Source organism: Salmo trutta, chromosome 13, assembly GCF_901001165.1.
Source record: "Salmo trutta chromosome 13, fSalTru1.1, whole genome shotgun sequence".
NCBI lineage: Eukaryota > Metazoa > Chordata > Actinopteri > Salmoniformes > Salmonidae > Salmo > Salmo trutta.
Window position 1 is genome coordinate 26,203,251 of NC_042969.1, and position 143,943 is coordinate 26,347,193.

General features: G+C 43.6%; 7 protein-coding genes and 1 long non-coding RNA gene across 12 annotated transcripts; 2 read left to right on the forward strand and 6 right to left on the reverse strand.

Moving 5' to 3' along the window:
• Positions 1-14,001: 14,001 nt before the first annotated feature.
• On the reverse strand, positions 14,002-29,318 carry LOC115205038 (pericentriolar material 1 protein-like). Its single transcript, XM_029770598.1, has 4 exons — positions 29,200-29,318; positions 28,914-29,089; positions 27,905-28,036; positions 14,002-14,112 (listed from the first exon to the last, which is right to left on the reverse strand). Exons 1-4 carry the CDS (start codon positions 29,312-29,314, stop codon positions 14,002-14,004), a joined length of 534 nt encoding a protein of 177 aa, XP_029626458.1. The 5' UTR covers positions 29,315-29,318.
• A 119-nt stretch (positions 29,319-29,437) lies between these two features.
• Positions 29,438-30,699, reverse strand: LOC115204892 (uncharacterized). Its single transcript, XR_003880510.1, has 4 exons — positions 30,599-30,699; positions 30,323-30,441; positions 29,767-29,935; positions 29,438-29,543 (listed from the first exon to the last, which is right to left on the reverse strand). It is a non-coding gene; the product is annotated as an uncharacterized LOC115204892 (long non-coding RNA).
• Positions 30,700-32,213: 1,514 nt separating this feature from the next.
• Positions 32,214-35,695, forward strand: fgl1 (fibrinogen-like 1). Its single transcript, XM_029771617.1, has 8 exons — positions 32,214-32,331; positions 32,516-32,746; positions 33,453-33,627; positions 33,741-33,900; positions 34,007-34,104; positions 34,217-34,305; positions 34,986-35,173; positions 35,360-35,695. The coding sequence occupies exons 2-8, from the start codon at positions 32,687-32,689 to the stop codon at positions 35,517-35,519; spliced, it is 930 nt and encodes a 309-aa protein (XP_029627477.1). The 5' UTR covers positions 32,214-32,331; positions 32,516-32,686; the 3' UTR covers positions 35,520-35,695.
• A 1,547-nt stretch (positions 35,696-37,242) lies between these two features.
• mtus1a (microtubule associated tumor suppressor 1a) lies at positions 37,243-90,567 on the forward strand. Of its 5 annotated transcripts, none has more exons than XM_029771620.1 (15): positions 37,243-37,392; positions 46,014-48,483; positions 49,146-49,374; positions 51,004-51,255; positions 52,781-52,885; positions 53,835-53,945; positions 68,014-68,261; positions 75,888-75,954; positions 84,345-84,559; positions 85,746-85,851; positions 85,990-86,063; positions 86,158-86,253; positions 89,801-89,914; positions 90,024-90,121; positions 90,228-90,567. In XM_029771620.1, exons 2-15 carry the CDS (start codon positions 46,234-46,236, stop codon positions 90,529-90,531), a joined length of 4,269 nt encoding a protein of 1,422 aa, XP_029627480.1. In that variant the 5' UTR covers positions 37,243-37,392; positions 46,014-46,233; the 3' UTR covers positions 90,532-90,567. The 5 variants fall into 5 exon arrangements, with proteins under 5 accessions (XP_029627480.1, XP_029627478.1, XP_029627481.1 ...); XM_029771618.1 differs by having other exon boundaries at positions 37,246-37,392; positions 89,798-89,914; XM_029771621.1 differs by lacking the exons at positions 37,243-37,392; positions 46,014-48,483; positions 49,146-49,374; positions 51,004-51,255 and adding an exon at positions 52,143-52,436 and having other exon boundaries at positions 89,798-89,914.
• LOC115205039 (protein PELPK1) lies at positions 38,049-39,248 on the reverse strand. The gene is made up of 3 exons (XM_029770600.1): positions 39,042-39,248; positions 38,573-38,770; positions 38,049-38,489 (listed from the first exon to the last, which is right to left on the reverse strand). Exons 1-3 carry the CDS (start codon positions 39,246-39,248, stop codon positions 38,049-38,051), a joined length of 846 nt encoding a protein of 281 aa, XP_029626460.1.
• Positions 90,568-92,634: 2,067 nt separating the features above from the next.
• Positions 92,635-100,453, reverse strand: pdgfrl (platelet-derived growth factor receptor-like). The gene is made up of 6 exons (XM_029771624.1): positions 100,220-100,453; positions 98,053-98,332; positions 97,665-97,816; positions 97,204-97,497; positions 96,077-96,213; positions 92,635-93,549 (listed from the first exon to the last, which is right to left on the reverse strand). Exons 1-6 carry the CDS (start codon positions 100,275-100,277, stop codon positions 93,361-93,363), a joined length of 1,110 nt encoding a protein of 369 aa, XP_029627484.1. The 5' UTR covers positions 100,278-100,453; the 3' UTR covers positions 92,635-93,360.
• A 173-nt stretch (positions 100,454-100,626) lies between these two features.
• Positions 100,627-126,203, reverse strand: slc7a2 (solute carrier family 7 member 2). Its single transcript, XM_029771625.1, has 12 exons — positions 125,959-126,203; positions 122,957-123,340; positions 122,663-122,818; positions 120,129-120,294; positions 117,668-117,804; positions 117,267-117,489; positions 114,526-114,662; positions 109,842-109,944; positions 104,200-104,411; positions 103,876-104,042; positions 103,585-103,693; positions 100,627-103,436 (listed from the first exon to the last, which is right to left on the reverse strand). The coding sequence occupies exons 2-12, from the start codon at positions 123,324-123,326 to the stop codon at positions 103,306-103,308; spliced, it is 1,911 nt and encodes a 636-aa protein (XP_029627485.1). The 5' UTR covers positions 123,327-123,340; positions 125,959-126,203; the 3' UTR covers positions 100,627-103,305.
• A 2,202-nt stretch (positions 126,204-128,405) lies between these two features.
• LOC115205534 (uncharacterized) lies at positions 128,406-131,370 on the reverse strand. Its single transcript, XM_029771626.1, has 2 exons — positions 129,896-131,370; positions 128,406-129,847 (listed from the first exon to the last, which is right to left on the reverse strand). The coding sequence occupies exons 1-2, from the start codon at positions 129,916-129,918 to the stop codon at positions 128,875-128,877; spliced, it is 996 nt and encodes a 331-aa protein (XP_029627486.1). The 5' UTR covers positions 129,919-131,370; the 3' UTR covers positions 128,406-128,874.
• Positions 131,371-143,943: the final 12,573 nt, after the last annotated feature.

The window sequence follows — 143,943 nt, forward strand, 5'->3', positions numbered from 1 at the left end:
CAAGTGCACCTACCACCAACAGCACTAGGGCAGCTGAATCAAGTGCACCTACCACCAACAGCACTAGGGCAGCTGAATCAAGTGCACCTACCACCAACAGTGCGGAACTAATAAAAAAATAGGATTGCAAGGCTTTATCGTTGTTTTTTTTTAAAGAAATGTTTAGTGATGGACTAGGAATGCCTTGGACTTCGACCAGTTGATGACTACTGGTCTATGCTATCGGATAGAGAGCAATCACCGCAGCTGTTCACCCCATGTTAGTGGGCAAATGGACATTGTCAAATCAAAACCCAACCTTCATTTACCCGTTGTGATGCACGGATGTTCCAAACTCCGTTTTAGACGAGACTGACTATGACCAAAATTATCCTATTTACACTTTGTAGTAGATTTTGACACTACAATAATTGTTTCTGACTCATATCGATGCCACATATAGTGCATTCAGAAAGTATTCAGACCCCTTCACTTTTTACACATTTTGTTACAGCCTTATTCTAAAATGGATCAAAGACACTTTACTACTCAGTACTTTGTTGAAGCACCTTTGGCAGCGATTACAGCCTAGAGTCTTCTTGGGTATGATGCTACAAGCTTGGCACACCTGTATTTTGGGAGTTTCTCCCATTCTTCTCTACAGATCCTCTCAAGCTCTGTCAGGTTGGATGGGGAGCGTTGCTGCACAGCTATTTTCAGGTCTCTCCAGAGATGTTCAATCAGTCCAGAATCTGTCTGGGCCACTCAAGGACATTCAGAGACTTTTCCTGAAGCCACTCCTGCGTTGTCTTGGCTGTGTGCTTAGGGTCGTTGTCCTGTTGGAAGGTGAACCTTCGCGCCAGTCTGAGGTCCTGAGTGCTCTGGAGCAGGTTTTCATCAAGGATCCCTTTGTGCTTTGCTCTGTTCATCTTTCCCTCGATGCTGACTAGTCTCCCAGTCTCTGCCACTGAAAAACCTCTTCACAGCATTAAGCTGCCACCACTATGCTTCACCGTAGGGATGGTATTGGCCAAGTGATGATCGGTGCCTGGTTTCCTCCAGACGTGACGCTTGGCATTCAGGCTAAAGAGCTCAATCCTGGTTTCATCAGCACAGAGAATCTTGTTTCTCATGGACTGAGAGTCCTATAGGTGCCTTTTGCAAACTCCAAGCGGGCTGTCATGTGCCTTTTACTGAGGAGTGGCTTCCGTGTGGCCATTCTACCATAAATGCCTGATTGGTGGTGCTGCAGAGATGGTTGTCCTTCTGGAAGGTTCTCCCATCTCCACATAGGAACTCTGGAGCTCTGTCAGAGTGACCATCGTGTTCTTAGTCACCTCCCTGACCAAGGCCCTTCTCCCCCGATTGCTCAGTTTGGATGGGCGGCCAGCTCGAGGAAGAGTCTTGATGGTTCCAGACTTCTCCCATTTAAAATTAATGGAGACCAATGTGTTCTTGGGGACCTTCAATGCTGCAGACATTTTTTGGTACCCTTCCCCAGATCTCTGCCGACTCAATCCTGTCTCGGAGCTCTACGGACAATTCCTTTGACTTCATGGCTTGGCTTTGCTCTGACATGCACTGTCAACTGTGGGACTTTATATAGACAGGTGTGTGCCTTTCCAAATCATGTCCGATCAAATTAATTTACCACAGGTGGACTCCAAGTTGTAGAAACATCTCAAGGATGATCAATGGGAACAGGATGCACCTGAGCTCAATTTCGAGTGTCATAGCAAAGGGTCTGAGTACTTATGTAAATAAGGTATTTCTGTTTTTTATTTTTTATTCATTTGCAAACATTTCTAAAAACCAGTTTTTGCTTTGTCATTATGGCTTATTGTGTGTAGATTGATGAGGATTTGTATTTATTTAATCTATTTTAGAATAAGGCTGTAACATAACAAAATGTGGAAAAAGTGAAGGGGTCTGAATACTTTCTGAATGCACTGTAGGCTGTTTTCAAAGGGATTTGTGATTTTTTTTAAGGCAGTTGCTCTTTAATGCTGATTCTCTGGTTATTAGGAACATAAATCCAAGTGCATCCCACATGGCACCCTACTCCCTAGAGTGCAAGGGCCCTGGTCAAAAGTAGTGCAGTAAATAGGGAATAGGGTGACATTTGGGACGCACATAAAATCCTTGGTGCTAAGAGATAACATCCCTTTTATTCCTTGGAGAGAAACTGTGTCTCAGAGCTGTTGGAGAAACAATGTAAGACGGTTTACAAAACAAGGAAGTGATGCCAGGTCACTAACTGATCTAGCTCCATAAGAGTTCTTGTTGTGGCGAAATGTGACGTTCCAACTTCTGCCAAAGCCTATTTTCCTCTACTTAGGTTTATCAAGCACGAGCCTCGTTGAATGAACTCACATAAATGTGAAAGTAATTCTGTTTCTGGATTGTGGTAGGTTTTTGGTCTCAGGTACAGTTCATTACTGTACACTTCAAAAGGTACTAAGTTTGACTGGGGTAGGCTATCACCCCAATAAATTGCTTTAAAGGCAGTTGTTCAAAGCAACAGGAAAATCAGAGGCGTCTCTGTGTCACTGATTTAATCTCAGACAGTCGCTGTGTTCCCTCAAGCATTTCAGCAAAACAACTCATCACAAGTTACTCCTAAAAACAACTCTTGATAACCACTTTTCTGACTCACAGAACTTGCAGTTCATGGATGGTGAGGTTTGAATTATTCAAAGGCCAAAGAGCAGGGGTGCCTATTTCAGTCTGGTGAAGAAAGAGTACAGTTCTGAATGATGTGTACAGTAAAAACACAGTGGCACCAATTCTGTTCAGGTTAATTGCATTTTATAGTCTAAGCACAGTCATTTTTATTAACAGAGTCGATCCAGAAAACTACAGTAGAAGAGTGTTCATAAGTGATGAGGCCAAAACAGTTGGAACACTATTGGAAACTGGTTGGCTGGTCTACCAGAAAATCATTAGACATGGAGATACATCTAGTGAACAAACTAGATACAGACAGTATGCAAAACTTGACAGAATTCATCAAATACACCACACTGGCCCAATATTGGAACACAGTACTGTCTGCTACTGTACGCTCTCCTCTGGCAACCGTGAATTATTATGTTGTGAGTCAACAGAAAGGCAGGTGTTATGGACACATAAATGATGAGTCTGACCATTTCTGTTGCAGTATTTAAAAAAATGTTTACCTTTATTTAACTAAGCAAGTCAGTTAAGAACAAATTCTTATTTTCAATGACAGCCTAGGTACAGTGGGTTAACTGCCTTGTTCAGGGGCAGAATGACAGATTTTTATCTTGTCAGCTCAGGGATTCGATCTTGCAGCCTTTCGGTTACTAGTCCAACGCTCTAACCACTAGGCTACCTGCCGCCCCTTGTTGAGGCTGTTGTCTACTTATTCAGCGCCCATCAAGACCAAGCGTCAGAACAGTATGTTCCTACACATTCTCTTCACACAAGGAAAAATATTTTATTTAATGTTTGCTATGTCAATACTTTTTGTATGACATATTTAAGCTTGTTATAGACAAATAAAATAGGATTTAAACATGGGCAAGACTACACTTCCCATACTTCCGGCGCTGACAGTGATGGCTGCCTCGCTTCGCGTTCCTAGGAAACTATGCAGTATTTTGTTTTTTATGTGTTATTTTTTACATTGTTATCCCAGCAAATCTTAAGTTTTATTACATACAGTCGGGAGGAACTATTGGATATAAGAGCAACATCAACTCACCAACATTACGACCAGGAATACGACTTTCCCGAAGCGGATCCTCTGTTTGGACCATCACCCAGGACAATGGATCGGATCCCAGGCGGCGACCCAAAACAACGGCGACGCAGAAGGGGCAGACGGAGCGGTCTTCTGCTCAGGCTCCGTAGACGGGCACATCGCGCACCGCTCCTGAGCATACTACTCGCCAATGTCCAGTTTCTTGACAACAAGGTAGACAAAATCCGAGCAAGGGTTGCCTTCCAGAGAGACATCAGAGATTGTAACGTTCTTTGTTTCACGGAAACATGGCTCACTCGGGATACGTCATCAGAGTCGGTACAGCCACCTGGTTTCTTCACGCATCGCGCCGACAGAAACAAACATCTCTCTGGTAAGAAGAAGGGCGGGGGTGTATGCCTTATGATTAACGAGACGTGGTGTGATCATAACAACATACAGGAACTCAAGTCCTTTTGTTCACCTGACCTAGAATTCCTTACAATCAAATGCCGACCGCATTATCTACCAAGAGAATTCTCTTCGATCATAATCACAGTCGTGAATATCCCCCCCAAGCAGACACATCGACGGCCCTGAAAGAACTTCATTTGACTCTATGTAAACTGGAAACCACATATCCTGAGGCTGCATTTATTGTAGCTGGGGATTTTAATAAGACTAATCTGAAAGCAAGGCTCCCTAAATTTTATCAGCATATCGATTGCACGACCCGGGCTGGCAAAACCCTGGATCATTGTTATTCTAACTTCCGTGACGCATACAAAGCCCTCCCCCGCCCCACTTTTGGAAAATCTGACCACGACTCCATTTTGTTGCTCCCAGCCTATAGAGAGAAACTAAAACAGGAAGCGCCTGTGCTGAGGTCTATTCAACGCTGGACCGACCAATCGGATTCCACGCATCAAGATTGCTTCGATCACGTGGACTGGGATATGTTCCGCATAGCGTCGGACAATAACATTGATGAATACGCTGATTCGGTGAGCGAGTTTATTAGCAAGTGCATCAGTGATGTTGTACCCACAGCGTCTATTAAAACCTTCCCCAACTAGAAACTGTGGATTGATGGCAGCATTCGCGCAAAACTGAAAGCGCGAACCACTGCTTTTAATCAGGGCAAGGTGACCGGAAACATGACCGAATACAAACAGTGTAGCTATTCCCTTCGCAAGGCAATCAAACAAGCTAAGCATCAGTATAGAGACAAAGTAGAGTTACAATTCAACGGCTCAGACACGAGAGCTATGTGGCAGGGTCTACAGTCAATCACGGACTACAAAAGAAAAACCAGCCCCGTCGCAGACCACGATGTCTTGCTCCCAGACAGACTAAACAACTTCTTTGCTCGCTTTGAGGACAATACAGTGCCACTGACACGGCCCGCTACCAAAACCAGTGGGCTCTCCTTCACTGCAGCTAACGTGAATAAAACATTTAAACGTGTTAACCCTCGCAAGGCTGCCGGACCAGACGGCACCCCCAGCCGCGTCCTCAGAGCATGCGCAGACCAGCTGGCTGGTGTGTTTACGGACATATTCAATCAACCCTTATCCCAGTCTGCTGTTCCCACATGCTTCAAGAGGGCCACCATTGTTCCTGTTCCCAAGAAAGCTAAGGTAACTGAGCTAAATGAGTATCACCCCATAGCACTCACTTCCGTCATCATGAAGTGCTTTGAGAGACTAGTCAAGGACCAGACCACCTCCACCCTACCTGACACCCTAGACCCACTCCAATTTGCTTACCGCCCCAATAGGTCCACAGACGATGCAATCGCAATCACACTGCATACTGCCCTAACCCATCTGGACAAGAGGAATAGCTATGTAAGAATGCTGTTCATCGACTACAGCTCAGCATTTAATACCATAGTACCCTCCAAACTCATCATTACGCTCGAGACCCTGGGTCTCAACTCCGCCCTGTGCAACTGAGTCCTGGACTTTCTGACGGGCCGCCCCCAGGTGGTGAAGGTAGGAAACAACATCTCCACCCCGCTGATCCTCAACCCTGGGGCCCCACAAGGGTGTGTTCTCAGCCCTCTCCTTTACTCCCTGTTCACCCATGACTGCGTTGCTATGCATGCCTCCTACTCAATCATCAAGTTTGCAGATGACACTACAGTGGTAGGCTTGATTACCAACAAGTGAGGGCCCTCAGAGTGTGGTGTCAGGAAAATAACCTCACACTCAATGTCAACAAAACAAAGGAGATGATCGTGGACTTCAGGAAACAGCAGAGGGAGCAGCCCCCTATCCACATCGACAGGACAGCAGTGGAGAAGGTGGAAATTTTTAAGTTCCTCGGCGTACACATCACAGACAAACTGAAATGGTTCACCCACACAGACAGCGTGGTGCAGAAGGCGCAACAGCGCCTCTTCAACCTCAGGAGGCTGAAGAAATTTGTCTTGTCATCAAAAACACTCACAAACTTTTACAGATGCACAATTGAGAGCATCCTGTCAGGCTGTATCACCACCTGGTACTGCAACTGCTCCGCCCACAACCGTAAGGCTCTCCAGAGGGTAGTGAGGTCTGCACAAAGCATCACCGGGGGCAAACTACCTGCCCTCCAGGACACCTACCTCACCCGATGTTACAGGAAGGCCGAAAAGATCATCAAGGACAACAACCACCCGAGCCACTGCCTGTTCACACCGCTATCATCCAGAAGGCGAGGTCAGTACAGGTGCATCAAAGCGGGGACCGAGAGACTGAAAAACAGCTTCTATCTCAAGGCCATCAGACTGTGCATTGCTTGCTGTTTGGGGTTTTAGGCTGGGTTTCTGTACAGCACTTTGAGATATCAGCTGATGTAAGAAGGGCTATATAAATACATTTGATTTGATTTGATTTGTTAAACAGCCATCGCTATCTTTGAGTGGCTGCTGCCAACATACTGACTCATCTCTAGCCACTTTATTAATGAAAAATGTATGTAATAAATGTATCACAAGCCACTTTAAACAATTACACTTTATATAATGTTTACATACCCTACATTACTCATCTCATATGTATATACTGTACTACCATCTACTGCATCTTGCCTATGCTGTTAGGCTATCGCTCATTCATATATCTTTATGTACATATTCTTATTCATTCCTTTACACTTGTGTATATAAGGTAGTTGTTGTGAAATTGTTAGATTACTTGTTAGATATTACTGCATTTTCGGAACTAGAAGCACAAGCATTTTGCTACACTCGCATTAACATCCGCTAACCATGTGTATGTGACAAATAACATTTGATTTGATTTGACTTTCCTGAGTAATCAGGATGAGTCATCTCTTTTACTGCACATATTATGTCTACCATAGATTAAAACAAAGTTAAGGGGGAACATTACGGAGAAAATAATACATTTAATAATAAATTATTCACTAAGCCCAGTGAGAGACAGCTCTTCTATAATTGTATAGCTGAATAACAAAGGGAATGATGCATATTGTCCTAAAAAGCTTTGAATTCAAACCAGAGGTTCAGGACAGTATGTCCTCGAGGTCCATAAAGGCTGACTCAGTGCTTTCACAATCACCAGCCCAATACAACAGCAGGCAGTGAACATTATCAGGTACTGAAAAACATCCTGGACCCTCTCCCCCATCTAGCCCCACTTCACATGACATATGTTGCTGGGCTGCTGAACAATTGATTGCCTATAGAGGTAATAAGTTCAACATCTATAGACAGAGTTGGCACTTGGGAACTAGAAACAGGCTCTGTTATTATTATTGTTATTGTTATTATTATTATTATTGTTATTATTATTTGAAAGAGGCACTGTCAGAGAAAACAGGAAGGAAATGTTTCCTTATGTTGGGAACTTAAATCCCAATGCAGCCTACATACATTTAGTCCACCATAAAACAACATGGTTAGTTAAGATACAGATATCTAACTGTATCAGAATTCATGTAGCCATAGAAACTGATCCCCGAGTGTTTGAATGAGAAACATGGTTGAGTAATCAGTTGTATCTTTCTTCTTTGATACAGTGGATTGCTTCAGTAAATGTGAAAGCAGACACAGAGGAGATATAGGGAGAGTCTGTCCTAAACCCACCCTTATATCTAATAAACAGCCATCCACCGACAAATCACTAGGTTTCACATTTGATCATGTATTGATTTGTTTTTGATATGGAAACAGTTCCTTACCGATGCATGCTGTGAACCACAAGCTAAGATAAGAATGAGACAACGGCATGCCTCCAGGCCAGGGACCATAGATGAGAGTGTCTTACTATCACTATACCAGGTTTGTTTAATATAACACATTCTACATTTGTCTCACAAGAGAAGAAGAATATTCAAAAAAGTCTCAAACTTGGGGATTACTGTAATTGAAAAGTTGTATTTAGTTTTAAGAGATTTAACAGTTTTCAGAATTGTTGTTTTCTTTAATAATTGATTCAACTGTTGTGAAGTTGTCCTGTACCGTCAGAGTCAAGCTTGATATTTCTTGTTGATACCGTTTTTTCCATCAACTATCTTCGACAAAGTGCTTTTCTGATCTTCAGTTTCACTTTTTTGAATCTCTTCCTTTATGAAAAAAGCAACAACGATGTTAATTACCATATGCATCAGTAGTAAGTCACATTGCTAATATATTCACACTTTATTTGTGATTTGCATCATCAGCTCATACCTCATTTACTTCAGGATGTTGTGGCGGTGGTATATCTTCCACTTTGACAAAAACATCCTCATCTGACTTTTGACTTACATTTCCTAACCCTCCCTCTTGTAAAGGATAAATTAATACATGTGACCCCATTATGGTTACTCGGGGGTTGACAACTCATCCACCTCTGGCCTGCTCGCCTCCCTACCTCTGAGGAAGCACAGTTCCCGCTCAGCCCAGTCAAAACTGTTCGCTGCTCTGGCACCCCAATGGTGGAACAAGCTCCCTCACGACGCCAGGACAGCGGAGTCAATCACCACCTTCCGGAGACACCTGAAACCCCACCTCTTTAAGGAATACCTGGGATAGGATAAAGTAATCCTTCTAACCCCCCCCCCCCCTAAAAGATTTAGATGCACTATTGTAATGTGGTTGTTCCACTGGATATCATAAGGTGAATGCACCAATTTGTAAGTCGCTCTGGATAAGAGCGTCTGCTAAATGACTTAAATGTAAATGTAAGGAGGGGAGTATGGGCCCTGGTCAAAAGTAGTATACTATATAGGGAATAGGGTGCCTTTCGGGACGCAAGCTACAGGATAACTCACCTATGCGCTGACCATGACGGGGGAGTCTGAGTCTGGGATGCAGCAGGTCAGAGGGATCTGTAGGGCGGAGGTAGGGGGTGTGGCTGTCCCACGCTCCATGGTTTTTGAACGGAGAGGTAGAGGAGAGGAGGCAGCTGCTGTCTCATGGTTTTCCCTCTGTGAAGAGACTGGGCTCACATTCTAAGATATCACTTCCCTACAACACAGGAAAAGAGAATATCACTTCCCTACAACACAGGAAAAGAGAATATCACTTCCCTACAACACAAGAAAAGAGAATATCACTTCCCTACAACACAAGAAAAGAGAATATCACTTCCCTACAACACAAGAAAAGAGAATATCACTTCCCTACAACACAAGAAAAGAGAATATCACTTCCCTACAACACAGGAAAAGAGAATATAACTTCCCTACAACACAGGAAAAGAGAATATAACTTCCCTACAACACAAGAAAAGAGAATATCACTTCCCTACAACACAAGAAAAGAGAATATAACTTCCCTACAACACAAGAAAAGAGAATATCACTTCCCTACAACACAAGAAAAGAGAATATCACTTCCCTACAACACAGGAAAAGAGAATATCACTTCCCTACAACACAAGAAAAGAGAATATCACTTCCCTACAACACAAGAAAAGAGAATATCACTTCCCTACAACACAAGAAAAGAGAATATAACTTCCCTACAACACAGGAAAAGAGAATATAACTTCCCTACAACACAAGAAAAGAGAATATCACTTCCCTACAACACAGGAAAAGAGAATATCACTTCCCTACAGAGGAAAAGAGAATATAACTTCCCTACAACACAGGAAAAGAGAATATCACTTCCCTACAACACAAGAAAAGAGAATATCACTTCCCTACAACACAGGAAAAGAGAATATCACTTCCCTACAACACAAGAAAAGAGAATATCACTTCCCTACAACACAAGAAAAGAGAATATCACTTCCCTACAACACAGGAAAAGAGAATATCACTTCCCTACAGAGGAAAAGAGAATATCACTTCCCTACAACACAAGAAAAGAGAATATCACTTCCCTACAACACAGGAAAAGAGAATATCACTTCCCTACAACACAAGAAAAGAGAATATCACTTCCCTACAACACAAGAAAAGAGAATATCACTTCCCTACAACACAAGAAAAGAGAATATCACTTCCCTACAACACAAGAAAAGAGAATATAACTTCCCTACAACACAGGAAAAGAGAATATCACTTCCCTACAACACAAGAAAAGAGAATATCACTTCCCTACAACACAAGAAAAGAGAATATCACTTCCCTACAACACAAGAAAAGAGAATATAACTTCCCTACAGAGGAAAAGAGAATATAACTTCCCTACAACACAAGAAAAGAGAATATCACTTCCCTACAACACAGGAAAAGAGAATATAACTTCCCTACAACACAGGAAAAGAGAATATCACTTCCCTACAGAGGAAAAGAGAATATAACTTCCCTACAACACAAGAAAAGAGAATATCACTTCCCTACAACACAGGAAAAGAGAATATCACTTCCCTACAACACAGGAAAAGAGAATATCACTTCCCTACAACACAGGAAAAGAGAATATCACTTCCCTACAACACAGGAAAAGAGAATATCACTTCCCTACAGAGGAAAAGAGAATATAACTTCCCTACAACACAAGAAAAGAGAATATCACTTCCCTACAGAGGAAAAGAGAATATCACTTCCCTACAACACAGGAAAAGAGAATATCACTTCCCTACAACACAGGAAAAGAGAATATAACTTCCCTACAACACAGGAAAAGAGAATATAACTTCCCTACAACACAAGAAAAGAGAATATCACTTCCCTACAACACAAGAAAAGAGAATATCACTTCCCTACAACACAGGAAAAGAGAATATCACTTCCCTACAGAGGAAAAGAGAATATAACTTCCCTACAACACAGGAAAAGAGAATATCACTTCCCTACAACACAAGAAAAGAGAATATAACTTCCCTACAACACAGGAAAAGAGAATATCACTTCCCTACAACACAAGAAAAGAGAATATCACTTCCCTACAACACAAGAAAAGAGAATATCACTTCCCTACAACACAAGAAAAGAGAATATCACTTCCCTACAGAGGAAAAGAGAATATAACTTCCCTACAACACAGGAAAAGAGAATATCACTTCCCTACAACACAAGAAAAGAGAATATCACTTCCCTACAACACAAGAAAAGAGAATATAACTTCCCTACAGAGGAAAAGAGAATATAACTTCCCTACAACACAGGAAAAGAGAATATCACTTCCCTACAGAGGAAAAGAGAATATAACTTCCCTACAACACAGGAAAAGAGAATATCACTTCCCTACAACACAAGAAAAGAGAATATCACTTCCCTACAACACAGGAAAAGAGAATATCACTTCCCTACAACACAAGAAAAGAGAATATAACTTCCCTACAACACAGGAAAAGAGAATATCACTTCCCTACAACACAAGAAAAGAGAATATAACTTCCCTACAACACAAGAAAAGAGAATATAACTTCCCTACAACACAAGAAAAGAGAATATCACTTCCCTACAACACAAGAAAAGAGAATATCACTTCCCTACAACACAAGAAAAGAGAATATCACTTCCCTACAACACAAGAAAAGAGAATATCACTTCCCTACAACACAGGAAAAGAGAATATCACTTCCCTACAACACAAGAAAAGAGAATATAACTTCCCTACAACACAAGAAAAGAGAATATCACTTCCCTACAACACAAGAAAAGAGAATATCACTTCCCTACAACACAAGAAAAGAGAATATCACTTCCCTACAACACAGGAAAAGAGAATATCACTTCCCTACAGAGGAAAAGAGAATATAACTTCCCTACAACACAGGAAAAGAGAATATCACTTCCCTACAACACAAGAAAAGAGAATATCACTTCCCTACAACACAAGAAAAGAGAATATCACTTCCCTACAACACAAGAAAAGAGAATATCACTTCCCTACAACACAGGAAAAGAGAATATCACTTCCCTACAACACAGGAAAAGAGAATATCACTTCCCTACAACACAGGAAAAGAGAATATAACTTCCCTACAACACAGGAAAAGAGAATATCACTTCCCTACAACACAAGAAAAGAGAATATCACTTCCCTACAACACAAGAAAAGAGAATATAACTTCCCTACAACACAGGAAAAGAGAATATAACTTCCCTACAACACAAGAAAAGAGAATATCACTTCCCTACAACACAGGAAAAGAGAATATCACTTCCCTACAGAGGAAAAGAGAATATAACTTCCCTACAACACAAGAAAAGAGAATATCACTTCCCTACAACACAGGAAAAGAGAATATCACTTCCCTACAGAGGAAAAGAGAATATAACTTCCCTACAACACAAGAAAAGAGAATATCACTTCCCTACAACACAGGAAAAGAGAATATCACTTCCCTACAACACAGGAAAAGAGAATATCACTTCCCTACAACACAAGAAAAGAGAATATAACTTCCCTACAGAGGAAAAGAGAATATAACTTCCCTACAACACAAGAAAAGAGAATATAACTTCCCTACAACACAAGAAAAGAGAATATCACTTCCCTACAACACAGGAAAAGAGAATATCACTTCCCTACAGAGGAAAAGAGAATATAACTTCCCTACAACACAAGAAAAGAGAATATCACTTCCCTACAACACAAGAAAAGAGAATATCACTTCCCTACAACACAGGAAAAGAGAATATCACTTCCCTACAACACAAGAAAAGAGAATATCACTTCCCTACAACACAAGAAAAGAGAATATCACTTCCCTACAACACAAGAAAAGAGAATATAACTTCCCTACAACACAAGAAAAGAGAATATCACTTCCCTACAACACAAGAAAAGAGAATATCACTTCCCTACAACACAGGAAAAGAGAATATCACTTCCCTACAACACAAGAAAAGAGAATATCACTTCCCTACAACACAAGAAAAGAGAATATCACTTCCCTACAACACAAGAAAAGAGAATATCACTTCCCTACAACACAAGAAAAGAGAATATCACTTCCCTACAACACAGGAAAAGAGAATATCACTTCCCTACAACACAAGAAAAGAGAATATCACTTCCCTACAACACAAGAAAAGAGAATATCACTTCCCTACAACACAGGAAAAGAGAATATTACTTCCCTACAACACAGGAAAAGAGAATATAACTTCCCTACAACACAAGAAAAGAGAATATCACTTCCCTACAACACAGGAAAAGAGAATATCACTTCCCTACAACACAAGAAAAGAGAATATCACTTCCCTACAACACAAGAAAAGAGAATATCACTTCCCTACAACACAAGAAAAGAGAATATAACTTCCCTACAACACAAGAAAAGAGAATATAACTTCCCTACAACACAGGAAAAGAGAATATAACTTCCCTACAACACAAGAAAAGAGAATATCACTTCCCTACAGAGGAAAAGAGAATATCACTTCCCTACAACACAAGAAAAGAGAATATCACTTCCCTACAACACAAGAAAAGAGAATATCACTTCCCTACAACACAAGAAAAGAGAATATCACTTCCCTACAACACAGGAAAAGAGAATATCACTTCCCTACAACACAGGAAAAGAGAATATCACTTCCCTACAACACAAGAAAAGAGAATATCACTTCCCTACAACACAAGAAAAGAGAATATCACTTCCCTACAACACAAGAAAAGAGAATATCACTTCCCTACAACACAAGAAAAGAGAATATAACTTCCCTACAACACAAGAAAAGAGAATATCACTTCCCTACAACACAAGAAAAGAGAATATAACTTCCCTACAACACAGGAAAAGAGAATATCACTTCCCTACAACACAAGAAAAGAGAATATCACTTCCCTACAACACAGGAAAAGAGGATATCTCAGGAAGAGGCCAAAAGGTAAGTAAGAGGAAGTCTTCTGGAGGGTAGCTCTATTTCCCTGTGTAGGGCAGGTATACAGAAGCCATACAGTACCTGTCCCTGCTCTAGAGCTGAGTTGTCACTGGCTTGGAGAGAGGTCTGGACGTCATCAGGCTCAGCCTGAAATCTTCCTCATCCTCTCTGCTGCCGTAGTTAGTCAGAGCCTGGCTGTCTGCCTTAGACAAGACCAAATCAAACACTTCATACAATACCAAAATGATATATGTATTAACCAAGGTGAAATTCAATTTTGCAGCTTACTTATTAATAGAAGCAGTCATTCATATCTTCTTCTTCTCCTTCTAAGGCATCATTGCAGCTGTCATCTTTCAAACTAGTCTTCCTTTCTCCTGCCTCAGCACATTCCTCCCTCCGCTCTGTTTCATCTTTGTCCTAACAAAACATTCAAAATACAGTAGTTTAGGAATTTTGTAGATGACAGGTTTTGCATCTCAAATGGCACCCTATTCACTATGTAGTGCACTACTTTTGATCAGGGCTCTGGTCAAAAATAGTGCACTACATAGGGAATCGGGTATAATTTGGGACACACATGCGTTGACACATTGTAAAGACTCCCTCATCTTGTACCACATGTAAACAAAGATCATAGTGTACACTACATGACCAAAAGTATGTGGACACCTGCTCGTCCAACATCTCATTCCAAAATCATGGGTATTAATATGGAGTTGGTCCCCCCTTTGCTGCTTTAACAGCCTCCACTGTTTTGGAAAAGCTTTCCACTAGATATTGGAACATTGCTGCGGGGACTTCCTTGCATTCAGCCACAAGAGCATTTGTGAGGTCGGGCACGGATGTTGGGCGATTAGGCCTGGCTTGCAGTCGGCTTTCCAATTAATCCTAAAGGCGTTCACTGGAGTTGAGGTCAGGGCTCTGTGCAAGCCAGTCAAGTTCTTCCACACCGATCTAGACAAACCATTTTTGAATGGACCTCACTTTGTGCAAGGGGGCATTGACATGCTAAAACAGGAAAGGGCCTTCCCCAAACTGTTGCCACAAAGTTGGAAGCACAGAATGTTCTAGAATGTCATTGTATGCTGTAACATTAAGATTTCCCTTCAATGGAACAAAGGGGCTTTGCCCAAACCAGACTATTATTCCTCCTCCACCAAACTTTCAAATCAAATAAAATGTTATTGGTCACATACATATGGTTAGCAGATGTTAATGTGAGAGTAGCGAAATGCTTGTGCTTCTAGTTCCGACAATGCAGTAATATCTAACAAGTAATCTAACAATTTCACAACAACTACCTTATACACACAAATGTAAGGGATGAATAAGAATATGTACATATAAATATATGGATGTGCGATGACCGTGCGGCATAGGCAAGATGCAGTAGATGGTGTAGAGCAGTATATACATATGAGATAAGTAATGTAGGATATGCAAACATTATTAAAGTGCCATTATTTAAAGTGACGAATGATAGGTATAGGCAAGATGGAGTAGATGGTATAGAACAGTATATACAGTTGAAGTCGGAAGTTTACATACACCTTAGCCAAATACATTTAAACTCAGTTTTTCACAATTCCTGACATTTAATCCTAGTAACAATTCCCTGTCTTAGGTCAGTTAGGATCACCACTTTATTTTAAGAATGTGAAATGTCAGAATAATAGTAGAGAGAATTATTTATTTCAGCTTTTATTTCTTTCATCACTTTGCCAGTGGGTCAGAAGTTTACATACACTCAATTAGTATTTGGTAGCGTTGCCTTTAAATTGTTTAACATGGGTCAAACGCTTCAGGTAGCCTTCCACAAGATTCCCACAATAAGTTGGGTGAATTTTGGCCACTCCATAACCTTGACTTTGTTGTCCTTAAGCCATTTTGCCCAAACTTTGGAAGTATGCTTGGGGTCATTGTCCATTTGGAAGACCCATTTGCGACCAAGTTTTAACTTCCTGACTGATGTCTTAATATGTTGCTTCAATATATCCACATAATTTTCCTTTCTCATGATGCCATCTATTTTGTGAATTGCACCAGTCCCTCCTGCAGCAAAGCACCCCCACAACATGATGCTGCCACCCTCGTGCTTCACGGTTGGGATGGTGTTCTTCGGCTTGTAAGCCTCCCCCTTTTTCCTCCAAACATAATGATGGTCATTATGGCCAAACAGTTCTATTTTTGTTTCATCAAACCAGAAGACATTTCTCCAAAAAGCCCGATCTTTTCCCATGTGCATTTGCAAACGATAGTCTGGCTTTTTTATGGAGGTTTTGGAGCAGTGGCTTCTTCCTTGCTGAGCAGCCTTTCAGGTTATGTCGATATAGGACTCGTTTTACTGTGGATATAGATACTTTTGTACCTGTTTCCTCCAGCATCTTCACAAGGTCCTTTGCTGTTGTTCTGGGATTGATTTCCACTTTTCGCACCAAAGTACGTTAATCTCTAGGAGACAGAACGCATCTCCTTCCTGAGCGGTATGACGGCTGTGTGATCCCATGGTGATTATACTTGCATACTATTGTTTGTACAGATGAACGTGGTACCTTCAGGCGTTTGGATATTGCTCCCAAGGATCAACCAGACTTGTGGAGGTCTACAATTTTTTTCTGAGGTCTTGGTTGATTTCTTTTGATTTTTCCATGATGCCAAGACAAGAGGCACTGAGTTTGAAGGTAGACCTTGAAATACATCCACAGGTACGCTTCCAATTGACTCAAATGATGTCAATTAGCCTATCAGAAGCTTCTAAAGCCATGACATTATTTTCTGGAATTTTCCAAGCTGTTTAAAGGCACAGTCAACTTAATGTATGTAAACTTCTCACCCAATGGAATTGTGGTACAGTGAATTATAAGTGAAATAATCTGTCTGTAAACAATTGTTGGAAAAATTACTTGTGTCATGCACAAAGTAGATGTCCTAACCGACTTGCCAAAACTATAGTTTGTTAACAAGAAATTTGTGGAGTGGTTGAAAAACAAGTTTTAATGACTCCAACCTAAGTGTATGTAAACTTCCGACTTCAACTGTACATATGAGATGAGTAATGTAGGATATGTAAACATTATTAAAGTGGCGTTATTTAAGGTGTCTAGTGATACCTTTATTAAGTCCATTTATTAAAGTGGCCAGAGATTTGAGTCTGTATGTTGACAGCAGATTCTCTATGTTAGTGATGGCTGCTTAACAGTCTGATGGCCTTGAGATAGAAGCTGTTTTTCAGTCTCTCAGTCCCAGCTTTGATGCACCTGTACTGACCTCGCCTTCTGGATGATAGATGGGTGAACAGGCAGTGCCTCGGGTGGTTGTTGTCCTTGATGACCTTTTTGGCCTTCATGGGATATCGGGTGATGTAGGTGTCCTGGAGGGCAGGTAGTTTGCCCCCGGTGATGCATTGTGCAGACCGCACTACCCTCTGGAGAGCCTTGCGGTTGAGGGTGGTGCAGATGCCGTACCAGGCAGTGATACAGCCCTACAGGATGTGCTCGATTGTGCATCTGTAAAAGTGTGTGTGTGTTTTAGGTGACAAGCCAAATTTCTTCAGCCTCCTGAGGTCGAAGAGGCACTGTTGCGCCGCCTTCACCACGCTGTCTGTGTGGGTGGACCGTTTCAGTTTGTCCGTGATGTGTACGCCGAGGAACTTAAAACTTTCCATCCTCTCCACTACTGTCCCGTCGATGTGGATAGGGGGCTGCTCCCTCTGCTGTTTCCTGAAGTCCACGATCATCTCCTTTGTTTTGTTGACGTTGAGTGAGTTATTATTTTCCTGACACCACTGTCATGACGTTGGCCTGTGGGTAAGGTTTATGACCCCCCCCCATAAATACCTTTCTCCCTTCCCCTCTCTTACTGACCCTACTGAAGGACTGCTGTCCTGTTAAATATAGAGAGTCTGGGAACATCAAACAAATGGGGAAAGGAACCATATTTTGGTAATAAAACCAGTTGGAAATATGCTTGATAACGTAATGAGTATGGAGGTCAGTTCATTGTTATCTGGGACATTATGATTGATGACAGGACGACATAAACTGTACCTGAGAAAGTATACACCCTCTAGTTATCAGAGTCACATGGAATTGTTATGCAATTGAAATGTTTGATATTGAAATTGTTTGTTAGGAGATTAAATGTAATTTTAGCTATCAAATGAGAGAATTGGGTTTTCATAAGGAAAGTGCCCTGCTCGATCAGTGGCCCAACCCTGTGAAGAGACAGGGGTTATAAACGATGAAACACCTCCTTCCTCCCTCTCCACTATATAAGCCTTTGATGAAAAGATAACCAGTAGTTCCAGTACGGGAGGTCTGCAGCCTCTACGTTAGAAGGACACACATGTAAAGGACAGAACTAAGCCAACCTCGGTGTGAGCTATGGTATGAACTGGTAAGAACTTTGAGCTTATTCACTACAGAAGTGATACTTCCTAGCCGTTGAGTTAGCCGCTGCTAACGTGGGTTAGGAAAGGACGGACGACGGATCCAGTCTAACAACCAGACGAAGATACCACCACGTATCCAATTTACCACCATTGACATTCTTCCACTACAGGAAGATCTGTTGGCCAACCCGGCCAGCATCTACGACCAATCTACCGAAGCGCAGCTCAGAGTAAATATTTATTGCATTTTCCTTTTCCAAATGGGCGGTAATTTAGAATGCATAAGATAATGTATTTACGATAGCATAGCTGCTGTTTCTTTGTTCCTAAATCTTCCCGCTCTTTCATTCAAGCCCAACCCCCTTTCCTTTGTGTAACCAGGTTCCGTCCACCGGGACGTTTTCTGTATGACATCATTGGTATTCTGTGTATTTGTAATTCTGTGTGATTAGTTAGGTATTTAGTAAATAAATAATTAAACCCAATTTTGTATTGCTGATTCAACTTGTTAGCCAGGGTTCGTGAAGATAACCAAGAATTTACAACTTTCATTATGAGACTGAAAATAAGATAAGGGTTAATATTGACTGCTATCGATGTAAAATATTACTAAGTATTTTAAGAGTTTATTCGGAAGATAACAGCTCTATAAACGTTCTTCCGTGGTGCCCCGACTTTCTAGTTAATTACATTTACATGATTAGCTTAATCAGGTAATATTAATTACAGAGAAAGAATTTTATAGGTTAGCATGTCATATCACTTAATCCGGCATAGCCAAAGACACGACACCACACTCCAAGGGCCCTCACCTCCTCCCTGTTGGCCATCTCGTCGTTGTTGGTAATCAAGCCTACCACTGTAGTGTTGAATGCAAACTTGATGATTGTGTTGGAGGCGTATATGGCCACGCAGTCATGGGTGAACAGGGAGTACAGGAGAGGGCTGAGAATGCACCCTTGTTGAGGATCAGCGGGGTGGAGATGTTTCCTACCTTTACCACCTGGGGGCGGCCCGTCAGATAGTCCAGGACCCAGTTGTATAGGGCGGGGTCGAGACCCAGGGTCTTGAGTTTAATGACGAGTTTGGAGGGTACTATGGTATTAAATGCTGAGTTGTAGTCAATGAACAGCATTCTTACATAGGTATTCCTCTTGTCCAGATGGGATAGGGCAGTGTGCAGTGTGATGGTGATTGCATCGTCAGTGGACCTATTGGGGCGGTCAGCAAATTGGAGTGGGTCTAGGGTATCAGGTAGGGTGGAGGTGATATGCTCCTTGACTAGTCTCTCAAAGCACTTCATGATGACAGAAGTGAGTGCAACGGGGCGATAGTCATTTAGTTGTGTTACCTTAGCTTTCTTGGGAACAGGAACCATCTTGAAGCATGTGGGGACAACAGACTGGGATAGGGATTGATTGAATATGTCCGTAAACACACCAGCCAGCTGGTCTGCGCATGCTCTGAGGACGCGGCTAGGGATGCCGTCTGACCCGGCAGCCTTGCGAGGGTTAACGCATGTAAATGTTTTACTCACGTTGGCCACGGAGAAGAAGAGCCCACATGCTTTGGTAGCGGGCCGTGTCAGTCGCACTCTATTGTCCTCAAAGCGAGCAAAGAAGTTGTTTAATTTGTCTGGGAGCAAGACGTCGATGTCGCGACGGGCTGGTTTTCCTTTTCTAATCCGTGATTGACTGTAGACCCTGCCACATACGTCTTATGATTGAGCCGTTGAATTGCGACTCTACTTTGTCTCTATATTGACGCTTTGCTTGTTTGATTGCATTGCGGAGGGAATAGCTGCACTGTTTGTATTCGGTCATGTTTCCAGTCGCCTTGCCATGATATAAAGCGGTGGTTTGCGCTATCAGTTTTACGAATGCTGCCATCAATCCACGGTTTCTGGTAAGGAAATGTTTTAATAGTCACAGTGGGAACGACATCTCCGATGCACTTGCTAATAAACTCGCTCCCCGAGTCAGCATATACAGCAATGCTGTTGTCTGAGGCTATCCGGAACATATCCCAGTCCACGTGACCGAAGCAATCCTGAAGCTTGGAATCCGATTGGTCAGACCAGCATTGGACAGACCTGAGCATGGGCATTTCCTGTTTTAGTTCCTGTCTATGGGCTTGGAGCAACAAAATTGAGTCATGGTCAGATTTGCCAAAGGCAGGGCGGGGGAGGGCTTTGTATACAAACTTCACAGTTGGCACTATGCAATCGGGCAGGCAGCGTTCTCCTGGCGTCCGCCAAACCCAGATTCGTCTGTCGGACTGCCAAATGGTCAAGCGTGATTCATTACTCCAGAGAACATGTTTCCACTGCTCCAGAGTCCAATGGCGGTGAGCTTTACACCACTCCAGCCGACACTTGGCATTGCACATGGTGATCATAGGCTTGTGTGCGGCTGCTCGGCCATGGAAACCCATTTCATGAAGCTCTCAAAGAACAGTTATTGTGCTGACATTGCTTCCAGAGGCAGTTTGGAACTCGATATTGAGTGTTGCAACCAAGGACAGACAATTGTTATGCGCTACGCACTTCAGCACTTGGCGTCCCATTCTGTCAGCTTGTGTGGCCTACCACTTCGTGGCTGAGCTGTTGTTGCTCCTAGATGTTTCCACTTCTCTACCATAACAGCACTTGCAGTTGACTGGGGAATCTCTAGCAGGGCAGAAATTTGACAAATTGACTTGTTGGAAAGGTGGCATCCTATGACGGTGCCGCGTTAAAAGCCATTGAGCTCTTCAGTAAGGCAATTCTAATGCCAATGTTTGACTTTGGAGATTGCATGGCTGTGTGCTCAATTTTATACAGTCGTGGCCAAAAGTTTTGAGAATGACACAAATATTAATTTCCACAAAGTTTGCTGCTTCAGTGTCTTTAGATATTTTTGTCAGATATTACTATGGAATACTGAAGTATAATTACAAGCATTTCATAAGCGTCAAAGGCTATTATTGACAATTACATGAAGTTGATGCAAAGAGTCAATATTTGCATTGTTGACCCTTCTTTTTCAAGACCTCTGCAATCCACCCTGGCATGCTGTCAATTAACTTCTGGGCCACATCCTGACTGATGGCAGCCCATTCTTGCATAATCAATGCTTGGAGTTTGTCAGAATTTGTGGGTTTTGTTTGTCCATACGCCTCTTGAGCCTTGACCACAAGTTCTCAATGGGATTAAGGTCTGGGGAGTTTGCTGGCCATGGACCCAAAATATCGATGTTTTGTTCCCCGAGCCACTTAGTTATCACTTTTGCTTTATGGCAAGGTACTCCATCATGCTGGAAAAGGAATTGTTCATCAGCGAACTGTTCCTGTATGGTTGGGAGAAGTTGCTCTTGGAGGATGTGTTGGTACCATTCTTTATTCATGGCTGTGTTCTTAGGCAAAATTGTGAGTGAGCCCACTCCCTTGGCTGAGAAGCAACCCCACACATGAATGGAATCTCAGACGATACGAAAGAGAGGTTGAACAGGCTAGTAATAGGGGTTGCAACAATTTCGGCAGATCATTTTAGAAAGACAGGGTCCAGATTGTCTAGCCTGGCTGATTTGTAGGGGTCCAGATTTTGCAGCTCTTTCAGATCATCAGCTATCTGGAATTGGGTGAAAGAGAAATGGTGGGGGCTTGGGCGGGTTGCTGTGGAGGGTGCCGGGCAGTTGGCCGGGGTAGGGGTAGCCAGGTGGAAAGCATGGCCACTGGTCATCCCCAAAGCCAACACCTCTTTGGCTGCCTTTCCTTCCAGTTCTCTGCTGCCATTGACTAGAACCAATTGCAAAAATTGCTGAAGTTGGAGACTTAAATCTCCCTCACTAACTTTAAGCATCAGCTATCTGAGCAGCTTACCGATCGCTGCAGCTGTACATAGCCCATCTGTAAATAGCCCATCCAACTACCTACCTCATCCCCATATTGTTTTTTCTTTTTTTTGCTCTTTTGCACACCAGTATTTCTACTTGCACATCATCATCTGCACATCTATCACTCGTGTTAATTTGCTAAATTGTAATTACTTCGCTACTATGGACTATTTATTGCCTTACCTCCTTACGCCATTTGCACACACTGTATATAGATTTTCTACTGTATTATTGACTGTATTTTTGTTGATCCCGCGTGTATCTCTGTGTTGTTGTTTGTGTCGCACTGCTTTGCTTTATCTTGGCTAGGTCACAGTTGTAAATGAGAACTTCTCAACTGACCTGCCTGGTTAAATAAAGGTGAAATAAAAATAAATAAATAAATAAATAAAAGGAGGGCTGAGCACACTTCCATTCTCATCGGCGGAGCTGTAGTAGAGCAGGTTGAGAGCTTCAAGTTCCTTGGTGTCCACATCACCAACAAACTATGGTAAAAACACACCAAGACAGTCGTGAAGAGGGCATGACAACACCTATTCCCCCTCAGGAGACTGAAAAGATTTGGCATGGGTCCTCAGATCCCCAAAAACATCTACAGCTGCACCATCGAGAGCATCCTGACTCGTTGCATCACCTTCTGGTAAGGAAACTGCTCAGCCTCCGACCGCAAGGCGCTACAGAGGGTAGTGCGTACGGCACAGTACATCACTAGGGTCAAGCTTCCTGCCATCCAGGACCTCTATACAAGGTGGTGTCAGAGGAAGACCCTAAAAATTGCCAAAGACTCCAGCCACCCTAGTCATAGACTGTTCTCTCTGCTACCGCACGGCAAGACGTTCTCTTGATAAGTGTATGAATTGGACCATGTTCTGTCCTGCTAAGCTTTCCAAATGTAACAAATACTTTGGGTGTCAGGGAAAATGTATGGAGTAAAAAGAACATCATCTTCTTTTGGAATGTAGTGAAGTAAAAGTAAAACTTGTCCAAAATATTAATAGTAAAGTACAGATACCCCAAAAAACTACTTAAGTAGTACTTAAGTACTTTACACTGCGGAATGTCAATTGTAGGTCCAAAAGGCTTCTTAACAGCTTCTACCCCCAAGCTCTAAGACTGCTGAACAGCTAACCAAATGGCTATCCAGACTATTTGCATTGATCCTCCCCTTTGTTTTTACACTGCTGCTACTCGCTGTTTATTATCTATGCATAGTCACTTTGCCCCTACCTGTACCTTACCTCAATTACTTCGACTAACCTGAGACCCTTTTAGTCTACAAATGGTGTCAGTAGAGAGGTGTTAAACCTATTGAAGTCATTACCCGATGGTAAATCTACAGGTTATGATCTTATGGACAATGTTTTCCTTCACTATGCTGCTCCCCAGATTGCAGCTCCACTGAAATATACATTTAATTGGTCACTGGAAAAGAGGATCTTTGCAAATTTATGGAAGTATGCGAAACTGTGTCCTATTCCGAAAGATAGCAAAGAACCCATTACTCCTGCCAATAGTCGACCAATTAGTGTACTCCCTTCACTCAGTAAGATATTGGAGGGTATTGTGAGTAGACAAATATTGGAGTATATGGAAAAGAATGATCTGATTATAGCCAATCAGCATGCTTATCGCAAAAACCATTCCACTACCACTGCATTGCTATGGATAATGGCAGGTTGTGGGTGGATTATATTTAGATTTTAGTGCAGCATTTGATTTAGTGGATCATGAAATAATTTTTACAAAATGAATGCATTATAGTTTTAAGGAGGTAGCATTGAATTGGGTACAGTCATATCTAACTGACAGGAAACAGTCCACCTATATCAATGGTTCATTTTCTTCCCTCATGTGTTAAACTGTGGATCACCGCAGGGAATTTTCTTTGGGACACTTCTTTTTTTAATATATACCAACGACCTTCCTTATGCCTTATCTGTAACTCAAGCTACTATATTTGCAGATGATAGTACAATTTATACAGCAAGACAATCAGTTCAATAGGTACAGCAAGCTTTACAAGGAGATTTGGAGAATATCAGGGAGTGGGTTTGCCAGAACACACTTGTTTTAAACACCAAGAAAACCAAAGTTATGTTGGTCTGTTCCACTAGGAAAAGGCCAACACAGCATGGAATACAATGAAGTATGGGAGAAGTACAAATTCAGGAAGTGTCAGAACCCAAACTACTAGGAGTGCAGCTAGACAACTGCTTATCATGGTCGTCTCAGATAACTCATCTATGTAAAACAAATATTAAAACTGCATGCATGATCAGAAGGATAGCTAAATATTTACCAGGAAAGATTCTTAAGCAAATAACACAAGCATTAGTTGAGAGTCAGGTGAACTAATGTTCTGTGGTCTGGGGAAATTCATCAGCAAGTGAAATTAGGGGGCTGCAGATTGCACAGAACAAAGCAGCAAGGATTGTTTTAAAGGTGGAGATATGTTTTTTCTGTTGTAGTCATGAACAATGCTCTTGGTTGGTCATCAATCAACAAGATTATTGAAAAAAAACATGCTTATTTTATTTCATAATATACACCATTTAAAATGGACAAACTCTATTCACAATGGTATTCAGTTGGTAAGAGAGAGACATTCCGTAAATACTAGGAGTAGATTGTCCAACATCTAGTACAATTTGTTTTCCAGACAGAAAAGAGAAATAGGCAAAAGAACATTTCGATTTAGAGCAATAAATAAATTGAATAATTTAACTGAGCAAACCAGAAACCTCTCAATATATACATTTAAACAATATTTTAAAACCATTTAAATATAATACATAGAAATGTTATGTTGGACTATAGTAGATGAAGAATTAATATATTTTTAGACTGAGTATTTATCTGGTCAATATGTTAGTGTATTATGTCTGTTTGTAACAGTGTGTTTATATGTGAAAAAGTGTTCGTATTATAAATTGTATTTTAATGTTTAAGGACTCTTGGAAGATTAGTCCAAATGAGGACTAAAAGAGATCCAAATAAAAACAAAACCCCGCACATTGACTTGGTACCGGTACCCCTGTATGTAGCCTCCACATTGACTTGGTACCGGTACCCCTGTATGTAGGCTCCACATTGACTTGGTACCGGTACCCCTGTATGTAGGCTCCACATTGACTTGGTACCGGTACCCCTGTATATAGCCTCCACATTGACTTGGTACCGGTGCCCCTGTATATAGCCTCCACATTGACTTGGTACCGGTACCCCCTGTATGTAGCCTCCACATTGCCTTGGTACCGGTACCCCTGTATATAGCCTCCACATTGACTTGGTACCGGTACCCCCTGTATATAGCCTCCACATTGACTTGGTACCGGTACCCCTGTATATAGCCTCCACATTAACTTGATACCGGTACCCCCTGTATGTAGCCTCCACATTGACTTGATACCGGTACCCCCTGTATATAGCCTCCACATTGACTTGATACCGGTACCCCCTGTATATAGCCTCCACATTGACTTGGTACCCCCTGTATATAGCCTCCACATTGACTTGGTACCCCCTGTATATAGCCTCCACATTGACTTGGTACCGGTACCCCCTGTATATAGCCTCCACATTGACTTGGTACCGGTACCCCCTGTATATAGCCTCCACATTGACTTGATACCGGTACCCCCTGTATATAGCCTCCACATTGACTTGATACCGGTACCCCCTGTATATAGCCTCCACATTGACTTGGTACCCCCTGTATATAGCCTCCACATTGACTTGGTACCCCCTGTATATAGCCTCCACATTGACTTGGTACCGGTACCCCCTGTATATAGCCTCCACATTGACTTGGTACCCCCTGTATATAGCCTCCACATTGACTTGGTACCGGTACCCCCTGTATATAGCCTCCACATTGACTTGGTACCGGTACCCCCTGTATATAGCCTCCACATTGACTTGATACCGGTACCCCCTGTATATAGCCTCCACATTGACTTGGTACCGGTACCCCTGTATATAGCCTCCACATTGACTTGATACCGGTACCCCCTGTATGTAGCCTCCACATTGACTTGATACCGGTACCCCCTGTATATAGCCTCCACATTGACTTGATACCGGTACCCCCTGTATATAGCCTCCACATTGACTTGATACCGGTACCCCCTGTATGTAGCCTCCACATTGACTTGATACCGGTACCCCCTGTATGTAGCCTCCACATTGACTTGATACCGGTACCCCCTGTATGTAGCCTCCACATTGACTTGATACCGGTACCCCCTGTATGTAGCCTCCACATTGACTTGATACCGGTACCCCCTGTATATAGCCTCCACATTGACTTGATACCCCCTGTATGTAGCCTGCACATTGACTTGGTACCCCCTGTATATAGCCTCGTTATTGACTTGGTACCCCCTGTATGTAGCCTCCACATTGACTTGGTACCCCCTGTATATAGCCTCCACATTGACTTGGTACCCCCTGTATATAGCCTCGTTATTGACTTGGTACCCCCTGTATATAGCCTCCACATTGACTTGGTACCCCCTGTATATAGCCTCCACATTGACTTGGTACCCCCTGTATATAGCCTCCACATTGACTTGGTACCCCCTGTATATAGCCTCCACATTGACTTGGTAGCCCCTGTATATAGCCTCCACATTGACTTGGTACTCCCTGTATATAGCCTCCACATTGACTTGATACCGGTACCCCCTGTATATAGCCTCCACATTGACTTGGTACCCCCTGTATATAGCCTCCACATTGACTTGGTACCCCCTGTATAGCCTCCACATTGAGCCTCCACATTGACTTGGTACCCCCTGTATATAGCCTCCACATTGACTTGGTACTCCCTGTATATAGCCTCCACATTGACTTGATACCGGTACCCCCTGTATATAGCCTCCACATTGACTTGGTACCCCCTGTATATAGCCTCCACATTGACTTGGTACCCCCTGTATATAGCCTCCACATTGACTTGGTACCCCCCTGTATATAGCCTCCACATTGACTTGGTACCCCCTGTATATAGCCTCCACATTGACTTGGTACCCCCTGTATATAGCCTCCACATTGACTTGGTACCCCCTGTATATAGCCTCCACATTGACTTGGTACCCCCTGTATATAGCCTCCACATTGACTTGGTACCCCCTGTATATAGCCTCCACATTGACTTGGTACCCCCTGTATATAGCCTCCACATTGACTTGGTACCCCCTGTATATAGCCTCCACATTGACTTGGTACCCCCTGTATATAGCCTCCACATTGACTTGGTACCCCCTGTATATAGCCTCCACATTGACTTGGTACCCCCCTGTATATAGCCTCCACATTGACTTGGTACCCCCTGTATATAGCCTCCACATTGACTTGGTACCCCCTGTATATAGCCTCCACATTGACTTGGTACCCCCTGTATATAGCCTCCACATTGACTTGGTTCCCCCTGTATATAGCCTCCACATTGACTTGGTACCCCCTGTATGTAGCCTCGTTATTGTTATTTTATTGTTGCTCTTTTATTTTTTACTTTAGTTTATTTAGTAAATATTTTTCTTAACTATTATTTTACTTAAAAATGCATTGTAAGTAAGCATTTCATGGTTACATGTTGTATCCGGCGCATGTGACAAATACAACTTCATATAATTTGATTTGACAGTGCACTACTTTTGACCAGAGTCCCACAGTATGGGTCAAAAGTAGTGCACTTTATAGGGAATAGGGTGCGATTTGGGACGCAACCAGGATGTGATGTTTTCTCAGCTGCAGAACATCACTGAGCTGTTTGTGGAAGAAGCGGATGAATTCTCTGCTGTCAGAGCCAGAACCTTGTGTCTGATGCACACCAGGAGATAACTCCTCCTCCACACGCTCCTGACAACACAACACAACACAACACACAGTGAGAAATTAACAAGTTCTTCATTTCAGTTCGAAAGAAATCTTTTTCAGCTAAGAAATTGTATAAATTGCAATAAGTATACACATTCAGGGCTTTGAAATCCCAAATATCCTACACAAAGCATTGTGTTTAACCTTCAAAATGGGAAGGATCTCAGCCATGATAGCATTTATCTGCCTGTCAAGTTGTTGAGTGTCAACTTGTGCACACTGGATCTCAGTTAGAGTTAGTACCATCACAGGCACCTAAAAAACAGCAGGGTGTCCAGTTAATCATAGCAACAGATCAAAGTTAAACAGACACTTAGACATATAGCATAGACTATTAATTAAGGAGATAGCAGTGTTCAAATCCATGAACGTTTTTTTTACCCAGATCCTCATTGGCAAATGGCTTAAGGTGGGAGGCGATAGACAGGATGCATTCACCTTCTAAAACATTTATTTTCTGTCTCTTTCCTGAGTAATCCTCTTACAAATCAAATAAACAGTGACATGAATATTATTCTCGTTATGGTAATTTTGGTCTGTTCATAAAACTAACAAAGGATGTCATGTGATTGCAGGTCAGAGAAAGGCATACATACAGCATACGTTGAGAACATGGTCTCTGTGGATGTCAGTTGTGTGGTGGGGGAAGCCTGGAGAACAGGGCTGGCAGGCACAGGCTGGTCTTCAGTCACATCTCTTTCAGAAAGATGCCGAGCCACTCTGTCCTGCAAGTAATAAAAAATTGTCTTGATTAATATAAAAAAAACAATCACATATGGATCTTGTATTACCGTACTGACAATAGCCTATTGTATAACACCTGTAGATGGCAAATGGCACAATTAAATTGTTCCAGTACCTTCAGGGCAAATAGTGCTCTCTGCCGTAGGTAGTGTGTGTTTAGCAGCTGCAGCTGGAAGAACAGCACTATGATAAAACAGGGCCTAGTCTCATTCTGAGATATCACATTAGCCACCTCAGAGTAGATGGCCTCACGCAACACCTCAAACAATGAACCCCCCGTGACCCCCGCATCTGTGAACACACAAATCAACACACATTCCTTTTAGGTCCATGTCTGTATCCCAAATGGCACCCTATTCCCTATGTACCAGATTCAATGCTCTATAATCCCCTCCACTCACCAGTGGTTCTGCGGTGTCCTCTACTCTGCTTCCTCTTGTTTTTAGATGAGGACAGGCTGTGTTTAAACATGAGGCTGACGTGGGTGGTGGCCTTGCTGGATTTGAGGGTTGTCATTGGGCTGGCGGTGGTGTCTGCGGGGTTGGATAGACTGCTGGTGAGAATTTGAGAAGATTTCTCTCCAAACCGACTGCTCCTGCTATTTCTATGGAGAGGAAATAACCTGGAGGTTTTCTGGCTCTTCGCTTTGCCACCTAGCTAGTCTGGACATCCAACATGGACATCCGCCAAGCTGACGGCTCTTGGCAGTGTGCTTCTGTCGTCCTTCTCCTCATCCTCAGGAATCCTAGTATTGAGAATCAAAGTGGTTCTATTCTGGAACATTGTCTCCATTCACAACATGTATTTAGTGTGCCAACCCAATCAGAAACCATTCTCCCAACTGAACAGGTACAGGCTTCCACTTCCTCAAATTGAGTATGCTTTTCAATAACAAATCATTATGTAATTTACCATGAAACAAACAGAGGAGGAGCCAGCTCCAAAAACTGTGATTGCAGTAGATTTACCATTGTTTTGGCCCATTCATAGAGTGGCTATCATGTGGCTGTGGAAAGACTGCATCATGAGCTGCCAGCACAGGGGACTTCGGCACAGCCCACTGCTGCCATCTGGTGTTGGACTGGGGAACCGGTAATTCCCCCACAGATGGGTGAGGTGCAGGACATGGGTCAAATCCTGAAAAGATACAAACAGTTACTGATCAATGATGTCTTATAATTAACTATTTATACTTTTCAACACTTTGTTCTTTTTAAGTCATACAAAATCCCCAGCTTGCATTGAAACCTGTAGAGTTAAATATAGACCTTGCCTAAAGGAGGATATGAAAAGGTGTTGATGTCACTCATGTTCAAGGTATTTATGGGGGGAGGCAAGGGAGGTTGAGACTGTTGTTCGTGTAGGAGATCATTCAAAAGCTGCCTCATTCTATCAAATGAAATAATGTTTTCTTGAAGTGGAAAGGCATGCATTTTCACCACTGACCAGTGAACAAGCCCTTGCATTTGGTCACAATACAGTAATGTCATCGCTGTTTATGGTCAAGGCTTTACTGTATCCCACCTTTGGATGTTGTTCTGTTGTCTGGCCAGCTGGGTGCAGTAGTGGTTGAGTTGGTTGATGATAAGGTAGATCTATGTGTGTCCAGGGCTGATGCCATAAGGGCTCAGGTAGAGTACAGACTGGAACACATAGAACATCATCTGGTACAATGTAGGAAGAGAATATCACAATATTACAAACTCCTCCTAGTCCTCATCATAACATTCTAATCACCACCACCCTCTTAACAGAAACCAGTGCTATGAAAGCTCAGTTCTCCTGTAAGAGGTGTCTGACCTGCTGGTTCTGTCCCAGTGAGTGGCAAACCCTTGTACTGTAGTCCAGTTGTCTCTGGAGCTGGTGTATCTGCCTCTGCTGCCTCTGCTGCACACTGGACAGCTCCGACACCCAGTGCACCTTTTCCTGGCCACGACTCCTGACAGCTGACCCCTGGCCCAGAGAGAGGGATGCAGGTTCCCCTCCACAGAGGTGTCACTGGGGAGGGAAGACCAGGCCCGGATACATTGTCTGTGTCCCAAATGGCACCCTATTACCTATATAGCGCACTTTATGGGCCCCTATCGGCCCTGGTCAAAAGAAGTGCACTGTGAAGAGAATAGGGTGCCATTTGGAATGCAGACAATGTCTCCATGTTTTCTACATCAAAACAATGTAAAGTGGAATGGGAAACAGTCAACAGCAACCTTTCTCTGGATCCTCTGGTCCTGTTGGACTGTCTCATTCTGATAGACTCAGAGGACTCTTCACTTAAACTGGAGTCCACTTCCTCCTCCTCAACCCCCATCTCATAGCCATCTTCCTCCAGCTGACACGGCGTGGACCCTCCCCACGTGGCCATCGTCCTGAAAGGGGACATCCCAACATAGAATTCAATGATCACTAGAATGGGGATTGGCATCCTAGCAACATGAAAATCTGCCATCTTGGTCAGGTGAATTTCATTCCAACCTCGTTAACGCAGTCTAACCTGCCATCCATCCACTGGTGCTCTGAAAGCTGCTCCTCCATCCCATGCCTTTTGTAGGAGTCATTCAATCTGTATCTACCCTGACACTCTGCCATTAAAGATTCAGGCCCTGGTCCTCTTCTGGCTCAGGTTCCCTCCCAGGATCTGGTGTCGCTGCACCTCACAGTTAGTCCACAGCTGAAAACAAACAGGGATCAGATCAGTTTGGTATTAGCTCTTAAGTTTTTGGATGTACTGTGCTGTACCTGTGTCTTGAGTGAACTGGCTGAAGCAGCGTGCTCTGTGTGGTTCATCATGGCTTCACTGGAACTAGAGGCTGTAAGGGCTGCGCAGGTCGAATGGGCTGCAGGGAAATCTGTGACTTCCTGGTAACTCGTCACACAGATACCTGGAAAAGTAATGCCACCCGGAATTCACCCTCTAAACATGAGGGATGCTCTATCTATCTTGCTCTCTCACACACACACACGCACGTACGCACACACACACCTCTGGTAGGGAACATGTCCGTGTGAGCTCTTCTAGCTTGGCATTTAAGTCGATCAGGTGCTGTTGCTCATCATTTAACCTCTTCAACTTTCTCTTCTGCTGCCACAGCCTCTCTTCCAATAACTTCTCCCTGGCACTGCAACACAGACACAAGCATTAATTTACCTTCAGTTTGAAACTGTTTGGATCCAGCAAAATGTAGACTACAGAAAGGCACATACTGTACCTTAATCGCTCTTTCTCAGTAGAACATCTTGATTTGTAATCCATTACCTTTTGTTAAAGCTAACTAACAAAGTTAGCTAATAACATTACCAACTGTCACATACTTTGAGGAAGTTGAAACCGTTGTTATGGATACAGAGCCAGTTAAGAATGTTTAAAATCTTTTCACAATGTCATAATATTCTGATCTTTCCCCATTTAGTACAAGCTGTCCTGAATGTCAGCCCACATTTCTAACTTGCTTCACACATATTTCCTCCATTGTTCTGTAATGTCTGTAGCAAATCAGGTATTCACTTCAAAGCCACCCCCCTAAACACAAAAGGCGGTAAGTTACTTTATTAATATTATTATCAAAATATATAAACAAAGACTGAAGTTGATTATCAGTACATACTGTGCCTGTTTGTTTGTAAAAGAAAATAAACAATGTGCCAAAGGGGCTGTCTGGTTCTCATAATGTTAGTTCTTCACTTTGACTCACCCCTGTGTATTGTGATGCTGGACAGAAGATTTAAGAGGACAAGCTCAACTGCTACTGAGAATCCTCACATTCTTGTGAGGCGGCTATGAAGAGACAGCTGTGGAAAGTCTGTTGAAGTCCTTTTCCACTAAAAGACAAAGCAACTGGACCTAAATATCCCCGTTTCAACTGTGATTATTTCAGCATCTCTGCAGGTAAAATGAGAACCTTCAGGTTGTTTTTCATTGGGCTCAACTTCATCATGGACATGTCCCTTTCGGTAAGTTCTCATTACAAGGAACTATGTCTATGGACTACTCTTTCTCATGTTTGGTTGATTTTGATATTGGCCAACTGTAGCCAACTGCAAGGGAACCAAGTTATTTATGCTACTTATACTACTTACTGCTATACTGTGTGTGTGTGTGTATAAACATGTCTGTGTGCATGTGTACATACATACCACACTGAGTGTACAAAACATTAGGAACACCTTCCTAATACTGAATTGCACCCCCCTTTTCCCTCAGAACAGCCTCAATTCGACATGGACTCTACAAGGTGCCGAAAGTGTTCCACAGGGATGCTGGCCCATGTTGACTCCAATACTTCCCACAGATGTGTAAAGTTGGCTAGATGTCTTTTGGGTGGTGGATCATTCTTGATACTCACGGGAAACTGTATATTTGACTCAAACCTGTGCACCTGGCACCAACTACCATACCCTGTTCAAAGACATTAAATATTTTGTCTTGCCCACTCACCCTCTGAATGGCACACATACACAATCCATGTCTCACTTCTGTCAAGGCTTAACAATCCTTCTTTAATCTGCCTCCTCCCCTTCATCTACACTGATTGAAGTGGATTTAACAAGTGACATCAATAAGGGATGATAGCTTTCACCTGGATTCACCTGGTCAGTCTATGACATGGAAAGAGCAGGTGTTCCTAATGTTTTGACCACTCAGTGTATATGTGTGTAGTCTTCAGATGAATGCCAGCAGGAGACAGTGCGGCTGCGGGCCCAGCTGAAGACTCTGGAGGGGCAGGTGATGAAGCAGCAGCAGCAGCTCATCCAGACTCTCAGCAGCCAGAGGACTGAGCAGCTGGCTTTAGACCAGGACACCTTCCATGACCTGGGAGATCATCAGTATAGAGGTCAATAATCCTTCTTTATCCTTTTATTTCTAGTATGATTGCAGAATTCATAGTTTCAAACCAGAACATTTGTGAAGTAAACAACCATAACCTCATCAGTAATCTGTATTCAGACTGTGCCCAGATTTTCAACGCTGGGAACAAAGGCAGTGGGTTCTACACGATCAGACCAATGGCGAGCCCGAGCCTGGTCAGGGTCTACTGTGACATGACTGAAGGGGGCGGATGGACAGTCATCCAGAGACGCTCAGATGGCAGCCAGTCTTTCAACAGGTAAAACACAAATACGACTCAGATGTTATGTAATAATAAGATTACAGTAACATTCTTCTGTATGTGAATGAGTAATGTGTTGTCTTCATATCTAATTTGTATGCAGGCCCTGGAGGGATTATCAGCGGGGGTTTGGTGACCTGCAGTCAGCCAGTGGGGAGTTCTGGTTGGGGAATGACAACTTATATTACCTAACATCACAAGGTAAATGTGAGATCTTACAATGTCTGCAAAGTCAAGACAAACAGTGAGTGAGTGACAGAGAGATGAGGAATTAGAGTTTTGACTAAAGGCTACCATCACCCCTTGGCTTTAGGTGACTACAACCTGAGGATCAACTTAGCTGACTTTGAGGGAGTACAACGCTATGCAGTGTACAAAAACGTCAAAGTTGCAGATGAGAAGGTGTTGTATTCTGTGGTTTTCATTTTTACACCTCTGCTCAACAAGTGTCCATATGGAATGATGACGACGTTGTCTTTGGGTGATGTTTCTATCTGTCCGTGTCAGTGGGTCATGGGGAAGATCTCAATTGCACACTCCTTGTGTCTTTTCTCCTCTCTCTTTGTCTCCTCAAAACCTATTGGATGAGAAAGCCAGAGGTCCCACCCCTCTGACCTTCTCCTCCAATGGGTTTTGAGGAGATGAGGAGAGAGAGAGGACTTGAGGAGGATGCAATTGAGATCTTCCCATGGTCAAGATCAGGGGTTTTCAACTCTTACCTCAAGAGGTCCAGTGCCTGCTGATTTTCTGTTCTACCTGATAATTAATTGCATACACACCCAGGAACAATGACAAAATGCAGTGGAACTGGCTTCATGGTCCAGAGTTGAGTTTGAGGGGTCTAGATGGACAACTCATCAGTTGTTTCCTTTAGGAAAAAGGAAAGGAAATAACAGATCAAAGGTTAAACAAACCAGGAGGAGACACTACCAATATGTCAATTGTATGAAAAACCCAAAATTCTATGATGCAACTCATTCCTCTCTTAGAGTTTTGCTTACCATCCACTTATTACAGTTGAGGAGTTCGTTTTTTGGGGGTGTGCATTGGGCTCACTATATTACCATCATGTTTATCCCCAGGAGTTTTACCAGCTGCAGTTTGGTGAGTTCTCTGGTGACTCTGGTGACTCTCTATCAGGCAGTTACCACCCAGAGGTCCAGTGGTGGGCCAGTCATCAGGGAATGAAGTTCAGCACCTATGACAAAGACAACGACCGCTACGAACGCAACTGTGCCCAGGAGGACAAGGGAGGCTGGTGGTTCAACAGGTTCTTCACCCTCATTCTCTCTGTCAATGGTCTAGGCTACTAAAAGGACTACTTTGGGACATGTCACAAGTTCTCTCTCTAATCTAGTCATTCAAATAATACATCATCTGACATTATGACAAATAAAATACACTTCATGATTCTTTATTTATCCTAATTCTTGCTGTTCTGTTTCGTTTCCACTAGATGTCACTCTGCCAACCTGAATGGCTACTACTACCATGGTGCCTACAGTGCTGTGACAGACAATGGAGTAGTCTGGTACACCTGGCATGGCTGGTGGTACTCCCTCAAGTCTGTAGTCATGAAAATAAGGCCGGCTGCTTTTGAGCCCAATGTTGTCTGATCCTGTGGATACAATCCAATGAATGTAGGCTAAAACCGTGTATTATTTAGTCACATAAGCTACAGTATGCAAGAAGCAGAAGTGTTTGAATTCCTTCCAGCTCACAATTATGTGCTCTTATCATTCTCAATAAGCGCCTTGCTTGCAAATCTGATTAAAGGATTCCTTAAAATGTTTTATTTGTTGTTTTTCTGTCTCACTGTCTATTCAAATTTCCCTAAAAAGAAAAACCTGCAGGGAAAGAAGAATGGACTGTCAACAATGAAAGCCAGACAGACTATTTCAAACACTTTCTAAAAAGAGGAGAGTGCTTAGGCTTGGTGAGTGTTGTGTGTGCAATAATTAGGCATAGCCCTACCGTCCTAAAACGAATACTAACTGAAGGCTATCTCACCTCAGGCCCTGACATCCAGGGCTATGTTTAGTAGGCAGTTAGCATACATTGTCGAATGTTGCAGATAGAAATGCCATGAAATGAAGAATAGAGCCAACTTGATTCCTTAATAGATATAGAACCTGTGATATGGTCTGTGCCTTGTTAGCCTAGTCTACATTTTAGAGAGACATGTTTGTTCTACAGCATATTTCTAACTGAACATTTCAAAACGTTGCGTCCTGCTGAACGCACCCAAGGTGAGCGCGAACTCAAAGAGTGGCTCGGGCAGCCAGCTACGCGCATATTCGGTCCATCTGGGAAAACCATTCGATTTGCCCATATCAACTCAAACATGGTTCATCTTGTGTGATTTTTCTACATACACGCAGCAATTAACACAAGCTAACATTTTTCGTTAATTTAGTTTGCAGTAGGCTCGACTTTTAAAGATTTATGAAAACATATGATAGTCTCGGAACCTCTTTAGAAAAAGCAACGCTTCAAATAAAAATGATGACTAAACTCCACTCCCTCACCATGGACTCCCGAGTTGCGCAGCGGTCTAAGGCACTGCTTCTCAGTGCTGGAGGCGTCACTACAGACCCTGGTTCGATTTCAAGCTTTATCACAACCGGCCATGGTTGGGAGTCCTATAGGGCGATGGCAGCATAATTGACAGCATCGTCCCGGCTTGGCCTTCATTGTAAATAAGAATTTGTTCTTAACTGACTTGCCAAGTTAAATAAATAAAAAATTGTAATTTTTCCAATGGTGGAGTTTGTTTTGCGTGTCTGGGTGCCCCAGGTGGGTGGAGATTACACGTAAAGGTATACTTCGGGATTTTGGCAATGAAGCCCTTTATCTACTTTCCCAGAGTCGGATGTCTCTGCATCCAGTGTAAAGGAAATAAAAGGTCGTTTTGCGAGTCAATGCTAACTAGTATTAGCACAATGATAACGTCTATGGTATCTACTAGCTAGCAGTTACCATAGACTGAAGTCATTGCGCTAGTTAGCAACTTCCTTAAAACTGCACGCAGAGACATAGAAATTGTGTCCACGAGTTCATCTAACACATTGCCAAAATCCTGAAGTATCCCTTTAAGGACCAACACAATGATCTAAAATGCCTAAACTCCACCCACCCGGGGCACCGGGCCCTACTAAACACCCAACCAATCAATCAGGTTTTTTTATTCCCATTGAGATCGGTCACTAAACCCAGGAGGCCATTTTGAAATGTATATATCCCTCCTTGACTTTCTTATTCTGTAAACTAAGAACTTTATCAACTTCCACTTGCAAGCAAGAGTTGCCAAATGTTCTCTTCACTTCAGTTTGCTACTGAAATTCATGCGCCTTGGTTGGAGAACGAGGTAGTGGCAGTGTTCCCTTTGCTAGCCGAGTAAATCGTTTTATCCAATTGAAAGTATACCGGAAGGATGCCCTCGGCAGTACAGCACTAGTCGGTTTGACTAGAAGGTATACAGCTACCGGCGTAAGTGACTTTTTCGTAGCAGGTTGGGTGAGTTTATGCAGCAGGTTTATGCAGCAGGTTAGGAGAATTAGGTTAAGGTTGGCTAAAATGCTCTCCAAACCTGCTACGAAAAGCCTAAGGAGCTATGACCTCATGAGAGGAATGAATTAATAGAAATACACCCAGGGTCTATTCAGGCTGTTTTCTCTGTAATGCTGTCATTCCACTTGGCGTGGCTGTTGTTTGGTGTTGCTCATAAGCTGCTCTTGAGAAACCTGAGCTGATGTTCAGTTCATTAGTTCACTATTAAAACATCCTGTTTCTCTTGGATCCACATTAGGTACTTTGTTGAGATTTTCCATTTTGGGGAATTGGAGGAAATGATTGGAACTGGATCTTCAGTATGCTCATACCCTCATCTATATGGGAAAACTCACTGTAACATGTATTGCTGGCTCCAAACTATTGTTGCATTCTATAATCAAATGTGAAATGCCTACCAAACTAGTATGCATGGCATCTTAGGCTGTGTGTAAATTCTGAGTATTGCCTCTTTGCGCTGACCAGTGCAAGCAAACAGCTTATCAGAGGTTTCTTTATTTACATTACATGTTTACATACATCAGGGTGTCTACTCATAGACTTGTCTCTGTGTGATGCTGGCCTGGCAGCCCCAGTCACACATGGAGGGCCAGGGCAGAGTAGCAGAGTGTGCTGGGTGCCTGGGGGATTAGGATGCAGAGCAGGCTGGGTGCCTGGGGGATTAGGATGCAGAGCAGGCTGGGTGCCTGGGGGATTAGGATGCAGAGCAGGCTGGGTGCCTGGGAGATTAGGATGCAGAGCAGGCTGGGTGCCTGGGGAATTAGGATGTAGAGCAGGCTGGGTGCCTGGGAGATTAGGATGCAGAGCAGGCTGGGTGCCTGGGGGATTAGGATGCAGAGCAGGCTGGGTGCCTGGGGGATTAGGATGCAGAGCAGGCTGGGTGTCTGCGGGATTAGGATGCAGAGCAGGCTGGGTGTCTGCGGGATTAGGATGCAGAGCAGGCTGGGTGTCTGGGGGATTAGGATGCAGAGCAGGCTGGGTGCCTGGGGGATTAGGATGCAGAGCAGGCTGGGTGCCTGGGGGGATTAGGATGCAGAGTAGCAGTGCAGGCTGGGTGCCTGGGGGATTAGGATGCAGAGTAGCAGAGCAGGCTTGGTGCCTGGGGGATTAGGATGCAGAGCAGGCTGGGTGCCTGGGGGATTAGGATGCAGAGCAGGCTGGGTGTCTGGGGGATTAGGATGCAGAGCAGGCTGGGTGTCTGGGGGATTAGGATGCAGGGCAGGCTGGGTGTCTGCGGGATTAGGATGCAGAGCAGGCTGGGTGTCTGGGGGATTAGGATGCAGAGCAGGCTGGGTGTCTGGGGGATTAGGATGCAGAGTAGCAGAGCAGGCTGGGTGTCTGGGGGATTAGGATGTAGAGCAGCAAAGCAGGCTGGGTGCCTGGGGGATTAGGATGCAGAGCAGGCTGGGTGTCTGGGGGATTAGGATGCAGAGCAGGCTGGGTGTCTGGGGGATTAGGATGTAGAGCAGCAGAGCAGGCTGGGTGTCTGGGGGATTAGGATGTAGAGCAGCAGAGCAGGCTGGGTGTCTGGGGGATTAGGATGTAGAGCAGCAGAGCAGGCTGGGTGCCTGGGGGATTAGGATGCAGAGCAGGCTGGGTGCCTGGGGGATTAGGATGCAGAGCAGGCTGGGTGCCTGGGGGATTAGGATGCAGAGCAGGCTGGGTGCCTGGGGGATTAGGATGCAGAGCAGGCTGGGTGCCTGGGGGATTAGGATGCAGAGCAGGCTGGGTGCCTGGGGCATTAGGATGCAGAGCAGGCTGGGTGCCTGGGGCATTAGGATGCAGAGCAGGCTGTGTGCCTGGGGGATTAGGATGCAGATTTCCTGATTTACAGGAAATCTATCCTATGCCACTGTCTTGTAGTTTCCGACACTGCATGCATGGGGCACAATGAAGCACATTCACTGGTTAGCCTAGCTAGTTGTTATGTTTCACGAAGACAAAGCTTGTGTGTTCCATCTTCAGTTCTATCTGCTCACAAGGGTTGGTCACACTGAGAGCTGAAGATAATGGGGCATTAACTTTGGAATCATTATTTTAGTATTTTTCTTCCCAGACCAATTTTCCAGGAAGTATCAGATGTATATCAGATGTTTTTAGAGGTCCTATGACTGAGTCCGTGGGATAGTGTTTCATACCCTGCTATTTCAGATTGTAACAAGGACCTGCTAAATGACGTTTCAGCCATGCTCTCCTAAGTGTGTGGCAGACTGTGGAGGAGTCTGGGAGCTGGACTGGTGCTGTGTTGGAAACCAGCCTCCCAGGGCTCACAGCTACAAACTTAGAAGCTCAGGTACACCCTCCTCTCTCAACGTCTGCAGGCTGATGTTGGGAACTAATTACAGGCTAAGTTGTTACATAATAGAACTTTACAACAAAAATACTAAACTGTCCCCTGGGACATTATTGTATGTAACTCCAGGTAAGCATATTTTGTAATCCCTTTTGGAAATGGTTTGGGATGGGAGCTCTTCCAGTGCTGGTGGCTCGGGTTGCTTGCCGAGATTATGGTTCCTCAGGCCATGTGTAAGGACCTTTATGGATTAAGCAGAAATAGCGCTGGTCAGTAGGGTTCAGGCCTAGGCCCTATGTTGTAATGGCAGGCATAGTCAACTGTAGGGCTCTTAAACCAGCAGGTCATGCACTCTGAGATGACATTGCCAGTGTTTACTAGGCCTAGGGGTATGATGAAGGCCCAGGGGAACAGTCCTCTATCACTCTAGGCCTGGACTGACAGCACTGCATATTTGTGCTGTTTTGCTCAAACTAACATATGTTAATTCAATGTACGGTAATAGTTTATTGTGAGTATTTGTATGTAGGAATGGTCTGGCTCATCCCACTCCCACACCCCTTTTCATTTCTCCCCCATTTGCCAAAAAGCTGTCTGATCCATTCCCTCATGAAAGAGACACTTTGGCTGCTTAGCAACAGTGAATGCTGATTTGGACTGCCGGGCCTGGCCACCCCCTGTAATGGGCTCGGCAGGGGTAATATAACAAGTTGCCCCCCCCCCCCCCCCCCGTAAACTTAGTAGTGGCGCACCACATGAGCTGGACCTTGAGTTGTTTTCTGCCGCATGCACAGGCACGTTGTACTGTCTGTGTACTGTCTGTGTACTGTCTGTGTACTGTCTGTGTACTGTCCAGGGGCCTGACTGACAGAGGCTGCTACTGCTGCACTGTTGGACTAAGTCACATTCCTACAGGGAGGAGGGGGGATAAAACCAGACTATTCTGCTTGCTGCGCAGAGAAGAAGTCCCTCTCTTTCGCTGTGTGTTACTGATGCACGGCTGAGTTTGAGCGCCGGAGGGGGTGTGTCCTGTTTGTGTAAAGGGAGCTGTCATCCCAGCAGTGTTAATGCTAGTGCTAGCCACAGGAGGCGTACACAAGGCTACTGGTTGGTTTTAGTGCTGTGGGAAGCACTAATGGGATTGTCTCAGAGAGGGACCTGGGTAAGCTGAGAGATCTGTGGCTTGATACGGATACACAACAACACCAACTGACTGGTAAGGCTGCTTTTTCTCATCAATGATTTTGTTAATGAATGCGTCTCAGAGGAGTGTACTGTATTTGTCAGTAGATTGCATATCAATGGATGATCATGATGTGCTCCATCTTGTATAGTATTAAACAAATCATTTCACTTCCTCTAAGTTGTTTATTTTCCTTATTAGTGGACAGCTACAAATGCAAGTTTTAGTTTTTGACATTAAGTGTTGCTGTCGTGCATAGTGTTTCTTTCCTATATCTGGTTTTGTGCCATATTTCACCCAGGTCTAGTGGTTGTATTATTCCATAAACATAGTTGAGCCATGGTTAATATCAGGTTGGTCTGCTGTTGTACTTTACATAAAACACTAGCACTAAGACCAAGCCAAAGTTTCCCACTCTTTAAATCCCTGGAGTGAATGATTACCGGTATAAAAGCAATCTCCCAAATGAGAACGCTTGCCAAGGTCCAATGTACAGATTTTTATATCCCTCCTGCATTAGATCAGGGAGTCTTGCTGTACGTCTTTTAAGTGGCTGGTGTTGGCTTGAGAAGTCTGGAAATGACTAAGCGCTGTATTCTGCCTGTTCCCTAGGAAACCTTTCATTCCGTCACAGAGAGGTGTGTTGTTGCTCAGCCTTAATAGCAAACATTGCATTCAGTTCTGGACTATTGAACCCTATCAATGAAAAGGCCTTGATTAATAAAATAATTTCCTATGACAAAATTTGAGAAATGACAGTTAAATCTACAATAAATTGTGCATGACAAAGCAAGCCACAGGTGCAGATAACTGTCAGTAACTAAAGTGGGTGGTGATCAATGAATCAGATATCAAACCGTGTTTGATATATTGACAATATGAGCTGAGCATACAACCTAAGCATTTCAGAGGAATGCCTGTGACTTTCCAATGCCACTGTATTGTAATTGTATTCTCTCCTTGTTCAGATCTGTCTCAGTCAGGAGACAAGACTCTTTAGTGAGGAAAATTACAATACTTGTTCTCAACTGGAATTTGACATCAAGGTTTTTTTCCCCACTTTGCAATTCCTGCAATTGTGTGCCAGTAACTTTTGAAGCACAACGTATGATTCCATTTAATTATGGTTTGTTTCTTGGCGAAATCAAAATATTTAGCCGGTATCACTGATAATGAATATCTTGGTGGTTATAGGGTTTTTTGTGAGAAGGTCCTGAACCCCACACAAGCCACTATGCCAACATTACCAATACGTCCCAAACGGCACCCTATATAGTGCACTACTTTTGACCAGAGTCCTATGGGCCATTGTAAAAAGTAGTGCACTATAAAGGGAATAGGTTGCCATTTGGGATGTAGTCAGTCTTCCTTGGTAGAAAGGTGGCTGTGTGATTACAATGATCAGCATGTTAGTCATGGCTTCTCCATGACAGAAACCACTGATGTAATTGTAGTCAAGCTTTATGATTTAGTTACAGAAAGGAAGCATCCCAGCCTCCAGATATAACTCTGGAGCTATCTGGCATCTACTCCAGGTCTCTATTATCCCCCCGCCCCTCTACTCCAGGTCTCTATTATCCCCCCGCCCCTCTACTCCAGGTCTCTATTATCCCCCCGCCCCTCTACTCCAGGTCTCTAATATCCCCCCGCCCCTCTACTCCAGGTCTCTATTATCCCCCCGCCCCTCTACTCCAGGTCTCTATTATCCCCCCGCCCCTCTACTCCAGGTCTCTATTATCCCCCCGCCCCTCTACTCCAGGTCTCTATTATCCCCCCGCCCCTCTACTCCAGGTGTCTATGCCCCAGCCCCTCTACTCCAGGTGTCTATTATCCCCCTGCCCCTCTCTATTATCACCCCCCGCCCCTCTACTCCAGGTCTCTATTATCCCCCCCACCCCTCTACTCCAGGTGTCTATTATCTCCCCGCCCCTCTACTCCAGGTCTCTATTATCCCCCCGCCGCCCCTCTACTCCAGGTGTCTATTATCCCGCCGCCGCCCCTCTACTCCAGGTGTCTATTATCCCCCCCGCCGCCCCTCTACGCCAGGTGTCTATTATCCCCCCGCCGCCCCTCTACTCCAGGTCTCTATTATCCCCCACCCCTCTACTCCAGGTGTCTATTATCTCCCCGCCCCTCTACTCCAGGTCTCTATTATCCCCCCGCCGCCCCTCTACTCCAGGTGTCTATTATCCCCCCGCCGCCCCTCTACTCCAGGTGTCTATTATCCCCCCGCCGCCCCTCTACTCCAGGTGTCTATTATCCCCCCGCCGCCCCTCTACTCCAGGTGTCTATTATCCCCCCGCCGCCCCTCTACTCCAGGTGTCTATTATCCCCCCGCCGCCCCTCTACGCCAGGTGTCTATTACCCTCATCTACTCCGGGTGTCTATTATATTCCCCCCCAAATCTACTCCGGGTGTCTATTATATTCCCCCCCAAATCTACTCCGGGTGTCTATTATATTCCCCCCCAAATCTACTCCGGGTGTCTTATCTCCCCCCCAAATCTACTCCGGGTGTCTTATCTCCCCCCCATCAACTCCGGGTGTCTTATCTCCCCCCCATCGACTCCGGGTGTCTTATCTCCCCCCCATCGACTCCGGGTGTCTTATCTCCCCCCCATCGACTCCGGGTGTCTTATCTCCCCCCCATCGACTCCGGGTGTCTTATCTCCCCCCCATCGACTCCGGGTGTCTTATTCCCCCCCATCGACTCCGGGTGTCTTATTCCCCCCCATCGACTCCGGGTGTCTTATTCCCCCCCATCGACTCCGGGTGTCTTATTCCCCCCCATCGACTCCGGGTGTCTTATTCCCCCCCATCGACTCCGGGTGTCTTATTCCCCCCCATCGACTCCGGGTGTCTTATTCCCCCCCATCGACTCCGGGTGTCTTATTCCCCCCCATCGGCTCCGGGTGTCTTATTCCCCCCCATCGGCTCCGGGTGTCTTATCTCCCCCCCATCTGCTCCGGGTGTCTTATCTCCCCCCCCATCTGCTCCGGGTGTCTTATCTCCCCCCCATCTGCTCCGGGTGTCTTATCTCCCCCCCATCTGCTCCGGGTGTCTTATCTCCCCCCCATCTGCTCCGGGTGTCTTATCTCCCCCCATCTGCTCCGGGTGTCTTATCTCCCCCCCATCTGCTCCGGGTGTCTATTAATCTCCCCCCCATCTGCTCCGGGTGTCTATTAATCTCCCCCCCATCTGCTCCGGGTGTCTATTAATCTCCCCCGCAATCTACTCCGGGTGTCTGTTATCCCCCCCATCTACTCCGAGGGCCTTTGACAACCAAAGAACACCAGATGCTGTACATTTACTGGTGCCACAGAGAATTATAATGAATTATACCAGAAGTTTATTCTCCCCTTTTCTAGATGTTCCTCCTGGGAAAGTAGCTTGGCCTTGCTTCCCCTTCCTCCTCCCTCCATCCCTTCCCTCTCTTATTGAACTTGACAGGAGTGCCGCAGCACAACTTTTTTTCCAACAATCCAGATTTATGTTGAAATCCCCTGTCCCCAAGGATATCACTGTGATTGTGGATAGTGTCCCAAATGGTACCCTATTGCCTTAATAGTGCACTACTTTTGACAAGGGCACGTACAGTAGGGTTCTGGTCAAAAGCAGTCCATTATGTAGGGAATAGGCTGCCATTTGGGACACACCCTTTGATTGTAACTGGAGCAGACTGTGAACTACTGCACAAAGCAGCCTTTTTTACTACTTGTAAATGTCCAAAGTCTTGCTTTTATTTATTGTCCTTGGGTCAGGAACTTTAGTGTTGGTGAATTGATATGTTCCTGGGCGGGCAGTACCACTACGAAGGGGCTAGGACTGGAGGCTTACCAGTCCAGTGAGCTAAAACAAACACAACAGGCCTGTTTAGATTGACGTTTAATGGTCATGGTGTCAAACCCATCTGAGCTGGTTTCCCAACATCAACCCCAGCATGGGTCCTCATTAGGATTGTGACTGCTCATGCATCATTCCCCACTGGCCACCTGGCTCTCACGCTTCAGGGCATCGGGGGGGTTGTTATAACCCTAATGTGGACCCATGCTGGGGTCTATTAGTTATTTTGGTAAAAGGGTAATGTTATACTATGGTAATAACATGGAATGTCACTGCCATGATGTCCAGGGTCAGCGTTACCGGCGACACTTCAGACAGTCGATGTCCAGGGTCAGCGTTACCGGCGACACTTCAGACAGTCGATGTCCAGGGTCAGCGTTACCGGCGACACTTCAGACAGTCGATGTCCAGAGTCAGCGTTACCGGCGACACTTCAGACAGTCGATGTCCAGGGTCAGCGTTACCGGCGACACTTCAGACAGTCGATGTCCAGGGTCAGCGTTACCGGCGACACTTCAGACAGTTGGGCTATACGCTTACATTTTTTATGTCTGTTTCTGAAGTCATTAACAATTCAGTCGAGTATCAGAGTACAGATAACTGTACAGTATTACTTTTAATGCAATACACTGGATTTAACTGTACCGTATTACCTCTCCAGCAATTCACTGGATGTAACTGTACAGTATTACCTCTCCAGCAATACACTGGATGTAACTGTACAGTATTACCTCTCCAGCAATACACTGGATGTAACTGTACAGTATTACCTCTCCAGCAATACACTGGATTGGCTAGGAAACATGTGGACCAACACAACCAGTGGTTGAATAATGACAGTTTCCCCTGATGAGAATGAGCTTTTTTCCTGCTTGTATTGAACTATGAGGATGGGTGTGCTATGTTCATGTCAGGCTTATAGTCCTGTAAAGTAAAGCCTTTTAACAATGCCACTTCTATCTGTCACCAATGTGTGGTGTTTAGTCCAGGGATATCGGTTTTCTTTTAATGTTTTCAGAGCCGTCAGCCCAAAAATGTCATCTGATGGCATTTGACGACATCTGTGTAATTTTTACAGAGATCAGACCATTACACAAGTACAGAGAATATTAGGTTTATGCAAAGTTCAATTTGTTTGGTGTATTTTATCACATAGTCCTGTAGGATATTCCTCTTTGACTCCATAAGCCATCTCACCATTTTATCCCTTTTACTTGTACAGATCTGTTCCTGATGGTGATTCTCCTGGAGCAACTGTGCAGGCATAGTTGTAGCTATATGCCATATTTCAAAAAGTTGCTGCCCAATCAAGTCATTTGAATCCCATGGAAGTAAATGGCTATTCGTTTTGAGGTGCTTTGAAAACTCAACTTGATATAAATCATTGGGTATGCAGTAAACTCAAACACAGCTGTGCTGAAACATAACAAAAGCCTGCCAACATGTCCAATGTGAAGACAAAGTGTAGACCCTCGCAGCTGGCCCTCTCCTCAGGGCCAGGGGACCGTAACGGTAACACAGTGGCCTGTCTCGGGACCTCCTCCTTGGACTCTCTGAGGAGCCTGAGTGATGGAGACTCCTCCAGTGCCCCTGACGTGGACATGGAGTGTTGCCTGATTGATGGCTCCCCGTCCCCGGCCAACCACCACACAGACCACCTAAGAAATGTACCCCTCAATAGCACATTCACAACTAACACACCCATAAACGGTAACCTCAAACTCGGCTCACCTCCAGAGAATAGCACCTGCACTGTCCTCTCACCTGCAGTGACTGTACCTGGTGAAGGGGACATGTTGGAACCTGTCCAAACATCTGTCTCCAGCTGTGTGAACACCAGCCTGGACAACTGGAATGGGAATATCCCTCTGGTGATCAACAGCCTGCAGGGGCACCATGGTGACAACCAGAGTGACTGGAGGAGAACGACATCGTCTGGTGACAGGAGTGTTGCTGCCTCTCCTGAATTGGCCTCTCCTGAGGGGGAAGAGAGCTCCAGCTCTGTGTCGCTCCGTGGCTCCAGTGAGAACAACTGCTCCCTCGGCTCAGGGGAGATGGTGATGAGGTGGAACAGCTTCTGTCTGGAGGAGGCTGACACTCTCACTGTGTCTCTGTCTCTGGTGGAGCTGTCCACCAGTTCCTCTGTCCATAGCTCCCCTGCCCTGCCTGCTGACCTGGGCCGTGGCCTGCTGTCAATGTCCACCACCACCCTGCCTGACGTCTGTGACGGCCTCCTGGAGAACAGACCCACTGACACCCTCAAAGTAAAGGACAACCCAGGCCCTCAGTGCTGGGGCATGACCTTTATCCAGTCAGACAACCAGGATCTCCCCCCTGAGGGTGACGGCCTTGCACCGTCTCGGTCTCCTGTGGATGTGGATCCCTGTGAGGCAGAGGGTGTATACCAGGCCACCTTTCTGTGTGAGCAAACCCCATCTGCTTCATGTGGAGGTGCTTCCCCAGCCCCCAGCAGGCAGGCCAGCTCGGATGCCTATTTCAGTGGAGGATCCACCGAGGGCAGGACCTTCGTGCTGCCAGCCTCAGAGGAGCTGGACCTTGACGGCCGTGCCCAGACCTCCACACCAGTGCAGTGTGCTGGGAACAAACCCCTGGACTTGCCCTCCCTAACGGAGTCCCCCTGCACTGGGGAACAAAGTCACGCTGGTAGCCCTGTGGTCCAGGCGGCTAAAGACCAGCGAGGGGCGGCCCCAAGGCTCGCATCCCCAAAACACAGTTTGGTCGCCAGGCTTCCCCCATCATCAGCTAACAGAATTAGCAAAGCAGAAATCAAAAAGTTTCCCAAGCCGGATTTCAGCAGAGTGAGACCCAAGATCATGTCGAGACCAGCTCATCCATTGACATTGGGAAGCCCTGCACCCACAAAGAATAAGCCAGGGAAACCAGTCAACCAGCCCTGTCGTAAACCATCTCAAGTGAACAGGAACACTCCAATGAGAAACACTCCTAGTAAACAAGCCACAGTGGAAGATGGCCGCCCGAGGGCTGCTGTGGCCGAGAATGCAGTGCCTGATTTCCTGGGAATGACATTTATCCAGGCAGATGACCAAGACCTCTCTTCGGCTGCTGGGTCTCACATTGGTCCACTTGCTCTTAGTTTGACTGAGGAGGCAGAGTGTCGAGCATCCCTGTGTGATTCTGTCTCTGCTGCATTTGATAATGTCCCACCTGTACCCAGCCATCAGGCCACTAGTCAGGTCAGCTCAGAGACCGAGCATGTGGCTTCTAACTGTGGAGGAGGACCCGCTCCAGTGCTGCCTGGAAACCAGACCTGTTTCCCATCTCCCACAGAGTCACCCTCCACAGAACAGCGAGCTGACCCTGCACCAGCCCTGGCCAGTACTGGCAAGGCTGGCAACAAGGAGGAAGTGCCACAGTGGAAGAGACCTGTCTCTTCAGCCTCCTCACCATCCAATCAGGCACCAGTGTCAGCACGGCGGTCCCGCTGCTGGTCTGAGAGTTCCTCCACTACATCTACACCACACAGGGAGTCCAGCGCCTCCCCTAGCGGCTCAGCTAGCTTCATCATCCCCAAGGCGTACGTCCACCTGGGACAGAGCCAGGCCAGACCAGCCAGCCATAACCGTACTGGCAGTGCCCACAACAAACCGCCTGAGACCAGGAAGGAAGCAGAAGAGCGAAGCAGCAAGGAGATGATGAAAAGCTGCCTAGTGGTAAGTAAATGCAAATTACTTGTGCCCTATACATAACGTAGAATAAATCCTTTTGCCCTGTTTAATCAAATCCATGTATGATGACGTGCAGGAAATATACTATTCATTAGAATATAATCCACTGCTTTGTTTAATCTTCCTACATTGTAGATGAATGGGACTTGTAAAGGTCCATGTGATCGTTTTGAAAGTGATTGTTTTTCTTCGTTAGGCAGATCTGGGATATTATTATTATTATTATTATTAAGTAGATCACAGACATCCAGGTTTTCCAAGGCTTCATTATGACGAGTTTCCATCTAAAAAGGCAGGCTTTTTACATGGAAATCTAGTACTTTAAATCTCTGTTTTAATTATCCCTCGGAGAGAAGAGGCAAGACTGCTGCTCAGCTCGAGTCTTGAAAACACACGCCATGTGCTCGGTGAGTGTTTTTAGAGGGGGAAAAACGAGGAGCGAGAGAGGTGGCCGGGACTGGCCTGAATCCCAGGGGGTAAAGTACACTAGCAACTTGGTTCTGTTGCCTGCGACGTGTTTGTGTTAGTTCCCAGTGAAATGGGTCTCTCTGTTTGTCCCCACGGTGTACTAGACTGTGAGGAGCGGGAACGCACTGTCTGGGTCTGTTGAGTGGGACTCTGGGAGTGACGGGTTTCTCTTGTTGCAGCCGGCCTCGTTTAAGACTGCAGTGGGAGCAACGGCAGCAGTAGGAGCTGCCTGTGACAGGATTAAGAGTAGACTTGGAGCACGGCCATCCCTCAACAGAGCCAGAGGAGCCCCAGCCTCAGCCCCTCAGGCTCTCCCTCCAGTATCTAGGCAGAGGCAGGGAAGAGATGTCTGCAGCAGTGCCTCCGGCGGGATGTGTTCGCCTCGGGCCAAACAGAGCACCACAGCAGGTAAGAGCATTCTCCAACAGACAGAGTTAAGTTCACGTTACAATACGTGTAAAACCATTGCTGCTCTGTGAGAGTTCTGTAAGACTAGATTGACACTGAGCTTTTGCGGTAGTGTTTGATCTCTCTCACACAGAGTAAAAGTGACATCTCATCCAGGGGATAGTGTAAACATTGGCTGTGGTACAGAGTGAATACCTTTTTTTTTTAATAATCCAGACTGCCTGCCTTTGAATAAGCACTGGCCTAATGATTTCCTAGGCATTTCCTCTGTAATGTAAACAGTGAGCTATCCTGTTATCGTTTAGTCAGGTCTGTATGTCTAGCAGTGTGTTTAAGCACCAGAGGACTGACCTGCTGAGTAGTGTTGTGGATTTGCGTGGTGGTTTATGTAACTGATGCTTTACCCTAGAAGTCTAGTGTTCTGCAGCTGCTCAGTGTTTCTGTTGTATGGACTCCGCTTGTACAGGTGATTCCATTATGTGTTTTAAGTGATCAGAGTTTCACTAGTGATACATCTGATTCAAAGGTGTCATCCTGGTGTCCCTCACATCATGTACTCATCGGTCTCATTGCCCAACACGTCCAGCCTAGCATCGCTACCTGGCCTTTAGTTTAGGAGAGATGAGGATTCTAAATCCCCTCATTATTTGTGATACAGTGGCTGACTTTACTGCAACTGTAAAGGGTCTTGTTCAATCTTCAACAGACTCCTCTGAATGGTCATGCTTCAGTGGTTGTCAGCCAGGTTTCAGTACACAATCTCACCATGAGAGGGCAACCTTTCCTGTTGCTGATGACCAGAGCTTGTGCCGTGACTTCACAGGAAAAACATGGATACAGATGTCACGTAGCTCCCCTGCTCAGCCCAGGACCCCATCACTTTAGCTCTACCGCTCCTATGAGCAGCATGAAGGGAGAGGGTAGAGACAGTCCCAGGGAAAGAGGAGAGAGGTGGGATTGTCCCTCTGGTGGGAAGCCAGCTGTGCTACTAGAACAAGCAGAGGAAGGAATGGGAGGTTTTTAAAGCTCAGCGCTGCTGTGAAAGCCACAGAACACAATGTCTGTGAAACCAACTCCCTTACAGGAACCTAGTAGATCTCTAGTGGTGTTTCAGGCTCTGCTCTGTATGTGGTGAAGGGACACCTGGTGCTGTTTATGGTGCAGAAAAATGAGTAACCATGAGGATAGGTGCCACACAATTTGTCTCTCAGCTTTGTGGTTGTATTTGAAAACAGTCATTCATGTAACCTGCTTATGTAACTCCATCAGAGGGGTATTGGGTGGTGTAACAGGCCTGATGTGGAGCTAGGCCAAGCCTGTCTGTCTGCTATACAACCTGCTTAGGGCAATTATTATATTTCCACCAGTGCTCTGATCTGGCATGAACAAAAGTCAGCTCACCATTTGCCTTGACCATGGCTCATAACAGCTGATCTCTGACCAGTTACCAGATGGCCTACTGAACACAAGGACTTGGGCACTTTGAGTTCAGTTGAAATGTTGTTTGTGTATTGTGGTGCAGCCTAATGAAAACATGTTGGAGCAGAATATGCGGTTACTCTCTGCAGGATTTCTTTATTTACACTTCTGCCTCTGATTTCTGTCTCAATGCTGTTATCTGTCATATAGGTCATCAGAGGTCCCAGACAACAGAGGGACTGCCTGTTGGAACCTCCTCAGCCAACGGCAGCACTAAGCCCCCAGTGACTGGTTCCAGACTCCCCCAGGCCTCTGGTCTTACCCTGGCTGTGAGCTCCAGCCAGCCCTCTACGGCTGTCTCCTCCTCCAGACTGCCCTACAAGTCCCAGGGTGTCCCCAAGAGCATCCCTTCCAAGGCCAGTGTACACAATGAGCACAGTGGCAGCACAGGAAATGCACAAGGTGAGAAGCTCAACTAGGGAAATCATACTCTGATATTGTTTTGTTCTAGTTGAATAAAAATAACTATTTTTAAAGCCTTATTTTACGAGGTCAATTGACTGAACACATTCTTGTTCACAGCAAGAATCTGGGAAAGAGTCTTTATCAAGGTTTTTGCTCTCCAGGGTCCGTCTGGTTCTGTCAGGTTGATTTCTAAAGACACATCTGGTAACAGGGAAGGGTGGGGCGAGGCGGGTGAGCAGTGGATTGCACATGGTGACCCACATTAAGAGGCTACTGACTGGGCTGTGCTAAAACATACATCTCCTTGGCTTTAAGCCTTCACATCAGCCTGCTGGAGACCCATATTTTTCATCTTGTGATTGTTCCTGTGATCTGTTTCTACATGAAATCACATACTGCAAATGAAAGTCTAATATGCTTCAGTTGGTTCAGCAGTGTCTGAGAATGCCATGTCCTTTCTCTGATGGGTATGTTTTTCAGTTGTGTTCTTCGACGATGGTCCAGCTCTAACCCTCTGAGAAGTCTGAGATGAACATCAATGCTAGTCTGTAAGGAGAATGAATCCTACACAGTCAAGTGAATGAAATAAATTGGCAACATTCCCATCTTGTATGGTTCAACTCTGCATGGTTGTAATAAGAACATTGATTGTGTGTTAACAAGCATGCCTTGGAATGTCTGACTGTTGAGCTGTACGGAGGGAGGGAGGGAGGGAGCCCTGTTAGACAATGGGCCTATTCCCTTTCAGCATCTTCAGCATACTGCGACCTGATTGGCTAAGCAGCTTTGTTTTCCAGACTGGGGTCCCCCACACATGGTTGTCTAGGAGACTGGGTCTGTTCCACTGTAGTTCAGTCACAGTGATGCCTAAAGGGGGAAGAGCACGCACCACAGAAATACCACGGAGGAATATTTAGACATTTCTGTTGCTTTCTGGTTTTGTGTTTGCGATCTTTCCATCTTCCCAATGTCTGGTTACGGGGGACTGCGGAGCTGCACTTGGACTGAATTTTCTACTCGGGTTTTCACCAATTCCTCATTGATCCCACAAGGCAGTGCTGCAGGCTCCCACTGTGACCTCACTCTGCTGACATGCCTGCTCATTGGATCCTATCGCTTCTGTATCATCCCTTTGTTAGCTGCTTTTAACGGGAAGACTAGAATACGGCTATGGAAGAGTAAGTCAGACGAGATTTAGAATTGAATGTCTGTCTGCATTGGCTTTGTTTTCTAGATCCCTGGAGTAATTATATTAAATTATTTCATTTTAAGGCAACTATCCATTCTCAGTCTATGGCCTATCTCTTTAGTACACTCTGTACTCTTCTGTTGCTGTAAATAAGGTGGAGCTGTTTTGTAGAATTCTGAAGTATGGTACCAAGGTCCCTCCTACATTTGTAAATGATAGAAATTACATTGAAATGCTCCATTCCTAAAACGGTAAGTCACATCAAGTTTAGATGTCGAGTGTCTGAATACTGATGAAGTATGTCTTAACTATTTGACTTTATCTGCCCTACAGTTTCTGCAGGAGCAGCCCAGGTGACTGTGGGAAGACCAGCCTCATGCAAGACCACAGTGTTAAAAGCTAGACTCCTCTCACACCCAGGGAGTAACATAGGACCTGGTGAGATGGGATTCTCATACAGACATACTGTAGTTATCCACAAAACCAACGAGTGACCAACAACTCTTCTATTGGCTGTTTTCCCCCAACATTTTGTGTTGTTTCCTTCCTGAAGTTTCATTTTTTTTGTTCTCCTCAGTTAGTTTTTTTGCTAAATCCCTCAATCTCCCAAATTCTAATCAGATTAGTTGTTAGTCTGTTTTGTGTATCACCTAAAATCCCATAATGCAGCGCAAATTAGATGGAGCCTCTCTAGATTCACATCTGCTATCAAATGCCTGGGAAGTGAAATTTGGTTGATTAGGAAATAGAATAGAGAACCAAAATGCTGACTTGAAGCTTTTGTTTAGATGCGTCAACAGGGTGCTGATGGACACTGTTAAAACACACTGTTAAAACACACTGTTAAAACACACTTATGCACAGTTTTATTAGATTGAACATGTATCTAATCCAGGTGCCTGATAGGATATGTACTGCTCAAACACCTTTTAAATGTTTAGCTAAGTTCCCATCAGTAGCCCCTGTCCTCTGTGTATGAAACGTCAGCCTTTTAAATGTGTTTAGCTAAGTTCCCATCAGTAGCCCCTGTCCTCTGTGTATGAAACGTCAGCCTTTTAAATGTGTTTAGCTAAGTTCCCATCAGTAGCCCCTGTCCTCTGTGTATGAAATGTCAGCCTTTTAAATGTTTAGCTAAGTTCCCATCAGTAGCCCCTGTCCTCTGTGTATGAAACGTCAGCCTTTTAAATGTTTAGCTAAGTTCCCATCAGTAGCCCCTGTCCTCTGTGTATGAAACGTCAGCCTTTTAAATGTCATTCTGCAGGCAGAACTAGCGTTGATGCAGCAGTTCAGTCCCTTCATAGCCAGGGCACAGTGTCTTAGTGGTGTGTGTGTGATGGTTCAGATCCACTCAAACCACGAGCCTTATCTTACATTTTATTATTCACAGCAGGATGCAAAACTACAGAGTCGACCAATCGGGTGCCCTCAAGGTCCAGAGCCAGTCCTATGAAAAGATCTGCTTCATCAAGACTTCTTCGTCCTGCCGCTGTATTACCTGGTGAGATGATTATTTTAGTTACCGACAGTGTTGATACTTTCTGTTGTTAAAGAGTTGAACTTCCCAACTCAATAAGCCCATTTGAGATGTAGATATTCTGTTTTTATGTGGTCAATGGTCATATCCATATACGATTGGCAGTTTGTTTGCGAGAATTCCAAAGCTGTTCGGCTTGACCTCCAGAATGTGTGAAACTGCACTGGTTTGAGGTTCTACGTTCTGACTACATTAATCTAGACTAAAGTCCTTGAGGACTAGGACCTTTTTCTGGAGAGCTGTGGCCAATCTGCCGTAGTTGCACATAATGAGGCCTCTTAACAGGAAAAGCCCTTTGTTTCTCTGGCAGACAAACATACAACTGTTGTGTTCATGTCCATAGTCCTTTGTGGCTAGTGGGAGGGGGTTTTGCTTGTGGCCATCTATGCTTTGGCTGCATAAAATGTATAATGTTCTACTGAAACGGTTACAATTGCCCAAAACAGTCAGAATATGTAAATGCTTTTTATACTCAAGGCAGCTGAAGCTGTTTAGTATTTGCATAATATTTCTGAATGTTGGACAGTAGGCCTTTTTGTTTCTAGGGGGAGTAACAGACCTCTCATTATGAATTGTAGCTCCAGAATGTCATGTAGTTGGAGACTGGGGATGTTTATCCCCCCTGTCATAGCATCTACTGTAAATGACATGATGGGACTTTACTAATTACCGTACAGTAGTGTTGAGAGCACCCGTACAGTAGTGTTGAACTGTGAGAGCAGGGCTAAGGGAGCAGGCTTGTTTTTTAGCTCATCGGGCTCAACCTTGCCATGAGCTATCCATCACCTCCCGCCATTTCTCTTCTCCTCTCTCTGCTGGTGTGAAGGAGAGTGGAAGGGAGGGAGGGGTGAATTTGTGAGAGTAGTAGCCCAGATTGAGCCACCATTCGCTCCAGTCTCCACTGTTCACTCCTCCCCCTCTCCTTGTTCCCTCCCACTCCCCTCCCCCTCTCCTCTGCCAGCATGGCCCAGCTCTGGGAGATTCTAGAGCTCTATTGCTAGATATTTGTCTGAGCACTGAATGGTCTGAACTGAAGGCTGGCTCGAACTCCAGGATTAGGGATGTCTTTCTCTGCCTCTGCCTGTCACATCTGTCCAGGGCAGAGCTATTGAAAGCCTGCTGCCCCCCCCCCCCCCCCCCCCCGCCAGCCTCTCTCCCAGCTGGGCATGTGCTGCTGGTCCTCATTCTGAGTGGGAGGAGTTCCTGTTGCCATGGTGAACTGGCTGAAGGGGCTCTCACATGGTAATGGTTGCTGCTGCTGTTTTTTTCTCTTCATGTCTCAGTGCTACTGTCGACTAAGGCACTCTACCCTGAGACCATCTTTGGCATGTGGAGCACAGCAAGTTTACCATCTTCTACCTCTGGATTTTTGGGGGATTTAAAGTACAGTAGTTCGTGTTGGGTATATCCCTTCCTTGGTGTTTGGAGAGATGTTATGGTCTACGAAACTCTCACTGGTCAACATCCATGTGCGGCTGGCGGCCAAGGGTTTACTCAGGAACCTGCAGCAGCTGTCAGGATGCAGGAAGAACACCGGCGTGTTCTACACAGGTCTGTTTAATACCGCACCGCCAACACAGGAAACCGCTACGGCTTACGCTGCTGCAGCCTCCTCTGTTTTACACCGGCTAATCTCACTGTTGGTGCCGTTCGTGCTACTCACACAGAGCTGCGCTGTTTGTGAATCTATTTTTAGCTTTTGTTTACCAGGAGCGGTTCATCTTTCATGCCACCTATCTGCATCCATTTAGAGCAATACATGTTTCTTATAGTCTGTATTGCTTCTTTTTTTCTAAACTTTATTTAAATGAAATACTCAATGGGATTTCTGTTGACAATCATGTTGATTTCAGAAATATGTTTTTGGTGTTGGATTTGTGTGTGTGCATGTTTTATTATACTTGTGAGTACCATAAATCGTGACAATAATAGTAAACAAGCTAATATTCAGAGAACAAAGGACATTTTACCAGTCCTCACTTGTAAAAATACAATTTTAGGATTCAAATTAGGGTTAGGCGTTATAGTTAGGGAAAATAGTGTTTTGAATGGGAAGCAATTGTTGGTTCCCAAAAAGTCCTCAAATATAGTAAGACATATAGCGCTGTGTTGTATTTGTGGTGAGTATGTACGCATGAGAGCACTCTTCGTCTTCTATGCTGGGAGACCCACTGCTCCAGTTTCAGCCTGACATGTGGGTTATTTTCAGCAGCACTCACTAGGTTGAGCTGTGGGAATGTTGTGACGGAGGACAAATCCCACAGAAGATTCTCATCAGATTATTTTTAAAATGCATTTATTTGTTTGGGCAAATCAAGCCTAATAAGGTTTCCCTCAAACATGACATTTAAATTTTATTTATTTAACATTGAACTAGGCAAGTCAGTTATGAACAAATTCTTATTTACAATGACAGCCTACCAAAATGCAAAAGGCCTCCTTGCGGGGATGGGGGCTGGGATTAAAAATAAATAAAAATATAGGACAAAACCTACATCACAACAAGAGAGACAACGCTACATAAAGAGAGACCTAAGACGACAACATAGCATGGCAGCAACACATGAGCACAACATGGTAGCAGCACAAAACATGGTACAAACATTATTGGGCACAGACAACAGCACAAAGGTCAAGAAGGTAGAGACAACAATACATCACGCAAAGCAGCCACAACTGTCAGTAAGAGTGTCCATGATTGAGTCTTTGAATGAAGAGATTGAGATAAAACTGTCCAGTTTGAATGTTTTTTTGCAGCTCGTTCCAGTCGCGAACTGAAAAGAGGAGCGACCCAGGGATGTGTGTGAGATGAGATGGCACATGTTTTTGTGTGACATTCATGGTCAGCATGGCAACTTCTGAAACAAGGCCAAGAGTAGATCGTTGTAGGTGATCCCCTTTTAAGGTAGTCATGGCTAATTATTAACCTTTACACCATGAACCTTAGATTTAACCCTCTGACATGCTGAGAAACCATTACAGATTACTTCTCTTACCTAGATGATACAATGCAGTTTGAATCATATACACTGAACCAAAATATGAATGCAACAATTTCTAAGATTTTACTGAGTTACAGTTCATATGAGGAAATCAGTCAATTGAAATCAATTCAGTAGACCCTAATCTATGGATTTCACATGACTGGGAATACAGACATGCATCTGTTGGTCACAGATACTTTTGGTCATGTAGTCTATGTGGACACCTGCTTGTTGAACATCTCATTCCAAAATCATGGGCATTAAAACGGAGTGGGTACCCCCCCTTTGCTGCTATAACAGCCTCCACTCTTCTGGGAAGGTTTTCCACAAGATGTTGGAACACTGCTGCGGGCACTGATGTTGGGCGATTAGGCCTGGCTCGCAGTCGGCGTTCCAATTTATCCCAAAGGTGTTCGATGAGGTGGAGGTCAGGGCTCTGTGCAGGCAAGTCAAGTTCTTCCACAACGATCTAGACGAACCATTTCTGTATGGACCTCGCTTTGTGCACGGGGGCATTATGCTGAAACAGGAAAGGGCCTTCCCCAAACTGTTGCCACAAAGTTGGAAGTTCAGAATCGTCTATAATTTCATTGTATGCTGTAGTGTTAAGATTTCCCTTCACTGTAACTAAGGGGTCTAGCCCGAACCATGAAAAACAGCCCCAGACCATTATTCCTCCTCTACCAAACCTTAGTTGGCACTATGCACCTGGGCAGGTAGCGTTCTCCTGGCATCCACCAAACCCAGACTCGTCTGGTGATGCGTGATTCATCACTCCATGGAACACGTTTCCACTGCTCCATAGTCTAATGGCGGTGAGCTTTACACCACTCCAGCCGCCACATTGCACATGGGGATTTTAGGCTTGTGTGCTTCTGCTCAGCCATGGAAACACATTTCATGAAGTGAGTGTTGCAACCGAGGACAGACGATTTTTACGTGGTGCATGCTTCAGCACTCGGTGGTCCCGTTCTGAGCTTGTGTTGCCTACCATTTCGCGGCTGAGCCGTTGTTGCTCCTAGACGTTTCCACATCACAATAACAGCACTTACATTTGACCGGGGCAGCTCCAGCAGGGCAGAAATTTGATGAACTGACTTGTTGGAAAGGTGGCATCCTATGACAGTGTCACGTTCAAGGTCTCTGAGCGCTTCAGTAAAGCCATTCTACTGCCAATGTCTGTCTATGGAGATTGCATGGCTGTGTGTTGATGAAATAGCCGAATCCAGTAATTTGAAGGGGTGTCCACATACTTTTGTATATGCAGTGCCTTCGGAAAGTATTCAGACCCCACATTTTGTTAGGTTACAGCCTTATTCTAAAATGTAGTAATTTGTGTTTTTCACATCAATCTACACACAATAGCCCATAATGACAAAGCAAACACTGTATTTATTTCTCTTATATATAAAAACAATTACAGCCTCGAGTCTTCTTGGGTATGACACTACAAGCTTGGCACGCCTGTATTTGGGCAGTTTCTCCCAATATCTGCAGATCCTCTCAAGCTCTGTCAGGTTGAATGGGGAGCGTTGCTGCACAGCTATTTTCAGATCTTTCCAGAGATGTTCCATCGTGTTCACGTCCGGGCTCTGGCTGGGCCACTCAAGGATATTCAGAGACTTGTCTCAAAGCCACTCCTCCGTTGTCTTGGCTGTGTGCTTAGGGTTGTTGTCCTGTTGCAAGGTGACCCTTCGCCCCAGTCTAAGAACCTGGTCCAGAGCACTCAGGACTTCATCAAGGATCTCGCTGTACTTCGCTCCGTTCATCTTTCCCTCGATCCTAACTAGTCTCCCAGTCCCTGCCACTGAAAAACATCCCCACAGCATGATGCTGCCACCATGCTTCATTGTAGGGATAGTGCCAGGTTTCCTCTAGATGTGACGCTTGGCATTCAGGCCAAAGAATTGAATCTTGGTTTCATCAGACCGAATAATCTTGTTTCTCATGGTCTGAGAGTCTTTAGGTGCCTTTTGGCAAACTCCAAGTGGGCTGTCATGTGCCTTTTGCTGAGGAGTGGCTTCCGTGTGGCCACTCTACTATAAAGGCCTGATTGGTGGAGTGCTGTAGAGATGGTTGTCCTTCTGGAATGTTCTCCCATCTCCACAGAGGAACTCTAGAGCTCTGTCAGTGACCATCAGGTTCTTGGTCACCTCCCTGACCAAGGCCCTTCTCTCCCGATTGCCCAGTTTGGCCGTGGTTTCAAACAAATTCCATTTAAGAATGATGGAGGTACATTTCGAATCTCATAGCAAAGGGTCTGAATACTTATGTATTTAAGGTATTTCTGTTTTTTTGTTTTGAATACATTTGCCAAAAGATTTAAAAACCTGTTTTCGCATTGTCATTATGGGGTAGATTGTGTGTACATTGTTGAGGAAATTGTTTTATTTAATCCATTTAAAAATGTGGAAAAAGTCAAGGGGTCTGAATACTTTCCGAAGTTACTGTATAGTGTACCTTAAAAGGTTTGTATCAGAAAACCAGTCAGCATCTGGTACAGTATGACTACCATTTGCCTCGTGCAGCGTGACACATCTCCTTCGCATAGAGTTGATCGGGCTGTTGATTGTGGCCTGAGAAAAGTTGTCCAACTCCCCTTAAATTATTTATTTTTATTTAACCTTTATTTAACTAGGCAAGTCAGTTAAGAACAAATTCTTATTTACAATGACGCCTAGGAACAGTGGTTTAAATGCCTTATTCAGGGGAAGAATGACACAATTTTACCTTGTCCGCTCGGGGATTCGATCTAGCAACCTTTCGGTTACTGGCCGGTTACTGGCCGAATGCGCTAACCACCCTGTTCAATGGCTGTGAGAAGTTGCTGGATATTGACAGGAACTGGACACGCTGTTGTACACGTCGACCCAGAGCATCCCAAAAATACTCATGGGTGACATGTCTGGTGAATATGCAGGCCATGGAAGAACTGACATTTTCAGCTTCCAGGAATTGTGTACAGATCCTTGCGACATGGGGCCGTGCATTATCATGCTGAAACATGAGGTGATGGTGTTAGATGAATGGAACGACAATGGGCCTCAGAATCTCGTCAGTGTCTCTGCATTCAAATTACCATCAATAATTGCAATTGTGGTCGTTGTCCATAGATTACGCCTGCCTGCCCATACCAAAACCCCACTGCCACCATGGGCCACTCTGTTCACAACGTTGAAATCAGTGGCTATCGAAGGTGAGCGTTTGCCAAACCGGAGTCTGTTACACCGCCAAACCGGAGTCTGTTACACCGCCAAACCGGAGTCTGTTACACCGCCAAACCGGAGTCTGTTACACCGCCAAACCGGAGTCTGTTTTATGTGTGTGTGTGTGTGTGTGTGTTATGATGCCAAACTGAAGTCAGATGATCCCACAGGTGAAGAAGACCGATGTGGAGGTCCTGGGCTGGTGTGGTTACACGTGGTCTGCGGTTGTGAGGCTGGTTGGATGTAGTGCCAAATTCTCTAAAATGATGTTGGATGCGGTTTATGGTAGAGAAATGTAACATTAAATTGTCAGGCAACAGCTCTGGTGGACATTCCTGCAGTCAATATGCCAACTGCACGCTCCCTCATCTTGAGAAATACAGTTGAAGTCGGAAGTTTACATACACCTTACCCAAATACATTTAAACTCAGTTTTTCACCATTCCTGACATTTAATCCTAGTAAAAATTCCCAGTCTTAGGTCAGTTAGGATCACCACTTTATTTTAAGAATGTGAAATGTCAGAATAATAGTGATTTTTATTTCAGCTTTCATCACATTTCCTGTGGGTCAGAAGTTTACATACACTCAATTAGTATTTGGTAGCATTGCCTTTAAATTGTTTAACTTGGGTCAAATGTTTCGGTTAGCCTTCTACAAGCTTCCCACAATAATTTGGGTGAATTTTGGCTCATTCCTCCTGACAGAGTTGGTGTAACTGAGTCAGGTTTGTAGGCCTCCTTGCTTGCACATGCTTTTTCAGTTCTGCCAACAAATTGTCTATAGGATCGAGGTCAGGGCGTTGTGATGGCCACTCCAATACCTTGACTTTGTTGTCCTTAAGCCATTTTGCCACAACTTTGGAAGTATGCTTGGGGTCATTGTCCATTTGGAAGACCCATTTGCAACCAAGCTTTATCTTCCTGACTGATGTCTTGAGATGTTGCTTCAATATATCCACATCATTTTCCTACCTCATGATGCCATCTATTTTGTGAAGTGCACCAGTCCCTCCTGCAGCAAAGCACCCCCACAACATGATGCTGCCACCCCTGTGCTTCACGGTTGGGATGGTGTTCTTCGGCTTGCAAGCATCCCCCTTTTTCCTCCAAACATAACAATGGTCATTATGGTCAAACAGTTCTATTTTTATTTCATCAGACCAGAGGTCATTTCTCCAAAAAGTATCATCTTTGTCCTCATGTGCAGTTGCAAACCATAGTCTGGCTTTTTAATGGCGGTTTTGGAGCAGTGGCCTCTTCCTTGCTGAGCGGCCTTTCAGGTTATGTCGATATAGGACTCGTTTTACTGTGGATATAGATACTTTTGTACCTGTTTCCTCCAGCATCTTCACAAGGTCCTTTGCTGCTGTTCTGGGATTGATTTGCACTTTTCACACCAAAGTACGTTCATCTCTAGAGAGAATGCTGCGTGGTCCCATGGTGCTTATACTTGCGTACTATTGTTTGTACAGATGACCCTGGGACCTTCAGGTGTTTGGAAATTGCTCCCAAGGATGAACCAGACTTGTGGAGGTCTACAATTCTACAAAAGGTCTTGGCTGATTTCTTTTGATTTTCCCATGATGTCAAGCAAAGGGGCACTGAGTTTGAAGGTAGGCCTTGAAACACATCCACAGGTACACCTCCAATTGACTCAAATTATGTCAATTTGCCTATCAGAAGCTTCTAAAGCCATGGCAATTTTCTGGAAATTTCCAAGCTGTTTAAAGCTACAGTCAATTTAGTGTATGTAAACTTCTGACCCACTGGAATTATGATACAGTGAATTATAAATGAAATAATCTGTCTGTAAACAATTGTTGGAAAAATTACTTGTGTCATGCACAAAGTAGATGTCCTAACCGACTTGCCCCCAAAAAAAATTTTAACAAGAAATTTGTGGAGTGGTTGAAAAACAAGTTTTTATGAATCCAACCTAAGTGTATGTAAACTTCCGACTTCAACTGTATGTGGTGTTGTGACAAAATGGCACATTTTAGTGGCCTTTTATTGTCCCCAGCACAAGGTGCATCTGTGTAATGATCATGTTTCTCAATGTACCACTCCTCATGTGGATGGATTCTCTTGGCAAAGGAGAAATGCTCACTAACAGGGATGTAAACAAATGTGTGCACAACATTTGAGAGAAATAAGCTTTTTGTGCATGTGGAACATTTCTGGGATCTTATTTCAGCTCATGTAACATGGGATCAACACTTTGCATGTTGCGTTTATATTTTTGTTCAGTGTAAATAAAATGAGTACTCCGATTCGATGGTTTGGTGTCATTTGGCATGTCAACTAATGAAAAGGACAGGTACAGTAGAGATTTCTGTGACAGGGTAGGAACCAAAATGTTAGTCAGCGTTTCCCTGGGGGACCCTTATTAGGTTTGAATGTTACATTCATGGTGTAAAAAAAATAAAATGCTTAATGCACATGTCAATATTACAATTCTGATTTTAAAATGGGATTAATTGTGCAGCCCTACAAGAGTCTACTTAATCCTCTGACATGATGAGAAACCATTTAAAGGTTACTTCTCTTACCTATATGTCACTACGGTCTATGTAATCTGGGTCATTGTTTTCTTTCAGTTCAATAAATGACAGATTACAGCTGGAGAATGAATTAGCCGTGCTTGCATGACCCCTGACAAAGAGATGGCAAAATAAACCCAATCTGCTTTCTAACCCCCTGAACAACATGTCAACAGAATGCTCCACACCTGATCCCACTAAAGAACTAGAACACACCGGCTTGGTCAACAGCACATATCAGAGCTGAATTAGTGTCGTGGAATTGGTTTAATTCTGTGTTCCGCTGCGTAGTAGAGTAAATGAAGGATACAAAGTATATTGAAAGCAGGTACTTCTACACAGGTGTTGTTCCGGAGTTAATTAAGCAATTAAAATCCCATCATGCTTAGGGCTGTGTTTTTTTTGGCCATTATTTTTGCTACCATGGCTATGTCCCCATAGGATGGCTGTTCCCCCATCCACAGGGCACGAGTGGTCACTGAATGTTTTCATGCTCATCAAACTAATGTAAACCATATGCCATGGCAGTCTGTCACCAGATATCTACCCAACTGAACACTTATGGGAGATTCTGGAGTGATTCTGGAATTTCTTGTGGAAGAATGGTGTCTCATCCCTCTAATAGAGTTCCAGACTCTTGTAGAATCTTTATTTGGGCAGGTAACTGCCCAAGTAAAATAAACATCAACATAAGGTGCATTGAAGCTGGTCTGGTTCATGGTGGTCCAATGCCCTATTAAAACACTTTGATGTTTATTTTATTTGGGCAGTTACCTGTATTTCAATGTTTGCCCCTGTAACAGTCAGTGCCAAGTTATTGATTTGAAAGACTAGGAACATTATATTGAATAACATGGCCTGAGTTAGTTTCTGAATTGAAGTGCCTTTTGGAGAAGGGATTGTTCAGAATCAATAGCGTTTCACTTAGCACGTTTACTGGTATTATTCCATCACCCCACAGCCGTACAATAATGTTATTGTGATCAGCCTCTCATCATGCATTGTGCTATGGCGTGCCATCCCCTGGTGGCACCAGAAAACCCCTCACTCTATGGTGTCCGAGTGGAACAGAATTGCTACAGAGCTAGGAGAAAGAGTGAGTTACAATTTCCATGTTATGTCATCCTCTCCTTATCTGGACACTTGATCAAAATAGTTGTAGGTGTTCTGCCATGGGAGACACAGGTTGGATGGCAACAAACACCTGTTTTGTGGTTGTCACTAAATCCTGCCTATTTCTAGAATTTCTCATAAAATCTGAATTTTAAACCTAACCTTAACCACACTGCTAACTTTATGCCTAACCTTAAATTAAGAACAAAAAGCAAATGTTTGAATGTTTACAATATAGACCATTTTTATTTTGTGGCTGTGGCAACCCTGCTTTGTCTAGACTCTAGAGAGCATGGCCAGCTGCCTCTTGGGACTGCTTCAAATAATACAGGTAAAAGAGATGAACATTAGTTATTGAAACACTCTGGTTATCTGTTGCATAATAATGTCAAGTTTTACCCCAGGACTCTCTCCCTAAAGGGGAATGAAATTCCATGACATCAGAAAAGTTCCTGATCCAATCTCCCAAGTGGATATGTGGTTATATTAGGGCAGTCAAACTGTTTTGCAGAAAGCTTAAGAAATTGTCCATCTCAATTAGTGAACTGATTAGAAACTATGACCTTTACATATTTTCCTTGATACATATTATAATGATTCAACATGTCAGTTTACTCAGAATTGAGACCTACATATTAATGTGTTCAATAGTATCCACTGCAGTATTTCCAATGCCTGCCTATCATATTGTGTGTGGGCAGGGCTATGCTGCATGTATGTGTGTCTCAGGGCAGGTCTTGGCTGCTGCTGCTGCAGTATTATTGCGTAAGGAATCCCCACAGAGTCCAGAGACCTCTGACATCACCAGCAGAGGGCGTCAGACTACACAGAACATCTTACACCTACAATACCACATAGCCCTCCCCTCAATACCACACAGCCCTCCCCTCAAAACCAGCTTGGTTCTGGTCAAGCCAACAGCTGGCTTCCAGTCTAGACTAAATGGCTGTGCAAGATGTGGCATATTTATGAATGCTACTTCATTTACATGTGAGCTATTTTATGGGAACTAGTCTCAATAGAGTGCTTTCCTACTTTATTTTATTAATAGAATTATTAGCAATTGTTTCAGTCAGCAAAATAGCATTATCAGGAAGTGGTAAACAAAACATGAACATTTCTGACACAACAACTCCAGTTTTGGATCCATTAACTTGTACTTCCAGTTAAAACCTTGGAAAGAAAGTGTACCCAAACGCACTTCAGCCTAGCTTGAACAAAAAGGTGAATCCGGTGTTTGACTGAGGGACTTGAAAAAATCCAAACAACATTCCTGACCCCAGGACTTCAACGGTTGACTATACAGGAGAATACAGAAAAAGGAGCACTGTGTCTGCATTGATCTGTTTATTGATGAGACAAACAAAGCATTCCGATCAATGCAGACACCGTGCTCCTTTTCCTGTTTCCTGTATAGTCAACTGTGGAAGTGTCCTGGGGTCAGGAATGTTGTTTCGAGTCTAAACCCTTATTTCTCTCTCGTTAGGGAGAAAAAAAATAAGAAAAAAAAACAATTTGGAAGACACAAATTACCCTCTGGTGTTACCGTTGAACCTGAAAAAAATATATAAATATATAATACACCGCCGGTCAGTTTTAGAACACCTACTCATTCAAGGGTTTTTAATTTATTTTTATTTTCTACATTGTAGAATAATAGTGAAAACAAACTATGAAATAACACACATGGAATCATGTAGTAACCAAAAATCTCCAATTTGGACTCCAGACCAAAGGACAAATTTCCACCAGTCTAATGTCACATTGCCTGTGTTTCTTGGCCCAAGCAAGTCTATTCTTATTGGTGTCCTTTAGCAGTGGTTTCTTTTTAGCAATTCAACCATGAAGGGCTGATTCACACAGTCTCCTCTGAACAGTTGATGTTGAGATGTGTCTGTTACTTGAACCCTGTGAAGCATTTATTTGGGCTGCAATTCCTGAGGCTGGTAACTCTAGTGAACTTATCCTCTATAGCAGAGGTAACTCTGGGTCTTCCATTCCTGTGGCGGTCCTCATGAGAGCCAGTTTCATCATAGCGCTTGATGGTTTTTGCGACTGCACTTGAAGAAACTTTCAAAGTACTTCATTTTACGTATTGACTGACCTTCATGTCTTAAAGTAATGATGGACTGTCGTTCCCTTTGCTTATTTGAGCTGTTCTTGCCATAATATGGACTTGGTGTTTTACCAAATAGACTTATCTTCTGTATACCACCCCTACCTTGTCAAGACACAACTGATTGGCTCAAACACATTAAGAATGAAAGAAATTCCACGAATTAGCTTTTTAAGAAGGCACACCTGTTAATTGAAATGCATTCCAGGTGACTACATCATGAAGCTGGTTGAGAGAATGCTAAGAGTGTGCAGCACGGTCATCAACGCAAAGGGTGGCTATTTGAAATATAAAATATATTTTGATTTGTATAACACTTGTTTTTGGTTACTACATGATTCCATATGTGTTATTTCATAGTGTTGATGCCTTCACTATTATTCTACAATGTAGAAAATAGTAAAAACAAAGAAAAACCCTTGAATCTAGGTGTTCTAAACCTTTTGACCGGTAGTGTTTGTGATGTTTGTTCATATGGGGTCCCGTGTGGCTCCATTGCTAGAGCATGGTCCTTGCAACGCCAGGTTTGTGGGTTTGATTCCCACGGGGGACCAGTATGAAAAATGTATGCGCTCACTACTGTAAGTCGCTCTGGGTTAAAGAGTCTGCTAAATGACAATGTAAATATATGGATGTTAAGATGGGGGTTGAAAGCCGTATCCTAACATCCTTTCCTGAAGAAGGTCATTAATACATACTACTGTAGATCTAACTAACCTGACCGCCAGGGTCCTTTTGAATGAAACCCTCACTGTTGTGATGTGGTTGGATGCTGCTGTCCTTCGCACTCTAAATTTACCCAGAGTATTTTTCCCCTGTATGTTCATCTATGGGCTAATGGGTAAATATAGTATGTCTGTAAAGAGATATGTTTAAAGCGTCACACATAAGCATAAGTGTATGTAGGATGTAGACGGTAGATTCTCTGAGTGGAGTTTGTCATCGATAGAACTTTACAGTACTCCATATACTCACCAGTCCCATTCAAAAATAGAACACACCATCACGTTTGTTCGTGTTTTAATTAGGGAGGCAGGTTGTCATCCTAAATCCTCTAACTCTAGTCCCAGGGTTATGTGACTGGAAGTCTCCCCAGACGGCATTGGTACAATCTTTCCCTCATTAAAGCTGGTATTCCTGTTATGTCTAAGCCTGTCCTCACTGTCCCATTACATATTTTCCCCCAACAGAACGAGGCAAGCAGCACCTAGTGCCTTGCAGCTATCCAGCCAGCCGCAGGTGTCCAATATCAATAAGTTCTCAAACACACTAACTTACGCATCTGCATTCTTTTTTACCTCATGGCAACACTTTTAGTAACAAGCCTGTATCTTTAGTCAGCCCTGCCATAGCTTATTAGAAGTTAAAGGAGACTAACAGCCTTCTGTTTATTAGTTGGATCCATGCGGTTATTATGCAGAGGGGTGTTATATTTATAAAGCTCATGTAAATCAAAACCACTGGCACGGCCCTGCTAAAATAAGCGGGCTCCGGTGACTACTGCGTCCATCCAGAGAGCAGAGCAGGAGGAAGATTGAATCAGGAGATGTAATCTCATTCGGGGATCCATTTTACTGTGTGTTGGGGCATCTCTCTTTCTCTGGGAAATAATGGCTCTGTGAATCATCTTTCTGCTGCTAAGGCCTCGCTGGACAGGACAGTGCCACTGTCCTCTACTCCTTCTTTACTGGACAGACGGCCATCCTGTATGAGCTGGGCTAGTGTTACTGGACAGTAGTCGGTCTGTTTCTCTCTGGAGGCTGGAGCTAGACTGGTGGTGGTCTCAGGCTGGAGCTAGACTGGTGGTGGTCTCAGGCTGGAGCTAGACTGGTGGTGGCCTCAGGCTGGAGCTAGACTGGTGGTGGCCTCAGGCTGGAGCTAGACTGGTGGTGGCCTCAGGCTGGAGCTAGACTGGTGGTGGCCTCAGGCTGGAGCTAGACTGGTGGTGGCCTCAGGCTGGAGTTTGAGGTGCTACTGTAGCTAGTCTTCTACCCAGCCACAGGGATCATGGAGGGGGGAATGATGATGCTGAACGTTGTAACAACACTGAACGGTGGATCTTTTCTTGTAGTGGACAAGAACAGACAGAGGGTGACACCACGAAGCCACCCACAGCCTCAACAGCAGTCGCCACTGCCGCCCCAGAGGGATGGGCATCCAGACCTGGTGCTGGCGGAGGGCAGGGCGGGGGGCATGGAGAGCTACCGGGCACTGTGCGAGAGGAAGAACCAGAGCATCCAGCAGCTCCAGGGACTCCTGGCCGCAAGTAACTGCAAATTTGAGGCCATTGTGGTGGTGCTACAGCAGACCCTGGCAGAGGTAGGAAGCATACCTTTTCTCTTTAATGTTTCTGTATGGATGTCTTAACCATACACTTAACAAAGACACTGAATTCTGGTAAGGGTGTTATTGTTGCTTTTTATACTAATAGAATTGAAGACATTGAGACACTAGTGTAATTTAGGACATTAGATTACATTGTGGTTCTTAATCATGTTGCTCACGCTGCTTGGTCACAACTCTTGATCGGTATGAACTGAGTGTGTGTGGATGTGAGTGTTCAGCTCACTGTTTGTTTTTGTTTTCGTTCTCATGGTTGAGTGTTATGATTGGAACTAGAGAAATTACATCTTCCCACAGTGCACTACAGATGAGCTTATCCTATCCTTATCCTAACTCTCCTCTCCCTGGCTCACAATATTACCCAGCCCACCCCAGCCACCACCACAGCCACCACCCTCCATGTTGGTTGCTGCAGCACAAGTTATGGTCATACTAGAGGCTTAATAATAATAATAATTTATTATTATAATAGATTTTATATAGCACTTTTCATACAGAATCTCATATGAACACATGCTTAGGCTATACAATTGAGTACAGTTTAACAAATATTTGTAGAACACTTGGCCAAATATAGTCTTTTCAGGTCAATACCAATACATAGTATGCTGTATGTTTCTTCTACTGTTACAGTATACTGGGTGATGTCATTGGCATGTTTTCATTATATTGCCAGTCCGTCTCCATAAACACGTTGTAAAAACAGGTAGTATCAGACCCTGCTGGGATACGTAGCTACACTATATATGCAAAAGTATGTTGACACCCCTTCAAATTAGTGGATTCGGCTATTTCAGCCACACCTGTTGCTGACAGGTGTATAAAATCGAGCACACAGCCATGCAATCTCCATGAACAAACATTGACAGTAGAATGGCCGTACTGAAGAGCTCAGTGACATTTAATGTGGCACCGTCATCGGATACCACATTTCCAACAAGTCAGTTTGTCAAATTTCTGCCCTGCTAGAGCTGCCCCGGTCAACTAGGAGCAACGGCTCAGCTGTGAAGTGGTAGGCCACACAAGCTCACAAAACAGGACTGCCGAGTGCTGAAAGGCATAGCCCGTAAAAAACGTCTCCTCGGTTGCAACACTCACTACCGAGTTCCAAACTGCTTCTGGAAGCAACGTCAGCACAAGAACTGTTCGTCGAGAGCTTCATAAAATAGGTTTCCAATGGCCGAACAGGCTCACACAAGCCTAAGATCACCATGTGCAATGCCAAGCGTCGGCTGGAGTGGTGTGAAGCTCGCCGCCATTGGACTCTTGAGCAGTGGAAATGCATTCTCTGTAGTGATAAATCACGCTTCACCATCTGGCAGTCCGACAGACGAATCTGGGTTTGGCGGATGCCAGGAGAACGCTACCTGCCCCAAAGCATAGTGCCAACTGTAAGGTTTGGTGGATGAGTAATAATGGTATGGGGCTGTTTTTCATGGTTCGGGCTAGGCCCCTTAGTTCCAGTGAAGGGAAATCTTAACTCTACAGCATACAATGGCATTTTAGACGATTCTGCACTTCCAACTTTGTGGCAGCAGTTTGGGGAAGGCTCTTTCCTTTTTAAGCATAATGCCCCCGTGCACAATGCGAAGTCCATACAGAAATGGTTTGTCGAGATCGGTGTGGAAGAACTTGACTGGCCTGCATAGAGCCCTGACCTCAACCCCATTGAACACCTTTGGGATGAATTGGAATGCCGACTGCGAGCCAGGCCTAATTTCCCAACATCAGTGCCCAACCTCACTAATGCTCTTGTGGCTGAATGGAAGCAAGTCCCCGCAGCAATGTTCCAACATCTAGTGGAAAACCTTCCCAGAAGAGTGGAGGCTGTTCTAGCAGCAAAGGGGGAACCAACTCCATATTAATGCCCATGATTTTGGAATGAGATGTTTGGCGAGCAGGTTTCCACATACTTTTGGTCATGTGTTGTATTTCACTTAACCTTGGCCAGATTAGTGCAAACTAACTTTAGAATTGGCCTTGTTGATATGGTTCAGAAAATGTTTGTACTAGTACGTTGACGTTTTTCAAATATTGAAAAACTAAACGATTTAAAGTCCTCTATACATTTATCTTATCGTGCGTGCGTGCGTGCGCACGCACACTCAACAACAGTGTATAAAGTGACATGCTTCCTCAGGAGAGGACTGACCATTTGCTCTCAGCACTGTCATGTGACCTTTCAAGGCTTTCATCTTTACACTATCCTTTAGTACCATATTATTTGACCTTTCACCTATACATTTCCATGTTAGATAGACTAGGACCGTAGTCTACAGTATTAGATAAAGGCAGTAGTTCACTAGAGTTACAGGGCTGTGTCCTTAAATGCACTTTTCCCTCTATAGTCCACTACTACTATTGGGTAGTGAACTATGAAGGGAATAGGGTGCTATTTGAGAGGCTACCACAGGTCCTTTTGAGGAAATAGCTGACTTGCCAAAGCCCCTTTACCTCCAAATGCATGTGTTTTTCTTCCCCCTTCATTATCCCTGCTGCCTGGTTAAGGTCTTAAATACTGGGTGACTGCTGTGTTTCTCAGTGATGGTGACAGTAATTATCAGCCTTCTGAGGTTAAGAGACTCTCCCGTCTTCATCAATAATGACGTAGTGCTGACTCCCATATCATTCACTGTCCATGAGAATCTGAGACTGATCCTGGCACAGAGATTCTTTCTAATCATCATTTCCAAATGAGTTGTTATTCATTGGCAGTTTATTAGTTGTTATGCTCGCTGTTTCTTTACAGAGACGGTAATATCAGTTAAATGGACGTGTCTCTGGTTCTGGCTGTTGTCAGACTGGGGTTGATACAGTGAGGTAGACGTCATGGCTGTGTCTCAAATGGCACCCTATTCCCGCCTGCATAGTGCTCTTCCCTATGGGCCCTGGTAAAAAGTAGTGCACTATGTAGGGAATAGGGTGTTCCATTTGGGACCCACCCCATGTCTGTTAGGCCTTTCTCCCGGGGGCCCCTTATCTGACATCACTGCCAGTCGGGCCCTGAGCTCAGCTCCTGATACAAACCAGACACTGTGGATGCGTCTGGGTCTGCGTCTGGGCGATCATTTACGGCATCTGTGGGTGCTCATATGCCGTAAGCATTAGTGTAGAGTGGGTTGTGGATGCGTGTATTCATGTTCAGCTTTCTATAGGACATTAGTGGTGTGTGGTGAATTAACCAGGGGTGTGCTGTCACTGTCTATTTTAGAGACCCTGTTTCTCTTGATTGGCAAAAATGAATCTACCCGTTGGACTTGGGATAAATGTAGCCTACATTGTTGTTTTTCTAGGCAGCAGTAGCCAGTACTGGAGGTGTGTTGACAGATGTTATCCTTTGGGGAACAGTGTTCTGTTGCTGTGGTCACTTAGAATCCAGAGCGGGAGAGTTTCAACATTTGTGGATGGAGAAATGTGGACTCTGGATAAACTTGCACCAGTCTTGTGAAATTATTTTTAGCTGACTTAACTGTTTGAAGGACCATCTCGAGAACCCTGGCAGTACATGTCAGAACATGGCTACATTCTATTTGTTGAAACTTTAGAATGCATGTGTAGAGTGATTTAGGAAAGGGACAGACTGGGAGAGTTGACAGATAGAAGGGCTTTCTTTATCACCAGACTGCTGTCAAAACACTGATGATATACATCGAGGTTAAATGCTTATTGTAGTGCTTAAGCCCTGTCAGTTAGACAAGCTACTTGTTCCAAAGACGTCAATGATTTCAAGAGTTATTTTCCAAACACACACGCACTACATTCCGTCTCCGTGGGATCTCCAGTCTCTGAAGTTGGACTCAGGTCCTTCTGTTTGGGTGGAAGGTGGACAGGCTGTGAAAGTGATTATCTGAACCGACAGAAAAACAGCAGAGTTCCTGGTGTCTGTGATGGTGGTACAGCAGCTGTCTCAGCCCCCTCTGTCCCCCTGTATGACACAGTGACAGTCACTAGCTCCTGCACTCTCATCGGTAGTCAACGGTAGCCTCATTAGAGATCTATTGTCAGGTTTCATCAGGTTCAGTATGTCATATTGCCTTATTTAATTATCATTACAAGGACTCAATGGTCCAATGACACTTTGATCTATTGGGAGTGTGTGAATAGGCTATGGGTGGCACTTGTTCTGTTGTGGAATCAGTTTGTTTCTGAACACTGTGTACAGTATTGGAATCTGTTAGCCAGTCAATAGGCTAGGAATAGGCTGGGCCTTGCAGTGTCTGTGTGGGAGTCCCAGCTGTTGACTTGATATGGTTACGAACCACAACCAAACACTGGAAAAGGTGGTGTGTTGTTGAGTACTGTTTCTTATCACCTGTTTAGATGATTCCTGTCAGCAGTGGACATGGATTACCGTAGTATCTGTAGAAGAAGAGACCGTGGTGTGATTCAAAAGTGAATGTTAATTACTGTATATAAAGAATATTACTATTTAAATAAGGACGTTAGATAATAACCCCTTATTATTATTATTATTATTATTATTATTATTATTATTATTGTCCCCCACTTTCCAGACCTTTCTATGATCATTTGTCTGCCTGCCCTTCCTTTCTCTTCCTTTGTAGCTACAGATGTAGGGTCTTAATTTGAGCCAGTTTGCTACAGCAGGATAATTATCCTGCAGCAAAAGGACTTGTGAATTATTATGTGGACTATAATTAATGGACATTTTTGTACAGGTTTTTCATTTAGGGCAAATCAAGTCTGAATTTTCAAAATAGAAATTACAAACTGAAGTCTTTTTAAAACTCATACACTACAAGTTTGCAAATTCTCAGCAACAAAAGAGTAATCAAATTAAGATCCTACATCTGTATGTCTTTTTCACATATTTCCAGACCATTAGATCTGAATGTGGATTGATTACTGGAGGTTTTATTTATATAAACATCTCGCGGAGGGTCATTGTAAACCTTATGTATGATATCATTATGGGGGAGGTCTGGGAAATGTAGACATTCGGAGACGAGGGTAGCGTGTCCTCCAAATGACATGGTGAAGTGTTCACATACACTGAGTGTACAAAAGATTAGGAACACCTTCCTAATATTGAGTCGCACCCCATTTTTCCCTCTGAACAGCCTAACTTCATCAGGGTATAGACTACAAGATGTCGAAAGCGTTCCACAGGGATGCTGGCCCATGTTGACTCCAATGCTTCCCACAATTGTGTCAAGTTGGCTTGAAGTCCTTTGGGTGGTGGAAACACACAAACTGAGCATGAAAAAACCCAGCGGCGTTGCAGTTCTGGCACCTACTACCATACCCCATTCAAAGGCACTTAAATCTTTTGGCACTTAAATAATACCGTGTTCAAAGGTACTTAAGTCTTGCCCATTCAACCTTTGAATGACACACATACACAATCCATGTCTCAATTGTCTTGAGGCTTAAAAATCCTTCTTTAACCTGTCTCCTCCCCTTCATCTACACTGTTCTGAAGTGGATTTAACAGGTGACCCTCAATAAGGGATCATAGCTTTCACCTTGTCAGTCTGTCATGGAAAGAGCAGGTGCTCGTAATGTTTTGTACACTCAGTGTATTTGTTCAATTAAACTGAAAAGGCATTTGACAAATCAGACCCTCAGTAAGATTACATGTGGGGCCAACCGCAGACAGACCGATAATGATTTGTCTTTATCCTTGAGAAAATAGGAGATAAAGGCAAGTGTATTAATTATCAGCTTTCTGTCATACTGTCCCAATGATGATACTAGTTTATTCATGACCAGCCCTCTGTCATGCTGTCCCAATGATGATACTAGTTTATTCATTACCAGCCCTCTGTCCCAATGATGATGCTAGTTTATTCATTACCAGCACTCTGTCCCAATGATGATGCTAGTTTATTCATTACCAGCCCTCTGTCATGCTGTCCCAATGATGATGCTAGTTTATTCATTACCAGCCCTCTGTCATGCTGTCCCAATGATGATGCTAGTTTATTCATTACCAGCCCTCTGTCATGCTGTCCCAATGATGATACTAGTGTATTTGTTACCAGCACTCTGTTCCAATGATCATATCTAGCTGGCACTGAATCGACTGTATGTCATAGTGGTATAGGATAGAAATGGCATAGAAATATGATATAAAAACTATGCTTAATGTATGGTGGGGGGAGGGGTGTGGTAGTAATGAACCCTTCTCCTGGTGTCGTCCCTTGGGAAGGTCACTGCACAGCCAGGCCCTCTCCTGCTACTCAGTGAGGTGTAAATGCCTCTCCGTCAGCCTAATGTCAGGCCTTTATGTATGGGTGTGTCCCAAATGGCACCCTATTTCCTATGTAGTGCATTACTTTTCACCAGGGTCCATACAGTGCACTATAAAGGGAAATGAGTGCCATTTTAGACATACCCTATCTTATTCGCTCTGCCTTTTAACACTGCTGCCTGCTACTACCACCACCTTAAAGTGACCTCCGCTCAGCTGTGAGGAGGCTGTCCCACTCCTCTGCAGTCTGTCGCTCTCTTAGGGAGAATATGGTAAAGCTCTCAGCACTCACATAGCAGGGCCAATGGAGTGCCGTTTTCAGTCGTGCCTCAGTCAGATGTAGTTGGAGCAGTCCTAGAGAGGAGTGTGTGTGGAGGTGGTGTCCACCTGTGCTGCTGTCATTTGTGTCTTGGTGTTCTGGGCCTCTGTAGCCTGGGGGAGACTCCCTGAGGCTGGACCATGGGCTGCTCGGGGAGCAGAGCGTGCCTTAACCCTCCCTGCTCTGGAGACCGGGTAAAGGACTTCTACCTTTTGTTCTACTCTGTCTGGGGAGCAGGGGACAGGACAGACTGCTAACTCTGTGTCTCACTGACCCTTCATTAGAGGATAGGATTCTTTATTTGACCTGTCTGTTCTGTGACTGCTGACTCATTAGCCTCTGTGTATTTTCTCTGTTCTGTTATCCTCTGAGGGAGACTGTTGCAGGACAGTAACAGGGCCTGTGGTCCTCAGTTGGTGCTGTGTCCGGTGGATTTGTTGAGGAGTATGAGACCGGTTAGTGAGGGATTCCCTCTGCGTCAGTTAGGGAGGAGCACTGCAGCTAGGGCTGCCTCTGTAAAGATGGGGAGAGAGAAAGAGCGAGAAGGGGAAGTAGAAAGAAGAGAAGGCAAGGAATAGAGAAAGTCAAGTAGCTGGGGGTAGAGAGAAGGGGTGTTGGGGTTTCTGTCTCAGCTCAGTTTCATAGGGGTTGGGGGGGGCTTTGCCTGTCATGTTTTCTCAATGTTTTGCATTTGTATGCTGTTGAATAGCATTTGTTAGCTGAGGAGCAATATAACTGTGCTATTTGGCTCAATATCCTGTTAATGAAATTAAGTTGAGATGGGGAGGTCACATACACTAATGAAGCTGTTACTGTCATTGGATTTATCCCAGAAGTGCTTGTCATGAATCTACAATATGCGTCTGATGTGTGCATCTAAAATGACCGTATAGTATTCGAAAGGATATTGAATTGAAAGCTGTTATACGAATTACATTTTTAGGTTCTTCTTACTGAAGTGTGTGTGTGTGTGTGTGTGTGTGTGTGTGTGTGTGTGTGTGTGTGTGTGTGTGTGTGTGTGTGTGTGTGTGTGTGTGTGTGTGTGTGTGTGTGTGTGTGTGTTTCCCAGCATGATGAGGTCATTAAGCAGCGCAGGGACCTGTCCCAGGAACTGATGACCTTGCAGGGAGAGCTCGGTAAGTAAGGTCACCACAGACAACCCTAACCGCTTCGGGGTTAACTTTCCCCTAGGTACAGATCTAGAATCAGCTTCTCCTCCCTCAATCCTAACCTTAACCATTAGTGGGGGAAATTATAAACTGACCCAAGATCAGTGTCTAGGGGACACTTCAATACTTCACTACGTTTACTTAAGCTATCACTACGGCTAACACTACACAGATAGGGCTCAATGCTACTTTGTTTTGTTTGTGCAGCTCTTATTTGTCAGAGCACTTAGCACTAGGCTCAGCCCCAACCCTTAGCACTAGGCTCAGCCCCAACCCTTAGCACTAGGCTCAGCCCCAACCCTTAGCACTAGGCTCAGACCCAAGAACAACTCGTGGGCTTTGCCTTGACAGTGATTTTGTGCTTTCAGTGTGTGGGGAGGGAGCTCAGAAACCATCTCTGACTCTCTTTTGGAAAAAAACATTGCTGCCATGACTATGAGTTTAATAAGCAGCTTAAGTCTGTCACAAGCCCAAACAGTGGCAGTGTCATCAGACAGTTATTCTATTGCTTGTATTCCCTTTGCCTCTTATCTGCCCTGTAATTAGATTCTCTCCCTCCTTCCCTGGTTAATTTGTTCCTTCCTCCACCGAGGAGGGGATGGGACGCCCAGAACCGACGCAGTGTAGAAGTGCGTCTGCTCTATTAGCCCCGGCCTCTGTTCTGAGTGTCTCTGATGCAGCATGTTCCCTTGAGGGTCCTTAGGTTTGTGCCTGGCCCCCATAGAGGCTGTTAGCAGCCGGCCCCCATAGAGGCTGTTAGCACCCTGTGCTGGAATGCTCAACTATCTGAGGCCGTAAGAGAGCTGTGGAGACAGACGCACCCCACAACCCACAACACACTGCAGTGGCCTTGGAAACACCTCTCCTGGCCATGCTGTGGTTTACGTGCTGGTTGCCGATACACTGTTTTGATCTCAAAATAGACCATCTACATGAATCCTGAAAGGGGGGGGGGCTCGTATCGAAATCATTGGCTGAGCCTCTGGACTGAGCACAGAAAGTAAAATGTATAGCATTTTTTAGAAAGTAGTTAAATTGGACTTGTTTCTCCGAATTCATGAAAATAATGCATCAGTGATTGGTATTTCTTGCAACTTTCTGAAGTAATGCCTGTAATGCCTGTTTCTGTGTGCCTATGTGTTATGTAGCCAGTTAGCATGCAGAAACGGTCATTTAAAAAAACTTCCCAATGAAATGTCGATGGGGGGGTTCCCTGGACCTTAAAAGACCTCCTGATAAGTATTGTTGTGGACTTACAACATCAAATTGATTTGTTTTTCTATAAAGGAACATTACATTTTTTAGAGTCAAAACCTGAAGAAAAAAAAAACTGGGGGGAAATCCAAAACCTGGAACAACTAAACTGAGAGCTGAATTGGTCTGATGTTCCAGTGCTCTGTGTGTTCCTGTCTGGGGAGACTGAGGTGATCATGACATCATGCTAAACCTTGTAGGCAGACCAACGAGCCAAACTCCCCATACCCGTGGGCACTATTTATTGTCTATTGTGGTTTGGAAAGTTAGGATTATTGAGATTAATCAAATGTGTATAATGTACTTGTTGTTCTCTGAAAATATTTTTTCTTGCGCTTCACAGTTTGCATCCCTGTATTAAGTCTCTATCTGTTCTGTTCCCGTGGGGCTGCAATGGGCTAGTGTGGCTCCACCCCTCCCTCCATGTTGGTGGTCAGACAACGTACCTCAGCCTTGGGACCAGCACATGACTCCCCTTCCCATTAAGCCCAGTGTATCAGCTTCTAATAGATAAGACCCCCAGACAGGTCTACAGACAGACCCACTGGGGTTGTTGGTACATGGTAGTACTGTACAGGGAGAGGGGAGGAAGGCAAAGACCACAAGGCATTTATCCTGAGCCCAACACTTACCGTCAGTGTTTCCATCCCAAATGACACCCTATTTCCTATATAGTGCACTACTTTTGACTAGAGCCCTATATAGGCCCTGGGAATAGGGTATACTTTACCCCATCCCTCAGACAGTATTCTGCATAGCTAGTATGGGCTTGCTCCCCCAATGATGTCATCACTCCACTCACAGCAGCTGGCAAATTACAGTGTACTGCATTGTCTGTTTGGGCCACCTCCAGTTTCATGACATGACATACTATCCTTTCATATTAACACTCTTCACCAATATAAATTACAAGCGCGTCATAGTTTTTTCCTGCCTCACCACCTAGTATCTGGAATTGGGGCACATTCAAAGCCATCACCCTGACAAGAATCCAAGACCAGTAACTTTTAGATATGGCTTCAGCCCCAATCCCCAGATGGGCCTTTACAGTGTGTTTTAGTGTGATGAATTTAGCCTGGCTCCTATGACCATATCCCCTGTGTTACTTCATGCCTGTGGAGTTCAGGGCTCAACCTGATGTTTGTTTGGGCTCTGTCCCTGTCGGTCTGGGGTTCTATTTCTTCTCACTCCCACACTTTTGATATGATGCTATATATTACACTTAGACATTTTTATCATTTCAAAATATTTAATGCACCTGTTGGAAAGAGTCAAAGTAAATGAATACTATATAAATATTTTATGTGTGTAAGCCGTTTGTTACTTTTTTTTTACACAAAATAGTTGCCTCAGTATTGCTGCTTTACCATCACTCTGAACAAAATGATCATATGGTGTTAAGTCAACATTTTACACGTCAAATCACAAAAGAAGTGAAAGTGAAGAACAAGGATATGACATGAGAGTATATCATATCTCCACCTCCAAGAAAGGTCACTTTGAATATTGTTTATTCTGCGTCATTACCGCAACGTCAATTTAAAAAGAAATCTTACATTTTAGGCATTTAGCAGACGCTCTAATCCAGAGTGATTTAGAGTAGTGAGTGCATTCATTTTCATACTTTTTTTCTCAAACTGGTCCCACATGGGAATCGAACCAACAACATTGGCTTTGCAAGCGCCATGCTCTACCAACTGAGCCAATTCATCTAGATTGTCCTCTATTTGAAATGATACATCTCATTATGTTGTGGTTGGAATTAATCTAATGATGGCTGATCCCACTAACCAAGTAAACCTTGTGGCCTGGCAGTTAAATCCCAAAATGTTGCCAATTGCCATAACCATGACAAAATGTTGGTTACAACGATTTCCTGGTTATTACCAGAAGTAGTTTATTTTTCTATAAAATGGGAATACCCCTGCTTAATACTGCTTATTAAATTATATTTTACTTTCTTTATAGCATTCAATGATAATCCATTTCCACCCACTTATTTTAACTAGTCCAATTTACCATTACCGCCACAATGAACACATAGTCTTCCCTGTGGCTCAGTTGGTAGAGCATGGTGTTTGCAACACCAGCATGGTGTGTGCAATGCCAGGGTTGTGGGTTCGATTCCCACGGGGGCCAGTACATTTCATGCATTTTTATTTTTTTGTATGTATTCACTACTGTAAGTCGCTCTGGATAAGAGCGTCTGCTAAATGACTAAAATGTAAATGTAAAATGTTGAAGTCGGAGTCATTAAAAACTTGTTTTTCAACCACTCAACAAATTTCTTGTTAACAAACTAGAGTTTTGGCAAGTCGGTTAGGACATCTACTTTGTGCATGACACAAGTAATTTTTTCAACAATTATTTACAGACCGATTATTTCACTTACAACTCACTGTATCACAATTCCAGTGGGTCAGAAGTTTACATACACTAAGTTGACTGTGCCTTTAAACAGTTTGGAAAATTCCAGAAAACTATGTCATAGCTTTAGAAGTTTCTGATGATAGGCTAATTGACATCATTTGAGTCAATTGGAGGTGTACCTGTGGATGTATTTCAAAGCCTACCTTCAAACAGTGCCTCTTTTCTTGACATCATGGGAAAATCAAAAGAAATCAGCCAAGACCTCAGAAAGCAAATTGTTGACCTCCACAAGTCTGGTTCATCCTTGGGAGCAATTTCCAAACGCCTGAAGGTACCACGTTCATCTGTACAAACAATAGTACGCAAGTATAAACACCATGGGACCACGCAGCCGTCATACCGCTCAGGAAGGAGATGCGTTCCGTCTCCTAGAGATGAACGTACTTTGGTGTGAAAAGTGCAAATTAATCTCAGAACAACAGCAAAGGACCTTGTGAAATTGCTGGAGGAAACAGTTACAAAAGTATCTATCCATAGTAAAACAAGTCCTATATCGACATAACCTGAAAGGCCTCTCAGCACGGAAGAAGCCACTGCTCCAAAACCGCCCTAAAAAAGCCAGACTACGGTTTGCAACTGCACATGGGGACAAAGATCGTACTTTTTGGAGAAATGTCCTCTGGTCTGATGTAACAAAAATAGAACTGTTTGGCCATAATGACATCGTTATGTTTGGAGGAAAAAGGGGGACGCTTGCAAGCCGAAGAACACCATCCCAACCGTGAAGCACGTGGGTGGCAGCATCATGTTGTGGGGTTGGCAGCATCATGTTGTGTGGGTTCTTTGTTGCAGGAGGGCTGGTGCACTTCACAAAATATATGACATTATGAGGTAGGAAAATGATGTGGATATATTGAAGCAACATCACAAGACATCAATCAGGAAGTTAAAGCTTGGTTGCAAATGGGTCTTCCAAATGGACAATGACCCCAAGCATACTTCCAAAGTTGTGGCAAAATGGCTTAAGGACAACAAAGTCAAGGTATTGGAGTGGCCATCACAAAGCCCTGACCTCAATCCTATAGACAATTTGTTGGCAGAACTGAAAAAGCGTGTGCGAGCAAGGAGGCCTACAAACCTGACTCAGTTACACCAGCTCTGTCAGGTGGAATGGGCCAAAATTCACCCAACTTATTGTGGGAAGCTTGTGGGAGGCTACCCAAAACGTTTGACCCAAGTTAAACAATTTAAAGGCAATGCTACCACTTACTAATTGACTGTATGTAAACTTCTGACCCACTGGGAATGTGATGAAAGAAATAAAAGCTGAAATAAATAATTCTCTCTACTATTATTCTGACATTTCACATTCTTAAAATAAAGTGGTGATCCTAACTGACCTAAGACAGGGAATTTTTACTATCATTAAATGTCAGGAATTGTGAACCTGAGTTTAAATGTATTTGGCTTTGGTGTATGTAAACTTCCGACTTCAACTGTACTTCAAGTGTAAAGCACTTGTTCCCAATATACTGTAACTACTGGAAAAATGATAAATCTATAACAATTTCAAAAAGAAATTGCATTGTTGATGGTAGCCCCCATGCAGGTATACAAGCACAGCCAGCGCAGGCCAGGATTTATGGTTAAGGAATTAAAATAATTATTTGTTAATATGGTAGTACCAAATCCTATAGACGGATAAACCAAATATTCCAAAAACCCATTGTTAAGTTTTAAACTAAAATGGAAATCGAGTAAAATCATATTTTGTGTGATTTCAAAAAAATAATAATAAAAAAATGCCCTTAGTTGCAGAATCACCAGTGGCAGTTCTCTGGCTCACGGGGTGATATACCATCTGTGTAACAACCACAGTTCTCTGGCTCACGGGGTGATATACCATCTGTGTAACAACCACAGTTCTCTGGCTCACGGGGTGATATACCATCTGTGTAACAACCACAGTTCTCTGGCTCACGGGGTGATATACCATCTGTGTAACAACCACAGTTCTCTGGCTCACGGGGTGATATACCATCTGTGTAACAACCACAGTTCTCTGGCTCACGGGGTGATATACCATCTGTGTAACAACCACAGTTCTCTGGCTCACGGGGTGATATACCATCTGTGTAACAACCACAGTTCTCTGGCTCACGGGGTGATATACCATCTGTGTAACAACCACAGTTCTCTGGCTCACGGGGTGATATACCATCTGTGTAACAACCACAGCCTCATTTGTCAGGGTCCCTATCCTACACCTGTCTTTTCTGTACTGTACACTTGAGCTGGTTCTTTACATTTATTTATGTTTAGATGTTTGTCTCATATCGGGTAGAAACCTTCTGCTTGGCATTTTTGCCTGGTACACATGATAAAGAGCCTCATTCCCCTTTCTCCTGAAACTTTCTCTGAACTGTTGCAGTGTCAACGGAGGGGCAATCACTTCCCCAATCCTTTTAACGTGTGAATACCATCTAATCGCTGATCTGTGTTTAAAGATACACGGTACTGTTCTGTGGTGAACATGTCTTGTTTTATGAAGGTTGCCACCATTAAACATATTGCATAAGAAGATTCATATTCTGACACGTGCCTGCAGAAGGGCACCAACCATAGAATTAGAATGATTTCTATTGCACCAACAGCTGGAAGTAGCCTTTAATAACCATCCATCCCTGTCCACTTGTAAATCGAGAGCTATTGAGCTATTCTGTTCATACTGGTAGGATTGTGTGTCAGGAATCAACCTTCATATGGATGTCACCTGCTACACATGGCGACAGTAGATACTACCCTGTTGTACACAGCTGCCACTCTTATGTCATCGCCAGCCAACGGAAATCCTCACGGGCTGGCAAGGCCAACTGCTGGGCATCACGCTGGCATCTGTTCTGTCTGTACCAGGAATGTGGCACAGCACGCAAGGGCCCACCAGAGCCATGTGTCTGTTGCTTAGTTTATATTAGTGTCTCCCAACTCCAGTCCTCCAGTACCCCCAACAGCATGTCCATTGTGTTAGACAGTAGTAACAGCAGCATGTCCATTGTGTTAGACAGTAGTAACAGCAGCATGTCCATGTTCAAGCTGTAAGCTGGTGTACTGTTCTACTGTAGCAGACGTATGTTGCAAGTAGGACAGAAGTGAGTCAATATAAAAAAAAATCCTAGGACATGACACTGATTTCAGACAATTGTGAAAATGTGTTTTTGATAACTCATGGGTATGTCTTTGTACTGCCAAGAAGGCAGTGTGCTCTGTAGTCAGCCAGAGGCGGGCACTGGGTAAGGCGGTGTGCTCTGTAGTCAGCCAGAGGCGGGCACTGGGTAAGGCGGTGTGCTCTGTAGTCAGCCAGAGGCGGGCACTGGGTAAAGCAGCGTGCTCTGTAGTCAGCCAGAGGCGGGCACTGGGTAAGGCAGTGTGCTCTGTAGTCAGCCAGAGGCGGGCACTGGGTAAGGCAGCGTGCTCTGTAGTCAGCCAGAGGCGGGCACTGGGTAAAGCAGCGTGCTCTGTAGTCAGCCAGAGGCGGGCACTGGGTAAAGCAGCGTGCTCTGTAGTCAGCCAGAGGCGGGCACTGGGTAAAGCAGCGTGCTCTGTAGTCAGCCAGAGGTGGGCACTGGGTAAAGCAGTGTGCTCTGTAGTCAGCCAGAGGCGGGCACTGGGTAAAGCAGTGTGCTCTGTAGTCAGCCAGAGGCGGGCACTGGGTAAGGCAGTGTGCTCTGTAGTCAGCCAGAGGCGGGCACTGGGTAAGGCAGTGTGCTCTGTAGTCAGCCAGAGGCGGGCACTGGGTAAGGCAGTGTGCTCTGTAGTCAGCCAGAGGCGGGCACTGGGTAAGGCAGCGTGCTCTGTAGTCAGCCAGAGGCGGGCACTGGGTAAGGCAGTGTGCTCTGTAGTCAGCCAGAGGCGGGCACTGGGTAAGGCAGTGTGCTCTGTAGTCAGCCAGAGGCGGGCACTGGGTAAGGCAGCGTGCTCTGTAGTCAGCCAGAGGCGGGCACTGGGTAAGGCAGCGTGCTCTGTAGTCAGCCAGAGGCGGGCACTGGGTAAGGCAGCGTGCTCTGTAGTCAGCCAGAGGCGGGCACTGGGTAAGGCAGTGTGCTCTGTAGTCAGCCAGAGGCGGGCACTGGGTAAGGCAGCGTGCTCTGTAGTCAGCCAGAGGCGGGCACTGGGTAAAGCAGCGTGCTCTGTAGTCAGCCAGAGGCGGGCACTGGGTAAAGCAGCGTGCTCTGTAGTCAGCCAGAGGCGGGCACTGGGTAAGGCAGCGTGCTCTGTAGTCAGCCATGTCGTATGTCATAACATATGAGCCTCAAGTTTTGCTGAACAGTTGTTCCCAAAGTCATTTCTTGCCCCTGCATACGCAGGGTGAATTTCACTACTCTTATTACCCTTTTCTCAGAACTGACAGAATTTCTAGATGTCCTTACCATCATTGACATTTTTTATTTATTTGTATTTCAATAAACATCCATGAAATGTCACATTGAAAAATGTAAATAAAGAAATCCAATAAGCACAACAGAGAGATTGCAGGCACATGACTTTGGGAGTCTCAGTGCTGAACCCACTGGCCCTCTCAGCCCCTTTGTTAGACTGGTAGTTTGTCATTGTTTATATAATGCTGCTGTTCTTCTTTGATAAGAGATGAGACGAACACATTTCCTGTTAGAAAATACAGTTCCACAAAACTAAATGAGTTCCCCTCTGCTGTGGATCCTACTGGCACCCTGCAGTGAACTCGGCCCGCTCGTGTGAGTTGTTGGAGCGGGAGAAGGATGAGGTGTGTGGGGCATTGGAGGGCGTGCTCCAGACGATGCAGGAGCAGCACCACACAGAGCTGGCCCAGCTGGAGGAGAGGCTCAGGGTGTTCTACCAGGCCGAGTGGGACAAGATCCACCTGACCTACCAGGAGGCGGCAGACCGGTGCAAGGCCCTCATGGAGCAGCAGGTACATTAAAGCTACTGGATGCATCCCTAATGGAACCCTATTCCCTGTATGGTGCACTACTTTTGACCAGAGCCCTATGAGATTTGGTCAAAAGTAGTGCACTACAAAGGGAATGGGGTGCCATTTGGGACGCAGTAAGAGTGCCAATAGGCTAAACGTGGCTCTGTTCCTCCTTTTTACTGGAGAAGTCTTTATTTCAGATCAGTAAAAATGTAGAGAAGGGCTTGAGAGGATTGGAATGCATCCACAGTGTTAAGTCTTAATACAACTACACATTACGTGACTGTCGCTCTCAGGGCTTCAGTCCTGTGTCTGTCTGTGACAATGAGATAATTGTTTGGAGATTTTTCATTCCTGACATACACAATATCCATCAGTTCCTCTGCAGTCATTCTGTTGAGTCATTCACAGAGCATACTACTCAGCTAGATTCATTTCAAGGAAAACTGGTCACTGCAGAAAGTAGTCCACAAATCAGACCTGGGGCCATCTGTCGGTATACTGTCAGCGTGGAGCTGGTTTCATCCTGATGCTGAAGGTTGCTCTACTGATATAGTGCGTCCTTTTGACCAAAGCCCTATGGACCCTAGTCAAAGTTGTGCACTTTAAAGGGAATAGTGTGCCATTTGGGGATGCACACTGTCTTAAGCAAACAGACTCACTGAATAGAATTGAAATTCTATCTGTTAGTAATAAGTGTTTTTGGCAGTCTGTACTGTGTTGGTTTTGATCTTAATTAGTTTAAAGGCCTAAAGGCTTTTCATGATCTATCTGTTACTGTTGATGTGATGATTCATAATGCACCTGTTAAAGGGATACTTCGGGATTTTGGCAGTGAAGCCCTTTATCTGCTTCCCCAGAGTCGGGTGAACTCATGGATGCCATTTTTAGGTCTCTGCATCCAGTATGAAGGAAGTTAGTGTTTCGTAAGCCAGCGTTAGCGCAATGACTAAGTCTATGGTAAATACTAGCATGCTAGCAGTTACCATAGACTTACATTGCACTAACACGAGTTGACAATTGCATTAACGCTAGTTAGCAACTTCCTTAACTGCAAGCAGACACACATGGTATCCATGAGTTAATTTGACTCTGGGGAAATAGATAGTGGTAAAAAGCTTTTTATACGTTGCTTTTGTCATAGGATCATGAATGTTCCTAAAACCATGTTCCTTCTCTTTTGAAGATGACAGAGTTGAGAGCCAGCCACGAGGCTGTGACGTTAGAGCTGGAGGCCAGCCACTCTGAACAGATCCAAGCTGTTAAACAGCAGTATGAAGAATCTGTAAAAGGTACATTCATCCTGTCATGTACACCGTTTTTAAGTTACTGCAAGGTGAAAATCAGCAAACCACGTGTTAGTCATATTTTTGACTGATTTTGAATGTCTTGCATTATAATTCTGTTAAACTGATCTCTCTCTCTCCAAGAGCTCCGTCAAGCTCATGAGGGGGAGCTGCAGACATTGGACAAAAAACTGAAGGAGGCTGAAGCCACTTTATCTGTAAGCTTCAGCTTCACATATCAAAATATATTCCAAGTTATTTTGTCTCAGGAGCGGTTAGGTGATAGTGTCCTCATGATGTGATGTTCCTCAGGGCCAGATTCAGGAGCTCACCGAGGAGAACATGACCCTAACCCGCAGGATAAAGGCAGAGGAGGACCAGAGGAGAGAGTTGGCTGAGAGAAGTCAGGTACTGCCAACACCCCTCACATTCACTCTTATCTTACGGCCCACTCCAATAACGTTCCAAGATAAGTGTTATTGACACTAGGCAACAGCACTGCCCTATCTCCCTCCATAATATAAGGATGACGCGTCAGATATGCCATTTAGCAGACACTTTTGTCCAAAGCGACGTACAGTCATGCGTGCACATTTTATGTGTGGGTGGCCCTGGTACTTGAACCCACAATACCAACTGAGGCATACAGGACCTCCAGTGTATATATATTGATAGTTTTCTATTTTTGTCTTTATTTCCTATATAGTGCACTCTTTCCAACCAGCGCCTCTGGTCAAAGCAGTGCACTATAAAGTGAATAGGGTGCCATTTCTGACACCACCCAAGAGTGCGTTGTTAAAGTTAGGCTGCTGTCGGTCATAATCAGTATTGAGTGGGTGACCTTTTCTTCTCAGCATTCTAACAATGCACATGAGGGGATTTAGATAAAGACCTCTGTACTACCCTTCCAGCCACTCTGGTAGACTAGAAATAGTCTGACAGTAACTGCTAGCATCCACCCAGTGGTTCACTGCCTGCTTGGGGCTGTGGGGGTCATGCTGAATAGTTAAAACACCACACGGTGTATAGTTTTACAACCTAGAATGACTTTAATTCTCCCCTGCTATGTGATTGAAGGCATTGACTATGTTTGAATAAGGCTGTTGAGGTGAAAGTATTACCGCCACACGGGCAGTCATGACCGCAGTCAAATTCCACGTGACTGAGTCATGGTCTCCTCTTATGCACTCTGGACATGCGTTGGTAGTACCCAACTCACTAACTATCATCACGTTGCTATTGGTCTGGTACTCAGGGCTCTGTTGTCCCTCTAACTACTATGACATCAATGCAAATGCAGTTGAAAATCACATCAAACACTTATCCAAACAGTTTCATGCTTTTAAAACTCACCTCAGTGTGATTGATCAATTTGAAGAAAGAAGTTCAACAACAGGTTAAACTGAGTGGAAAATATGGTTGTTGTGGATGTGGTTTCAACGCCTAACACAACGAAATGGACAGCACTTTATAAGGTGATGATTCATTCAAAACACGTGTATGCAAAAAAATGTAATAATGAGTGTGCCGTTTATAAACTGAACAAATAAAAAAACGCAACATTTAAAGTGTTGGTCCCAGAAATGTTCCATGTGCACAAAAAGCTTATTTGTCTAGAATTTTGTGCACAAATGTGCTTACATCCCTGTTAGTGAGCATTTCTCCTTTGCCAAGATAATCTGTCCACCTGACAGGTGTGGCAAATCAAGAAGCTGATAAACAGCATGATCATTACACAGGTGTACCTTGTGCTGGGGGCAATAAAGGCCACTCTAAAATGTGCAGTTTTGTCACGCAACACAATGCCAAGTTTTGAGGGAGTGCGCAATTGGCATGCTGACTGCAGGAATGTCCACCGGAGCTGTTAGCTGACAATTTTAATGTTCATTTCTCTACCATAAGCCGCCTCAAGTCGTTTTAGGGAATATGTCAGTACGTCCAACCGGCCTCACAACGTGTAACCACGCCAGCCCAGGACCTCCACATCCGGCTTCTTCACCTGTGGTATCATCTGAGACCAGCCACCTTGGACATCTGATGAAACTGAGGAGTATTTCTTTCTGTAATAAAGCCCTTTTGTGGGGAAAAAAATGCATTCTGATTGGCTGGGCCAGCTCCCGACGGGGTGGGCCTGGCTCCCAAGTGGGTGTGCCTATGCCCACCCATGGCTGCGCCCTTGACCAGTCATGTGAAATCCATAGATTAGGGCCTAATTAATTTATTTCAGTTGACTGATTTCCTGATATGAGCTGTAACTCAGTAAAATCATTGACATTGTTGCATGTTGTGTTTATTTTTGTTCCATATACAATACATAGCCTACTGCATATTACACACAGCAGAAAAACATTAAAAAACTGATTCAAGATGTCTTTGGCACATAATTGACCTAGCCTATACTCCAAAAATGGTTACAAATTAGGGATTGCCTTTAAGTGTGGACTGTATTATTATGCATACTGGATGGACCTTATGCTATTCTCCAAACTTTATATTCATGAGTCTGGGAGAGAACCTATAGGCCTAGGCGATGCTGTTGGTTTATTGATCGTGCAGGACGGCTTACAGAGTTAGCCTACAGTTATAGTGAATTTTGTATTTGATTTTTTAATAGCTTAGTAATAGAGCTTTTTCTTGTTATATAAGCAATAGGCTGACATTACCTTTAGTTACAGAATATCTCACCACTGTGCATTTCCATCTTTCTCTCTCTTCGTCATTCCTTACTCCAGCGCGCAGAGTGGCTGTCAACAGTTTAATGAAAATATTTAATATGTTACTATTGATTTTCCTGAACAGATTTAACTTTGTTTCCCAAAATGAAGCACTGGGTAGCTGCAGGAACAGGGTTGGAGAGCCCATGGCATACAGAGTTTGGGTGGAATATCACCTGTCGTGCAGTGAGAGGCTGCATGCTCCTTAAACAGTGGTTGATGCTTGGAGTGAAATAACCGGAGTAGCCTATCCTGCATGATAACCGGAGTAGCCTATCCTGCATGATAACCGGAGTAGCCTATCCTGCATGATAACCGGAGTAGCCTATCCTGCATGATAACCGGAGTAGCCTATCCTGCATGATAACCGGAGTAGCCTATCCTGCATGATAACCGGAGTAGCCTATCCTGCATGATAACCGGAGTAGCCTATCCTGCATGATAACTGAACACTGGAAATCAGTCTCCATTCGCTATATGAGGGCATACTTTTTAACCCTGCCCCTGTTCCTGACCATTTGATGGCAAATATTCAATTGATTTCTGAAATCCTGCGCACCTGCTCCAGAATGGGAAAAATATCCTTTACATTTTGTTCATCTAAATCAAATTATATTCATATAAAATAAAAATAATGGCATTATAAGCATATCTTGTCAGCTAAATTAATAAACCTATAGCATGGAGCATAGCCAGATAACATAGTTGGCCAACTAATATTTCATAATGTTTCTTTAGACCTGCCTAAAATACATCATGGATTTATTGTGATGGTGTATATTAAATTTATTAAACTTTTTTTTAAATGTAGATGTTCCAAAGGCGTGCATCAGCGGCTTGTATGCGACTTGTACAAGTGGAGGCCTGGAGATGCTAAACATGTTATTTGAATTAACAGTTTATGTCATGACCGCCACAGCCCTATGTGTGGCATGTATGTGTTGCTAGGACTTACACACTGGGCTGTTTGTCACCTAGGTATGTTGCCCTCTGTTGATTTGTTCATGGATTTAGGGTTGTATGACAGTTATGGGCAGAGGTTAGCCTCATCTGGAATGATCACACTCATTCAGACCAGTCTTATTCAGACCACCCTGTTCCAGAAGGACTTCCTGTATTTGGAGCAGGAGCTGGAGAGCCTCAATGTGGTGCTGAATATCAAGAACAAACAGCTGCATGAACAGAACCACAAACTGATGCAGAACAGTGTTACTCACCCTCTTTTTGTGCTGTTCCAGAAGGACTCCCACACCTTGTATCTGGAACAGGAACTGGAGAGCCTCAATGTGGTGCTGGATATTAAGAACAAACAGCTGCACCAACAGGACCACAAACTGATGCAGATGGACAAACTGGTGAGCACCATAGATACCCCACCGACTCACTGTTAATGACATACATTTTAAGACCAAATTATAATTTTTTTTTAGACTTGCATGTTTAATGTTTTGGATTTTTCTGTAGACGGAGAAAAGCGTTAAGCTGGACGAATGCCTTAAAAAAGTCCAGCAGGAGAATGAGGATCTGAAAGCCCGCATGGACAGACATGCTGCTCTGTCGAGGTAAAACTACTTCTCCCTCTATTACTCCTGTAGTCTTAAGTCAGCCTGGGACTGGGTGTCTATGGGCTTCTATGTATCTAACTGTTGTCTTGACACCGCTTTCCAGACAACTGTCCACAGAGCAGGCGGTGCTGCAGGAGTCTCTCCACAAGGAATCAAAGGTGAACAAGCGTCTGTCTATGGAGAATGAGGAGCTCATCTGGAAGCTGCACAACGGGGACCCGAGCAGCCCCCACAAGATGTCCCCCACTTCCCCTTCCCACCATTCCCTCGGCCTCCAATCACCTCGCAGCTCTGCCGTCTTCACCAGCCCCATCCAATCACCTCGCAGCTCTGCCGTCTTCACCAGCCCCATCCAATCACCTCGCAGCTCTGCCGTCTTCTCCAGCCCTCCCGTCTCACCCAGATAACAGCAGCCCACCGCTTCCAGGAAGCAGACTCTCTTTCTCTCCTCTGATTGGACTGGGTCCAGGAAGCAGCCTCTTGCTCCTCCGTACTTAAGAGCTATATTAGCGGACCAGGATTGCCGCATGTCATCCAGAGATGGCTACAGTATTCCTGAATGGCTCTACTTTCTGTTGACACTTACTACAGATCAATGACTCTGACAAAAGACTGTTGCACAGAAGCACTTACTGAGTGAAACCGCCTCTTGTTCTCTCTGCCTTGTCTGATATTATAGGACATCTGCCATAGGGTTATTATGGGACATCTGCCATAGGGTTAGGGTTATTATGGGACATCTGCCATAGGGTTAGGGTTATTATGGGACATCTGCCATAGGGTTAGGGTTATTATAGGACATCTGCCAGAGGGTTAGGGTTATTATAGGACATCGGCGGGTTAGGGTTATTATAGGACATCGGAGGGTTAGGGTTATTATAGGACATCTGCCAGAGGGTTAGGGTTATTATAGGACATCGGCGGGTTAGGGTTATTATAGGACATCTCAGGACTATATAATGAGACACTATTTTTGTTACTCTTTCTCGTGGTCAGCAAAAGCGTGTTGCCGGTTTTCCCTCAGAAGACACACCAGGGCTATGGGAAGGAGTGCTGTGGTGCTGGTGACCAAAGGCAGACCTGTGTGTTGACTGACTAGGAATATGCTCTGCTCCTATCTGTCATAATATTGCTATGAGAATCAGCACGGCTAGGAATCCAAAAATAACATTGAATCTCCTCCTATGATTTGGAAATCAAACATGAATCCTGTAATCTGTATATTAATTGATGAAAATGAGGTAAACACAAACCCTTGTACAACACATACTACTCAATACCATTGTGTTCACTCCTCAGATCATGAAAGCTTTCACTGCAGGAACTTCGCTTTCATTGATGCATGCACCACATGCTACATGCAATTATCTTCATAAATTGGATATTAGCAATCATTTCCTGTGTTTTTAAAAGGTTAATGGCGTTTCCATGGTAATTAATGGGCGTCCTGCGCTTCCGAACTGTACTTTTCTGTTATTACCCGTCTACAGGTTATATAGACCTCTAAATGTTCAGTTTGGTTTCCTGACGACTTAAAGCTGTGTTTTTAATGTTGGTTGGTTTGTTTGACCATGGGACCAATTAAAATAAATGTTTGTGCATGTTTGACGACCTGTTATCTAGCACCCCTCCTACTACAGCTTTAAAATGGGGGGTCTTTACAAAGATGTCACTAAGGTTAAAATGCGAAGAGAAGCTAAGCGTGATGGACGTGTCTTGGATATGTCACAAATTAGTACCCGTTTGGATGTGGAGATTACTGGTGTTGAAAAAACTGTTTAATATATGCAATTAATAAAGTCCTAATATGAAATCTAAAGCAGATATATATTTATGGTGATGTATTCTATGTTTCTTACTTTGTTGGTAGATGAAACTAGATTTTGTGTACAATTACCTCAACACTGCTTAGCGCTGTGTACTGAACAAATGTTAACGCAACATGCAACAATTTTACTGCGTTACAATTCATATAAGGAAATCAGTCAATTTAAATCAATTCATTAGGCCCTAATCTATGGATTTCACATGACTGGGCAGGGACGCAACCATGGGTGGGCCTGGGAAGGCACAGGCCCAGCCAATCGGAATACGTTTTTTTTCCCCACAAAAAGGCTTTATTGCAGACAATAGTTTCATCAGCTGTCTGGGTGGCTGGTCTCAGACAATCCCGCAGGTGAAGAAGCCGAATGTGGAGGTCCAGGGCTAGCGTGACATGCTGCCAAATTCTTTAAAACGCCATTGTAAGTGGCTTATGGTAGAGAAATGAACATGACGTTCCTGCACACTCCGTCAAAACTTGAGACATCTGTGGCATTGTGTTGTGTGACAAGTGGCCTTTTATTGTCCCCAGCACAAGGTGCACCTGTGTAATGATCATGCTGTTTAATCAGCTTCTTGGTAAACCACACCTGTCAGATGGATGGATTATCTTGGCAAAGGAGAAATGCTTATTATTAGGGATGTAAACAAATTTGTGCACAATTTTTGCAAAATAAGCTTTTTGTGTGTATGGAACATTTCTGGGATCTTTTATTTCAGCTCATGAAACATGGGACCAACACTTTACATGTTGTTCAGTATAGATCATTCTAAGAGACAGCAACAGCCTTGTGTGTTTCTGTTGAGAGAGAAGTGGAAATGCAGTAAGTGTGTTACACTGGACCAAAATAAGATCTGGGCCTGCGTTTCACATTCCACATACGGAGCCCATTAGGAGTGAGGCAGGGCACACGGTTTCTGTTCCTTCCCCTTCACACCAGAGAGAGGGAGCAGAGGCTTCTCTCACATGATGGTTTTCCTTTTAGACTTATCAAATCCCCCATCAAATCACCCAATATTGTTTCATTGTAAAATGTCTTTCCCCACAGAAGGGAAAGATGTGTGCCCAGGAAGAGCTTCACCATACATATATCATAGAGGTAAAGGTATGCAAGAAGATATCTTTAATGTCCTCTGAGACATTGAGTAAATGTGCATCTACATAAGCTGGATACATTATTTCTAAATGGATATTTACACATTTTTACTGGATAACAGCTACCGGTAGTCAAACTGACACTGGTTTTGAGTATACTAGCTCAACTAGTTTACTCCCTGTGCTAGCCTTATTGGTCAATCAACCTCAGCAAAGTGGCAAACATATAGTTTAAATCTACTCAAGCTGCAAGAGGCCAAATGTGAAGTTGCCACCAAAGTGGAATGTTGCCTATACAGGTTATAAGTGTTATTACTGGCTAGTTAGAGTGGACGCTGGTGGCCACAGCGGTCTCCCCGCGCTTGTTCTTGGCTCTGCATATGTATCTTCCAAAGTCGATGGTCTCCAGGTCATCAACGGCCATGACGCTCTGGGAGATGCGGGTGGTGTGTCCCATTCCTCTGTTGATCAGCCTCCACGAATCACGCACACTAACAGGACGAAGGTTCTGAACAGAGCACAGAAAGAGAGGACTAGCTCATATTATAGCTCCCAAAGGAGCTTGATTTGAGCCATTTTCCAGGAGAACAGTAACAAGGGAGGGTGAAATGTGGAGTGTGGAATGATTTGTATGTTTAAAAAAAAAAATGTTTCCTTTAACTAGAAAGTCACAATTAAAGCAGCAATCTGCTGTTGAAACAATAACAAAGCACACTCCCCAACCCTGTCTCTGTAAAAAGCTTAGGGATGAGACTGTAGAAATGTAACCACTCAAATGTATAGACCGAGCTATGACTATCCATGATATCAAAATGATAGTTTTAACCAGGGGCGCAACTTTGCTTATAGAAGTGGTGGGGGACGACATAAATACACAGTGCATTCGGGAAGTATTCAGACCCCTGGACTTTTTCCACATTTTGTTACTTTACAGCCTTATTCTAGAATGGATTAAATAAATAAAAATGTCCTCAATCTACACACAATACCCCATAATGACAAAGTGGAAACAGGTTTTTACCAATTTTTGCAAATGTATTAAAAATAAACAGCGATACCTTATTTACACAAGTATTAATTTCCTTTGCCATGAGACTCGAAATTAATCTTAGGTGCATCCTGTTTCCATTGATCATTCTTGAGATGTTTCTATAACTTGATTGAAGTCCATCTGTGGTAAATTAAATTGATTGGACATAATTTAGAAAGGCACACACCTGTCTATATAAGGTCCCACAGTTGACAGTGCATGTCAGAGCAAAAACCAAGCCATGAGGTCGAAGGAATTGGCTGTAGAGCTCAGAGACAGGATTGAGTCGAGGCACAGATTTGGGAAAGGGTATCAAAAAATGTCTACAGCATTGAAGGTCCCCAAGAACACAGTGGCAGCCAACATTCTTAAATGGAAGAAGTTAGGAACCACCAAGACTCTTCCTAGAGCTAGCCGCCCCGCCAAACTGAGCAATCGGGGGAGAAGGGACTTGGTCAGGGAGGTGACCAAGAACCTGATGGTCACTCTGACAGAGCTCCAGAGTTCCTCTGTGGAGATAGAACTTCCAGAAAGATAACCATCTCTGCAGCACTCCATCAATCAGGCCTTTATAGTAGAGTGGCCACACGGAAGCCACTCCTCAGTAAAAAGGCACATGACAGCCCGCTTGGAGTTTGCCAAAAGGCACCTAAAGACTCTCAGACCATGAGAAACAAGATTCTTTGGTCTGATGAAACCAAGATTGAACTCTTTGGCCTGAATGCCAAGCATCACATCTGGAGGAAACCTGACACCATCACTATGGTGAAGTATGGTGGTGGAAGCATCATGCTGTGGGGATGTTTTTCAGCAGCAGGGACTGGGAGACTAGTCAGGATCAAGGAAAAGATGAATGGAGAAAAGTACAGAGAGCTCCTTAATGAAAACCTGCTCCAGAGCGCTCAGGACCTCAGACTGAAGCGAAGGCTGACCTTCCAACAGGACAACAACCCTAAGCACACAGCCATGACAACGTAGTAGTGGCTTCGGGACAAGTCCCTGAATGTCTTTGAGGGGCCCAGCCAGAGCCCGGACTTGAATCCAATCAAACATCTCTGGAGAGACCTGAAAATAGCTGTGCAGAGACGCTCCCCATCCAACCTGACAGAGCTTGAGAGGATCTGCAGAGAGGAATGAGAGAAACTCCCCAAAAACAGGTGTGCCAAGCTTGTAGCATCATACCCAAGAAGACTCGAGGCTGTAATTACTGCGAAAGGTGCTTCAACAAAGTACTGAGTAAAGGGTCTGAATACTTAAGTAAATGTGATATTTCAGTTTTTTTATTTTTAATACACTTGCAAACATTCCTAAAAAACAGTTTTTGCTTTGTCATTATAAGGTATTGTGTGTAGATTGATGAGGGAAATAAACTATTTCATCAATTTTAGAATATGGTTGTAACGTAACAAAAGGTGGAAAAAGTCAAGGGGTCTGAATATTTTCTGTATGTACTGTGTGTGTAATGTATGTATGTATGTATGTATGTATGTATGTATGTATGTATGTATGTATGTATGTATGTATGTATGTATGTATGTATGTCCAGTCGGATAAACACTCCATACAGCCTACCCGACCGTTCGGAGGCATCCACATGCTCCTAAAGCACACCGTTGCCTTGTTATGTATCACATTCCAATTATAAAACTGGGGGGAACAAAAATGCAATTTCAGAATGTGGGGGCACATATCCCCCCCCGTCCCCATTAAAAGTTGCGCCCCTGGTTTTAACAATGTTTTGAGGCTATATAGTGTTTGTTTACATTTACTTTGTTTGCAAACAATGGAGTAAAACAACCTTACACTTTGTGTTTTGAAGGGGAACGACAGTTGAACTAAGCATGAGTCATAAGTTACATTCTTCAATGGATACATATCAATTTATAAGTCCAAAAATGGATGTAGTAACTGCAGATTTCCCTTTAAGGTCAGGCTACGTCTCACAAGCTGAAGAGATGAAACATCAAGATCAAGCATCTCTGAGAAACAGTGACATCCAGTTTACCTGGCCAGGATAGGTCCATGTGAAGGTGACGTCCATCTCTGGCTCTCCCAGGACAGTGCAGGTGATGTTGATATTGTCTCCTCCCCTCGCAGAGGAAAGGGACGCTTCAATGGTAACGTATGGTGGGCCACTGGGCACTGCCAACAGAGTTAAGGAAGGACAAACCACAGAATAAAATAGGACATTTGTTATAGGATCTGTATGGGACAAACAATTTTATTGACCAGATGCTGTCCAGATGGCTACGTGGTTATAGCTGTCACTGACTGTTTTAAGATAGAATACATTTCTAGTGGACAGCAAGGATTGGAAACATACTTTCTTGGTCGACCTCCACCTAAACCTTAATACTGTTCTCTCCGCCTTCCTGTCTAAACTGAAGTGAGAGATTGAAAAACTGGGCCCAGGTGATATCAGCGATCGGATAGGATTAAATGCATAGAAATATAATGAATAGTACAGCTGTATCATTGATTTGAATGTGGTTCTATTCATTCTATTTTTATGGATTTAATCCTATCTGATTGGATTTTTGCAATCAGATAACTTTTTAAAAACTGGGCCCTTAACCACACAGTTTCCATTTCATAAATTCACCACTGATCCATCCCACTTAAAGCAGCCAGTGGGTCAATGTTTCCACTGCAGTTGGCACAGGTCCACTTAAACAACGAGCCCTACAGTGGAACAGCCTTTTGATATCACACTCTAAATACACTCTATTCCTGGAAGCTGATGACACTCAGACCAAGAATGCGTCCCAAATGGCACCCTTTTCCCTTCAGTTCACTACTTTTGACCAGGGCCCCTAGGACTGCACACAGTAGACAGCAGAGCTGATTCATTCACTGTGTAAAAGGGTCTCAGATAGAGGTAGGCTTCTAATCAACTATTGTGGTAATAGTGAATTGCCTTTGCCTGTCAGTTATTGTTTTAAGTCATTCAAATTTGATACAGAGATGGGGACTCTGATGCTATAATATAGATTTGCATTTTTTTTACTTTACTTTTACTAACGTTAATGTGATCACGAGAATTGTGATTTGACAACAAATGTTCCATATTGTGATATATTGAAAACCAATGTTTTTGTTATGTGTGATGGTGCACGGTTGCTAGGTTCCTACCCTCCACGTAAAGCAGCTGGTACTTTGTGGAGATCTGTGGGATGGCCTTGGTCACAGCCTTACAGTAAAACACTCCCTGGTGCTCTGGACTGGGCTTCTGGAGGATGAAGCCCTTGGTTGGGTCGTAGGAGACCAGTGTCCCGTCCACTTCCATCTCCTCTGGGGGGACCTCTCTGTGCAGGGACACCTTGGCCAGCGGACTGGTCACACGACATGGGATAACAGCAGTCCTGTCCGGACGCAGGTAGACAATCTCAAAGTGGATGGTGGAGGGGACGAAGAGATCATCCTTGTCTGATTGGAGGGGAAGGGGGGGACGAGGGTAGAGATGATTTGAAGTAAAGAATTTGAATATACAATACGAGGGGACTAGTCTGAATGGAGGCGATTTAAATAACATGTTTTGTGTTAGGTTGATGAAGTATAAATAGGTTTTACAGTAGTAAAGGCACCCTGCTCACCTGGGAAGTAGATATAACTCCTGGAGGTGCGGTCGGGGTCTTTGAGACACTCCGATCCGTCACACAGTGTGACCCAGCAGCTGTACATCCCTGTGTCGGCAGCAGAGGGAGACGTCAGGATAAACTGGCTGTACTTATCACTCTTCTTGATGCTGTATGGTGGGAGTGATACAGACGGGGAACATTAACATTATTAATCATTGTTAGGTTACTATCAGCTGGAGGCATAGTGATTTGAGACAGAACAAGTCATCTGTTAATCAATGGATTCATCCCAAATGGCACCCTATTCCTTATATAGTGCACTACAAAGCCCTATGGGCCCTGGTCAAAATTAGTGCACTAAATATGGAATCAGGTTCCATTTGGGACGCAACCTTCAGGTCACCTGAGTCGGGAGTCATTGAAGGTGTCCAGGTAGATAGGGTAGGACCAGCCGATGTTACTGCCTTTACAACGCAGCTCTATGTTGTTACCAGGGCTGAGGCTCACGCTCTCTCCCAGCCTCAGGAAACGGCCCTTATCCAGGACCTGGGTCAGGATGGACTGCCCTCTTCCTCCTGCCTCCTTCTCCTTCAGTTTGGGGTAGCGAACCTTGGCCCGCTTGCCTCCAGGCCTGATGCGGTTCTCTCCCGCCTCCTTCCTACGATTGACCTGCTGGCAGGCACCTAAACCAACAGAGGGAGGTTAAAACAGTATTAACAGTGACCCACCCCAGCACGCGTCCACAGTCGTGTCAGAGTCCCACTGTGGAATGACACACCTCCACAGAGACAGATACAGATGCTACAACAAGTTAGCAAGTCTGACATGTTTGAGTTTCCTAGTTTCGACTAGCATCTGAACACAGCAAAAGAGACAGACAGTCAGAGTAGTAAAGAGCCGTGCAGTGTTCCCATCTAGAAAGCTTCTCAATAATATAACACACAGCTGTAACAACCGCAGAGCAGGAAACATGGGAGTTTTCCTTGCTGCCACATGTCCAGACCTCAACAACTCCCATCTGTCTGCAGCATATTCTATTTAGTGTGATAAATAGTTTTGTATAAATGATGGATATGTTGATTCTGTTATTTGAGTTAGTTTAATTAAGGGGATATGGGGTATGTTCCAGACAAAACATATTTCAGGTATATTTAGGAGAAGAGATTTGTCAACAGCATAATAGTTCTGACTTTTGATGATATTTCAGCTCATTGTTTGTTTCATTTGTTCTGTATTGGACATTTGGAAAGCAGAGATCTCTAAAATGAAAAGCAGGTTAATTGATGATACCTTTTGCATGCTCTAAAAGCTGGTCTTAAAGTTCTGCTGAATAAACACTCATGCTCCCGAGTGGCGCAGCGGTCTCAGTGCTTGAGGCGTCAAATCCAGACTGTGTCACAACCGGCTGTGATTGGGAGTCCCATAGGGTGGTGCACAATTGGCCCAGTGTCGCCCGGGTTTGGCCAGTGTAGTAGGTCATTGTAAATAAGAATTTGTTCTTAACTGACTTGCCTATTTAAATAAAGGTTATATATTTTTTGTTGTTGTAAAAAACAAAATGCAAGCCACATCAAATACCACAGAAATATACAGTGAGTTCCAACAGTATTGGGATAGTAACAATTATAATCCTTTTTGGGCACTGTACTCCAGCACTTTGGATTTAAAATGATACCATGACTATGAGGTTAAAATGCAGGATGCTACCATGATTACAGATAATCCTGAATGAATTATGAATAATGATGCACGAGAAAATTAGATGCACAAATAGCATACCAACAAGGTTAGCGTTTTTTGGGGGGGTATGATATTTGTGTGTCTAACTTTCTCAAGCATAATTATTCATGATTCATTCAGGATTATCTGCGGTAGCATCCACATTAATGTAGAAGTGTTTAGAAACATATTCTTATGTACAATAAAATTAACTCCAAAATGACAACACATTATTTACCCTTCATTTCTATTGGGCACAAAATAATCTGAAATACAACGAAAACAAACGGCAAATACATCCCAAAAATGTCTAGTCAAGCCATAGCGTGCGCAAAAAGTACTGTAATTTCTAAACGGTTCACCCGATATTGATGAAAAAACCCTCAAATTAAAATTGATAGTCTGCACTTTAACCTCATAGACGTTGTATCACTTCAAAATCCTGGAGTACAGAGCCAAAACAAACAAAAGTGTCTCTGTCCCAATACTTTTGGCGCTCACTGTACTTCATAAAATTTACAAAATATGTACTGTCTTTTCCTGAGTGACCAAACACCACAGAAACTATTCTGGAAACATGATATTGCTATTGTGGCCAATCCTTGTGTGATTTCTAAAACCACTGCTATCACTTTCTTACCCATTAGGTAAATTATATTCAGACTATGCCTTTCCCCCTCACTGTTTAACTAAACCGCAACGTCAACTCAGAAGTATGAGATTATCTAATCCCAAAGGCTGCTCTCCGATTACAGCAAAGCAGTTATGGCGGAATCAACTGAAATCGCAGTGTATTCGGACTCAGAAAAACACACAAAGAAGAAGACATGGAGGATCAGAAAGTTACTCACCATTTTGGAGCTCCAGCCAGAGCATGGCCAGAGTTAAAAGAACCCAGCAGGGCTTCATGGTGAGCAAACCGGACGGAGCAGCAGGTGAGCGGGACGCGAAGGGGACTAGAGGAGCAGTGAGAGGGACCCAGCAGGAGAGATGTCAGACCTGGGATCTCTGCAGGCTCCAGCAGCCCTGTTTAGATTAGATGAATATATCCATCCTCCTCAGTGGAATGAAGAGAAGAAAGGGGAATCTCTTGCTCTTTCTCTCTCTGTGAAGATGCATGCTCTGATGCCCTCTGGTGGTCTGGGGCGAACACTTATTTACAGTTTATAAAAAGAGATTTATTGAGGTACACACACAACCAACCCTATTTGGGTTTTATTGAGAGAACCACAGATAAACCTGGATGTCCAGACCCAAATTCTAAACCAAGTAGGTTTTTATTACCAATTATTAATATCAACCATTTACAACAGACAGACAAGCAGTTCTATATCCTCCCCTCACTGGGTTACTGCAATGTCTGACAATGTGCAGAACACTCACAGAATACACTCTTGCATAAACTGATCTTATTAAAAAATACATTTATTGACAATAGTACAGTTAGTAGAAACAATGGAAACCTATGTCACTACATAATGGGTACATTTACAGAGGATCATTCTGTTGATATTTTTATAAGCTACAACACCAGCTACATATGTCTGCAGCCTGATCTAGGCCCTCGGGGACATAATGTGCTCTGCTCTTTTGTTCCACGTTTAATTAACCTAACTCAACTTAAATCGATCAAGTCAAATCAAATGTAAAAAAATAATGTTTTTGCAGTAAATTATCATGACATGATATAGTATAACCTCAGCCACTTATCTTTCAAGAAGATCAAATGAAAATGTACATCAAAATCATCTAAACTAAGATTGTTCAGGATTTCTCAATACCGGAGGTTGAGGTGGAACTCTGAGATCATCATCATACCACAGGTCTCAATACCGGAGGTTGAGGTGGAACTCTGAGATCATCATCATACCACAGGTCTAAGAGCTCTATCAGTGAATTAACCGCAACTGAACACCCTAAAATACTTCACTAACTAGGGTTGTAAAAATCTGGTAACTTCCTCAAAACTCCTAGGTATTTCAGAAATCCTAGTTGGAGGATTTCCTGCTTATTCCCCCCTGATTCTAGGAATCTTCCAACAGGCATTTCTGGAAAACCTGGGAATTTGGAAAAAGTTACATGATTTTTGCCTCTGCTGCTCCAAGAAAAGAATGTTAAAAAGCAATATCTCTCTCACTGCTCATCCATATCAAACCCCATAAATTGGTTGTGAAACCAAGGTAGAGTTACAAAGTAGACATAATAAACTTTTTGGACACAAAACGAGAGGAGGAGAGGGGAGGGGAGGAGAACCTTTAAATACTGATCAAGCTCCGACTTGGAGTAGAATATTAATGCAAAAAAGCATGGAACATTTAAACATTGAAAGACCAGTTTAACTTGAATCTGCTGAATAATGTCATTAACTGTCACTTTCCCTGGGATATTACCCTGCAAAACATGTACCGTACATATTGTATGTGATGCTAAGAAACTATTCAGAAAAAGAAGGGACTAGCAACAAATGAGAAGGGCGACTCTAGGTGGCCTGTACAGCACATTTTGTCAAGAAATGGCAAATTTCAAGACAGTCCAGTCCACCGTCTAGCAATAACAGACAAAAAATCTCCCAAAGGACTTAAGAAGATATGTAACACTTGCACACAAAAAATACAGCAATGCAAAAACGGTCTTTCTATGGAATGTGATATCAAACACTGAACAAGCAATTCTCTTATTCACTCCACTTCGATTTCATACAATCTTCACAACACGATTGTAAAAACGATTATGAAGGCAACACATCCAAGTAATCAGAATAGAACATTTATAAAGACTAGTTAAAGTTGTGTTCGATTAGAACACCAACAACTCCTGTTGCAAGAACATTAAGACAAAAAGTCAAATAGTGCACACACAAAATCATTAGTACCATTATGGAAAACACACGTCAGATGAACATTTCAGGAATACCATTCAACAGATAAACATTTCAGAAATACCATTCACCAACAGTTAAATCACATTTGTGATTGTAATAAATTGATATGCACACATAACATGATGCATGTGCATATATATGCCAAGAATGAAATGAATACTCTGTGTGTGTATGTTAGTATGTCTGTTTACGTTTGTACAGAATGTACATTCAGAATGTGGCCACTATTTAGAAGCGAATTAATGGTTTAGTGTGTCATTAACCCTGGATAGAGTTAGTTTTAGAGTTTCTACACTAAGACAATAGATTCCAACAGCAAACTTCCTGTATAAGCTGACTTAGGATACACAGTGACTTTACAGAAAAAGACATAGAATGTTAGGCCAAAACCAAATACAAAGCCTTTCCCTAGTTAGTCCATGACCCTAATTGTAATAGGAAATGCAAAACCTGTCATTTCCTGTCTTCTGTCTCTTCTTGTAGACTGTTGGAGATGCCTTCACACCTTTCTGACCAATCAGCCTTTCCTACTTGGTCACATCGTCATGGAGACGGACATCATAATGAGCCCACCTCACTGCTCCAAGTCACATGACCATTGATACAGTATACTGCAGCTCCACTGGGAGAATGGCATGTGACTGAGGCACAAATGGCATGTAGCTGTATAAACAGATGTAGGATCTTAATTTGACCAGTATTGCCACAGCAAAATAATCCTGCAACAACAGGATTTGAACGTTTAGTCCATAATGTTGCTTGATCGGTGGTTAGTTTATTAGCTGGCCAAAAGTAGGCTACATGAAAAGTGCAATACTGTTAATATAACCGTGTGTTAGTGTGGGATTTCAGGGAATTTATGTAAATCAAGAAGCTCATCTGCATTTCCTGTGGTTCAGGAAAATCCTCAGCAACAAAAGACTGATCAAATTAAGATCCTACATCTGTAGTGTATTTAGGGATAGCTGCTGTGTGCTTGTAGTGTGTCTGTGTCTTGGCTGGGGCTGTGGGCCACCAGGTGACCTTCTAGAGTCTGTGTGGATCCCTGATCTTTCTTTAACACTGGCTGGTCTTCTCTGGACCCTTGTTCTTCTTCTCCTGCTTGGCACTGGTGCTGAGGGAGTCCTGGAGCCTGCGCTGGCGCTCCACACTGTGCCACATTCCGTAGCCAAAGTAGATGAGGAAACCTGGAGGGAGGAAGACAGGGAGACCGAGAAGGCCTGGTTACAAAAGGGTTGCCCATCTGCAGGCCTGGGACGAGCCAGCAGGTGGACATCTAGATAGATTCACCTCAATGTGTTTGAGGCTTCAGAGATGTTGGAGGGCGGCACCTACCCACAGCCATCCATATGGAGAAGCGTATCCAGGTGTCTCCACTCAGCTGGACCATGAGGTAAACATTGACAAATATACTCAGGATGGGAAGAAATGGGATGAGTGGAACCTGTATGAATAGACAACAGAGAGTCTAACCATCAGTAACACAGTTTATTGTATCCTCCAACTGCAACCTGAGAGCCTGAAACTGACATGGTATGAAATCATTGTACATCATTTTTTGAAAACTGAGGGGTCATGGTGCAGTAGGCTGATTCTGCCTAAAAATATAGTCATCTGTATAGGTACCATGAAGGAGACCTTCCTGCTGGTTTGAGGCTGTTGACAGATGAGAACCACACAGCCAATGAAGACCACCAGGGACAGGGCCAGACAACACAGGATCCAGGTCTCCATGCGAATGATGGCATATCCATGGTAGGTGGTCAGAGCACTGATCACACACACCACTAACACTGTGGACAGACAATACACAGACTTAAATAATTATCTAAGGCAATGAGTTGTCCATCACTGGTGAGACAACATCAGATACAAACAACATTGTAACATTGTGAACATTTCAAATGGCCATCATGGAGTTTAAGAATAGATCAGCGATGCAATGCATACCTAAGAGGCAGACTGCCATGTTGACCACAGAGGAGGATTGTTCGGTGGGTACCAGTGGAGGTTTGAGCACTGTCTGCAGGGTGGAACTTCCTTCCTTCAGCATGTTGATGTGGGACTCAGACTCCGTCAGCTCCGACTCCCCTTCCGGTGATGTCAGGCAATCCTTCTCCCTGTTACAGCCCGGCTTTCCATAGAGCAGGTCCGGCTGGTACCTGAAAGACACGACAGACACTTATTTTGTCTTATTTAGTTTCACAACCAAAAGACAGGAACATTAGTGGTTTGGCATTGTATTTGGTGGGTTTGCTATTAAATCTCTTAGATGTAAAGTCCTGTTTAGGGGACCTGCGTGGTTCTGGTACCGGTCCCAACTGAGATTTTCACTTAGAAATTGATCTGTGGACACCATAGATCGAAATGGCTTGCATTGAGCGGTAGCCCTGATTCTCAATGACACAGGAGTATGTCCACAGACAGAAGGGGAAACCCAGACACGTCACCGGGGCTATAAAGCTGAAGCATTCATTTAGAATGTTTTCTCACCACCATTTATGGTAGTGAGAGGAAGTCCAGTTGCGGGTAGTGGATTAGGATGGAACCAAGTGAAACTGGCCCGATATTCTGGTAATTTTCTCATCGATGAAACAGCTGATCTCAAAACATTTTTCTGTTCCCAAAACTACAATCTGTTACAACCACAGTGCACTAAGTTTTATAGACTTGACACTTTGCCAAAGTAAAAAAAATGGCATTGTTTAGAAGGAGGAAAGGGGGATACCTAGTCAGTTGTACACCTGAATGCATTCCACTGAAATGTGCCTTCTGCATTTAACCTAACCCCTCTGAATCAGAGAGGTGCCAAGGGCTGCTTTAATCAACATCCACATAACAGTGCTTTGCTCAGGGGCAGAACAACTGTTTTTTATCTTGTCAGCTTGGGGATTCGATCCAGCAACCTTTCGGTTACTGGCCCAAAACTCCTACCTGCCAGGCTACCTGCCACCGAGCGCTAGGCCAAATTGAGTTTGTGCACACGCACAGTTCACAGTGGAGGCGTTCTATAATGGAAATATGCAAATACATGCTATAACGCGCTAATAGGATCTCGCTAGCTCGTTGCTTGGCTCTGCCCACCTCCTTGCTTGTTCTGCCCACCTCTTTGCTTGTTCTGCCCACTATGACTCCTTTTCTCCCACTGTAAACGTCAAAGATTAACTATCTTGGGTTAGTTATGAATACACTATATCCCGAAAAGTATTTGTACACCTGTTTGTCGAACACCTAATTCCAAAATCATGGGCATTAATATGGAGTTGGTCCCCCCTTTGCTGCTATAACAGTCTCCGCTCTTCTGGGAAGGCTTTCCACTAGATGTTGGAACATTGCTGCAGGGACTTGCTTCCATTCAGCCACGAGCATTAGTGAGGTCGGGCAATGATGTTGGGCAATTAGGCCTGGCTCGCAGTCGGCATCCAGTTCATCCCAAAGGTATTTGATGGAGTTGAGGTCAGGGCTCTGTGCAGGCCAGTCAAGTTCTTCAACACCAATCTCGACAAACCATTTCTGTATGGACCTCGCTTTGTGCACAGGGGCACTGTCATGCTGAAACAGGAAAGGGCCTTTCCCAAACTGTTGCCACAAAGTTGGAAGTACAGAATCGTCTAGAATGTCATTGTATGCTGTAGCATTAAGATTCCCGGAACTAAAGGGCCTAGCCAGAACCATGAAAAACAGCCCTAGACCATTATTCCTCCTCCACCAAACATTGCAGTTGGCACTATGCATTCGGTCAGGTAGCGTTCTCCTGGCATCCGCCAAACCCAGATTCGTCCATCGGACTGCCAGATGGTGAAGCGTGATTCAACACTTCAGAGAACACGTTTCCACTGCTCCAGAGTGCAATGGCTGCGAGCTTTACACCACTCCAGCCGACGCTTGCCATTGCGAATGGTGATCTTAGGCTTGTGTGCTGCTGCTCAGCCATGGAAACCCATTTCATGAAGCTCCCGACGAACAGTTCTTGTGCTGAAGTTGCTTTCAGAGGCAGTTTGGAACTTGGCAGTGGGTGTTGCAACCGAGGACAGACGTTTTTTAAGCACAACACGCTTCAGCACTCGGTGGTCCTGTTTTGTGGCTTACCACTTAGCGACTGAGCGGTTGTTGCTGCTAAACGTTTCCACTTCACAAACCAGTTCTTATTTGATTAATGGTGGTCGGACCCATCTATGGGAAGCTAGCCACAATAGTGGACTTTGCCTTCAAAATAAAGTATGTCATTGATTGCAAATGAATACAAATAGTAGAATTATGCCATAATTGAATAGATCATGCTAAACGAGGTTGGAATGTTGTTATATCAAATCAACAAAAGACAATAATTTGTTAATTTGACAAAAATCTGTTGAAATCACACTGGATGTATCAAACTTTATAATTGCATTGGGGACATACTTATTTCACTGTACAGCCTTACCTATAGATTGTGGATCAATGACATGGGGTATCAGTCTGCTCAGCGACACCCAGAGAACATTAGCATCGTAGCTCTTATTGCAGGACTCTGAAACAACTGTGAATTGAGCCCCATGTATTGTCTATGTGTATTGAACACTATTCCAGAGGAAAAACAATACAACGTGGGTGTTTTGGAGTCTGATAACTCTGAGGAGGACGTTGGGAAAAAATATCTTGGGTATTGAGTGATACCCCATTTCATTGATCCCCACTCCTTAGGTAAAGCTGTACAGTGCAATATGAATGTCAATACACACAATGGGCTGACTGGGGAGGTGTTTTCACACAGTCATGCGATAAGAGCTACAACGCTAATATTTGTATAAACTCTTCACAGTTGTGTTCTGTGGTAGTCACCAAGTAGACTGATACCCCATTTCATTGCTTCACATTCCAACCTTGTTTAACATTATCTAGTCTAAATATGGCTTGATTCCACCAATTGTAACCTTCTGCCTCACTTTCAAATAGTACTTTTATGTTGAAGGCAACCCGCAAATTCCACTGTTGTGCCTAATCCTTATTGTGGCTAGGTTCACAACACATAACCCGGTCCGGTCGAGCTTCACTAGCCAGATGAAGCTAGCTGGCTGCTAATAACGATAGCTTTGGGCAACAGGGTTAAGTAGTGTTAGGGTTGAACTGGCTATTTGTTTGCATAACTTATATAATATACTGGGGAAGCTATGCTACAATAATAAGTATATGAACGGTGGATAAATCAACTGCTGAAGACAGGAAGAACGACACCCGGGGACAGGAAGTGCGTCACGGCGCTGGGACCAGCCTGCACGCCGACGATAGGAGGAGCAAGTTTAAACCACGCTCCTCCTCCCTCTGACAGGCCAGCATTGAGCAGGAACTATCACTGTCAGAGTATATAAGAGAGAATAGAATGTGACGCTCTCTTCTTCTGTCTGCCCTGCGAGGTGTCACAGAGAGACCGTATATACGAACCACCCATTTACCACACACGTGTTTGCATTAATTAAAGTATAGCTAAATCATAAGTTACTATGTGCTGACTATTTTGTTCTGATACCAGAAACGAACTGTCGCAACTTTAACAGTAGCTAAAGCTAGCTAGCTACCCTAGAAGTTGCGGTCGAACAAATGATGCTGTATTATTAACACGGTAGTGTAAACACATCGTTCGTGGCCGGTGTTTGCTTGTTTGCAGATTTTTTTGTAGAGCTTTGACAGTGCTACAGACAGTAGTGGAGCTTGGCTTGTACGTGCAAATTCAGAACACATACATTTTATAATAGAACTGTGTTATTTGACGTGTCAAAATAAAACGTATTTAATGCTTCAAATAGTGTTATTTGACGTGTATCTTTTTTGATATGCAAAGACCCAAACGGCGTTCCATAGTGAAACACATTATGTTCATACAGGTGGGCATTGTTTTGTCCTCTTCTCCCTGTGTCGCATGGTGGGCCCCTAGTCAACATCTGACAGATACTTGAGTGCATTGCTTCCTGAGTACATGCTGATATTTACTCAAACTTTCTAAACATACAAGATTCATCTGGCTTTGTCATAATTTGGATGTTTTTCCGAAATAAGAAATTTAGACTATGTTGACCAAGAAACACGCTGTTCTGTTTCTGTTTGGAGTCAAAGGGTTATTTCCCTGGAAGATATTCATCTTAACTTCACAGCCTACAACTCTAAACAGGATGGTGTGTTTCTAGAATCTCGATTCGCATGCAACGAAAGGTTGAGTAAACAGCAGCGTGAACTCAAGAAGTCATTTCACGACTTCCACACAAAGGAAGCATTCAGACCGATTACATCATAGCTCTGATTCAATAACACAAGCTGCATATTACTCTAACAGGGTAATGATATTTGCTTTATTTTCCCCACAAGCACGGCTACCTACACTGCGGCTGTGTCAATTGTATCAAGTTCCTTCACCCCACTGAATCAAGCTGCCTCGCTATAGGTCTTAGGGTGGGTTGATAATAATATAGTTATTTAGCATTAGCAGATGCTTTTATCGGAAGTGACTTTCAGTTACCACACATATTCAAGTCGTTCTTGAATTTCAATGGGATTTGGGCATGGCATTTTGAGAGAAAAAAAGATGTTCATTATTCTAGATGTTTATTTAAATGTATTTGGGTACATCTTCCCATTCTAAATCCACTAATATGGCAGCATAATGACTTTAAATCATTTTTACCATTATGATAACATTGTGCCACCAGTTAGAGTAGTAACACCAGTGACGGTAACACCAATTACACATTTTAGGTATTTGAGGATTTTCTTAAATAGAGACCACATATGCTAAAATCACCTTTTTAAAATAATTGACTAAAGTGATATGGTTAATCATGTTGCTTACAATGTGATTGTCCTTCATTTAAATTGAGTAACACCAATTACACTTTTTATTTAGACACCAAAATATCAGTGGAATCCTAAAATGTATGACATACTGAAAGTGTTTGATTAGCTAATCATTTTCTTTAATATAGACCCTTCCACTGATAGCAATGTGCCACTGGAGAGAATGATCAATGTCTGTTTATATCTTTGTAATGAGTGATTTTCAAGGTGGTAACAACAATGACATTAAACTAAGAGACACATTATATTTGTAAAAAAAAAAATATATATATATATATTTGAATAGCCTTTGTTCTTATTGATCTATTCAATATAATACATACTTTTGTTTATTTTCTAGCATTCAAAATGTTAGATAGAAATCTTTAAATCCCCAAAACACTCATTACTACTGGGACAACCCAATTTGCTTGCCCTTAGTACTTTAAACAATGCATTAAGGTAAAGTTTTGAATGACTTGCATTGTGTTTCATAATTAATAAACAGTTCAATATAGACAAAAACATGTATAATGTGCAACTATTTGTAAAGCTGTGCAACTATGGTTGCAAAGCCGAAAGACGCTAATGCCAATGCAATTCAAGAATGACCTATTTAGTATATCTGGCCTTTGTAGGAATCACACCCACGAAGCTGGTGTTTCTAGCACCATGCTCCCACCAACTAAGCCACTGGAGAACATCCGTTTTTAATTAGATAGAAATTAAACATAATAGTTAGGTTAATAGCTGCAACAGCCCTGGGGATGTGTCCAACCATCACTCACCTGAGAATGAGAACACAAGCAGCAACAAGAGAGTAGGCCAGGAGGGTTCCAATAGACATCATGTCTACTAAGGCTTTTAGGTCAAACAGGAAAGCCATGATCGCTGAGGAATGTGGACGAGACAGACACAAGTCAGATACAAATGTTCATTGTTCATACTTATTCATGACTAATAATGATTACATTAAGAGTTCAATGAACCAAAATACAACACAACCACAACCATTACATCCTCATACAGCATATTACAGAGAATTAGACAGTCATTAATAAAGCAGGTTTCTAATCTATTATCCCAACCAGCAGTAGAAAGTGTTTTGGTGATGCACCATACAGTCCATGATTGCTATTACAGACAGTCACAGACACAGGTGTTTAGGTGCCTTCAACCAAAAACTCTCTCAGGGTTCAAATGAAAACTAAGACTGGATCCCAAACGGCAACCTAGTCTGGGGAGTTGGTGTGAGATAGTCTGGGGAGTTGGTGTGAGATGGTCTGGGGAGTTGGTGTGAGATGGTCTGGGGAGTTGGTGTGAGGTGGTCTGGGGAGTTGGTGTGAGATAGTCTGGGGAGTTGGTGTGAGATAGTCTGGGGAGTTGGTGTGAGGTAGTCTGGGGAGTTGGTGTGAGATAGTCTGGGGAGTTGGTGTGAGGTAGTCTGGGGAGTTGGTGTGAGATAGTCTGGGGAGTTGGTGTGAGATAGTCTGGGGAGTTGGTGTGAGATAGTCTGGGGAGTTGGTGTGAGATAGTCTGGGGAGTTGGTGTGAGGTTGTCTGGGGAGTTGGTGTGAGGTTGTCTGGGGAGTTGGTGTGAGGTAGTCTGGGGAGTTGGTGTGAGGTAGTCTGGGGAGTTGGTGTGAGATAGTCTGGGGAGTTGGTGTGAGATAGTCTGGGGAGTTGGTGTGAGATAGTCTGGGGAGTTGGTGTCAGGTAGTCTGGGGAGTTGGTGTCAGGTATTCTGGGGAGTTGGTGTGAGATAGTCTGTGGAGTTGGTGTGAGATAGTCTGGGGAGTTGGTGTGAGATAGTCTGGGGAGTTGGTGTGAGATAGTCTGGGGAGTTGGCTCAGCTCCCTCTCTTGTATCTCAGCACCTGACCACAGTAAGGGACTGATCACCTCTGCATGGTTCAAACATAGAACAGCGGTATGTCAGGAGACGCTGCTCACAACAAACCCCAACCCCTACCATCCCTCTACCAGGCACTGTGTATTCTACTGGGTCTACCCGCTGGTACCAGCTGCTCTCTGTGCCCGGCCCAAGCCCCACTCCCACCTTAACATGTCCTTAGCACCCTTTGTAAAATATGGCACCTCCTGGATGAATAAAGATTTCATAATAAATATAGAAAAAACACCTGCTGGCATCAAAGTCCCTCAACCCTGCAGACAGCATTCAGCCATCTCACTGGGAGAAACCCTGCAGACGGCAGTCAGCCATCTCACTGGGAGAAACCCTGCAGACGGCAGTCAGCCATCTCACTGGGAGAAACCCTGCAGACGGCAGTCAGCCATCTCACTGGGAGAAACCCTGCAGACAGCAGTCAGCCATCTCACTGGGAGAAACCCTGCAGACAGCAGTCAGCCATCTCACTGGGAGAAACCCTGCAGACGGCAGTCAGCCATCTCACTGGGAGAAACCCTGCAGACGGCAGTCAGCCATCTCACTGGGAGAAACCCTGCAGACAGCAGTCAGCTATCTCACTGGGAGAAACCCTGCAGACAGCATTATATGTCTTAACCTTATAGCCTAATAACCTGATACACTTATAGCCTGATAACCTTATAGACTGATAACCTGATAACCTTATAGACTTAGCCCTTGTCTCAGTGAGCAGAGTAGAGACACACACCCATGGACTATACTGAACCTGGAGAAGCTTTCATCTATTAAATGGGTCTGCTGACTGCAGGGCTACAGCACTATTCTGGTCCTCTATAGGTCTGCTGACTGCAGGGCTACAGCACTATTCTGGTCCTCTATAGGTCTGCTGACTGCAGAGTTACAGCACGACTTTGGTCCTCTATAGGTCTGCTGACTGCAGGGTTACAGCACTATTCTGGTCCTCTATAGGTCTGCTGACTGCAGAGTTACAGCACGACTTTGGTCCTCTATAGGTCTGCTGACTGCAGGGTTACAGCACTATTCTGGTCCTCTATAGGTCTGCTGACTGCAGGGTTACAGCACTATTCTGGTCCTCTATAGGTCTGCTGACTGCAGGGTTACAGCACTATTCTGGTCCTCTATAGGTCTGCTGACTGCAGGGTTACAGCACTATTCTGGTCCTCTATAGGTCTGCTGACTGCAGGGTTACAGCACGACTTTGGTCCACTATAGGTCTGCTGACTGCAGGGTTACAGCACTATTCTGGTCCTCTATAGGTCTGCTGACTGCAGGGTTACAGCACTATTCTGGTCCTCTATAGGTCTGCTGACTGCAGGGTTACAGCACTATTCTGGTCCTCTATAGGTCTGCTGACTGCAGGGTTACAGCACTATTTTGGTCCTCTATAGGTCTGCTGACTGCAGGGTTACAGCACGACTTTGGTCCTCTATAGGTCTGCTGACTGCAGAGTTACAGCACGACTCTGGTCCTCTATAGGTCTGCTGACTGCAGGGTTACAGCACTATTCTGGTCCTCTATAGGTCTGCTGACTGCAGAGTTACAGCACGACTCTGGTCCTCTATAGGTCTGCTGACTGCAGGGTTACAGCACGACTCTGGTCCTCTATAGGTCTGCTGACTGCAGGGTTACAGCACGACTCTGGTCCTCTATAGGTCTGCTGACTGCAGGGTTACAGCACGACTCTGGTCCTCTATAGGTCTGCTGACTGCAGGGTTACAGCACAACTTTGGTCCTCTATAGGTCTGCTGACTGCAGGGCTACAGCACGACTTTGGTCCTCTATAGGTCTGCTGACTGCAGGGTTACAGCACGACTTTGGTCCTCTATAGGTCTGCTGACTGCAGGGTTACAGCACGACTTTGGTCCTCTATAGGTCTGCTGACTGCAGGACTACAGCACTATTCTGGTCCTCTATAGGTCTGCTGACTGCAGGACTACAGCACTATTCTGGTCCTCTATAGGTCTGCTGACTGCAGGACTACAGCACGACTTTGGTCCTCTATAGGTCTGCTGACTGCAGGGTTACAGCATGACTCTGGTCCTCTATAGGTCTGCTGACTGCAGGGTTACAGCACTATTCTGGTCCTCTATTGGTCTGCTGACTGCAGAGTTACAGCACGACTTTGGTCCTCTATAGGTCTGCTGACTGCAGGGTTACAGCACTATTCTGGTCCTCTATAGGTCTGCTGACTGCAGGGTTACAGCACTATTCTGGTCCTCTATAGGTCTGCTGACTGCAGGGTTACAGCACTATTCTGGTCCTCTATAGGTCTGCTGAATGCAGGGTTACAGCACTATTCTGGTCCTCTATAGGTCTGCTGAATGCAGGGTTACAGCACGACTCTGGTCCTCTATAGGTCTGCTGACTGCAGGGTTACAGAACTATTCTGGTCCTCTATAGGTCTGCTGACTGCAGGGTTACAGCACGACTCTGGTCCTCTATAGGTCTGCTGACTGCAGGGTTACAGCATTATTCTGGTCCTCTATAGGTCTGCTGACTGCAGGGTTACAGCACGACTTTGGTCCTCTATAGGTCTGCTGACTGCAGGGTTACAGCACTATTCTGGTCCTCTATAGGTCTGCTGACTGCAGGGTTACAGCACTATTCTGGTCCTCTATAGGTCTGCTGACTGCAGGGTTACAGCACTATTCTGGTCCTCTATAGGTCTGCTGACTGCAGGGTTACAGCACTATTCTGGTCCTCTATAGGTCTGCTGACTGCAGGGTTACAGCACTATTCTGGTCCTCTATAGGTCTGCTGACTGCAGGGTTACAGCACTATTCTGGTCCTCTATAGGTCTGCTGACTGCAGGGTTACAGCACTATTCTGGTCCTCTATAGGTCTGCTGACTGCAGGGTTACAGCACTATTCTGGTCCTCTATAGGTCTGCTGACTGCAGGGTTACAGCACTATTCTGGTCCTCTATAGGTCTGCTGACTGCAGGGTTACAGCACTATTCTGGTCCTCTATAGGTCTGCTGACTGCAGGGTTACAGCACGACTCCGGTCCTCTATAGGTCTGCTGACTGCAGGGTTACAGCACTATTCTGGTCCTCTATAGGTCTGCTGACTGCAGGGTTACAGCACTATTCTGGTCCTCTATAGGTCTGCTGACTGCAGGGTTACAGCACGACTCCGGTCCTCTATAGGTCTGCTGACTGCAGGGTTACAGCACTATTCTGGTCCTCTAGGGTTGGATTTTGTCTGTCTTCTGATCAGAGATTGATAGGCCTGGTTGGGTAACCCACTGTGTGGCTTCTCTGATAAATGAGTTGATTAGTTAGGAGCAACAGAAGGCTTCAAAAGCGTAGAGGACTGGAGCTGTGTACCCCAGCTCTACTGACAATTAGGCCTACTTCTATGCCTAACTGAATGGATGGGGCAAGTCCATCAAGAGAGTTTGATTGATGTGAAAGGGATTTTTCCATCATGCTTCCACCACCAGCAGCACATCATTGGCATGCATTCATCACCAGTGCAGAATCAGATGCACAATATTGACCCAACGATGACACAACGTAACCACAGCAGACGAGATGCCACACAAGGCCTCCTCAGGAGCTTACCCGCGGTAGTGCCCGCCGCCATGGTGGCAGCCACAGGCGACTGGCGCTTACTCACTTGGGAAAGAAATTTGAACAGTAAGCCATCTCGTGCCATGGCAAAGAGAATGCGGGGCAGAGGGAACATGGAGCCCAACAGGCTAAGGAGAGAGAGGGGTCAGGGTTCAAACACAAGACACTTTGAGAAAGAATGGACACCTGCACAACTGTGAAAGTCTAAGTCTGTACCAAGCCCACAAAACTCTGACCAAATAGAATAGAAGCTTCAACAGATGTTTCGACCAATCATAATTAATGAAAACATGGGTTCGGGGACATTTTGGTGAATATTGACAAAGTCACCGGACTTGTTACTCTCCTTTTGGATGATTTTATCTGCATAATTTCCTTTCACAGTTGATTGGTGGATACAGTTTCAGCAGCAGTGATGTCAAAGCACTTTCCCCAGCTCTCACCTGCAACTACACCGGAGCTCATTGTGGCAATAAGCGGGGTCTTCGTCTTAGGATTGATTCGGGCTAAGGCTTTGAAAAGCACCCCATCCTCTGCCATAGCATAGATTACACGTGGCATAGGGAAAATGGAACCCAGCAGACTGCATGGAACAGCAGAGACATGCACAAGGACCAACACATTAGTCAGAAGCCCCCAACACACACTGACACTTACACAATACACACCCACACACTCACTGTACACACAGGAAAGTCATTTCACCAAAGCTAAAGAGCATAATCAGAGACAGTGTATTTCTTGTCTTATGGCCCCATTCTTCCAACTGTTGCTGACAGCATCCCCACTATATCACCTTTCCTGAAGCTCTCTGAAGGTTATTGCAAATAGGACATTGCTCAGGTGTTATTTTGCAGCATTTAAAAGGCCTGAAGGAAGACCCAGAGGACCCAGAAGACCCAGAGGAGAGGAGAGTTATTGATATATTAATAGGCAATACGCTTAATGCCAACATGTATATCAGGGTTCCCCAATAGGACGGCCGGCAGGTTATTTTATTTGCCCCCCCACCCCCAAGTTTTCAGAGCAAAAACAATAAAAGTTATTGTTGGACATAAGACTATAAAATCACCAGGAAATCAGAAAAAAAGAGAGAAAATCTGTTCCCAATTATTCCCATGCATAAATAGAGAGGCATCTGTGATCGTATCCCAATGTAATCAATCAATGTTTGAAATGATTCTGTTTTTGTCAAGTACTATACAGTGCATTCGGAAAGTATTCAGACCCCTTGACTTTTTCCACATGTTGTTACATTACAGCCTTATTCTAAAATGGATGAAATAGTTTTTTCCCCTCATCCATCTACACACAATACCCCATAATGTCAAAGTGAAAACAGGTTTGTAGAAATTTTTGCAAGTGTATTAAAAATAAAAATCAGAGACACCTTATTTACATAAGTTTTCAGACCCTTTGCTATGAGACTCAAAATTGATCTCAGGTGCATCCTGTTTCCATTGATCATCCTTGAGATGTTCCTACAACTTGATTGGAGAACACCTGTGGTAAATTCTATTGATTGGACATGATTTGGAAAGGCACACACCTGTCTTTATAAGGTCCCACAGTTGACAGTGGATGTCAGAGCCAAAACCAAGCCCTGAGGTCGAAGGAATTGTCCGTAGAGCTCCGAGAAAGGATTGTGTTGTGGCACACATCTGGGGAAGGGCACTAAAAAATGTTTGCAGCATTGAAGAGCCCCAAGAACACAGTGGCCTCCATCATTCTTAAATGGAAGAAGTTTATAACCACCACGACTCTTCCTAGAGCTGGCCTCCCGGTTAAACTGAAAGTCACTCTGGCAGAGCTCTAGAGTTCCTCTGTGAAGATGGGAGAACCTTCCAGAAGGACAACCATCTCTGCAGCACTCCACCAATCAGGCCTTTACGGGAGAGTGGCCAGACGGAATCCACTCCTCAGTAAAAGGCACATGACAGCCCGCTAGGAGTTTGCCAAAAGGCACCTAAAGACTCTCAGACCATGAGAAACAAGATTCTCTGGTCTGATAAAATCAAGATTAAACTCTTTGGCCTGAATGCCAAGCATCTCATCTGGAGGAAACCTGTGGTATTGTGTGTAGATTGATGAGAACATTTAAAAAAAGAAAAAAAAAGTAGAATAAGGCTGTAACGTAACAAAATGTGGAAAAAGGGAAGTGGTCTGAATACTTTCTGAATGCACTGTATTGCGCAATAATTACTTAAGTAGAGTTGTCAGAGATTGATGTATTGATGTGATGTGTGAGTTACAGTATGAGGCTCTATAGTGGGAAGCTCAGGACCCAGGAAGGAACTCAGTGAACCAAATTATAAGAAAGACAGAAACAAGTCAAACAGCCAATATCATCAACCCAGAGATATAGCACATCAAGACAGGCAGTTCTCTCAAAACAATATGACTGCAGCTTGGCAAGTAGGACAATTAGCAATGAGAATCAATCCAACACATAGACAGTCATTGTAGATTTCACATTATTTTGGGCTGGATAGGCTAATTGTCTTGATAATAATGCTCAATGTTATAGATTTGTTTGAACTCTTTTAAAAATATTTTTTCCCTAATGAAACCCAAAGATATCTAGTTAAAACACTAAAACAATTAAAAACCTGTTATTCCATGTATTACTTTGTCTTTATTGAGTCTCATCATATTTGACCTAACGGAAAGCTACACAGTAAGCATCCTGTGAATAGCATCACATTCAAGCATGCATAGGAAATGTCCATTACCTGGTTGACAGGGCACACAGTGACCCCACAGCCACCAGATATTTAGCTGGGCCCCAGCCCACATACTCAAAGGCCATGGGCAAGGGGCTCTTCTCATCCAGTAGGTAGTAGGGCATCATGAGGGTGAGGGCAGCAGACACACCGAAGTACGCCAGAAAGCACACCGTCAGAGACACCACGATGCCGATGGGAATGGCTTTTTGAGGGTTCCTTACCTCCTCACCTGGTGTACACACACATACACAGATACAGGTCAAATTCAGATTCAGATCCCCCAGTGGTTTAGGTTGACCTCTGGGATTATTTGACTCTGCACCCATGTACCTTGTTGATCCATGATAGTGCATGTTTTGAGATGGAATGATCTACATTGATGATGGGTATTGTCTTAAAAGACACACCTGTTGTTGCAATGCAGTCAAATCCGACAAAGGCATAGAAGCAGGTGGCAGCTCCAGCCAGGGTCCCACTGAAGCCAAATGGCATGAACCCCCCTGCACCATAATCACTGGTCACATTAGCAGTCACAGACAGGTTCCTGGAATACATAAGGGGGGTAAACAGAGGGGCATACTGAAACGTTACTGCCACATTTCAGTGTTCATAATATTAGTAGTGGGACATATGGTGATTGATTGTAAGCATATTCAAGTATAGATTATTATCATGCATAAAAGGATGCGTGCCTACAGAAAGTATTCACACCCCTGGACTTTTTCCACATGTTGTTGTTACAGTCAGAATAAAAAATTTATTAAATTGAGATTTTTTGTTTCTGGCTTACACACAACACCTCATAATGTCAGTGGAATTATATTTTCAAAATGTTTACAAAATCTGAAATGTCTCGTCAATAAGTATTCAACCCCTTTGTTATGGCAAGCCTAAACAAGTTCAGGGGTAAACATGTGCTGAACAAGTCGCATAATATCTTGCATGGACTCTGTGTGCAATAATAGTGTTTAACATGATGTTTGAATGACTACCTCATCTTTGTTCCCCATACATCCACTTATCTGTAAGGTCCCCCAGTCAAGCAGTGAATTTCAAACAGATTCAACCACAAAGACTAGGGAAAGGGCACCTATTGGTAGATGAGTAAAAATCTAATTTAAAAAAGCAGACATTGAATGTCCCTTTGAGAAAGGTGAAGTTATTAATTACACTTAGGATGGTGTATCAATACACCCAGTCACTACAAAGATAAAGGAGTCCTTCCTAACTCAGTTCTCAGAGAGGAAGGAAACCGCTCAGGGATCTCACCATGAGGCCAATAGTGACTTTAAAATAGTTACAGAGTTTAATGGCTGTAATAGGAGAAAACTGAGGATGCATCAACAACATTGTAGTTACTCCACAATACTAACCTAAATGACAGAGTGAAAAGAAGGAAGCCTGTACAGAATATAAAAATTCCAAAACATACATCCTTTTTGCAACAAGGCACTAAAGTATCCCACTGAAGTTAAGCAGGGTTGGTCCTGGTCTGTCCCTGGGTGGGAGACCAGATTCTGCTGGAAGTGGTTTTGGTGGGCCAGTAGGAGGCACTCTTTCCTCTGGTCTAAAAAAATATCTCAATGCCCCAGGGCAGTGATTGGGGACACTGCCCTGTGTAGGGTGCTGTCTTTTGGATGGGACGTTAAACAGGTGTCTTGACTCTCTGTGGTCACTAAAGATCCCATGGCACTTATCGTAAGAGTAAGGCTGTTAACCCTGTCCTGGCTAAATTCCGAATCTGGCACTCATGCCATCATGGTCACCTAATCATCCCCAGCTTCCAATTGCCTCATACTTATCCCCTCCTCTCCCCTGTAACTATTCCCCAGGTCGTTGCTGTAAATGAGAATGTGTTCTCAGTCAACTTACCTAGTAAAATAAGGGTTAAATAGAAAAATATTTAAATAATTTAATACTGAATAATACTGAATACAAAGTGTTATGTTAGGGGCAAACCCAATACAACACATTACTGAGTGCCACTCTCCATATTTTCAAGCATAGTGGTAGCAGTATCATGTTATGGGTAATCTTTAAGGACTGGGGAGTTTTTAAAGATAAAAAATAAATGGAATGGAGCTAAGCACAGGAACATCCTAGAGAAAAACCTGGTTCAGTCTGCTTTCCACCAGACACTGGGAGATGAATTCACCTTTCAGCAGGACAATAACCTAAAACACAATGCCAAATCTACACTGGAGTTGCTTACCAAGAAGACAGTGAATGTTCCTGAGTGGCCGAGTTACAGTTCGGATTTAAATCTGCTTGAAAATCTATGGCATAACCTGAAAATGGTTGTCTAGCAATGATCAACAACCAATTTGACAGAGCTTGAATAATTTTGGAAAAGAATAATGGGCAAAAGTTGCACAATCCAGGTGTGGAAAGCTCTTAGAGACTTACCCAGAAAGAATCAGCCTGTAATCACTGCCAAAGGTGATTCTAACATGTATTGGCTCAGGGTGTTGAATACTTATCTAATCAATATATATTAGTGTTTTATTCTTCCTATTTTTTGTTATACAAATGTTAGAGTTTTGTCTTCCATTTTGTAGATCGTTGACACAAAATTACAATTAAATTCATTTTAATCCCACTTTGTAACACAACAAAATGTGGAAAAGTGAAGGGGTGTGAATACTGAAGGTACTGTACATACATATTGTATTTATTGAGATAGGACAGTGAAGAGGAGACAGGAAAGTAGGAGAGATTTTGAGTCATAAGAGCATGAATTGGACTCATGAACCTATGCTGACTCTGGTATACATGTGCCAGGGTCTGCAGCCAAACAGGCCACATCGATAAGAAATCTTGTGAAACACTCAGTGTCCTCACAATAGCCAGGTCACCTCCAATCCTTACCGTTTAACAATGGTGACATTGATGAGAGTTTCTTCAGAGATTTTCCAGTTGAGTGGGTCTCCCTTCACAAAGCCGGAGACGATGACAAACAAGAGCACCAGCACATTGACAGCAGTGAAGACCTTGTTCACCCAGGCTGACTCCTTCACTCCAAACGACAGGAGGCCTGAGGGAGGAAACAACAAGGAACATAGAGCACGTTGACAGCAGTGAAGACCTTGTTCACCCAGGCTGACTCCTTCACTCCAAACGACAGCAGGCCTGAGGGAGGAAACAACAAGGAACATAGAGCACGTTGACAGCAGTGAAGACCTTGTTCACCCAGGCTGACTCCTTCACTCCAAACGACAGGAGGCCTGAGGGAGGAAACAACAAGGAACATAGAGCACGTTGACAGCAGTGAAGACCTTGTTCACCCAGGCTGACTCCTTCACTCCAAACGACAGCAGGCCTGAGGGAGGAAACAACAAGGAACATAGAGCACATTGACAGCAGTGAAGACCTTGTTCACCCAGGCTGACTCCTTCACTCCAAACGACAGCAGGCCTGAGGGAGGAAACAACAAGGAACATAGAGCACATTGACAGCAGTGAAGACCTTGTTCACCCAGGCTGACTCCTTCACTCCAAACGACAGGAGGCCTGAGGGAGGAAACAACAAGGAACATAGAGCACATTGACAGCAGTGAAGACCTTGTTCACCCAGGCTGACTCCTTCACTCCAAACGACAGGAGGCCTGAGGGAGGAAACAACAAGGAACATAGAGCACATTGACAGCAGTGAAGACCTTGTTCACCCAGGCTGACTCCTTCACTCCAAACGACAGGAGGCCTGAGGGAGGAAACAACAAGGAACATAGAGCACATTGACAGCAGTGAAGACCTTGTTCACCCAGGCTGACTCCTTCACTCCAAACGACAGGAGGCCTGAGGGAGGAAACAACAAGGAACATAGAGCACATTGACAGCAGTGAAGACCTTGTTCACCCAGGCTGACTCCTTCACTCCAAACGACAGCAGGCCTGAGGGAGGAAACAACAAGGAACATAGAGCACATTGACAGCAGTGAAGACCTTGTTCACCCAGGCTGACTCCTTCACTCCAAACGACAGGAGGCCTGAGGGAGGAAACAACAAAGAAGAATATAGAGTCCAACATACTCCGTATCAGGGACTCAACTTACTAAATAAATACACAGTGTCATGTGCAGGGTTGGGGAGTAAATTATTACATGTAATCAGCTACATGTAATCGATTACAAAAAACCTGTAACTGTAATCAGTTACGTCACCAGCTAAAATATTGTAATCAGATCACAAATACTTTTGAAAACTAGATTACCACTTCTTTGATTACTTTTAAATTCAGCAAGGATGTTTGCGAAAAAATACATTGACAAGTTTAAGTTTGTTCCACCTGAGCGAGTCTGACCACAGATCAGAGACCACTGTGACGACACACCAAATGTGTTTGATGGATAATTTTTGTCTTCTTCTAATGCCTCTTAAGGGGAAAGTAATCCAAAAGTAAATGAAAGTAATCACATTACATTACTGAGTTTGGGTAATCCAAAAGTAACGTTACTGATTACAATTTTGGACATGTAACTGTAACGGATTGCATTTAGAAAGTAACCTACCCAACCCTGGGTTTGAGACATGAGTGTCCATGATATGTGAAGAATGTTACACACCTCCAGCCCATGTATTGAGTAAAGGTGAAATATTTATCTTACATCTTGTTAAATACCTACCAACTATGATCTGAGATGATGTTTTTAGTGTTACATTTCTGGTCATTTTGGCAGGTGATCCAAACCAAAAGGTCTATTATTATCATATCCTAACCCTAGGAAACTAACACCACTACTCCCAGTATCTAAGACCTTTAGAACAGCAAACATTGCATCGCTATGGAGGTTTGCCGGAGTAATCCAATCACTGCATTTGAGAATTTTTGGCTCAGCAGCAGTTAAAACACATGATGACTTTTAACAGTTTCTGATTGTTTCACAGAAAAGTCTTGTTGACATCTACACACAGTGTCCCTCTGAAAGTGGTGAACTCTCTAGCCATGTCAAGCTTCTGTGTAATGTGTAACAGTAGCTACAGAGGGCTGGTCAGTTCTCCTGAACAGAGAGGAGCACTGCCTGGGTAGCTCTGACACCGACACAAGGCAGACATTCAGGGAAAGAGGGCCTCTCCACCATGTGAGTACTACCACTCACCAAACAACGTTCTACCATTCCTTATTACACTGAAAATGTGGACCAAAAAATTGCTGCTTATACGAGTGCCCATTGATATGGAAAAAATACCCATTCCAATTTCTGTTGATATAAAGTTCTGACAGTCAGTGGATCAGATGTAGGGTGCGTCACAAATGGCACCCTATTCCCTATATAGTGCACTACATTTGACCAGGGCCCTATGGCCCTAAAGTAGTGCACTACAAAGAGAATAGGGTGCCATTTGGGACGCACTGGTAGAGTTCTAAACAGGAGCTCGGTTAGCCACAGTTGCTACAGTTCTTTACCTGACAGAAGTAGAATGAGACAGACTGCAAAGAAGTCTGGGTACTGAGCCAGGCCTGGAGAGTTCATGCTGAAGTAGGTCTTGCAGAACGTCTCAATGTGTCCTCCAATCAGCTCATCAAATGTCCCGCTCCAAGCCCTGGCCACACTGGAGGTGCCTGTGAGAGGGGAATATAGAGTAGAAATGTTCTACCTTTATGTTCCGTTAGCAGTCGAACTCAGCATAGTATCTGTTACTTCAAAATAAAAGTTCATGCGGGCAGTATAGTGTATTTAGACCGCTATAACAAACTCGCCTATCACATAGGAGAGGATGAGGTTCCAGCCAGTGATGAAGGCCCACAGCTCTCCAACTGTTACATAGCTGTACAGGTAGGCTGAGCCAGTCTTGGGCACACGGGCTCCAAACTCAGCATAGCAGAGGCCCGCCATGACAGAGGCCAGGGCAGCGATGAGGAAGGAGACCACAATGCTGGGGCCTGAGTTTCCCTTGGCCACCTCTCCAGCCAGAACATAGACCCCGGCCCCCAGGGTGCTGCCCACGCCCAGAGCGATGAGGTCCACGGTACCCAGGCAGCGGCACAGCTTGGAGTCCTCCAGACTGTTGAGATCCACCACCTTCCTCCTCACCAGGGAGCGGCCGAACGACAACACATGACCCATCATCCTGCCAGCAAGGACTGGGGGAGGGGAGAACATGGTTTATAGTGTGTGTGTGTGTGTGTGTGTGTGTGTGTGTGTGTGTGTGTGTGTGTGTGTGTGTGTGTGTGTGTGTGTGTGTGTGTGTGTGTGTGTGTGTGTGTGTGTGTGTGTGGTTGTGTGGTTGTGTGTGTGTGTGTGTTTGACAGTGTATGTATGTGTGTAACTGTGTGGGTGTGTAACTTTGTGTGCGTGTGTGTATAGTGCGGCACACACTATACGGTTTGATACAGAACACAGACAAACCTGAGGAAATGCATTTTCTTTATTATAGTACGGGTGGAGATAGGGACATGTCTCATCAAAGCTACAACTCAAGGGGGGGGATCAAGCCAGTTGAGTTAACACCATGGTTACTATTGACGTTCTTGCTGTATATATTTGGATAGGGGCTCATTTTAGCATTCAGGAGGCAAATCCATTGTGAAGCCTGAAGTCTTTCAGCAGGCCAGTTTGTTTTGGCACGGGGCTTCCTCTGAGTTTGAGCAGCCCTTTCTAAAAAGTCCCCTCATAAATCCTATAGAAGAGCAGCCCTTTCTTAAAAGTCCCCTCATGAATCCTAAAAAAACGCCTCAAGCTGCAATTACATAACCTGGAATATAAAAACGAGTACCCGATTTTGCCAGCTGAAAGCCGTTAAGAGCAAACCATTGATTAACCATGTCATGTGTGTCAGAAGATGAGAGTATTGGCCAACACTTTGCTGTCACTATAGCAGATCCTCATTGTAACCTCATTATAACCCTTTGTCTGGGGGTACGGTGCATGCAGACCTATACTGGGGTCAGAAATGGCACCCTATTCCCTTTATAGTGCACTACTTTTGACCAGGGACCATCAAAGGTAGTGCACTATAGAGGGAATATGGTGTCATTTGGGACGTATACCTAAAGACTCAAATGGCTGAACAGGGGGCCTGAGGGCACTCATATGATATAATAGGGCCATTACTTTGGCTCTGTACCATACATCTATAAAGAGAAAAGGCGGAAGTTCAAACGCATAGCCTCGCTGGGCTTTAATGCAACACTGTCTCTTTGTATTACTTTGATTGTTGGGGAGCTTCGCAACAAAATCTTTCAACAAATGTATTTATATGCAGGTTTTTCATTTGATGTATTTGTCTATGTCTAGGAAGTGGAAAAAAATAACTGTTTGTACCTACTGCTCTCTAATGAATAGTTTCAGCTTGTGACTGAAGTTAAATCTTCTTTTCAACCAGCACATTTAGCATCTGTGATTTTAAAGAACACTGACTACCATCTCACTGTGTTTTTAATGAACACTGACTACCATCTCACTGTGTTTTTAATGAACACTGACTACCATCTCACTGTGTTTTTAATGAACACTGACTACCATCCCACTGTGTTTTTAATGAACACTGACTACCATCTCACTGTGTTTTTAATGAACACTGACTACCATCTCACTGTGTTTTTAATGAACACTGACTACCATCTCACTGTGTTTTTAATGAACACTGACTACCATCTCACTGTGTTTTTAATGAACACTGACTACCATCCCACTGTGTTTTTAATGAACACTGACTACCATCTCACTGTGTTTTTAATGAACACTGACTACCATCTCACTGTGTTTTTAATGAACACTGACTACCATCTCACTGTGTTTTTAATGAACACTGACTACCATCTCACTGTGTTTTTAATGAACACTGACTACCATCTCACTGTGTTTTTAATGAACACTGACTACCATCTCACTGTGTTTTTAATGAACACTGACTACCATCCCACTGTGTTTTTAATGAACACTGACTACCATCTCACTGTGTTTTTAATGAACACTGACTACCATCTCACTGTGTTTTTAATGAACACTGACTACCATCCCACTGTGTTTTTAATGAACACTGACTACCATCTCACTGTGTTTTTAATGAACACTGACTACCATCTCACTGTGTTTTTAATGAACACTGACTACCATCTCACTGTGTTTTTAATGAACACTGACTACCATCTCACTGTGTTTTTAATGAACACTGACTACCATCCCACTGTGTTTTTAATGAACACTGACTACCATCTCACTGTGTTTTTAATGAACACTGACTACCATCCCACTGTGTTTTTAATGAACACTGACTACCATCTCACTGTGCATTGTTGCCCATTAAAGTGTGTCCTTTTCATCCCAGAGAAATGCTATGCTCCATCTGACAATACATTAACATACCAATCGACCTCTATTATGGCCATTTCAGAATACAGTTGAGTTGCACTAAACAGTGGAAGGTCCTCATAATGCCCTACCATATCCCTTTGATAGAGGCTGCCATGTATTGCTAATACTTTATGTACTACCGTTATAAAAGCTGACATTGTAAGTAGTTATTACAACGTTTTAAGCAGTTATTACAACTTGTTAAGCAGTTATTACAACTTGTTAAGCAGTTATTACAACTTGTTAAGCAGTTATTACAACTATGAGCTAACATTACAAGGCATACACGTATAATATCAAGTAGGCACAGAAGTCGATAAGTAGAATCAATAGATGGATATAGAGATAGATAGAATGCATGTTATGTCTAGAAGTATATGCAGACTCCTCATAACACACCACCTACCTGTCAAGAAGACAAAGACGAATCTATGGTATTCAAGTTTCAACTTTGTTAAATATGAAGACACTCAAAGGTCCTGTGCACCTCACGCGGACCGGACAGAAAACTTCCCTAGATTCCTCTCCAACAGGAAGTCGCAGGGAAGCAGGCCACACAGGGAACGCATGGACTACAGACATAGACCAGGCTCTATGTAAAGTTCACTACCTCTGTCTGTTCACAGCTCATGTTCTCTGATATGTAAACCAGTGTAGAGTACTAGGCTATTTTTACTCCTCCCCTCGCTCCATCCCCAAAATATCTTTCTTCATAAGCTCTTCCCCTGCCATGCCCCTGGCCCGAGCTACTGAACCATCACTACTACGGTACAGTGACACCCCCCCACCCCCCCCCCGAGGAGGGAGGGAACAGGGGAGGAGGAAGGGGTGGGTAATAGGGTAATGAGGGAGAGAGAGGGTATCTGGTCCACAATTGTGTTCAGAGGGAGGCAATAATGTACCACAATAAGTCCAGATCTTCAGGTCAACAGCCCACAGACCATGAGAGGGGGAGGGAGGGAGGGAGGGAGGGAGGGAGGGAGGGAGGGAGGGAGGGAGGGAGGGAGGGAGAGAGGGGGAGGGAGAGAGGGGGAGGGAGGGAGGGAGGGAGGGAGCAGGCATCTTTCTCTCTCCCCTTTTTTACTTAAAAAATGTTATTTCTAATGCACACACATGCCAGACAGAACCCAGCTGCCTGGGTACTTACTGACCACTGATAAATGGTTAGGCATCTAACGTTGACAAACATTGAAACAGACACATCTGTTTGCTCAGTGCAGCCTAGGGGAGTGCTGCTAAAAGCATGGGTGCTGATTGGTCAATGGGGTGGAGGAGCTGCTAGTGCCAGAGGTATAGAGTCCTTTTAATGTAAGACAGTTGCACAATGTTCCCTTTGCAACTAGAGTCAAAGCTATCAAAGTATTGAATCAATACTATCATAGAGAGCCATTTACATAGTGTACTGTAAAATACAAAAAGCCCAAAACACATTCATATACTTGATTTATAGTTGAAAATATCACATATTTGCTGTCAAGTCAAACATTCTTTATATTTTCTAAGTTAACCATTTTTAATGGTTGCAATTTGCATGTGAATTTCAAATGTGGTGCATCACCAGCAGAACCCAGCAGCAGACTTTAGTGGGAAGGTCACCACTTACAGCCCAGAGAGATTCTCTCTCTCTCAGTTTGACTCTATGACTCCAACCATTTAGGCACTACTCTCTCAGTTTGACTCTATGACTCCAACCATTCAGGCACTACTCTCTCAGTTTGACTCTATGACTCTAACCATTCAGGCACTACTCTCTCAGTTTGACTCTATGACTCCAACCATTCAGGCACTACTCTCTCAGTTTGACTCTATGACTCCAACCATTCAGGCACTACTCTCTCAGTTTGACTCTATGACTCCAACCATTCAGGCACTACTCTCTCAGTTTGACTCTATGACTCCAACCATTCAGGCACTACTCTCTCAGTTTGACTCTATGACTCCAACTATTCAGACACTACTCTCTCAGTTTGACTCTATGACTCCAACCATTCAGACACTACTCTAACTGCTATAACCACTCACTCTCAGAAGAACCGAACAAAGGCCCGAATCAAGACACACACCATTGCCTTTCAGTGTTTCCAAACCAAAAAATACCAGTTTTACCAAGTTGTTATTCTTGAACCCACGTAAAAATAATGAGAGATGTTGAATGCATTATAAGAGCACATTCTATAGAGAATGGAGGTGAATAGGCTACTCCTGACCCCTATAAGTTAACACACAGTCATTTGGGGTCACATCCATGGTTCACATTCATCTGTAATGCTCTTTAGACATGATACAAGACTGTTCTATGTCATTATGTCCAGCAATAGTTTTAATGCAACCAATGTTACCATGGCACAGATGGAAAGAACAAAGTGGGTCACTCCCCCGGTTTATATGTTGACACAGACTAATTGTGTAAAGCCTATTGAATACATTTGTCCGTGGACGATAACTGATTGACCCAGCTACACAACCGTGGACATGGTCAACAGAATGAAGACTGTTTGTCGTGTAGGCACTGGGCAGCTCGCTCCACTTAACAGTGCTGTCACCAGGAAATGTTGGAGTGAATGATTAGTGATGATAAGATAGGGAACGGCTCCGAGTAGAAGCATTAAGCATTGGGATACACCAATAGCACCAAAATAGATTATCTTATGGTCCAATGACAGCACTACACAGAGGCAAGCACTGACATGTAGCCTATACACTGTCCATCAACGTTTTCTTTCAGATTAGTCCACTGTTGATACAGTTTCCAAAATGTTTTGCATGTCAGAAGTCATGTTTTCAAGATATTGGACTTTCAAGAAGCACAGTGTCACATGCCACATCATCATGATGATGCACATTTTTGAGTTGATTTTCCCTTTGAAAAAATCTAAAGGATTAAAGTGCCTCAAATGGACAAATAAGAGATGGGCGAGTAGGTAAAGGGCACAATTGTTTACCGCTGGTCTGAAGTTTTTGGAAGTCTGATGAGAACAGCTAGAGGACAGGTTAAGGCTGTTAAAACGACACGTCAGAGCACCACACATACAACAGGAGTCCTACGTCGTACCCTTTAATAGAACAGTCTTTCTGTAAATGGAATAGCCAGATTAGAGGTCTAGACTTGAATCAGCTTTTTCTGCACTTGTATTTAAAACGTTTTTTTACATCCAGATAGATTAGTTCCAAGACATTGTTCAGCCTCACCAAAGAGATTGAGCAAAATAAGGGCCCTTTCTAACATCAACTTTTAATCGCGAGTCAAGACTCGTTCTCAAAGGATTTTCAACATTGAAAAAAAATAAATGAGTAAATGGGCTATGCATGCAAAATAATATAATTAAAGATTTAGGCTGTCATCCAGGTGATATAGACCTAACTGATGTAGGTAGATGGTAGGCCTGTCATCCAGGTGATATAGACCTAACTGATGTAGGTAGATGGTAGGCCTGTCATCCAGGTGATATAGACCTAACTGATGTAGGTAGATGGTAGGCCTGTCATCCAGGTGATATAGACCTAACTGATGTAGGTAGATGGTAGGCCTGTCATCCAGGTGATATAGACCTAACTGATGTAGGTAGATGGTAGGCCTGTCATCCAGGTGATATAGACCTAACTGATGTAGGTAGATGGTAGGCCTGTCATCCAGGTGATATAGACCTAACTGATGTAGGTAGATGGTAGGCCTGTCATCCAGGTGATATAAACCTAACTGATGTAGGTAGATGGTAGGCCTGTCATCCAGGTGATATAGACCTAACTGATGTAGGTAGATGGTAGGCCTGTCATCCAGGTGATATAGACCTAACTGATGTAGGTAGATGGTAGGCCTGTCATCCAGGTGATATAGACCTAACTGATGTAGGTAGATGGTAGGCCTGTCATCCAGGTGATATAGACCTAACTGATGTAGGTAGATGGTAGGCCTGTCATCCAGGTGATATAGACCTAACTGATGTAGGTAGATGGTAGGCCTGTCATCCAGGTGATATAGACCTAACTGATGTAGGTAGATGGTAGGCCTGTCATCCAGGTGATATAGACCTAACTGATGTAGGTAGATGGTAGGCCTGTCATCCAGGTGATATAGACCTAACTGATGTAGGTAGATGGTAGGCCTGTCATCCAGGTGATATAGACCTAACTGATGTAGGTAGATGGTAGGCCTGTCATCCAGGTGATATAGACCTAACTGATGTAGGTAGATGGTAGGCCTGTCATCCAGGTGATATAGACCTAACTGATGTAGGTAGATGGTAGGCCTGTCATCCAGGTGATATAGACCTAACTGATGTAGGTAGATGGTAGGCCTGTCATCCAGGTGATATAGACCTAACTGATGTAGGTAGATGGTAGGCCTGTCATTCATCAGATACCCCATTGCCTCTGCTACAATTCTTAGAAAAAAAAGTAAACAGCAACAACACAAATCCTCTTTATATTGCTTTTTAAGAACTGTCTAGGCAATAACCCCAAAGGCCTAGAGACATCACCTGTGTACACACTTTTAGTTCCCCTAATGCTGCCTTTATTAGACAGCAGGACACTGCATTGTTTTTGGCCGTCATACAGTACAGTGTCTATTGATGAGAATCTCCCCAAGGTCATTTATTTTGTATTATATTGCAGTTTAGAAAGAACCGCCCCCCACTATTTAGAAATATTAGGGTTTAGAAAGAATGACCCCCTCTGAAGGAGCGTGTTGATACTAAAGCACTCACCATCACGTACTTCCAGTTCCAGCATGTTTCCCTTTTCCCATAATATTCATTGCCAAAAAGGATTTGAAAACAATGTATAAAAATAGCCACATAAACATCCAGATTTAGAAAGCATCTATCAGATCCTCATAAAAGCTAAGCCACGCTGTTGAAGGGTGCTCATTCATAGCAGGCTATCTTTGTTGATTTGTGTTTGCATAAGACTATAAAAAGAAGATACTTCAATGAATGACACAACTGGGAATATTTGATATGCTAATACAGAGAATATGCAGTGGGATATCTGTGAGGTTTTAAAGAGTTATTAAGTCACCTCATCAAACCGTTTCTGATCACTCTGTTGGTGCAAATCTTGCAAAAAAGGGTTTTGCTAAACAATCTGTTGTCCGAGCAGGCAAACATCTTTACAGCAAGTTGGCAAAAGCAGTACACCATTATCTCCGCTAATTCCTCATTTCAACATTATTCAGGTACTAAACAGAATACATAGTAACTGCTACAGTAGTGGTAGTCTCCAAAAGCTAATAGTTTGTATGGCTCAAAAATATATTTTGATATACTGTGGTGATTGTGACCTCATTGACATGCTCCAGAGAGTCCCCAAAATAATGAATTACAAAGTAATACTGCTTCATTTCCCTGACCGCCTTGTTGACTTTAAACGCTACAAAATATGATTTTGCAATGAGAAAACATTTCTGATAGTTCAGTAAATATTTAACCACTGTCCAGATAAGAAATATGTTTCATAAGAATATTCAGTCCACTGGGAAACTAGTGAGATGCACTCAGGATGCACTCAGGAACCTGTTCTTCTGGCGTTATCACACAATAAATGCTAATGAATGCTGTATAAAAATTAGAACAGGTTTGTGCCTATTTATTAAAAGACGGACACTAAAATTAATTCCTTTACTACCTGATCTAAACGCTACAAAATAATTTCACACAAATATATTTTACAATTTACCGAGCTAGTCTAATGACACACATGCAGTAAAACCCCTGTAAGTCCCTAGCGCTTTCACGTATGGGGCTTTTCATACAGACACCTACTGACTTAAATGTAAATGTACTGTAAAGGAGACGGGTTGGTTGTTTTACAGGTTGGTTGTTTTACAGGTTGGTTGTCTTACAGGTTGGTTGTCTTACAGGTTGGTTGTCTTACAGGTTGGTTGTCTTACAGGTTGGTTGTTTTACAGGTTGGTTGTCTTACAGGTTGGTTGTTTTACAGGTTGGTTGTCTTACAGGTTGGTTGTCTTACAGGTTGGTTGTCTTACAGGTTGGTTGTCAAAGTGCTTATTAATCCCAATCACAGATTTACACTAATCTACACACACACACACACACACACACACACACACACACACACACACACACACACACACACACACACACACACACGCACACACGCACACACACACACACACACACACACACACACACACACCACAACTGCTGCTACCAGACTCTTATTATGATTTCTAAATACTGCACATTTAAACACTTGCCTCCCAATCCCCCCTTTCCAAAACACGTGTAAATATTGGACTATAAATTGTGCCTCCTGTATTATATTTATCCTAAAAATGTTCTTATATTCTACTGAGACATTTACCTTATGTTCGTCTTCTTATCTTTTATTATTTCTTATTGTTGTTGCATTGTCGAGAAGGATGATGGTTGTCACAGAATGTGGGGTTGGTTTTTACTATCAACTATTATAACCATATTGTTCCGGGACATTGCCACTTCCACTATACAATAAATCCCAAGCTCCTTTGTGCTGTTGCTATAGAGACCTCCCTTCCCAGTAAACACAAACATATTTGGCTGACATATCAAAATGTATTAGGAATATGTAGTGTGGAGAGCGTTTGCATATTGGGAAGACATCGCAGAGTAATCAGAATAGAATGTTGATGCCTGGCCGACACATAAAAGATGTAGACCTGTAGAATTTAGCATGTAGGTACATCTTTAATACATCTGTATGAGACGTCTTGCCAATTAGCAAACAGAGTCTAAACTGGATCTTCCCAATGTATTCTGTATATGTTCGTTGGGCAGAGGTATCTGTGCTATCTGGGTTTGTTGACTCTCTCTCACACACATATGTTTTCTGTCACACACCCACACATGTACACAAACACACACATGCACACACCAATTTACTCCAAATGTAATATGTTATTCTCAAGGCATAAAATGCTGAGTTTTATTAGGAAGATGGTTTGATCAAAGAAAGGCTATTTCTAAGACTGTATGCTATACTGCCTCACTTCTTGTTACAACAGGGAGAAGCTACCAACAAACACTGTGACAACCAACCCCATACTGTGTGACATCTAACCCCACGATGGGGCTGGTTGTCACAAGTGGACAGAGTGTGTTTGATGGCCCAGCTAACTGGATATTCGTCCATGATTTGGCCCAGTCCTGGAATGGGCTCATTCCATTAAACGTACCCCAGTTCCTGTCGGACCCTGGCTTTCATTCAACAACATTTTTGGTGGCCCACCATGGTTCCTGACGTCTCCGCATTCGTCGCAGCCTGCACTGTGTGCACAGAACAAGACTCAGCAGCAAGCTCCGGCTGGCCTCCTTCAACCACTCCCTGTTCCTCACTTTCTCACTGTTCTCCCCCCCGTCAGATGGCAACACCACCATGCTTACGTTTGTGGATAGGTTTTCCAAAGCCGCATATTTTATTCCCCTTCCCAAGTTGCCCTCGGCCAAGGAGATGACCCAGCTTATGGTGCAACACGTCTTCAGGATCCATGGACATGGTCTCCGATCGTGGTCCTCAGTTCTCGTCCAGGTTCTGGAAGGCATTCTGCACCCTGATTGGGTCATCGGCCAGCCTGTCCTCCGGGTTTCATCCCCAAACTAACGGCCAGTCGGAGCGAGCCAATCAGGACCTGGAGACGACTCTTCGTTGCCTAGTCTCTGCCAACCCCACCACCTGGAGCCAGCAACTCATGTGGGTAGAGTACGCCCGCAACACCCTTCTCTGCTCGGCCATTGGTCTCTCGCCCTTCGAGTGTTCCTTGGGTTACCAGCCTCCGCTCTTCCCTGAGCAAGAGGAAGCAGTCAGCATACCATTGGCCCAGATATTTGTCTGCTGTTCTGAAGACCACCTTCAGGTATCGGTGACAGGCGGACCACCTTTGGACTCCAGCTCCCCGCTATCGTCTCGGGCAGAGGGGATGGCTCTCCACTCAGGATCTGCCCCGAAGGGTGGAGTCCTGTAAACATTCCTCCGGCGTTATCGGCCCTTTCCCCAGTGTGGTGCCAGGACAACAACCTCTCCCTCAATGTGAGCAAGACAAAGGATCTGATCGTGGACTACATGAAAAGGCGGGCCAAACAGGCCCCCATTAACATTGATGGGGCTGTAGCGGAGCGGGTCGAGAGTTTCAAGTTCCTTGGTGTCACCATCAAACTATTATAGTCCAAACACACCAAGATAGACGTGAAGAGGGCACAACAACACCTTTTCCCCCTCAGAAGATTGAAAAGATTTGGCATGGGTCCCCAGAACCTCAAAGTTCTACAGCTGCACCATCGAGAGCATCCTGACTGGTTGCATCACTGCCTGGTTTGATAACTGCTCGGCATCTAACCGTAAGGTGCTACAGAGTGTAGTGCGTATGGCCCAGTACATTACTGTGGCCAAGCTTCCTGCCATCCAGGACCTGCATACTAGGAGGTGTCAGAGGAAAGCCCAGAAAATATCAAAGATTCCAGTCACCCAAGTCATAGACTGTTTTCTCTGCTACCGCACGGCAAGCTGCAAAACCTGGACCCATACAAATCAGCTGGGCTAGACAATCTGGACCCTCTCTTTCTAAAATTATCCACCGCCATTGTTGCAACCCCTATTACCAGTCTGTTCAACCTCTCTTTCGTATAGTCCGAGATCCCTAAAGACTGGAAAGCTGCCGCGGTCATCCTCCTCTTCAAAGGGGGTGACACTCTAGACCCAAACTGTTATAGACCTATATCCATCCTGCCCTGCCTTTCTAAAGTCTTTGAAAGCCATGTTAATAAACAGATCACTGACCATTTCGAATCCCACCGTACCCTCTCAGCTGTGCAATCCGGTTTCCGAGCTGGTCACGGGTGCACCTCAGCCAGGCTCAAGGTACTAAACGATATCATAACCGCCATCGATAAAAGACAGTACTGTGCAGCCGTCTTCTTCGACCTGGCCAAGGCTTTCGACTCTGTCAGTCACCGTATTCTTATCGGCAGACTCAACAGCCTTGGTTTCTCAAATGACTGCCTCGCCTGGTTCACCAACTACTTCTCAGACAGAGTTCAGTGTGTCAAATCGGAGGGCCTGTTGTCCGGACCTCTGGCAGTCTCTATGGGGGTACCACAGGGTTCAATTCTTGGGCCGACTCTTTTCTCTGTATATATCAACGATGTCGCTCTTGCTGGGGTGATTCCCTGATCCACCTCTACGCAGACGACAGCATTCTGTATACATCTGGCCTTTCTTTGGACACTGTGTTAACTAACCTCCAAATGAGCTTCAATGCTATACAACACTACTTCCATGGCCTCCAACTGCTCTTAAACGCTAGTAAAACCAAATGCAAGCTTTTCAACCATTCACTGCCCGCACCCACCCGCCCGACAAGCATCACTACTCTGGACGGTTCTAACTTAGAATATGTGGACAACTACAAATACCTAGGTGTCTGGCTAGACGGTAAACTCTCCTTCCAGACTGATATTAAACATCTCCAATCCAAAATTAAATCTAGAATCGGCTTCCTATTTCGCAACAAAGCCTCCTTCACTCACGCCGCCAAACTGGCTCCAGGTCATCTATAAGTCGATGCTAGGTAAAGCTCCGCCTTATCTTAGCTCACTGGTCACGATTACAACACCCACCCGTAGCACGCGCTCCAGCAGGTATATTTCACTGGTCATCCCCAAAGCCAACACCTCGTTTGGCTGCCTTTCCTTCCAGTTCTCTGCTGCCAATGACTGGAATGAATTGCAAAAATCGCTGAAGCTGGAGACTTATATTTCCCTCACCAACTTTAAACATCAGCTATCTGAGCAGCTAACCGATCGCTGCAGCTGTACATAGCCATCTGTAAATAGCCCACCCAATCTACCAACCTCATACCCATATTGTTTTTATTTACTTTTCTGCTCTTTTGCACACCAGTATTTGTACTTGCACATCATCATCTGCTCATCTATCACTCCAGTGTTAGATTTTGCTAAATTGTAATTACTTTGCTACTATGGCCTATTTATTACCTTACCTCCTCACGCCATTTGCACACACTGTATATAGACTTTCTTTTTTTCTATTGTGTTATTTGACTGTAAGCTTGTTTATTCCATGTGTAACTCTGTGTTGTTGTTTGTGTCGCACTGCTTTGCTTTATCTTGGCCAGGTTGCAGTTGTAAATGAGAACTTGTTCTCAACTAGCTTACCTGGTTAAATAAAGGTGAAATAAATCAATTAAAAAATAAAAAGTGGTGCCGGAGCGCCAAGTCTAGGACCAAAAGGCTCCTTAACAGCTTCTACCCCCAAGCCATAAGACTGGTGAACAATTAATCTATTAACATTTAACTATCTACATTGACAACCCCTCCCCCCTCCATTTGTTTTTTACACTGCTGCTACTCGCTGTTTATTTTCTATGCATAGTCACTTCACCCCTACCTACATGTCCAAATTACCTCGACTAACCTGTACCCCTGCACATTACATTTACGTCATTTAGCAGACGCTCTTATCCATTGACTCGGTACAGGTACCTCCTGTAATAGCCTCGTTATTGTTTGTGTTGCTTTTTAATTTTTTACTTTAGTTTATTTGGTAAATATTTTCTTAACACTTTTTTGAACTGCACTGTTGGTTAAGGGCTTGTAAGTAAGCGTTTCACGGTAAGGTCTACACGTTGTTGGGGTACTGTCACACCCTGATGTTTCACCTGTCTTTTGCTTGTCTCCACTCCCCACCAGGTGTGTCCTATTTTCCCCATTATCCCCTGTGTATTTATACCTGCGTTTTGTCTGTCTGTTGCCAGTTTTTGTTATAGTCTTTCCGGTTCCGACCTGTTTTACCTGCCCTGACCCTGAGTCTGCCTGTCGTTCTACGCCTGCCTGACTTTTATTAGGATTACTGATCTCTGCCTGTCCTGGACCTGCCATTTGCCTACCCCTTGTATATAATACATCTCTGAGACTCAAACCATCTGCGCCTGTGTCTGCATCTGGTCTCATCCTGTGTCGTTACAGACCTTGGTCTTTATATTAATGTTAAAAAGAGTCTTGTAAGATATACTGGTGCTGGGAAATACACACCAGTATATCGTACAAGACTCTTTTTAACATTTAACAAAAGTGTGCCAACCAACCCCTACAGCATCACTGTTATAATAAGGTGATGGGTGCTCAAGGTTTTGTAGCTATCACAATTGTAATGTCTCTCCTGGTCGAGGATCCAAGGCCTCAGATCAGCTTGGCAAACGACTGACAGATAGCCAGATCCCACTCTCTCCCACAGGAGAGGAGAGGGGGGGCTGGGACGGTTTAATGGCACCTCACCCCAATCGTAAATTGTAAGCAGCAGACGACTCCTTTTGGTCTCTAGTATCAAGATTGAGATGTCTTTGTTACAGAGACATTTTGCAGCCCAAAAACTCTAACGTCCAAAGAGTAAACTTTGGAACAATATTTCTAAGATAGGAATGGTCAGTGGGGATCATATTGCTTTCATTTTGTGATGAGATTAAACACTGTATAAACCAAATACTATAACTTAGGAAGGAAACCCCCCCATTGGCTGTTAGGTTTACATCCAATATGATGTTTATACAATATGAATAATGATTAAACTATTTTTGTTAAGATAGGAATGTGATTTTAGTTTTCTAACGAGGACATCATTTTCATGTCTGTTGCACATTAACTAAGCACGCCCCGACTGAGGTCAGAAGAACGTGCCAATGTGATGGAACCGCCCTTTTCAACCAGAATGCTTAAAAGGACTCGCTAAGAATGAACATAGGAGACCAGTAAACAGCAAGCAGACAATCACTGGTGAATCATTGAAGCCACAGCCAACTAAGAAGAAGGACATTGTGACCTCTGGTGGACAACCAGAGCCTTACACCCATCGAGCCAATCCCCATAGAAGGCTTGAATGGTTTCAACAGAGAGACGACGAACAAAGACATCTACACGTAAATACATTGCATTTCTTACCCAAACGGGTGGCGGTTCGTGTGTAAGGTATATGGTTACTGTGAGCGTAGTTTCCAAATGTACGATAAATGTCCCTTTTTCACTATCTCTTTATTTTCCCCAGCTCCTTTTCCATCTCTGTGTAACAAGCTGTCATATCTTGTCAGTCCACTAGGGACTTTTGTCTCATGTAAGTGTGTATGTGTATTCTGTGTTATTATTTAGTTAGTTAGTAAATAAATAATTAAATCAATTTGTGTAGTACTGAATAATCACAAAAGGTTGGGGTTCTTGCAGATTCAAGAAGTCTGCGACGTTCAGAATGAGACTGATTTGAGGTAATGATTAATAAGTGACTGTAATCGATATACAACTTATATACAGTTGAAGTGGGACGTTTACATACACCTTAGCCAAATACATTTAAACTCAGTTTTTCACAATTCCTGAAATTTAATCCTAGTAAAAATTCCCTGTCTTAGGTCAGTTAGGATCACCAATTTATTTTAAGAACGTGAAAAGTTGAGAGAATGATTTATTTCAGCTTTTTTTTTCTTTCATCACATTCCCAGTGGTCAGAAGTTGACATACACTCAATTGGTATTTGGTAGCATTGCCTTTAAATCGTTTAATTTGGGTCAAGCGTTTTGGGTAGCCTTCCACAAGCTTCCCACAATAAGTTGGGTGAATTTTGGCCCATTCCTCCTGACAGAGCTGGTGTAACTGAGTCAGGTTTGTAGGCCTCCTTGCTCACACACGCTTTTTCAGATCTGCCAACAAATTTTCTATAGGATTGAGGTCAGGGCTTTGTGATGGCCACTCCAATACCTTGACTTTGTTGTCCTTAAGCCATTTTGCCACAACTTTGGAAATATACTTGGGGTCATTGTTCATTTGGAAGACCCATTTGCGACCAAGCTTTAACATCCTGACTGATGTCTGGAGATGTTGCTTCAATATATCCACATAATTTTCCTCCCTCATGATGCCATCTATTATTTGAAGTGCCGCCTGTTCCTTCTGCAGCAAAGCACCCCCACAACATGATTCTGCCACCCCTGTGCTTCACGGTTGGGATGGTGTTCTTCGGCTTGCAAGCCTCTCCCTTTTTCCTCCAAACATAACGATGGTCATTATGGCAAAACAGTTCTATTTTTGTTTCATCAGACCAGAGGACATTTCTCCAAAAAGTACAATCTTTGTCCCCATGTGCAGTTGCAAACCATAGTCTGGCTTTTTTTATGGCGGTTTTGGAGCAGTGGCTTTTTCCTTGCTGAGCAGCCTTTCAGGTTATGTCGATATAGGACTCGTTTTAATGTGGATATAGATACTTTTGTACCTGTTCCCTCCAGCATCTTCACAAGGTCCTTAGCTGTTGTTCTGGGATTGATTTGCACTTTTCACACCAAAGCACGTTCATCTCTAGGAGTCAGAATGCGTCTCCTTCCAAAGCGTTATGACGGCTGCGTGGTCCCACGGTGTTTATACTTGTGTGCAATTGTTTGTACAAATGAACGTGGTACCTTCAGGTGTTTTGAAATTGCTCCCAAGGATGAACCAGACTTGTGGAGGTCTACAATTTGCTTTCTGAGGTCTTTGCTGATTTATTTTGATTTTCCCATGATGTCAAGCAAAGAGGCACTGAGTTTGAAGGTAGGCCTTGAAATACATCAACAGGTACACCTCCAATTGACTCAAATTATGTCAATTAGCCTATCAGAAGCTTCTAAAGCCATGACATCATTTTCTGGAATTTTCCAAGCTGTTTAAAAGCACAGTCAATTTAGTGTACGTAAACTTCTGACGCACTGGAATTATAATACAGTGAATTATAAGTGAAATAGTCTGTCTGTAAACAATTGTTTGAAAAATTACTTGAAAAATTGTCATGCACAAAGTAGATGTCCTTACTGACTTGCCAAAACTATAGTTTGTTAGCAATACTTTTGTGGAGTGGTTGAAAAATGAGTTTTAATGACTCCAACCTAAGTGTATGTAAACTTCCGACTTCAACTGTATCTTTAGAGTGTAATTCGGGAGAAGGTAACTCTATAAACAATTTACTCCGTGCTGCCCCAAATTCCAAATTAGTTAATTGTTACATGATTAATTTAATTGAGTAGCAATTAAACATTGTTAGTGGACTGAATAAATAACAGTCATCAGATTAATGAAAGTCACGTCACAACACAATAAAATAAATAAAATACTGCATAACTCTAATTTCTAATACCATTAGGCCTATGAAAGTGAACCAACACAAAACTCCACCATGCAAACCAAACAATGGAATCTAAAAGTTTGACATATCTACCACTGATTTCTGTACTCCTAAATCAAACCAAATCAAAGTTTATTTATTATTTCACAGATTTGCTGATGTTACAGCAGATGCAGCGAAATGATTATGTTTCTAGCTCCAACAGTAAGTAATATCTAGCAGTACAATAACAATACACACAATACAAAAGTTTGAAAATACCAGTGACTAACCAGGGCCAAGATTATTCTTATGCAAAAACTTAAGAAGCCTCTTAAGAAAAAAATAAGAAGTTCATAAGATAGTTCGTAAGTGCAATTCCTCAACATCTTAAGATTTCATGATTTTCTTATAAACTTCTCAAATATCTTCTTGTGCATCTTATTAAGTTGTATGTTGCTAGGCAACCAATTTAACTAGCTATCTTGCTAGTAATGGCAATCATGTTAGCATATTTCTTACTGAGATTACTGTTCTAAAACATGTTCTTGGGTTTACAATAATCAATACTGAAACTTTCAGATGAAGTTTGTGTGAATTAAACATGTTCAGTTGCTTTTATGAGCTTATTCTCTCACTGCCCAGAGTTTAAAACAAGGGTTTAGATATCATGGAATTAAGAACAAATCTAATAACTTTATTTTCGAGAATCACATTTTTTCTTAAATCTATGCTTAAGGAAAAAGAAATAAGAAATAGTGCAAGAACATTTCCAATAACCTTTTTGAGGAATGTCAACTTTGCTTAACTTTCGTCATAAATCGATAGTTAAGGAAAAAATGGTAGTTAAGAAGAAATGTCTTATTAAGAATGTTTTGTGAGTTTGGGCCCAAGGTTTCCATCCAACTGCTTTAAGTGAGTAAAGTACATGTCGGCTAAGACATGTAATGACAGGCCTGATGGAAACAGAAAATTTGTTGATTGACTTTACAAATGTCGACAAAACAAATTCTGCTAGACAAGTTGGGAACTTTTTGTGTCAGTAAAAGTAATTATGCCAGAAATATTGATATAATAAAAATCATATCGAAGTAAGAGTCACGAGATGACATGTCGTGTGGTCCTCCCACTACGACTCTCTCGGGAAAGCGAGCAGTTTATTAGGCTACAGATGAAATCAATGATGATCTTGCACTTTTATCCAGAATAGTCTCATCATGTAGGCCATCATCGCACTGTATCTGCGAGCTGTTGGCTAGAGTGTACGTGCCAATACCAGTGGGCACACTCGCTATATAACATTAAAAAAAATGAAAATGCGATGGAAACCCATTTAACTTGTATTTTTTATTCGGTACATGGGAATTTAATCACAAAAGGTATTGTTATGTGCACTACGTCATCACGCACACAATTTTATCAGCAACAAGTCAATTTGATGGAAACATTTCTGGTTAGAAAATGCACATATTGTTTTTATGCATATTTAAAATTATTCACATGAAAATCTGTCGCCAATTGGATGGAAACCTAGCTACTGTAATGAATTCCTCTAAAATGTAGGCTACACCACAGGTATCGGAGAAAGAACAACATAGATAGTGTCAAAGAATAACATAGATAGGGTCAAAGAATAACCAAGATAGTATCAAAGAATAACATAGATAGTGTCAAAGAATAACATAGACAGTGTCAAAGAATAACATACATAGTGTCAAAAAATAACATAGATAATATCAAAGAATAACATAGATAGTATCAAAGAATAACATAGATAGTGTCAAAGAATAACATAGATAGTATCAAAGAATAACATAGATGAATCAAATAATAATTTAGATAGTATCAAAGAATAACAGATGTATCAAAGAATAATGTAGATAGTATCAAATAATAACATAGGTATGTTGTCTGTTTTACTTCCAGAGTCAGTGTTAGTGGTTGAAAGGTGTTTATTTGTATGAGTATGGCCGAGCTGTTTGATTCCTGAATGCATGACCAGATATCAGTAGGAGGGCTGCCAAGCATCAGTAAGTCAATCACTTCTGCTTAGTTTAACTGAACTGTTTTATTGATCCTCTATCTCTTTGATGTCCTGCAACAGATGGTCTTGCATCAAGAGTAAAACTCAGCATAAGGATACAGAAAAACTTTTAATGAATGGAGATCAAAAGCGCAGGGTTTGGGTCAATTCCATTCCAATTCAAATTCTCTGCTATGCTTTTCAATTAGGAAAATGTTGAATTTGAATTGGAATTTGGTTCACTTTTTGAGTTGACTGGAATTTAAATGGAATTGACCCCAACTGCTGCAAAATAGTTTTCTCGATCCATGATAACTAATAAATATATCCTATAACATATTATACAACGTGTAAAATGGATGGCTACATTTCAGCTATCAGGCATCCAGGCCCATGTGATGTAGTAGCCAACTATCAGATTGACTGAATCTCATTACAAATTAATTGAACTTGGCCTGGACAGTCTCATACATGAGATCCCATTGAGTACAGCTATAGGACCAGTGTTGTGGAGTAGTGAGTTACATGTGGTTCAACTAGTAATGTCATTACATTTTTGCTGTAGCTTGGTGGCAGTTGAACTAAATCCAAATCTTGGTAGTGTTTTCAGTAGTTAATTTCTGTTTTGCCATATAGTGTAACTAACTACTGGAACTACACACTACTTTCTTTTGAAGCAATTAAATATGGGTGAAGTAGGCAACAATTTCCTTTAGTTTTCAGCATCAGACCAGCCTAATTCCCATTTGAAACATAGTTTTTGTGTTTAATCGGCCAAATTACACATTCTCTTAACATCTGACTACAGTGATCTACCCTTTTCTATTCTATGACATTTCAGATTTTCATATGATAATTTTTCACGAAGTAGTTTGGATTTTTCAGAGTAACTTTAGTCAATTAAACTATATTTCTATATTTCTATTTTTCAATCATAGCTTTAGTTTAGCTCAACTTCTTCCAGTGTGAAGTAATTGGTAGCTTGGTAAACTATATTTTCAGAGTAGCTTACCCAACACTATATAGGACACACATGTAGGCTACACATGCAGAACTGATCATTTTCAAAATGGTCGACCAATACTTATATAATCTAAGGTGTGTCAACTGTCTCTCTCTGGTTTGGGGGTTGGGGTGCAACACTAAAAAGTAAGATACATTTTTGCTGAACCTGTGCTCTTATTTAAAGTTAAAGAATGTGAAGTGAAGTGTTTATTTATGCCAATGTAACTGCACAGCACACAATTGGAATAAGTGCAGCAAAGCTTGAAATAAAACTAATGTGGAAAATGTGCAATGAAGCCAGCAAACTGCAAGGTACTGTATTATGTCCATACACTATCAAACAGTTCTGTAACCATAGGCTATAATGCATTGGTCTTTAACATATGATGGTACATAGGCTACACATTTTAGAATAGATAACTGTATATCACTGCCAAATTGTTTCCATACAAGCGTGCATAAAGGCAGTTACAGTAGTTATTAGCCTACAACTGTGTAATGTGTATTTTTTTAAATTAAATATAGCCTACTAAATTCATGTACTCTAGTTTAAATACACATGAGATGTGGAACCACATAATTCATTATTCAAGAAATTATCCAAACTATCCAAAGCTTCAAGATGCCACTCCCTGATAAAATACTCTTAAACTCTCCATATAGCTTTGAAATTACTTGCAATAGTGTACCTGCCATTTACATATTTTAGTTTAAAGTTAGATGTTAGTTTAGTTAAAAGTTAGATGTTAGTGTGCTGCCAGACACTTACTTTTAGCGATTCCAGCCTGGACAGAAATGTCCAATCGGGACAGCAGCTCTTATTGGAGAATGTAGCACACCCCCAACCACGTGCTGCTCTGACGTCCACCGAAGAAGAAAAGGTGGACTTTTAGAATACCTTTTTTAAATATTTACATATGCAGGAGCGAGGAGGGGGGGGGGCGCACAGGGCATCATGTATTGTTGTGAGAGCTCAGTTACCAGCGACAAACAGGTATGTAAAAGTCAGTGAACAGTCTGGTGAACAAAAATACATGGGCATTCTGATGGAAACGTCCATTTAAAGCGGCAATCAGTAGTTGGAACAATAACAAACCACCCCTGTTGTGGTAAAAAGCTGAGGGATGGGGCTGGAGAAATGAAACCACTCTCAAATGTATAGACACCTATGGATGCAAGGACTGACCATCCATGATAGCACAATTATAGTTTTAACCATGTTTTGATGGTATATAG

Bases quoted from the DNA above. Each gene is read 5' to 3' on its own strand.
- LOC115205038 (XM_029770598.1), bottom strand. From the start codon at position 29,314: ATGACAACCCTCAAATCCAGCAAGGCCACCACCCACGTCAGCCTCATG. The intron at 29,090-29,199 runs GTGAGTGGAGGG...GTGTGTTCACAG, and splicing joins AGGACACCGCAGAACCACTG to ATGCGGGGGTCACGGGGGGT. The intron at 14,113-27,904 runs GTTGCGTCCCAA...GTCTTGTCTAAG, and splicing joins TGAGAAAACATCACATCCTG to GCAGACAGCCAGGCTCTGAC.
- fgl1 (XM_029771617.1), top strand. From the start codon at position 32,687: ATGAGAACCTTCAGGTTGTTTTTCATTGGGCTCAACTTCATCATGGAC. The intron at 34,105-34,216 runs GTAAATGTGAGA...CCTTGGCTTTAG, and splicing joins ATATTACCTAACATCACAAG to GTGACTACAACCTGAGGATC. The intron at 34,306-34,985 runs GTGTTGTATTCT...GTTTATCCCCAG, and splicing joins TCAAAGTTGCAGATGAGAAG to GAGTTTTACCAGCTGCAGTT.
- LOC115205039 (XM_029770600.1), bottom strand. From the start codon at position 39,248: ATGCCCCAGGCACCCAGCCTGCTCTGCATCCTAATGCCCCAGGCACCC. The intron at 38,771-39,041 runs GCACCCAGCCTG...CTAATCCCCCAG, and splicing joins TCTGCATCCTAATCCCCCAG to ACACCCAGCCTGCTCTGCAT. The intron at 38,490-38,572 runs GCACCAAGCCTG...TAATCCCCCCAG, and splicing joins TCTGCATCCTAATCCCCCAG to GCACCCAGCCTGCTCTGCAT.
- mtus1a (XM_029771618.1), top strand. From the start codon at position 46,234: ATGTCCAATGTGAAGACAAAGTGTAGACCCTCGCAGCTGGCCCTCTCC. The intron at 68,262-75,887 runs GTAGGAAGCATA...TGTGTTTCCCAG, and splicing joins TACAGCAGACCCTGGCAGAG to CATGATGAGGTCATTAAGCA. The intron at 84,560-85,745 runs GTACATTAAAGC...TCTCTTTTGAAG, and splicing joins AGGCCCTCATGGAGCAGCAG to ATGACAGAGTTGAGAGCCAG.
- pdgfrl (XM_029771624.1), bottom strand. From the start codon at position 100,277: ATGAAGCCCTGCTGGGTTCTTTTAACTCTGGCCATGCTCTGGCTGGAG. The intron at 98,333-100,219 runs GTGAGTAACTTT...CTGTTGGTTTAG, and splicing joins CTGGCTGGAGCTCCAAAATG to GTGCCTGCCAGCAGGTCAAT. The intron at 93,550-96,076 runs GTAAACTGGATG...TGCTCTGTTCAG, and splicing joins CATGGACCTATCCTGGCCAG to AACCTTCGTCCTGTTAGTGT.
- slc7a2 (XM_029771625.1), bottom strand. From the start codon at position 123,326: ATGATGGGTCATGTGTTGTCGTTCGGCCGCTCCCTGGTGAGGAGGAAG. The intron at 103,694-103,875 runs GTACCTATACAG...CTATTCATACAG, and splicing joins GCAGGAAGGTCTCCTTCATG to GTTCCACTCATCCCATTTCT. The intron at 103,437-103,584 runs GTAGGTGCCGCC...TCCTCCCTCCAG, and splicing joins CTCCATATGGATGGCTGTGG to GTTTCCTCATCTACTTTGGC.
- LOC115205534 (XM_029771626.1), bottom strand. From the start codon at position 129,918: ATGGGGTATCTGATGAATGACAG. The intron at 129,848-129,895 runs GCCTACCATCTA...CCTGGATGACAG, and splicing joins GGGTATCTGATGAATGACAG to GCCTACCATCTACCTACATC.